Genomic DNA, 144179 nt, shown 5'->3' on the forward strand with positions numbered 1-144179 from the left:
TGACGCCGTCAACTTATTTCAATGACGCGTACAACACTGGCGTTCAGGCCATACATTGCCCTAGAAGATGTTAATTTATACAAAGAACAATACAATCTTCTCAAGTTAATACCAGTGCCAGATGAGGTCAAAAGAAACAGCATCACCTATTGGGCTTATGCTTACAAATACACTGATTGCGCAGAAAATCACCCACTGCAAAAACTTGCAAACCTTGCCCTGCAGTTTTTGAGCTTGCCGATCTCAAATGCAGACGTTGAACGCACATTTAGTGCAGTAACACTCACCAAATCTTGTTTAAGAAACAGGCTTTCCATTAGAACCTTGGAGAACATTTTAAAAATTAAGTTAAATTTTCAAAAAAATGGCTGTTGCAGCAAATTTGATCCAGACAATGAAATGTTGCGGTTATATGATGGAAACATCTATGACTGAGTTGACCCGATGAAAAAAGTGAACAAATTTCAGTTCAGTTTTACATAGCAAAGGTCAAGAAAAAGGTAGAAGCAACAAAACACAAAGTTAAAACATGCTTGTGGCCGAAGTAAGTTATTCCGTTGAAAGAAATTTGGCACGGTTACAACACATTCACAAATACTTATAATAAAAAGGGAAATAAAAAAGAGAATGTTACAAAAGAAAACAACAACATTTATTTAGGCAATAGCTTTATTAGCTCATGTAGCTTTAGCTGATATTTTCAAGATTTGTATAAATAGACACTTGTTATCATTATCGACGTTATCAAGAGTGCTGATGGTTGTGAGAGGAACACATCTTGGTGTGTTTAGCTCATAGAAAAGAAGAGCAAGGCAGGCAAAGAAAGCCTCACGAAGAAATTCACTAACGCTAACTTCAGTTGATTTTTATTACTTTTTGATGTTGATGATTTCTGGTATCCTCCCAGTACGTGTCATGTCTTTCATACAAGACTGAATTTGGTGACTCTTACCTTTCCCACGTTAAATTCCAGAAATAATTGGTTTGTTTAAAATCAGAAATATTGAAACATTTTGTTTGAATTGGAATAGTTGTAATCAGGTTTTTTTTTAAGGTTTGGTTTGGGTGACCGCTAAGTAGTTTTAAGAGACCACAAGTGTTTCACTTAAATACCAAAAAATAGCCATATTTGCTTAAGACATAGCGAGAAACAACCATTACTTTTCTACTGTAGTTGCAAGTCCAAATATTGGGAAACCGCTGGAGAAATTTGGGGGACCATTTCGGTCCACCAAAACACCTTAAAAAAACACTTGTAATGGCTGTCCGACGTGGACGACCTTCTGCACCAACAACCATTGTGCAAGCACCAGGATCAGTAAATTCTGGAGCATGCGTGGTACATCTGATGATCTGTTCTTCTCATACCGGCAAGAACACACGTGGCGCAAGCAACACAAAGAACGACCGTTAAACAAAAATTTGAGATATTGCAGTGTGCAATTTAACGCGGGAAAGGTAAGGATTACCCTGAATTTAATTGTTGGGTAGTTCGGCCTTATGTTATAGCCAGCAATCATTATTGTTTTTGGCAGTAATAAATGCGCACATGCAGGTATTCTCTTAGATGTGCATCTTCTGCTATGTTGTATAAACCATTTTTTGTGTTTAGGTACTTGTTTGTAGTTATTTTAACAAACAGTTAAGCGAATGCATGGTTGTCAATCTGTCTGAAAGATGTGAAAAACTGAAAAACACTTGTAATTGGGACTGATGATCAAGCGCTCTGGAAGAATTTTGTATAATAGCCTATCTCTTTGCTTGGGCTCCATTTTGGGCTCCATTTTAGAACCCCAAAAAAATTTGGGCTACTTTTGGGCTACTTTTTGCAGGAGCTTGGGCTCTTTTTTAAATTAACCTCTGGCAACCCTAAGGCTGTGTAGTGTGTAATGTCACCAGATCTGTTTAACTTGTATAGTGAAATGATTTTCAGAGAAATAGAAAGCATTGATGAGGGAGTTTTAGTGAACGGCATCTTATTAAACAATATTCGCTATGCTGATGACACTGTGCTCATAGCGACATCCCCGGACGGTCTACAAACACTAATTAACAAAACTTCAGACATCAGCGCAAAATATGAAATCCAAATTAATGACAAAAAAACAAAATGCATGACTATTTCCAAACAAAGACCTGAACCCCACTTTGCACTTCACCAGGGAGGCAGCACAATTGAACAAGTGTCTTCTTTTAACTATTTTGGTTCTCTCTTGACAGCGGACGCACGATGTAAGAAAGAGATACGAAGAAGAATAGGCCTAGCTAAAGATGCTTTCAATAGACTACGACCTATTCTATTGGATCGCAAGCTCTCTATTCATTTGAAGGTGCGACTTCTCAAAGTGTTAGTGTGGTCTGTTCTCCAGTGTGGTTGTGAAACATGGACCTTCAACACAGAAACTAGGCGTAACATCGAAGCAGCTGAAATGTGGTTTTACAGAAGAATGCTCCGGATTTCATATACTGATCACATCACAAATGCAGAAGTTTTAAACCAAGTACATCAAAATAAGGAACTATTGAACAACATAACTCAAAGGCAACTTAAATTTCTGGGTCACATCATCAGAAAAGAAGAATTCGAAAATCTTTGTCTAAGCGGTCACTTTCTCAGGAGACGTGCTCGTGGCAGAAACGAACAACATTTGTATCTAATTTTCAACAAAATACATCAATCAGCCAACCAAGAACACTTTGGGACACTGCACGACAAAGGGAAAATTGGAAAAATTTACAAACTGAGTATCTAGTTCATCAAAGGCCGCATCGGCTATGATACTGTTGACTGACTGTATATATGCAGTATACAATACCGTACTATTATAAGGAGAAATTGTAGCAATTGCAAACAAAGTGCTCAATGCAGAGGCATTCCATTATAATTTAACAAATCCAAATAACCACTCAGTCTTCAATTTTGATGACTAAAGCATATGTTATAGTATGTGAAAAATGCATCTCGGCAAAAAAAAAATTGAAAATTGGACAAGCGGTTTTCGAGATATCGCGTACTGAAGTTTTGTGGCTGTCACTAGGTGGCGCTGTTTATATGGCCAATGTTTTTTATTTTAGAGTTATATTTGTGGTAGAAAGTCGGTTGAAGTGTCTATTTTACCATTTTTCATGATGCAGAATTCAAAAATGATGTCAATTTTAGTCTACAAGAATTAGCTAAGGAGTTGTGTGGCATTTAAAAAAAATTGGGGGACCAAATGCCAACCCTCAAACTTCCATGTGGGTAACAAGATATCTCGAAAAAAAAATTTGTTCTTTAAAGTTTCTTGCGTATACTTCATGATAATATACTGTTTATTTATGAGACTTTTGTCCATTTTGCACTATGCAACCTTTTATCAAAGACTTGCATGAGAAGTTATATGATTTATTAATGCAATATTGGAATGATGCGTGCTTATGATGTCACAATAACAAATTACAGATTTCCCAAAAAAACTTTTTCATTGTGAAAATTGCCCGGGGAAAACCAGCCCTTGTTTCAAAATTGCAGTTAAATTTTGTTTTCCTGGGCAATTTTCACAATGAAAAAAAGTTTTTTGGGGAAATCTGTAATTTGTTATTGTGACATCATAAGCAAGCATCATTCAAATATTGCATTAATAGATCTTTGATATAAGGTTGCATTGTGCAAAAAGGACAAAAGTCTCATAAAAAAATATTATACTATCATGAAGCATATGCAAGAAACTTTCAAGAACAGAATTTTTTTTGGGGATATCTTGTTACCCACATGACAATTTGCGGGTTGGCATTTAATCCCCCAATTTTTTTTAAATGCCCCATATCTCCTTAGTTAATGCTTTTAGACTAAAATTGAGACCATTTTTGAATTCTGCATCATGAAAAATGGTGGAATAGATACTTCAACCAACTTTCTACCCCAAATATAACCCTAAAATCAAAAAAACATTGGGAACATCAACAGCGCCACTTAGTGACGACAACAAAATTTCCAAACTGAAACGCGATATCTCAAAAACCGCTTGTCCAATTTTCAAATTTTTTTTTTGCCCAAGTTCAAATTTTGAAAACAACAAAATATATCAAAACCAACACCTTTTGAAACCTAGTGGTTACATTTCTTTCTAAAATTTGTTGAATTATAATGGAATGCCTCTGCAGCAAGCAGAGCTATTACAATTACAGAAAAACTTAACTGGCTAAGTAACGCGCTACCTAAGGTTTCATGCTAGGTGGCCTCAGTATTATCAGGTGCAACTTTTTTTTCTATTTGTATAAGTAGGGCTACTTATTAGTGGCTCCACTAATATTAATGGATTTTAAAATTGCTTTTGTACACAGATCACAATGAAACCTAATGACATGATCATCATCATCATAATCCATCGTCGGTTTGTTCACCACTAGTGGGGGTGGCCGATTGTTTCCGCGCAGCAATTGTTTTAATCCCTTTTCTCCATTTCACTCTGTCAGTTTTTGCTAATGCTGTGTTCCTTTTCATCTACATGAGGTAGCCTGTCAGGTGTTTGGATGGAGGTTTTTTAAGTTTCTGAACTGTTGTGTGATTTTTTTCTGCTTTGCAAATATTTTTTTATTATGATTTGCGATCGTTAAAGTTAGTACGTATTTAGTAGCTAAAACATTTAAATATGTTTCTACTTGGTCACAGCGGTAAACCATAATCTCTTTGTGGGAAAATTGTAACATAAAGTTCCCGGATCCTTTCATCTGCATGTAATGACCGAAAAAGAAACACTCCTCGAAACGTCTATTCAAAGTGTATTCCTGTAAAATTAGCCACCTGGCTGTCGAAATTAGATGCAACGCCGTACACCACTAAAACTTGTCACTACAGAACAGATTACTTAGATAAAAGACGGAGAATTTGTCCAGCTAGCAAGCACCAAATAAACCAGTTAAATGTGCGACCGACTTCCAACAAACAACTTCGAGAATGAATCAGAAAAATTTGTGATAACTCAAAGGCACGTCAGCAGTTAGTGTGACGCAATATTTCATGTTTAAACAGGTTTCAACTCAAACAGGTTTAAACAGGTTTGACACAAGTCTTACAAACGATGGTGCAATTTTGGCACATGTTTTAGGAATTTCCATGACGTAAGATTCAGTAGACTTGAACGGTTTTTATATGACGTTTGATTAGGTGAACAATTGTCTGAAACATAGCGGCCCCTAGTTATGACAGTCTGACATGGCATAACTAAAAAAGAATTGACGACAATTGTGAGCCAATGAATAAAAACACATGATACACAAATTGTTTGAATCACTCACGTTTAAGTTAATACGCAAATACAAAGGGCATGCCAAGAATGAACAGCAATAAGAATAAATACGACGATACATGAAATTGGTACCATAGGTAGTAGGTACACGCAAAAATGACGCTATATACAATGGTTGCGATAATAACCGACTGTTCTGGGCTCAGACAAGTGTCGGCCACCGCAGACAAAACCAGGCTCAAACCCTAACACTTAGGTGTTCTTTACGGGGGCGAGGCACGAAATATCCCTCAACACATAGTCTACTTTCACTTTCCCCGTACTCTCATCATCATAGTTGCAGACGGCAACTTTAGCTCTACGAACCACAGGCTTCCCTTTCCTAATTTGTGGAACTACCTCATGCACCCTCCCAAGTTGATACTTCCCACGTTTACCAATGTCCTGGAGAGAACCTACCACTACAAGTTGACCAGGCTCCAAATTCTCGGCCATTTTTAGCCATTTTTTCCGGCCCTGAAGACCTGGCAAGTAAAAATCGATCTATTTACTCCAAAACTGCTGAGAAAGTGACAAATTGAACCGATAATCCCTTCTTAGTTGGTCACGATCATGTGGTTGCCCAACAGCACAGTATGGGTCTAAGTATGGGGTCAAAAGTGAGGCAGGGGTGATGACAGTAAAATCCCTAGGGTCGTCACTCAAAGGTACCAAAGGGCGTTCGTTCACGATCCGAACGGCACTGCCTGTGTACGTAAGCAGTTCAATAAAATTGGGCTTACGTATTGAAGAGTCCAAAATGTGAAAAAATGCAATTTTAAATTGTTTTACCATTGCCTCCCAGGCGCCACCTTGCGCCGGAGCATACGGAGGTATAAATTCCCAGTTTATCTCTCTCTGTCTCAGAGCGTTGTGAAATTCAGCTGATTCTATCAACTCGGGTAACTTCTTAGATGCTGCCTGAAAGGTACTTCCATTATCGGAATAGATAGCATTAACCTGCCCACGTAAATCTGTAAACCTAGTAAAGGCAAGTAAAAAATCACTCAGCGACAATGACGTAACCAGCTCAACATGAATAGCGCGAGATGCCATACATGTGAACAAGAGTCCCCAAGCTTTTTTGTGACTTCTACCTTCAACAAAGGTTAAAGGTCCAAGATAGTCTAAGCCGCAATCAAAAAAGGGTTTCCTATGCGCAGTTGTGCGAGACAAAGGTAAATCAGACATGAGCTGCCTTTTAGACCGTGCTTTCTCAATCGCACATACACCACAATCATTAAGATACCTCTTCACGGAGGCATTACCATTAGCGATCCAAAACTTCTGTTGCGTAGACAACAAAGTGTGCTGTACTCCACAGTGCGCATTTCCATTATGATGCGACAGTACAACAAGCCTAGTGAAGGGGTGTTTCGAAGGCAAAACAATCGGATGCTTTGCTTCTAGAGAGATCTCGGGAGAATTACTTAAGCGCCCTTCAATGCGGATTACACCAGCGTCATCTACACAAGGTCTGTACTTTTTAAGTGAACGCAATTCTTTCAAGCGTTTCTTCTCACGTTGCGAAGCGCCAACATTACCCCGCTTTATCACTTCCTCAAATGCATCCGGCGATCGTTTGGTCATTAAATGTACCACATCGCCATACACGCTTTTCTGAACAAACTTCACAGTCAAGTCTAGGGCTCTATTAAGATAAGAGGCGTCCAGTTTTGGCTTCACAAAGCTACGCTTTCTCGTTTTACAGCACAAAAATTCAACAAAGGCAACCAAATAAGCGATTCTCTTTTTTATAACATACAAAGAAGGTGCGGCCTCGATCAATCTGTGAAGACCACCCTGTCCAACGTCAAGCGACTCCTCTTCGTCACGAAGATATAGGCTATGGACAGGTACTGGAGTGGCATTTTCTACAGATGGAATTTCCTCACACTGGTAGAGAAGACTAGAACCATTTAACCACAACTCTCGAAATTCTTTCTTTGTAATAAGATTTGGCCTTGTGCCAACATCAGCTGGGTTCATATCGGTAGGGCAAAAACGCCAATCCTGGGCTCCAGACAACAATAAAATATGCTCGACTCGACGCGTAATAAACTTATTCAAACGTAAATCAGGGTTTTTAACCCACTGCAACACAGTACGAGAATCACACCAAAAATACTTAAGGCAGTCGGGCATCTTCAATGCCTCGTAGGCCTGCTTCACGAGTCTTGCTGTATTCAAAGCGGCAACAAGCTCTTTCCTAGCTATCGGCCAAGAAAACTGATTTTTTACAACAATGGTAGATTTACCCAGAACGAAAGACACACTCGGAACTCCGTTAACCAGTCTACGTAAGTAAACAACAGAAGAGAAAGCTTGATTCGAAGCATCACTAAACCCATGCAATTGATATGAAACAATATCATCCGGACTGCACACACCAGAGTTTGCAAAATACCATCTCGGTAACGAAAAATCCTTAAGCAGGTCCAAAGAGCGAAGCCACGACTCCCACTCTTTAACAAAGCTATCAGGGACCTCGGTGTCCCAATCAAACTTGTATATCGCCAATTGCTGAAGTATAAGGCGTGCTTTTAGAAAAAATGGCGCTCCAAAGCCTAGCGGATCAAAATTTTGTCCAAGCTGACTGAGCATACTTCGGCGCGTGTGTTTAGCTAAGGGCTTTAAGGAACATGCGATACGCATCTCGTCAGACTCGGTTTGCCACACACAACCCAATGTCTTTGCTGATGGCAAAGTCATATTTTCAGTCTGAAAGTCAATGTCACGAATCAAAGGTGAAAGCATCTCATTATCCAAATTTGACAAGACAATCATAGCCTCCTTGTTAGCACTCCACTTAACAAGTTTAAACCCACGACTATCAAACAAAGCAATTGATTCATGAGTGATTTGCTGAGCTTCCTCTAAGCTATCAACCGAAAATATAAAATCATCCATGTACATATTATCTGCAATATTGCAGAGAGTTAGTTCACCAGCACCGCTGGGGTTCTGCTCGATCATTTTCTTTATAGCCAAGCAAGCGATATATGGGCTACTCTTTATTCCCCAAGGGTGTACACAAAAACGAAACGGTACCATCCTACCACTCTCAAGGTCATCATCTTCAAACCACAATATACGAAACAAATCCTTCTGCGACTCAGGTAACTTTATTTGAAAGAAGCATTTAGTCACATTAGCCATGAGACCAAATCTACCAAGCCGAAATCTAGCCAAGACATCTACCAGAGGGTTTAACAAGTCAGGACCCGAAAACATTACATCATTAACACAAGTTCCTCGAAATTCAGACTTGCCATCGTAAACAATGCGCTTTTTTAATTGTGACGTCACAAAGTATGGTAAATACCATTCAAATCCCTTGACATTTCCTGCTTCACCAGCACGCTCAATATAGCCATTAGATTTAAGATCTTTCATGGTGTCAGTAAGGAAATCACGAAGTTCAGGTTGTTTTAAAGCTTTCTTTCTTAAAGCAGCAGCTCTATCTGACGCCAACACAAAATTGTTAGGTAGATCAATATCTTCCTTCAACGGTACAGGTATCTCAAATCGACCATCTTTCAACTCAATATTCGGTTCAACAAGTTCTCTAGCCAAAATGTCATTGCGAGACAATTCACAGGTTTCATTTTGCAAGGTCAAATCCTGAATGACTTTATTCAGGTCTGCTATTTCCATATCGCGAGACTCAATTTTACGCTGAAAGCCAGAGATGACATCCGACTCTGAAGACGTCTGCACTCTGCACACATTAGCAACGCTTTCATCTAAGGGTGACTTACCACCACAAGCCAACCAACCGAGAGGAGTGAGCAAAGCATGCGGTTCACTACGATTTTCACCAACACGCTCCTCTTTGGCCCACATCAAATAAGCGTTGTCGTTGCCAATCAGTACATCTACAGTACTACAATCATTCAAATGAAACATATTCACGTCATGAAAATGACGGAAACCACTTAAATCCTGCTTGTGCGGTAAAGTTTTAACATCATCAGCCCAAGCTGGGTTAACCACCGAAGTCATATCACAAAACAGTTCATCTGTCTCTAACGACTGGATGTTGAGTTTGACAAGGTCAGCACAGGTAGCTTTCTGACCAGCCAGGGTATCCATTTTAAACGACGCTTTATCGTACGGTTTAAGACCAAGTTCGCACACCAAATCACTCGAAACAAACGTCAACTGCGAACCAGGATTATGCTGACAATACACCAACTTCGATTTGCCAGTTATTGGATTCAAAACACGAGCAGCAGTAACGCGGTTAAAAGCTGCTTTAACATTTCCAATCTTAACATTACGCACAGGAACTCTGGCACCAGCATCATCCTTGCCAATCGAATCCAGAGAATCACGTGACGTCACATAAAAATCATGCAGAAGAAAATAGTGTTTCCTATCGTTGTTAGGCCCACACTTACGACAGTTATTTGCATGAACGCAATCCCTAACCATATGCTGGCGCAAACAATTCAAACATTTGCCAGCTTTCACAATGACATCTCTCCGATCTTTAGGTGTCAAGCGCAAAAATTTTTTACAATTAGACAAAAAATGATATTCAACTTGACCACGTGGCGAACAACAAATACATGCTGGCAGGTCTTTACGTCTAGCCTCACCACCGCGCGGTGCGCCAACAACAGTCGAGTACTGCGAACTCCCTGACATCACATCATCATGGGGTTTTACCGACGTCTGCCTAACCGGACATGAAGGCAATTTTCCTTTGCCAAACTTTTTAAAATGCTGCGACTCACCAGAATCGCCCATTAGCATAATGCTAAAATCAGTCGACTTACGCGTTTCCTCTCGTACAACAAAATCGAACAAACTCTGAAAAGTAGGCTCATCAGTGCCACCATACTGGTCACCTAAAAAGTCAAGATAACGCTGCTTAGCGTCAAACGGGAGTCGCTTAGCCAAATCCAAAACAAAACGTCCTTCCAATTTATCACGCTGACCATAAGCTTGCGCGTAAAGCAGACACTGCGACAATTCATCTTTAAACTCTTTCAGATCACTGGAAGAGGTCGAAGTCAATTTGCTACCATAGCGATACTTTCTAATTTCCGGTTCGGCGAAAAGACCTCCACGAACCCCAAAACGCTGGGACAAGCGAGCTAACGACATTTCTATCCTGTCTTCCTCTGACAAGCCAGGGGTGTCAGAAACCAAATTAGCAATCGTTTGCGCAGCTGTCCTAACACAAGCTGCTTGTAACAAAGTCAAACGAGTCCCCTTAAAGGGCGAAGCTGCCATTAAGGCCGTAACACGATTTTTAAAGAAGATAAATGGCATATTATTACCATCGTAACCAATCAAGGCCGCCTTATCGAAAAACGTCCTACTATTTTGGTATTTAAAAAAGCAATCCTGCTGTTGAGAACTCGATTTAGCGGAGAAGACAAGCTATATCCCTTGAGGGGCTGAGGGGGCTCAGTCACATGCACAGCCCGATCACGATCCTCACACACGTTAAAATCAGGAGACGCGATACGCCTCTCACAACCACCCAAATTACGTGTAGCTGGGCGATCAAAACCTAGCGGCGCAGAAAACTGTGAAGGGGCAAAGCATGACTGCTAATGGCGGCCCCGTGACCTGTACGCTCTGGGGGAGGAGTTCGATTGTAATTCGCAGACCTTGGCTCTACAGCATTCGGAAGACCCTTAGCCGCGGCCCCGAGACCTCCTGAAACAGCTGGAAAACGTGTGGATTGCCCTGGTCCACTCACAGGTTGAACGGGCGTTTGGAAAAGGTTATGTAAATTAAACTGCGATTGATGTTCATTTCTGGAATGCCTAGAAGAGCCCTTCTTAGAGCTACGCCGAGAGCCCACCTCTGATCGATATTCAGCTAAAACTACCTCTTTACGTTGTTCAGCCCTCAACTGAGCGTCTTTGAGTGCGAACTCAGCAGCTCTCGCTTCGGCTCTCGCGGCGGCCTCAGCTGCTCTCGCTTCGGCCTCAGCTCTCACGGCAGCCTCAGCTCGAATGGCCTCAGCTCTCGCGGCAGCCTCAGCAGCTCTCGCTTCGGCCTCAGCTTGTATTTGGAGCTCTTCTCGTCTTAGCTGCAGGTTAATTTGTGCCACTATCCGAGACGAAGTCCTAGACATCCTAGTGCTTACATTTGAGGCGCTATCCTCAGGATGTATGTCAGCATCCAACATATCTGAGAACTCACTTTCTTTTTGTTCAAAGTTATTTTTTAACGAGTTAAATTCGGGATCTACCCTATCACGAAGTTCTGCCAAGATTGCAGAGTTAAAGATTTTAGTCAAAAGAGCATGGAAATGCCGTAATTCCTTTTCTAAAGTAGATAACTTAGATCTAAAAATTAACAGTTCCTGCTTATCACTCAAAGAACCTAGGGCTACAGAAAGTTTCCCAATTTCAGTCAAAATATCCCGTCTAAGATGCCGGGCCTCTCGAACTGACTTAGCCTCATCGTTACTGGGTCCCTCCCCAGAATGGCCTGCCCGACCGCAAAGAACATCATCAGGCTTAAAATCAGTCGAGTCTACGGCGGTCGAGTCCTTGTCGCCACCGAGTGTAGACATATTAAATGTTGGGGCTAAATTTAACAAAAAAAAAAAAAAAATTAAGTTACACAAACACACAAAATTATTAGGCTACAGTAGTTATAAAAAACTTAACTGCAAAGACCGTAAAAAATACAAAAAAGAATTTAAATGCACGATACCGTAGCTGTACGAGTATGAAGTCCTAAAGTCCACAAAACTTGCTTGGATTCTTCCACTTGAATCTACAAGCACAGATGGATTGTCTTTAATCTTCTTTCTTGCCAATGAATATCAAAGTTATTTTTCTTCAGTACCAAACTGAGAAGAAATGTCTTTACTTTTCTTTGCTTCTGTAAGAGTGTAGACTACCAACCAACAAATCTTCTTTTATTATTTCTTGTACTTCTAAGTAGTTCTTCTGCACTAGCTGACAACAAACACGTCGTTTATTTTTATGCCTTCAAGTGCTTCTTGGCCTACCAGCTAACAAAAATCGTCTTTTATTTTTTATGGTCACAGCGGTAAACCATAATCTCTTCGTGGGAAAATTGTAACATAAAGTTCCCGGATCCTTTCGTCTGCATGTAATGACCGAAAAAGAAACACTCCTCGAAACGTCTATTCAAAGTGTATTCCTGTAAAATTAGCCACCTGGCTGTCGAAATTAGATGCAACGCCGTACACCACTAAAACCTGTCACTACAGAACAGATTACTTAGATAAAAGACGGAGAATTTGTCCAGCTAGCAAGCACCAAATAAACCAGTTAAATGTGCGACCGACTTCCAACAAACAACTTCGAGAATGAATCAGAAAAATTTGTGATAACTCAAAGGCACGTCAGCAGTTAGTGTGACGCAATATTTCATGTTTAAACAGGTTTCAACTGAAACAGGTTTAAACAGGTTTGACACAAGTCTTACGAACGATGGTGCAATTTTGGCACATGTTTTAGGAATTTCCATGACGTAAGATTCAGTAGACTTGAACGGTTTTTATATGACGTTTGATTAGGTGAACAATTGTCTGGAACACTACTAACTGTAGTATGTGAGCTACTTCACCTAGAATTATAAAATGTTATTTTTCAAAGATTTTTAACCTCAAGTGTCCAGTTGTGGCTTGTAGCTACTCATAAACATTTTCCTAATTTTCTATTTATTTCAGAAATCAATATATATATACAGCATTTAATTTGTATCTTTATGAATAAAATAGTTATTGAAAATTTATGATGAATGACAAGCAATTGCAAGACACTCCTTCTATTGACGAGGCTCGAGAAGATAAACTTTTGAAAGCAATGACATGCTTTCATCAAGATGTGATGGACGAAATATGTAAATTAAGAATGATGATGAAGGAAACATTTGAAAAATTTCCATTTGTCCTATCACAGTATGATTACTCTCCATATCATGATGCATCGGATTCCTCATTGCATGAAAGTGGTAGCTGCCAACAGGAAAATGAAGAACATGTACCGAGTCTACAAGAAACTTTTGATAATATAACTGGCATTATATCTGCATGTCATTCGTCATCTATCGTATCACCACTGCGAAAGCCCGCTGCTTTAAACCAAGATTTACTCGGCAAATTCACGTCGCCACCAGCTTCGAACCACAGTTTTACTTTTGTTGAACAATCTCATTCTCCAGACGATAATATCACAGAAAGCGAATCGTTTAAATGCCGTAATTCGACTTCAAGACAAGACATATTTACACAAGATGATTGCGAAAGTCCGCAGTTAAAAAACTCAGTGAAAAACATGGATATCTTTACTGCTACTTGTTCTTTGAAAAAGGAAACAATAGATCACAGTTTAGTTTTCTCTGCCCGTGCTGATGGTTGCGAGCAGCTTTGCGAGAGCACAGAGAGTAGTGAAACACAAGGATTATTTCTTACAAAGAGACCAGTCTGCAATGCCGCTTTGACATTCACGAAAAATGAACAGTTTAGAAACCAAGATAAACTAACATCTGGAATGAACATTCCCACTCAGACCCAAACAGATTACAAGTGCCATGTTTGCGGCAAATTGTTCACCAGACGAGCAAATCTAAACCATCACATTAAAATTCACACTGGGGATAAGCCATTCAAATGTACTTTTTGCAACAAATGCTTCACCTGGCGATCTTCTATGACGTATCATTTACGAACTCACACTCGCGATAAACCGTGCAAGTGTGGTGTATGTGGTAAAATACTTTCTTCTTGGTCAAATTTTCGAGCTCACATTAAAACACATACCGAAGAAAAACCTTATGCATGTCAACTTTGTAAAACATCATTTACGCGCTTGTACAGCTTCAAACGTCACATGCGACACTACCACCCCCATCTTCCAGTGGACTAGTTCTTTAGTGCATGACAATTTGCTGTCATTAAAAAAAAAACATTTAATTTTAAAACGCGTTTGGACTAGCCTACTGTATATGAGTATGACGCTTATAAGACATTGGAACTTCTAAACTCATCTTGGACATTTGAACTACAAACTTGGAAGTGAAACTACTGAAGGACTTTCCTACATTGTGGACGCTTCGGTGAGTGTTCTATCGTCATATGCGGAAAATCATGCAAGCATCAGTCCTGTTGTTGTTTTCTATGAACAGCTGACTCAATCATGTATGGTGGCACGCCTAATGAGAAGAAGTGGTATGTCTAAACACTATTGCCTTTGGTGATTACTTAGCACATCAATTACCGCATACTGTGCCGTAACGTACAACTGCACCTCGTTGTGTTGCGTGACCTGTTAGAATCATCAATCGCCACAAAGCAACATTGGCGTCAATGTCGCTATTTTTTTTTTTTGAAGCGCTAGTGCCGAATTCGCCCTGCCGTCGTAAACGCATATAAATCGTTTTATACTTTGGCAACTCTATTATGATGGTTTATGAGTAATATTTGTACGAATTGTATATCGTTTCTGTTGTCTGTTGTGTCTTTCTAATTTGCTTGGAGAATATTTTTGAAATAACAAATGCTTAAGAGTGATAGCCTAAGTACATGTAAAACTAAACAAGATTCACTTGATTACTTGAATTTTACAATGTATTTTAAATACAATACATAGACTATACTGCTTTCATTGCAGTATTTATAAAGATCGTGTTTGTCGAAGGAAAGGTTTGAAAAGTTCCAACAGTCTGTTTTTAAAAAAAGACCATATCAATTATTTTTAAATAACATCAGTGTTGCTTTGAAGTTTAACCATAACTTGGTTGCTTACATCATTAGTTCGTTCACAACGTAACACTAACATCTATCGTGGTCTCTGCAGAATTTCGATGGAGTATAACGGTATTTGCCATCCCATAACATTAATTTCTCTATGACGCGACTCTTTATTCTCCTCCCGTTCAAATGATAACAAGCTGAAGAGTACTCATATTTTAATACATACTGCAAATACATATTCAATACCTTGGCAAAGTAGGTCTACAGGCCAGGGGCTGCCTCTGGTTCTCAATTTACCCAAAAGACATAACGTTAGTCCAATTGTGCAAAAACCTATTGTGGTAATAACTAAGCCATTGTCGGAACGTTGCAGTAACATTACACTCATTTTTGAAGCCTTCAACCATTTATAATTTCAAACACTTAAACATTTTGTGGTGTTCGTTCTCCCTATTCTTTCAGAGGTCCAGTTTCTGGACAAATCATTTCAGGAGTCCCAGTTTTAAAATAAATTCTGCGGCAGTGCTGTTTGGTCTTTGAAATGTTAAATTTAAGTTCGAGGCAACCTTTGACTGTGGGCCCAATGACGATTAAAATTACCTCTCAATGTCAGTGTTGTACGCGTCAATGAAATAAATTGACGGCGTCAGCGTTAGCGCGAATTGCCTAAAAACTTTACGGCGTAAAGTACCGTACTGCGTAAGCTTTTAAAGAAATTGACGGCGTCAGCGCTATTTTATTTAGGGTCTCACAAAACGGAAGTATTTTGCCTTACCAAGTTTTGTGAGACCCTGGATAAAATAGCGCTAATTGCTAGCGCTATTTTATCCAGGGTCTCACAAAACGGAAGTATTTTGCCTTACCAAGTTTAGGTTAGCAATAGCTAAAAATAAAAGGCAGGTATTATGTTTTGAGACTGTATTCATATCGTAGTTAGCTTATTAGTTATTTCTTTGTAGAAAGACAAGCATTTCAAACAGTTTGTTTGACAATCTGCTGCGTTTGGGACGCATAATTGATTGGTTAAATCTTTATCCTCGGACTGGGAAAGCTTCTTGTAAAGCTTAATCCTGGCAGTTTCGCATACTTGTAGAGGCTTTGAATCACAATGTCCTTTCCAAATGAAAACATGCGTTCCGCAGCAGCGCTGGATGGTATATTGGTATTGGTGTGTTGTAATTCAAAAACAAGTCTTGAAAATGTTTACTCGAAAACGAAAAATGACGCATAGCGCGTGACGCTTAAAATCGGCAAAATGGTTGACGGCGCTATCACTTCCGTCAACTAAAAAATAAACTGACGGCGCTAGCCTCAGCGTCAACAAAAAGTTGACGCCGTCAACGTCCAACACAGCTCAATGTTGATTCGAGTCATTACTTTATATATCTAGCATGCCGCGACTACATCACTTGTCCGCCCAATAGTTGAGGGTACAATTTTGTGTAGGAATAATCTGTAATATCAAATAGCGCTGGTTCAGCTCTCGGGGTGTGCACTTGGCTACGTATTGAATGGACTGTACTCTATTCAGCGGCATCTAGGCTAGTGAATGGAATAATTGACGACAACAGATCAAGCTGGAACTTAAAAACGGGCCTGCATAAGTGGTTCCAAGCCTCGTCAAGTATGTGAAACTGCCAGGATTGAGCTCTCAAAGAAGCTTTCTCAGTTCGAGCATAGAGATAATCGCAGGCTATTGAATCCAGCTGACCCACCTGCAAAGAAAGGTGAGAAAGATAAATTTATAGATAGGGTGACCAGACCGCAAAGATTGTTCTCCAGTACCGTAGTCTTTTGGCTCAGCATGACCCCCTCATACTCCACGTTAGCCCTCTCAGATTATACCTCAAGCACTAATTTTCCCTTCTAGCTACTTGGCAGTGTGAGCAAGAATTTTCACTCAGGATGACCATCAGATGAAGAAACGAAAACAACTTGTTGCACCTGTGCATGACTGACTTTCGATAGGCAGTGAGCATATAGCCTAGCTGCCACGTGGGCTATCGAACAACTGATGAAGAATAAACACCTACGCTGTCATCAAATTCAGTTTCTATTTCATTGTGTTTTTCTTAAGAATCAATGATATTAAATAAAAGAGTTTTCTAAAACGAGGTAGAGTAGCCTAGGCCTATCTAGCGATGGAACAAACTTCGACCCCCGCCATTTGTTTTTCAACTTGGCTCTCTGTCGTAGGTAGGCTATGTGTGCAAACTGTGGTCCAGATCATAACTTTGGGTAAATCTAATCTGATGTATCGTTGTGGTAGGCCTAATGCAAGAATACACATGTTAGCTGTAACTTTGGTGTTAAATGTAATCTAGGCCCACATGCAAGATTGAAAATGGGATCAAGAAAGGCAATAAAAAATTTTCAATATCTTAAAATCAACAGGCTACTAACTTATATCAGGTAGATAAAAAACATACGGTACCCAAATTTGATTTTAACCTAAAAGTTTACTTTCAAATAAATCCTTTTAAAGGACCGTAAGCATTCCCATAAAGCACCTACCGGTACGGTATACTTAAAGAGTGCTTGGTTATCGCTGCACTGCTTGATAAAAGTAGTGTAGGCTACCAACAACAACCAGGGCCATTGAGAGGATAATTTGGGCTTGGAACCGATGAAACTCTCATGCCCCAAATTCAGACACTTGGTGGTTTCTTGAAGTTCCTGAGCCCCTTGGAATATTGACCGGCTCCAAAATCATCCCGGGTCAAAAGTCACAGTAGCCTACCTTTGTTTTCTGTAACAAACCATTCGTGATTATTAATACTGTAGCTTGTACGGTATTGTGCATTATGTGCTGTGTGGAATTTGTACCGTAGTTGTTAGTGTTATGTTGTGATAATTTTATTATTAGGCCTATAGGCTAAGCAAAATTTGTGCATTTAAGTTGTTCGCTAAAGTGGTTCAAAGATCCCTTTCAGGTGGCTTATTGTTCCCAGAGGGGTGGGAACCAAATTTAACACTACATTTAATGAGCAGTATTTTCAAACTCCTTAAATTTATTGAACAGGAACTTTCCTTGTAAGTAGGCTACCTGGTAATGTAACGATTACCACAGAAAAATTTGATTGGGTTAATGTTACTATGCCTTCTCTGGTGGCAGAATAAGTAAGTTTGGGTCATTGATCCCACATCTCCCCCTGCTATGAGAAAATTTTTCATGAGGGGCTTTGATGCACCCTAACCTACAGATGACACACAAAATAATTGTCTGCGTATCTTTAACGATATCAACGTATAAGATGTTTCCCAAACCGCCAGAATTTTACTTCTTACTCAAGAAAATAATTACAAAAGTGTCAGTGAAAGAGGCATACCTTGACTCGACAAATCGAAACTAACATGGATTATGTGTTTGCATAAATTACATCACATGGTGGCAGTAAATATTTAAAAAAGTTATACAGAGTTACAAAAGTGATGATTTTTCAACTAAACCCGTCCTCCAGCTAACCCTATCTACTCGGTGAGATAATGAAATCCTTAAATGGCGCGCGACCTGAAAAGATTGAAAACCATTGAGCTACGGTACTAGAGTCTCCTGCAAGTCAGCAGTTGTGAACTGAGCAAACGACAACTGAGTTACCAACATTTGAGTAAGTGGCTGAAGTTGGTAAATAATGAAACTGAGCAAGCTATAACTTGGAACGTCACAAGTCAGCAAAATGAGTTTGGCAAGCGATGACCAAGCAGGGGCGGATCCAGGTATTAACGTTAGGGGGGGGGCGATGTCATTGATATTCGGGCAAGTGATCAGCCCGGCACCAACAACGACGGGGGTCTCCCCTAGAAAATTTAGGTTGAATTTGATGAGTTCCGAGAGCATTTCGAACACAAATTATGAGAAATTGAAATTTTATAACTTAAAAAACCTTCAACAATGCTGTTGTTTAACAAAGGGAGGGATGAAGAGCTGATATGCCCTTGCCATGTCAAGTTGAAGCCTGAGCAACTTAGCCAAATTTTTGTTGAGACTGAAGGTTTCACTCTTGATTGTTTCACGGCAATTTAAAAATTGACCTCGGAAAGATAATAACAGGTAGCCTAATTCTGTCTTCCCAATATTGATGAAAACATTGAGGTTATAGACTTACTATATAACTTCGAGGTTTTATTCCTCTGACAAGTTTTGAATTGTTACAAAGAGCAATGAGGAAAGGTTATGCATACATTCAACCAGGGCCGGATTTACCAATAGGCTAGGCAGGCTGAAGCCTAGGGCCTCAACGTCCAGGGGCCTCGAAATTCGATTTCGAAGTTTGTAATTCTTTTAAAAACTTGACAAGTTTAAACCCTACCTAACGTATATATATATCAAGCTTTTCAGAGTAGAAAATTCTATACACCAGGGCTTCCCAAACTGGGGGAGTAGGTGTCGCGACTCCGCAAGGGGTCGCGTAACGAACTTCAGGGATCGCAGTGAGTGTGTCAATTTTACTCAAAGTACTGCATATTAACACTTCTGTGCAAGTTATGAACTGTAACCAAACACGTTGAGAGTAACGAACCCAGTACGCGTATTTTCGCAAATTGGTATGGTAAAACGGAATCGGAATTCAAAACCCTTTTTATTGAAATGTGAAGTAAGATGGCGTTGAAAATTGAAGTCGTGATTTTTCTAACAAAAAAAAAAAATGCAGTCTTTGCCATCATTTTCGCAATGACATCTGGTTCTTGAAATTAAGCTATTTATTAGATTTTCTTAAAAAACTGAACGAACTTAATTTGTCCCTCCATAGAGAAAACATCTATGTTTTTTACATTTGTTTTACATTGAAATCTAAAATTAAAGCGTTCATCAACACATTAAACGTCTGGAAACAAGAAGCTAAAAATGATTCATTTGAAATGTTCCCATTTACTGAAAAGTTTTTGGTTAACAATGATGTGAAATCAAATGTTATTACGCTTTTGGTTATTAAACGTTTGTTAAATCTGTTGACAGTTTCAGAAGTATTCTTTTCCAGAATTGGACAATACCAAATTATATTGAATCCAAAACCTGTTTGCAACGCAAAAACAAAGTAGCTATCCTACCGAGCACTTCTCTCAGAAAGAAGTTACTCATCTATCTTCTGACTTAAAGTTTAAATTTTGTGGAAATTTATAATTTTTATGCAAAAAAACCTTTACAATTAAAAAAAATTTTTAAATAAAAATTTGCGCCAATGAATGTGGAAAATAAAAAGAACGAAGAGTTTAATGCACTCATATTTTTAACATTAAGCAATGACATGTGATGTTGTTTAGAGAGAAATTTTGAGCTCAAAAATAAGGAGGGGCCTCACAAATGGAATAGCCTAGGGCCTCTCATAGTCTAAATCCGGCCCTGCATTCAACATATAATGAGCAACAAAAGTGGGGGCCAGGTCAAAACACTGGGTTATGCTCCACCCCCCGTAGAATCGCCACTATAGGCTAGGTATCGATTGTAAATTTTTATTTTGGACCAGCGAAACACTACAATTTGTACAATAGAATGGCAGCTAAACATAATTTAATGACGACCAAAAGATATAGGCCTAGTCCTCCTTAAAACGTGTCATGCACGGTCGCTGCACCAGACAAAAAAAGAAACAATAACAGAAACAACTATTTCTGTGGACTTCACAAATAAAATGAAAATAAAAGCTACTTTGCCGGTACGGGTAATAGCCTACTAACAGGTGTCGTACCTTTGACTACAACACAAAGTCAAGTTTGCGGTTTCTACTGTTGGCAAATCGATTTATCACGGAGTCTGTGTCATTTAAAATGTCCCGATGCTGGTATAGTAAGGCTAATCCATTCAGTCTTTCCTCGCCGATGTTGTTCCTCAGCCAGGTTTTCAACGACCGAAGAAATGAACAGCTTCTTTCGGCTGATGCTACGCTGACTGGCAAGGTTAATAGTATTTTTAGAAGAGAGTGTACGATTGTGTACACATTTTTATCACACGGTTGTAAAGCTTCTTCTGCAGTCATCGGTAAGACTGCAGCAGTCGCCAGAACAGTTTTATTTTCCCACTTCTCCTTCCATAGTTGGATCTCTGAACATAGAGCAGATTCCACCAAATGACTTTTGTCAATGCTATCGGGTCGGTACTTGAGCAATTTCGTCGTAGCAATGATGTTAGGTGTCAAGATGCCAAAGTCTCATTAAAAAAAAATTGAGCTTTGCTGTTTCTAGATGCAATTTCAAGGTAGAATTCCAGATAGGCTAGGTTGGTTGACGGAGCAGGTTTTTGCAACTTTGACGGTCAGACGTGGAACTAAAACCATTGGTTTTAGTTCCATGTCTGACCGTCAAAGTTGCAAAAATCTGCTCCGTCAACCAACTTATCTAGGCTAACTGCTAAGGGATTTCTGGCTATGCTCTACAGTGCCGGCAAAAAGTTTAGTAACTTTTTAAATTTTAGTAATTTCGTTCGGTAATTAGACTCTGCGATGAAATAATAGCCTTATACTATGTTATTATTATAGCCTACCCTAGCCTAACCTAATCTTTGAACATGGCGAAAGACTTATTCAGCATTGCTTTCGACATGTTGTTTTTCAAATCGTATACATATAAATGAACAATAAAGCTACTTTCTTGGGTTTTAGGGGGGGCGATCGCCCCAATCGCCCCCCTCTGGATCCGCCCCTGTGACCAAGTCCAACGTGAGCACGTAAATCTCATTTGCTGTCTTGGCAGTTGTTGAGTTGAAGCACTTGCTGAGTTGTCGCATGCCGAGTTGTCCGACTACCGGACTACTAGCCGTTAAACAAAATAATTTTAGCACTTGCCAAGTTCAAATAGCATTTTTATAATTATGCACATGACCAGCCTTTTGGAGGCTACGCCTACTTGTGACTCACATGTTACGGTCATTCAAAAATGGAATCAGACTTCTGACTTGATGAAGAGACCTTTTCAGCTCTGTTGCATTGTATTGTATCTGTTTTATGAAGCTTGTTGCATAAGTTCAAAATGCATTCTTCTATATCCTTAGCCTATTAGGTACGAGGTGACAGGTTAACACATCTTTACAGACTTTTAAATGGATACACTAACAATCAGTGGTGTATTGAAACGTTAAATATGCAATGGCAATAATATGTGCAGCAGTACTACTTCATTTTACACAATAATGACATATCAAATAGCCTATTCGAAATATTTCAAATTGCAATAGTCTACAACGGCACCATTGCGCGTTAGTGATAACATACACGTAGGCCTACTAGCAACTTGGACACAAAACACATCTAAAAACCAACTGCAGGCTTATTAACCTAGTCTTCTCTAAAATCAATTTTTTAAAAGAGATGTTAGGTTTAGCCAAACGATGATGTTACGTATGGCTATCACAGCAAATTGAATTTGCAGACAAAACAACAATAGTTTTTCGATCCTACATAGAAGCTTTTCAGTAGTTTTTGTTTGAATACTTAGACAAAATTGTCGTTTTTTCTGAGTATCTTTTGTGGATAAAAGTTTATATGGTGCCAACCCTGTGCAAAATAAATTTTTATCTGTCAACATCATCCATCGCCCTACGGCATGTGATGGTCTTTGATGATCGAACCAATGAATTGCGGGCTATCGACCGCTGGGTTTGCTCTTCACAAACTTTCTAATTTCTCCAGAGGATTTCTGCAAACAAATAAAAAGCAATATATCTGGCTGCAAATTTACACGTTAGCCTTATGTTACAGTTAAAATATCATGCAACTGTAATGCTAAGGCTACTAGTTTGTAAGCTAAAATGTCTACTTAAATTTCACACCTGAAATATTCTAGTAAAGCAACAGTGTTTGACAAATGTGGTTTTCACGTTTGAAATTGGCCCACTAAACTTTGTATGTGCAGAAAAGATGTTAGACATAGCCTACGTTCTAAGACTAGTTTAGCAGCAACATGTCAACCAGTGTATAATAACAGTCTACGTACGCCATTTAAATTAAAAAAAAACTCAGTCTTTACCGTAAACTTTCGAGTAAATTCTTCAAAAATTTTAAAAAATTGTTGCATTCCAAGATTCTTCGGGTTTTCTCCAAAATATTGCGCCACTTTGTGGAACTCTTTCACTGTTGCGTTGTGAAGCTGTTCCAGACCTTTTATGGAACCATTGGTCCGAACAAGACAAGTTTCCATCGCGATTCTATGATAACACATCATCACTTACGTTAGGATGCACCTGCTAAACTTCCCAAGGTTTAAACAGTAGCCCTCAAAGTTAATGAATTTGAAATTCATAAGAGAGCAAAAAATGTTGAAGAGCATGACGCCATTTACACGACGAACTTATACGTGAGTGTAAACTAGCGAAAACATTTGGTTAAGATCCGCCAACCACTAATGTTGTGATAACTAGTGTTGTGATCATTCTAGCACATTCAAGCCATAACAACTATTTAAATTAAAAGCAATTTTTAATAGAAATATTATGAACCAAGCAATTTTGACAAAAATAATCCGATTTGGCCAGGGGCGGATCCAGCAAGTAGTTTTAGAGAAAGGGGAGGGCGATTTCAACAAAACACAAAGTAGGTCTACATTTTTGTCGTCGTATCCAGGCTTTCACCCGGTGTGGGAAGATTTAGATTAAGTGAACGGGAAGGCAAGGAAGCCAATGTTCGTGTCCACCTTCAGGCATGCCTTTAAGTGTCCTGCCACAGACACTGCCGCATGCTCTTGAGCGGTGTCGAACCGGCGTCCTTTTGATTGCCATTCCAGGGTTCTCACCACTCGACTATGCAGCCGACAGGTCTACATTAATTTGACCTTACATAAACACCGTGACTACAGTTACCTTTCTGTGTTTTAGAAAGGGCAACCCCCTCCCTAGATCTGCCACTGGATTTGGTGACTAATTTATTAACGCTCCTAAATTCATGGCATTAGATATTAGCACTGCCTGTGGGCTATCGTCTTCATGACGTAAAAGTCAGTGTAATTTTTAAAAAACCACTCCGATAACACCACTGGCAGAAGCTACCACTTATAAAACTGTAGTCCACAGTAGCCTATTTTTACTAGAGTCGTAACAGTAAGCTTTTTTTAATTCGCTTCTACATTTTATACGATAAACTTCTACATTTTATTTAGGCGTTTTTTCGATGCTTGAAGTTTCAATAATAAAGTTAACTTACTTGAATCTGTCTTGTTTGTTTTTGGAATTAGTTTCATGTAAATTATCTCTGATATCCAACCAAACCTTTCGCAATTCTTGCAATTCTTCAAGAACTTGTGGGTAGACAACTGTGAAAATACATGTCAGTATTTAGGTGACAACCAAATTATAGTGCAAGAAACGTTGTATTTAAAGTGTCAATGTTTGATTTCATGTTCCGAAACATGATATGATAGGGAACAGACCACGGTCTAACTTTAAAGGGTTAGACTATCTCACCAGCTATTCAAACGAGTTAGGCCGAATTGAGCAAGCTTCATATTTTTATTTTAAGGAATGCTGCTGCTAAAACACGTTGCATGAAATCATAAAATGAAAATTAATGCAAGTGAGGTAATAAACGTCTTATTGAATTCAATTTTAAGTCGATAGCCCTAGCCTACTATTGATAGCAGGGCTGTGAACTCGCAGTCGGTGGGATTTTGGCATATCCGGAGTCGAAGTCGTTAAAAAACGGCCGACCCCGGCTTGATAAAAACGATGAGCAAAAAATTTTTCGTTTGCAGTAAATTTTTCATAATATTGTTTCTTGTTTTCTGTGCGGTATTGCGCTCAACACTTCTACCAGAAATAGAAGTGTTAGTTTTTGTAAGAGTTACGGTTTCAATTTTGATTACAAATTTAGCGAAATTTGTTTTAAAAAGTTGAAAAAGAACAAAAATTCCTCAAAATTTGGCAGCTCTCTAAAATCTGGCAAAAACTGAAGCCGAAGTCGGAGTTACCTGGTTATAAACTGAGGAGTCGGAGTCGTATATTTTTCGCCCGACTCCACAGCCCTGATTGATAGGGATGGTTTTCTCAAGTTAAGATCGCTCAGTAGGCTACGGTACATTGCGTTTATTTGTTTTATGATTGAAGTTTGTTTTATGATTGAAGTTGCAGCAGTGAATAGGCACGAACTGCTTTTCCATAGACGTCTAGTCGCCATTACAGCAATTTGTCGCTCTTTACCGCGAAGCAAATTTTATAAACTTTAAAGAAGTACCGCATCAAGTAGCCTAATTCTAACGTAATTCAGTATTTCTCAAGATAAGTACAGAGTACCGAAACACTTTTATAAGCAAATGCCGATTACCGAATGCAGCAAATCATAGTTACGTGATACTAGAAGAAAGCGGAGCTTGCGAGGCTACTGTTTGGGGTATACAAAAATTAAAATTCCCAAACCTACAAGCAGTGGGGAGCGAGCTATATCTATTTTGTAACAAAATATCATGAAAATCATGCAAACAAAAATGTCAAAATATTAGTTTTAAGCAACGACGTTCTTGTTGACGAAACACTTTTATGGATCACCTATTTGAAACTAATTTCCATTATGAAACGTAGTTCGAAATGAAACGTAACAGTTCACCAAGAAATTGCACAGGCTACGAAACAAAGTCAAAAGTACAAACAAATTTGTACTGGAACGACAGTTTACTTCACTTGAATTTTCTTCGAAATCTTAAACTACGCTACTCTTTGATTTATTATATTTTCGTTCCTTTCGTGTTCGTTTGAAATATAACGAAACGAAAATGCTTGGATTCCGAAATAGAATAAAATAACTAAATTTGTATTTTAAAAACTTCATTTAAAAATTTGAAACAGTCGTAATTTAAACTTTAGTAACACAAATTGCGACAAATGACCATCGTCATTACAGACGTTATCAAGCGGAGATCAATAGATGGAAGGTGAGATTTTTGACAAGTTGTTTATACCAGCCTTATTATTATTTTATCTGTCGTTCTTGATCAATACTTCAGACGAAAGGGCTTTTGACTTGAAATAGAAAGAAAGCCCTACTTACACCTCGTCGCGGTAAATGACAAGTCATTGCTAACGCTTTTACATCATATGCCACCAAAAGAGTGAACTTGGACAATTAACCTCAGTTTTTAAAACATTACAATGACGACCTTCAGAGCGTCAGTCAAGCATTTTTCTTTTCTACTCGGCTACACAAAGTATCTCAGTTGCTGCACAGTTGCAACTTGCAATTACACTACTGTACTTTCAAATCTGGGAAAATTTTTCAAAAGCCGTAAGATGAGTTTCATAGACATAGATGTACTGTAGAATATCGTACTAAATTTTAAGAGTGCAAATCAGTCATCGAATATCCGGTGTTTGAAACTATAGCAACTTCACTTAAAAACCAATATCAAGCTATAAATTGCTAAAAAAGAACAGATTACTTCGTTTTCAGTGATCCTTTTCTTTGTCTATCTTGATTATAAGTCAAAGGAAAAATGTTCTTGCACTATCGCCTGTCAACATCTTACCTCTAGCGGCGTGTTTCACATCAGTAATCTCATCAGCAAACGTAACAACATCTGGAAACTTCGTTAACACGGCTCTCGCAAGAATGTGAAGAAATGTCAATTTGTTGTCGCTCGTTTTTGTCGAATCCATCTGAAAATGTCGAGGATGGTATACTTATTTTTACCATGGTTGCTTAAAAAATTTATAGGTTTATTTGATTTATTATTGAGTACGTATCATGTATGATATCGTCTTAAAAACCATGTGGAGAAAAACTAAAAAACGTAACGTATCATTGGCTATACTACCTGAGTCTCCAAAAACAATGTTACCAGTGACTTAGGCTACAGAATAGCAAAAAATGTTTTGAGATACAAAGACCAGTGATTAGTCACTAAGATCACATTATTTTAAAATTAAAATGTGATACTCATGAATATGCATAAAGTTTAACTTAGTATTCTTCAGTCATGGGCTCATCCACTCTTTGGCCCCAGCACAATGTGCCTGCTTAACCATGCCTTAACATTGACAAATCAAACAAAAGTTTGAAAAATGTTGCATTTAACGTCAGAAAACACAAAATAGAGAAGCTAGCCTACAATACAATGAACTGTCGTAAGCCCGCAATATAATATATTCTCTCTATCTGTGGGATAGCCGATGACAGATCACAAATACGTTTCTCCGCAAAGGTCATCTCAAGCGTATATTTGTTTTAAGAACCTTATTACGGAACTCATCGATGAGTGGTCAATTATATAAATGTAGTGAATTAACTTCTGACAAAACTATAAACTTAATTATTCGTAAAATTATTTGTAAAAAACGATGTTATTACACGACGAAAACGACGATGAAAATCATTCGTAGAAAACGATGTCTCAGGTTTGGAGGCTTATATTGTGTTGTCATTCAATGTATTCACTTGAAGAAAAGAAAACTGCAACACATGGATTCGAGTTTTCCAAATCATGTTTGCATGGCAGTGATTTAACTAGGAGTATATAACCTAACTGAAGCAAAGGTGCTTTAGACTGCGAGGAAATATATCCTTTAGCGATAATGCGAGTGTTAACTGATTGCTTGTAGGAACAGCAGTGTAGAGGGTTCTAAACTCCTAAAATCCCACTTTTGAAGTGTCGGGTGTCACGATATTTCGATTAATGATATTGATAACACCATTTAGTGCTATAAATCATTCAATTAAAAAATACAAAACAGCATAGCGCTTTTACACATAACAAAAAATAGTATGTGTACTGCCTTTCAAACTAAATGTATGAAAAATTACCTCTGCTAAAAACTGTATACGAAAACCAGTTGCTTTTGAAATCCTGATGTGGCCACGATTCATGTAATTCCCCATCGCCAAAACAAACTCCAATATTTTAGCTAATTTCTTGCTCTTTCGCAACTGACTCGATGCACGTTGAATCACTCCGAGATTCTGATGGTTTGAAAAGAAGTGCAAAGATAATATTTAAACATTCGATTCAAGTTTCTGATATGTGTGAAAAAGTAGGTCGATTGGGCCTATTTAAAAACAAAATATATCTTTTACACTTCTGTAGGCTTCTCACCTTTTGGATTTCTTCTTCTTTTTCACTGAAACTATGTTTGAACACGAGTGCCTTCAAACGAAGGTGATAGCCAGGAATGTTAGCAAGCTGAAAAAATTATTGCATTTGCTCTGAGTTTGTTTATAATGCTTTAAATTTTGTTTCTCTCGATATAAAATGAGAAATATGAAAAATAACCACATTAATCTTCCGTACATTCAGTATTTTATAGATAAATCACTCTTTGGAGCAAAATGGTTGGAACGCCTGGTCAATTCAATCAAAAAATAAAGAGCCTAAAATGTAGATAGTTAGATAGAGCCTAACATGTAATTTATGTTCAGCAGATATTTCGAAAACTTGATTAGTTTCATCTTCAGTGCTATGAAAGCAACATTGGCGACACCACGGATTATGTTCATTTAATACCACTAAAGATGAAAACAATATAGTTTTCATAATGTGTGCTGAAGAATTTGGTATCTACATTTTGGGCTCTATTTTTATCAATCAATCTTTGTTTTCTTAACGAATACGTAATTGATATAGATGATTGCACATCACGCGTGACTGACTTTGGTCTCAAGTTTATTGTATACTTAAGGGTTTTTAGCTTTGCAGAGGTTATAACCTTGGCGAGGTGTTTAAAACTTTAAGCCAACCCTATTTGTTTGGAGGCTACAATTTCGCAAGTGACGTGGCTGAGCGAACACTAACTCAACTTATCTATGATCAGAGGATTTTTTTTATTCTCTGCTGAAGCTCAAACTTTCGAATGGGCTGTGCCACTTGTGTGCGTCACATTGGATCAAAATTTAAGAACGAGGATTGTTATTTTTTTGCTTCGTTTAGCTCACAATGACGCAGCTAAAGCTATTCCATGTTCGCATATACTTCAAGTGCGCGTTTATTTAATTTACCAGTTTTGCATCAGTTTCTGACAAGTTTCTAAGCTCAAAATGGAAAAATGAATGTAGGTCACACTTTAATTTATTGTCTTTAATTATACAGTATCAATGCTGTACAAAGCACTGGTGTAGCCTACACGGGAAACAGAAAAAAGTTAGATTGGTTAATTAATTGTTAAAGCAGGTATGTTGAAAAGCAAAATGCATTTTCTTGCCAGCGGTGACATATTTTCAAGAAAGCGTTTTCGCTGTACAGTAACACAAACTAAATACTGACGTTTGGGTTTTTGTGTGCTGAAACCCAAGTTCATGTTACCTTCAAGCCTAGCACATCTGCTTCATTGAGCTTCCGCACATCTCCTTTGAAGTCTTTCAACTTGGCTATTTCTTGTTGGTTAGGAGCGTACATGAGCAACTGCTTGTAATGGGAGGCTTCCATTCGTTTGCGAACGGCCTCATTGCCAGTGATAGAGAGGCACTCGCATATTTGTCGATGCGTCAACTTTAGATGAGCAAGTAGAATAGCTACAACAACACAAGATGTGTTAATTGACACTTGTGGTCAACATCAAAAGTATCAGATATTTAATCAAAATAAGTGTAGGCCTAGGCTACCAGCAGGCAACTTAAGACAGGTTAGAAAGAAATACGTTAAGGTTGTAGGCTACTCCGCACAGCTTTTCGAGCTAACAATGTTTGCATCCAGAAAATCCATGTAGCTTAGGCTACTTCATAAAAATCTTTGCTGCTCTACAATATCAAAGTACTGTTGATTGCATTGGAAATTGCTGGTTTACCAAATACCAAAGTAAAAATTCGAAGTAGGTCATGTATGTACAAATTTGACTACAACAGAATGTGAGGTGTTTAATAACAAATTCCAGCAAAACTAGCCCTCTTTTCCAACGAACTGCAAAGTAAGATAGTTGTCTATGCACATTTCTACAAACTATTGATAACAAGCTACTTACAAACATTGTAGGCTTTCTTGTGAGCTATTATGGAAAGAGCGTCTTTCTTAACTTCAACATGCTTTAAATCTGGAAGTAAATGTAGCCAAACATTACAAAATAACAATAGGTTACAGTAAAAGAAACAAATGAACATTGTGAATTACGAAATTTAACATTAACTTACTGAAATTTTTAGCTCTCTTCATAGCAAAATGCTCCTCCAAATCCAAGTATTTCACAACGTCGTTAATAGTATCATGATCTTCTCCCAGTTGCCCCCATACGGTGTTGCCAAGATCTACTGGCTCTATTTTTTCCCAGTTTATTCTTTTCACTGACATTTTTCTTGGACTTGTGGGAGGAGTGTTTTTAAACATCAGCGGAGGAGAAATTGAGATTGGCGGTGGTGGTGGTGGTGGAGGCAGTGGAGGAGCAGGAGGTATAACGGAAGGATCAGCGACAGTGTTGATACCGACAGAGGAAGTTTGTGGAGACTGGTACTCAGCTTCTTCTTCTTCTTGTTCATCATAAGCGAGTCCAAGAGCGAGAACTTCTTCATGAAGAGGCGCGTAAATTTCATCTGGATCTGGAATAATTGATTTTTGCGCATTGTTTTCAAGCTCAACTGGAAGAGGAGGAGAGTGTCTAGGAGCAGTGAATGAGTGTTCATGTAAGTCTTCTTCTGCTTCAGAAAAAATATCGTCCATAGCCATGCTAATACCTGACACACGGTAGTTCTTTTTCTGTAACAATGGTGAAGTTATTGGCATTTCAAGTCAACTTAAAAACTTGTTTTTGAATTAATTAGACTATTCTATAGAAATATTGACAAAGTGTGGCTGCAAAAACAGTTTAACTTAAGAACTTTGAAAAGTTGTCACTCAATTCAATTGCAGTTTGGAAATTTTTTTAGCACTTGAAAATTTCAATTGTTACAAGTAAATTGTTAGCAGTTAAAGTGAGATAAACAGCAGTTTTACTGCAACCGCTTTGAAAATTACACCGTGCAATTTCCGAAATGGTATTTAGCATCATTTAGATCTATTGTGCGATTCTTATTTTCAAAGTAGTAGGCTATACGTTTTATACAAAATGAGATTTTATCTATGCAATGCACAATTTACCTTAGCACGCTCAAAGAAAGAGCTTTGATCGACTGGAGAAGGACTTCGAAGCTTGACTTTTCCTGCGTCCGCTTGATTTGAATTATCAAGGTCGTTTTCTGTCCACACGTGCATCCGCAATTCAGTCGAATTCCTTTTTTTAACCGCCGATCCTTTTCTATTTGCTCTGCTCCTACGACTTCTTTTTTCGACATTGACATGCGCTCGTCTCTGTGACTCTGCAGCCACTGGTTTGGGAACATCATAAATCAGTTTGTCATCTTGAAATGATGGAGGAGATATGGAAGCTGCAGGAGCAAGTTCTGGAAGAGGATCAGATATTCGTCGAATTGAAGACTCATTTTCAACATTATTTGTTGTTGGATTTTCTTCGCTTCTCTTTGTTGCGTTTCGTCGACGACGGCGCTTCACACGTTCAGCTCGATTCTGTGTTTCAGCTTCAGGAGGAAATGAAGCCACAAGAGGCTCTGGAGTAGGAGCAGCCACAGTGGGTTCAATGTTATCAAGATTGATTGGAAACGGAGGAACAATATCTTGATTGTTCTGGTTGTTTTTATTGTTACTTATTGCCACAGTATTGGAATCACGATTGAAACTAATCCTGCAAGCACTTTCTGAATCTTTTGGTCTGCTGACAGGGTCATTAAAATTAACATCACTTCCAAGATTTACTTCATCGAGAAAATCGCTGATAATGTTCATGTTTTCAATGTCGTTTGATTCGGATTTCGGGAGATAACTCCATTTCTCTCCAAACTTTAAGTCTTGCTTGTCATCTTCAATGATCTCAATGTCATCTACTAAATTCATTTGATCGTCAAACTGAGCACTGAGTTCACAAAGGAAAGTATCAGTGTCAGTGTTTTTAGGAGGTCGTGAAAATGTTAATCGTTTTTTCAGCGCATTCAAATAGCCAGATTTTTGCTTTGTTTCGTCAAGAAAAATAGAATTGAAGTTTGGGCTTTTTTCTGAAGTATAATCTGTTGAGTCTTGACGAAAAAGTCTTTCTTCATTCATTTTCTTGCCTGTATTATCGTACGGGGTTCTAACTTTCTGTGAATCGACGTCAGGAACACTGCTCATCATGCTACTTAGCTTTTGTTGTTGTACAGTTGAATTATTATCGTCAAACCGGCCATGCTTTTTAATCAGCGTACCATCCGACAAGACGTCTGAAAATAAAACAGATATGAAATTTCGATCATTTTAAAATCAAAAACCCAATACACTAAATAAAGTTGTCAGGTAACAAAAACTACAAAATTTATATTTTTTCATCAAATATGGAGATTCGAGTTAGATCAAACTCATAAAAGATCAGGCATATCTGAGCAAAGAGACGATAAAAAAATACCACAGCTGCTTATCCTACTTACTTATTTTTATTTAGCGCAAGCAAAACCATTCAAATTTGTCAAGAAATTTACACTAGATAAAATAATCTTATGCTAAACGCACTTTGTATTCTTGTGACACTTTAAACTTTTAGTAAACAACTGCCAGCAAAGAAAGAGGTAGGGGGCATGTAAATTTATATAATTTTCAACAAAAGGTTGGAGCATTAAAATTTTTGTTCGTTTGCGTTACTATACGCACTGCTTCTGTATAATCAAATTCACATATTGATTAGTTTTATCTGTGTGAGACAATCGAGAGTCGTATATCTGTATATATATGCTAACTGCTAATTGCTTGATTAATTATTGTACTCTGTACTTCATCCCCTTGACCAACAAAGCTCGTAGACCATTTAATGTAGCTGTGGGGTATATTGGCTTGAATGTCATAATAAACAAAAATGACAAGTGAAAATCGTTGATATTTCAATTTTCAATTGTACTCTCTTGCAAACTGTGGTATAAAATTAAAATTATCAAGTGGGTAGAAGTTTTCATTCGCTGTCAGTAAAACCGTCATTCTGATAGGTGGGTCTGTGAAGTACATACTAACACTCTAAAAGCAATCAGCAATAAGAACAAATGAACAATCAATAAGTTCTAGAACTATAAAGGACTATAGACACCCCGAGCCTGAGACTTGTCAGGTTATGCTGTGAACCGTTGAAGCCAGAGAAGTAGAACAATGTCACTTGTTCATCACCACTCAACCACATCGGCTGAAAAGTTGCCAACTTTCGAATAAATTCCATGCAACCTCAGAGAACAAGAAAATTTGCTACATCGGTAAAGCTTGAAGTGAGCTAAATTACGGGAACTATTTAAAGCTGAAATGTTTCTATAGAATAGCATTATGCCAAAAACAAGTAAATATAGTTCCCTTATTTAAAACAGTTATGACTAGCTTTTAGACCTGGTTAGATCATAGACTGCTTCATATGGTTAGACCTATGGTTAGATGATGTGTTTTAATTAGCTAATTGCAACAAACTCCGGTGCTGGTGCGTTAGTGCGGCTAATCGATCAATGCAAACATTTAATATCCATTTGCCCGTTGTAAGTAGAAAACACAATAATCAGGGTACCAGTTTTCTTATGCGGAGAGTAGAATATATGCAATTAGAATGCATTTGTAACGTCGTTAGACGTTGAAAGAACACAAGTCGTTTTATATATCTCTGCTACAAACTGAAATTTGAACGGAAAAACTGCGACAAGAGATTGATTTTGCGATACATAAATTTTAAGATAGCCATAGCCTCAGGTAACGCTTGTTAAAGTTATCTATATCTTGTCAGGTCAAAACATTATCGCCATAATTCCATCACCACCAACTTAGCGAGCTTACACTTAATTGGACGCACTGTTCATACAAATAGTTTTGGCCACGAAAAAAGTGTGATGGAAGAAACACACCAGTTTTCTATTATTATTGACAGGCAACAACAAAGTTCGTTTTTACATTGATTTACGATTTGCTTCAACCCAATTCAACTTTTTTTCACATCGCTTCAACGTCTGCAGAGATAGTGTTAATGAAAAACATGACTTTGCTTGCTGAGCAGTGGTCAAAAGTTGGAGAGATTTAAGTTTTCCAAAAACATATTCTACAAAGCGTAATCCATTGTATCGCTTTTTGACACAAAATGTTTATGAAGCCAGCAAATCAATCTTTCTTGCATTTTGAAGACGTTGAATTGAGTAACAAATGAAAAAAGTTTTCTTCTTCAGCATCGACGTTTACCTTTCATTTAAAAAAATCGATTAGGAATCAAACTAACAAGAAAGCAAATCTTTTCTGGTGAAGTTTTTTTGAGCGTTGGAAATGTCACATCGTTTCACAATATGAATGAAAATTCGTCTCGCTGATTGATCGTTGTTTTACATCATGGCGAACAACGACTAACATTTCAACCAACTTTTGAATTTGCATTTTAATAATCTCCCACCACTATTGATTGATTGATTTATATATGATGTCATTCATTATAAAACGAGACTTTTTCCATAAGATTTGAAGTTTTTGTGTTTGCTAGAAAACGGATATTTGCCGTGCACCGTTTTTCTCTGTTATCATGCCCAGACCAGATGAACTAGCTAATGTTTTTTTTTTAGCATGTTTTAATTTGAAAATTTTGAAAACCAAAAGCAGTTATCGCTGCTTTGATAGCAATGATAACATCGTTTTCTTACCATCGATGCTGCTTGCTGGTAGAACTGAAGCAGCTTCCACCTTTGCTGGCGTTTGATCTGATTTGTTCTTTTTCTTTTTGTCCCCTGCAACACATTGTCGGGAAGCGTTTTAAATTAAATTTAAAAGGAGTATGACTAGTTTAGCACCAGTACGTTTGACGTATATTTGTGATAACGTCAATGATTGGTGAGCAAACGTGGAATATGTAATTGAACAACATTTTAAACAGTGTTGTTAAAAACCAAAAAAAAATAAATGGTGGAAAAAGCAACGACACTTTCATTGCTTCTGTTTGTGTACCGATGGATCGCTGATATTATTTAGAAAAAGCAGCAATGTAGAAAAATATATTGATTCTTGTTGTTTATTGAATTTACAGAATACTGCAATGTTGACATGTCAATTGCAACCACAGGACACTGGATCGGCTATTATTATTCCAGTGTACAGTTGTATTCCAGTTGTAGTGTCCAGTGTACACTTGCCAAAATGTATTTGATTTTCAATTGTTCATGACATCATTTTTTATGGCATTGGGTTGTTACCAGGAACAATATACAGTTCCCAGCGAGCAAAATTTGGTCTTTTGATATCGAATTTGTTCTTTTGACTTTTCTATACACCCTGAATCGGTATAAAAATGGTTAATGATTTTGCTGAGTTGTTACTCCCAAGTCGAGATGTGAGCAATACTGCAACAGTATACAGCAGATCAGAACATTGTCACAGTATGTTCTATTGCTATCATTGGCCAGCAACTTTGGTAAATTTTTAAATGAAATTGGTTCGTTTATAGTTTGGATCAACAATCGATCAATATAAAGTTGCAATAAAAAAGGTGGGTCGCAGACACAGGTAAGAAACTTAGATGAGTTTTTAACATTTGACCAAATCACAAAACAACGCAAGTTTTATGTATAGTACAATATTAGGAGAGCAGTTTCTCTATATCAGACTGATGACAGATTACATAGTAATTGGGTTAAATAACATTATTTAAATCAAAAAATAACAAAACTAACAATAGAACAAATTCAAACGTTTTCGTCGCAATTCTGTGCCATGGTTATCTTTTCAAACATTCTTGCAACAAAGTAGTTCAGTCAGGTTCCATGTGTTTCTGGCGGTTTCATCAACTTGTTCGTTTTAGATTTAACTGCGATATCTCTCAGGAGTTGTTTAGTATTATTTGTCGTTATCTTTTTTCTTCAGATGTAGTTGATTATTATTTTTGTGACGAGGGCAAAGCATGGTAGCAAGAACGTTTGAATTTGTTGTATTGTTAATTTTGTCATTGGTTTAAATAATGTTATTCAACGAAATTGCATCCATCATTCATTTATACTTTATCTTTCATATATGCAGGCTACACCAGTTCATCACCTTTAACTGCTGCTTTTAGTTTCTTCAACATTTTTTACATCCACAATTGTCTTTGCGAAGAAAATCTGATAAGTTGCAGTCTAACTGTCTTTTCAAAGTCAGAACAATTTACCGAAACATATTTACTAGCAGAAATTAACCATTAGCAATTACAACCAAATTGCGTTTAATTTGGACCTTGTCCAACACCTTCCTTTGTAAAACAATTTTGCACAAATCACAGTTAGTTAAAAAATCAACTGTTTTAGACTCAATAAATTCTAACTTCACTGAGATGTTGCTTTAACGCAACCTGTATACTTTCAGAGCTTGGCTATTTTTAGTGAGTGGTAAGCTATTCTTTTAAAAACTATTCTTTAATCAACTAGCTGTTGTGGTAAAATTGATAAAAACAGCCACTCGACTTTCCACTGCTTTTCTGGTCAAGGAAACTAATTTTCTCGTCTAACAAAACACAGACGCTAAGCAATGCAAGCTCTTCATTGTTGAGGCTAGTTTGACAAGGACAATTTTGACGCTACGCTTGATTGACCCAAAAGTTTAGTACTAAACGTCAAAAAAATTCTGCGATGAAATAAAAATGCGGCAAGACAAGCTAGAAAAATATTACCTCCAGAATTAATAAGTTTTTAGCAAATAAAAATTAAAATATAATCTCACTTTTTTGACCAATTCACCGACAATAAACATTACTCTACGTTTAGTGAGCTAATGATGTTACTTAGGCCTCAGGTGTAACGATGTATCACATAACCGATTCTACCTCTATCTGACATAACTCAATTGCTTCGCAGCCAGCTACGTCCTTCGTATGCATCAGCTTAAAGGAATGCGGCTTCCCTCAAGATTTCGACTTGTCTGAACGGAAATAGTTAGCGAAAAAATCAACATCGGTCTTGATCTGTATCCACGTCAAACGTAAGCACTAGCCCAGCTCGCGAATTTGGTTGATTTTATATTGATACAACGCCTGCAGACTAATTTCGCTAGCTGAAAGCAACAAGCCGTGATAAACCTGGTTCAGCAAGCACATTCCAGGCAGAAAAGAGAATCTTGGTGGACAAACTAATGTTACAACTAAGCAAAGTAACGGAAAATTGCTTAGAAGCAAGTAGAAAAATATTAATAATATTGATGATGTTGTCTGTTGAGCAATATCAGACAGTTAAAAAAAAGCTTTTCAATTAATCAACATAGTTTAGTTGTGAATTTTTTTCATATTTCCTTTCACAATTTTCATGCTTGTGTTTAATTTAACAACTTGGTGAAGTTACATCGACAGTAGGAGGAAACGTCTGGTCATTGGTCAATACGCAAACCCACACAACAATCTCCATCATTTTTACATAGATTCAACGTTTGCAGGTCTACGTTACATCAATGTAAACATGATGGATTTTGTTGTCTGGGAAATTTGGTTAGCTGTTAAATTTGAGCAAATGCAAGGAAGATTCCAGCCAATTTCAAATGCCAGCCAGTACATGAGCAAAAGTTCTTCAACACCATCTTCAAGTTTTGGTCTCAAACTGAAGCCCAAGACTGAAAAATTTCAAAAGAGTAGGCTAATATTTTTGAAATCATGTGTATTTTTGTTTTTTAAACTACGGCGTTAGTCACAATAAACAGTTAAACAAAATTGTTGATACTTACCGGAAGAATTGGCATCCGGTTGTCTTTGCTGAACTACTTGCAATTCTTGCGTTGTTCTCGCGGTGGTAATGGTTTCCACAGTCTTCCGAGCACGTCTCCTGTCTCGCCGAAGTATTGTCCCTTCTGACATGGTCCGTCCTTTCGCTCTATATTTTTGAGTAGAATGGTCCTTGACAGTAGATTGAGGTATAGAATTTTTGGTAATAGTTAGTCGTAAAGGCTGTTGTTGCTTATTGGACACCACAGCACCATCACTACGTTTTCTGCGGCAAGTTACCAAATCGCGTCGTTTGCGGCGTTCTGCTAGCTGCCGGTCGTCATAGAATAAGCTATCTATTGCTCTTGTCGGTGTTGATGTTATTCCTGCTGAAGCTGCTTGTTCAAAATTAGTGCAAGTGACCTTAAAAATACGGTTTGGGTTGTGTTTTTCTTGAGTAAGCTCTTCTGGGGAGAACTTTATGTTGCCCACAGTTCTTCGCCGTCTGTGACGTCTCGATTGAGTGGAGTTAGAAGGGCTGTTTGATGCTGAATCAGCCTGATCTATATTATTTTTAGTCTTTGGTTGTGTTTCTTCATTCGTTTCATTTGCACCACCAATGGCTGATTTTAAACTTCGCCTTCTTCTGCTTCTGTTTCCTAAACCTCTTGATTCTTGACTTGTGGATGATTGGGTACCAAGCTTTGACGACGTCACTGCGTCCCGGTTTTCAACCAGCAAACTATCTTCCGTTGAAGTTTCGGAAAATTCTAAACAAGTGCATCAATGATAAATGGGAAATGAAGTTGAAGGTATAATTTTGGTTTTGTGGATGCATGCCTCATTCTTACCTGACAAGCGGATATCTGTTAGGTCATAGAGCCTCCGCTTTAATCTTTCCTTTTCTCGTGAACTGAGGCAGTGAAGAACATATTGCCATATCACTTGACGACTATTGTCAGATCCGCTAAGTATCGGGTAGAGTTGAAAAAGCAGGGAATCTATGTTTCTGTTGTTTGCAAATTCGGCAAATCCGTTTTTTAGGGTTATTGCCTGGTCAGCAGTGAGCAAAAGGCTGACCTGAACGCAAAATAATGAAAATCAAACTTTGGTTTAATTAACAATAAAACAAACTAAAGGAGCCATTTTAGCAAGATAACTTCTCAATGTTCATAGCACTTCAGTTGAATAATTATGTCAACAGGTTTAACCTGTGTAAGAGTATAGCCTATTGAAGTTTATTTAAAAGTTTGTTTGAAAATTAGTTTGTTAATATTTTAAATTTTATATGTTATAACTTCCGTAAGGTGGAAGCAAAGAGCCTAATGACAAATAAGAGTGATTCTCGCATTCATAGCAACAATCACTCAATGTAGAACAAATGTTCGTTAATATAAATGTAATTTATTTTCGTTTTCTTCTTTGAATTGCAGCTACCAAACAGTTTACTGTTTTCAGATAATGCATAAAGCCTGTGGTTTATTATTTATAATGTGTTCGACATGTCAGCTAGGATTACAAAGCGCTACTTGAATAATACCAAGAGTGTCTGGCGCTAAAGTCGCCCAAAAATTGACCTTGTTTGCTATTTTTAACCTTTCTCACGAACGGTTTGACATTCCAACAATTTTTCAAGGGCAATATCACAAAGTTAACACACCGAATAGGCTGGCTACACTTAATGCACATGACGCTTTATAGGCAAATCTGGAACACATCCACAACAACAACAACCAAATCGGCAACGTATCCTTTTTTTAAAAATATCTTTGAAATTACAGATTTTTCTCATGTATATTTTTCACAAACCAGATCGAAGTGTGGATGGATATAGAAAAGCTGGATGGGCTATACGGGCACACTTATAAAACGTTGATGATATGCAAGTTCAGATTGTACGTAGGTTACCACGATTTATTTGAATCAAAATACAGAATACGCTAACTTATATGAAATTTAACGACTCTGCAGCACAAAGACACAAAAACGTTTTGCTTGATGCTCTACAAGTACTTTTAGCAATTTGGAAATTTTTTGTTGTTGTATAAACACATCTATACAGTCAGCACAAATTTACAGAAAATTCTCTACAGAGATAACGTCAATAAACGTTAATATTTTGATGTTTTTAGATCATGCACCTGTTCTTTGAATGTTTTCCCTTGAATCATCAAGCTTTCTGGAATAAATTTGGTAGTCCAATCAATATCTGCTTTTGCACCAGCAGGTTTAAATTGCCTTTCTGTGCCACAGAGGTCTGTTGTGAGGCGACGCGTTTCAATGTAACGGTCGTTGTATACCGGGGACGGTGTGAAATAATTGCTATTTGAAGAAGTTGATTTGCTCGTGTACAGTGAGGGGTGGCAAGAAAGATTACTTGAGCCTGCACAATAATCAGAAATCTAAATAATTTCCTATAAAGTTCAATTAAGCTTGAACAATGTTATCGAATGCCGTATAGACATCGAAAGTCGTATGTCGCATACCTTGTGTCGACTGTCGAATGCCGCATAGTTACTGTATCCAAAACCGTACAGATTTCGATTTTATGGTTAGTAAAATTTAAAAGCAAACTACCTTTATGAGGAGCTTTCATGAAAACCATTAAAAATATTTAAAAATTTCTAATAGCGTCATCTGAAATAAAACTTTTTCGTGTTCTATCTATCAATGAATTGATTATTTTCTCGACTGCAAAATTTAAAAAGTATTGTATATATTTTTTCAGGCCTGTGAAATCAAATCGAAATACACTCATTCAGACTCGCAAAATTTTAAAGACTGAAAAAAGTTAAATTTTAGCCGACCCACTATTTCTACATCAGGGTTGCGAGGTCGGACCAACTATATTTGAGTTGACTACTCAATATTTGAAACACGTGCTCTACCTTTGGACATGACAAAATTCCTCCAACGCAACTCCAACAACAACTTCATTGGTTTAATTAAGGCAATTAATGTTTACCTGGCTGAGGAAGAGCCCCGGTGGTTGTCTGAATAACAAGAGTCGGCATGGATCCACTTCCTTGTATTAAAGCGACTGCTTTCGAATGTGATACGGTTCTGCGGAGTAATATTAATTATTAACAGCTGCAAGAAATAAGCACTTTGAGTTCAATTTATTCTTACCTTTGTCTATTTTTAAAACGTATTTCTTCATTTCACTCCGTTTTAATTTTCAGAGAGAACGTTTGTGTTTCATCTGACGTTTAAAGAAAGATTAATATCAGAATTATTGTTTTTTTTTCTTATAAATAATCAAATATACTATATCTGAGCATGACAGCATATTTATGCAATTCATCCATGGAAATCCACCTTCTGATTTGGCCTACTTTACACGTATATTCCACAAAGTAGGCCAACAACCCTTTGATAAATTTGCTGTAAGATTTTCAAATGCGGCGACAACAACTGATGAACGTAAGCTGAAATACCAAAGCACGTTGCTGTAGTCTTCAATTGATATAGTAATTCTTCTGCAAGCTTTATTGTTGTAGGTCTACTAGAAAAATCATCCAAGAAAATTTATGTCTAAGCAAGCGGAGAGTTACTAAAGTAATGATGAAAATTGTTGACTCCCATATCTTTCAACAAGACTGCAGTTGTTTTTTCCGTAGATATGACGAACGTAGCTACTTGACTTATGATCCATGTTTTAGTCACTTTTTATTTTACGCCATTCCCAAATACCTTTACGGATAAAGTGTAGTAGGATGGAAAAGTGGGGTTTTAGGATTAGCAAACAGTTTTCCTGTTCCACTCTAAACGGCAAAAATACTTTTTTTTTCACTATTTGTCTATTTTTTTTTTTACATCAAACGCATCTTGCTCAGCGGATCGTTGGCGGATCGTACCTGAGCAAGGGAAAAGGAATTGTAATCTTTTCAAAACCGGTTTGTAGAACTGAAGAGTGTCTGGCTTTTGTAGCTTTTTTGCTTTCATATTTTATCGCACAAACTTTCTTTAGTAGGAAACCAAACTGAAAGTTTAAAATCAACTGCTGGAACATTGCATGACATTTCAAGAATAAACATTCAACTTGAACGTCTTTTGCACAACCTAATGTCTCAAAACCATTTACAAAAGTTTCGCCTCGTTGTGGAAACAATCTCCTGCCAGGAAAGGCTTGATCAAACTTAAATTTAGCCATCCATCTAGCACTTGCTCAGGAAACCAACGCAATTAGCCGAGGAGACATAAGCAGGGAACAAACAGGTGACCGACCAATAACCAGATCATACCAGTAGAATCTAGCTTCGAACAACATTGTGACTCAGGATGTCAAAAACTGCCATTAGTCTGCAAGGTCAAACAACGTCAAAACAAACTGAGGTGAAACTTGATCCCTTGTTTTATGTCAAACTAATAACGATTACATGACAAACGTGACAAAACACGACAGAAATTGAACTTTTCTAACTACAAAATGTAAAATACTTTTAAAAGAGCTAAATTTGCTTAAATAATCAAGAAAAAATGTGTGAAATCAAACCAGGGTCAATCCGATGCATTTGTGCTTGACACAAGAAAATTATTGGGTAGGATTTCAGTTCATCCTCATTCACCGCAATTAACTGAAGTATCAATGAGCGCCAACTTATCGGCGACATTATATCGCTTGTTTTAACCTGCAATAATGCGCTTATATGAAAGCAGCATGAAATATTGTATCCTGTTACACTATTGTAATATATCTGTGCATTGTTGATGTCTAAAACAACAGTAGCTCACATCAATCTTATCTTCACTAAACTAAATGCATGAACAATAGATCTTGATTTAAAGCAAATTATATTAAAGTTGACATAACTTGCCCAAAGGCTTTGAAAGTGATATAGATTACCAAGCCACGCAAACATTAAGTAAGTATTTTCTGCGTTTTCTAAAAAAATTATCAAATTGCATTGGTCGAAACTGTCTGAATTGAGGGTAGCACGAAACTTCATTTAGGAAGGTATTTACTATTATGCAACCAAGTTATAAAGTTCCTACATCATCATAAACACGTTTTCTACTATAATTAGCTGCGCCCCTCGGAAAGACATTATAAACAAGATTTTTCGTAATGTCGCAAGAGGTATCAGTATTGCCATGGCAAATGGTAATACTCATTTATGTGGAAACGACTGCTACAATTTTCTTGCAACCAATAATACAATCTTGCCAGCGTCGACATGAGGATATTAGGCAGTCCAATTACAGTATTTACATACGTTTCACTTACCTTATATCAATGCCGTTCAAAGCTAATATGCAGTCGCCATCTTTTATTCCTGCGTCATCCGCTGGTGAACCTTTCGGTAAATTTCAATAAAATTACTTCTTTTTATTGAGCAGAAAATGTTTCCAACTTAAAAGCAATTTTCAAATATGTATTTTACCTGGACAACAACAATAGTATTTATAAATTCAAAGTACTAACAATGATTGTTGGAACAAAAACAAATCGTAAATGAATGTTTTTCGACAAATGCAGCAACTCAAGAATATACGAGGTACAGTTGCCATAAATTATCGTATTTCTTGTTTATATTATTATTTTTTGTCCTTAATGATGACAATGCCAACCTGTTGTCTACGTGATATGTGATACAGGTAATTTTTCTAATTTCATTACTATTTCAAATCTTCTTTCCAAGTGTTATTTCGTACAAATCGATTTAGATCGCTTGATAGCAAACCTAAGAAAAGTTGTGAAGAAAGGGGCGTTCTCCCGGCTATCAGCACAAGGCTGAGCACTCACTAGTACAGCGAGCAGTTGCGATTCGCTAACCATAACGGTGTAGCTTCCACGCTAGCCATTCAGACCATCCAATCAACAATATGTTTCTCGGCAGCCGATTTGTAGCAAGAATTGACAGCGATAGACACGTGTTTCGCCCATGAGGCTGGGCTAAACTTTCTGTCATAATGAGACAAACCTATTGCAATGAATAACCTCACTTTTCAAAGGTTCCTACATATACCTTAGTTGTGGCAATTTTTTTTAAATGTTCTAACGAGTCCTTTGAACATCGTTTTTCTGTAGGGAACTTCCTATCTGATAATTTCTTAACCGACAAATACAGAAGTGAATACAATCTGCTGCCAATAGCCTACTAAAAGAATAATCTTAAAGATGAACGTCCCTTCAATTGATATATGCGGTGGGCTAGAAATTTCCTTACAAAGAAATAGTTGTTTAACATTAAATGCTTATTTTTTAAAGGGAAACTTGTGCCTCACCCTGTAGTTTTATATATTACTTCACGTAGCCTATCGCTAGGTGACTAAAATAACGTTTTCCCAAACACTCCAGCCTAATGTTAGTAGAACATTATATATTCTACACAGTGTGAGCTGACACACAAAGTTAAATTTGGCACTGCTCTACTTCGTCGTTCGATATGAATGTTTCCCTCTTCAGTCATCTACTGACGCCATCGTTTGTTTTGAGTTTCCTAAACTTAGAGTAAACATAAATTTAAGCCTAATGGCTAAACGACAAATAATTACAACAATTGACTTTCGTCAAGAGGATGCAATTATTTTAAATATTGTCCACCTCTGTGTGAAGCTGCATAGCTTGATCCTACGACCTTCGTTGTGCCATTAAAATAATGTTATTTCTTGCACCCTCGCTGTAAAGAATTCTATCACTTGGTATGAATTTTGCAAAACCTCCAATAAACCATGTAAGCACACGAATATATAGCGTATTTTTTTAAATTAAAAAAATGCTTGTAATATGGTTGTTAGGTTTGACGATTTTAAATTCATCAAAAATTCAATGCTGTTATGCAACGTTTTATTTAGTTTTTAAAATATGTTAGTCGAGTCGCATATGGCGTGGAAAACTACTGCACCAAACTACGTAGGTTGAAAGTATAAGATTGTCAATACCATCTTCCAATCATCTCTAATCGCCAAAATTTGCAAAATTAAATATTCAAGACTAAAATTGATATTGCCATACATTGAGGTTCGTTTTAGCAGCATGATCGTTGCTTACTTCACAATGTAGATACTAACGTAAGACAATGTAGATACTACTATTCGGAACACAGTTCCCCAGATGACCAGGGAACTGTGTTCTGATAGCCAGTGCAAATCGCAATTACCGCAGCGAACTTGCAGCATCAGGCTAAAACAGGTCGTTAGTATCTGCATTGTGAAGTAAAATTGTTACTGCTAGCACAAATTCTTCGGAATTTAAAGAAAAACTAAGCAAAGTAACTTTAGCAGGTTTAACATGTTATAATACACAAAGATATAACATAATTAAAAATCAACTCAAACGTTTTCGAGTATTTCCTGATGTGGACACACGTACGTGTCGAAAACGTTTGAGTTAATTATGTTATATCTATGTGTAATAAAACATGTTAAACCCGCTAAAGTTACTTTGTTTTGTTTGTCGATGGTTCAACAAAGCAAACTCTCTACCAAAGCTTTATTCAAAGAAAACATTGCATTGATGCTCGCTTGGTTCGCTTAGTTCAACCTATAAATCAATTCATTCAAATGAGCGCACTGTAGATCTTTATATGGACATTGCGTCCCACCTACTTGCCTGAATTAAAAGTGTAGAGTGGCACAGATATTATTGCAATCGCCATATTTAGAGCACAAAGAAAATTACAATTGTGAAAATATGCAATTGTTTAAAGTTTTGAGACATTAATTTGCTCCAAAGATGTCATCGATAAAAACGTTTTCTTTTGCAAATTCAAATAATATGCACCTCAGCACCTGTATGTTTGATATACACAAATTTGTTAAAGTGATAATTACTTAACCATATCCAACACGATTTGATTTGCATGTAATCGAGCCAATATAGCGACGGTGAGAAATAACCATTTTTATTAAAGACCTTGAGTGGCCCCAGGATAGTAAATCACGCATAAAATAACAAATGTGTGCTGAACACATTGCCATGTCGATGCAATTTTCCATCTTATTGCCTTATTTGTTAGTCGACTGCCATGAGGTGATATTTCTATATAGGCCTACCATACTTTGTACACTTGAGACTTGACCAAATCTTGTTGATGCAAATCAATACTGTTCTTCCTTTAGTCGGGGTTATGAATCAATGTGCCAGAGGTACATACAGTACAAGGATGCTAAAATGTCGGGTACCAACAACTTTACGTGATACTAAATATGTTAACACCACACTATGAAAGCTCGATCGGTTGGGTTACTCTTTAAAAGTAGCTTAACAGCACAAGTTTAAATTGTAACAACAAGTTTGTAAAAGCCGTAAAGTAAGAAACGATGATAAAAAATAGTCTAAAACTGGATTATGAAAACTTTGCCAAACAAAAATTAGTTTGGTCAACAAAACAAAAATTGTATGTTTTTTATACATTTATACATTTCAATTTTAAACAGGAGTTTGTTGGTTTTGTTGCGAAGATTGTAGTAAAATTGGTTTTCTATTACTTGGCTTGGCCACTTCTAAAGATATAAAAGCTGACGTAGTTTATACCTCACTTTATAACTCACCTATACCGTTTCTAGAATTTTATTTTCGTTTCATTTTTCTATTGTTCTAAGCAACTTTCATACACCACACCCCGCTTTTCGGACTCCTGTCACAAACGTTGAGTAAAAGCTTTCCATCTGAAGTATAGTCACTTAATAAACATGTATTTTACTTAGTAAGCCTACGCATTGTTTTTGTATCAAAACACTTGACCGCTTCAATTCACCACATTTACTTCAAAGTAAGTGAAAAATAAACTATATCTAGCTTGTGTTTTAACCTCACACACCTTTGTGAGACGCATCGTATCAAACTGAAGAGAAGAGAAACGAGTTGGTATGCCGTCTCCAAGCTAACGATTATGTTAATCGGGTTAAAGCGAAGAATGTAATCAACCTCTGAATAGTAAAACGAAAACAACATGAGATTGAAACGAGTTACAGCCAAATGCTTTGCTATCATTATAAATGAAAAACACGGTCAGGCAATCCTATCCAAATACTGCGCCATACAAAGGTTAAAGTTTGCTATGTAAAGTTTCTTCAGCCTGATCTGATTCTGTTGTAGTGCTACAAGACTGCATCTTGGGAGAACGGTTATCTTTTTTGTATGAATTGCCTAATGGTTTTGCTGCGCAATTTGCTGCTAACCTAAATGATTGCCACTTATCAATTTAACTTTTTGGGTCCAATCTCATGACGATTAGCACACTTTTTTCTTCATGTGTGGTCATTGCAAAAAACATTTTAAGTAGCTATATCACCAACAAGAGCGTCGAACAAACGTTGGTCTGATGTTTTTTTGAGTATATGGTAGGCTACATACAAATCCATTCTCATGCTATAAACGACACAACACATTCCACTTCGTCGTCATATGAATCCACATTGAAACGACCTTTCTCAGCAACCACACAACACAAAAATCTTCAAGCCATTCAAAACCAAAACACCACACTCTACAAGTGCCACTACTTTCACTGCACTCCTTCATTTTCACTACCTCTCAGGCTGCTAAAATCACGTAATTGAGTTTTGAAAAATTATGCAAGGGCAAAGGAAGTAAGCTTTTCTGACATGAAAGTGACCTTGCAAAGAATTCATTCTTTCAGTTGTGGTTCAACGAACGTAGACTGCAAAAGGCGAAAGTGAAAGCTTGATCCAAAATCAGTGCTCAACGTTCAACAAACATTTATAAACATCAAACTGGTGAAGGTATGGTACAATTTTCAAATTTATTTTTTGTAAAAACAATGAGGCGTTGCAAAAGCCATTACTCGGCAACAACTCTGTCAAAGCTTCTTCAAAGACATAAAACATTTAAAACGTCCTCAGTGCAAAAAGCACAAGTTTTACACAACATTTTATGGGAAGATAATTTCTATTTGTTAGTAGGCTATTTTAGCAACCTACTTTCCCACTCCAAAATGAAAACGTGGCAGGTGAAACAATATTGAAATAAAATAATCGAAAGCCGAAAGATAACGTATGCTTTGTCACAATGCAAGACAATATTTTAGAAGATAAATATCTAACTTTGTTTTAAAAAATTTGCATGCGCATAACATTTTCATACGCTTGCCCATGGCTTACCTCACAAGCAGGGCCGGATTTACCAATAGGCTAGGCAGGCTGAAGCCTAGGGACTCAACGTCCAGGGGCCTCGAAATTCTGTTTGGAAGTTTGTAATTCTATTAAAAACTTGGCAAGTTTAAACCCTACCTAAAGTATATATATGTCAAGCTTTTCAGAGTAGAAAATTCTATAGACCTACACAACTGGTTTCAACCACGTTATAAACAGTCATTATTACGTCGTTTGCATCTGCAAACTGTCATTTGCAAAAAATGGAAAAATTGGAATTTGTGTTTATGTTGCATTTTTGGTCCAGAGTGCTAGGTCGTTTTCATAGGGTTAGCAAAGCTCTTCAGAAACCTGAATTGTTATTAAGTACTTGTGCCGAATTGTAGGCTACAGCTCACTTGTAGACTTTCTAAGCGAAATTAGAGATGAGTTTGACGAGTTATTTGATCAGCAAGCGAAAGCAACCTTGCCGAATATTAACTACAGAGCTGTCACTACGAGACAAAGAAATGCACCTGACACTTTTAGTGAACTCTCTTCAAAGAAAGGTTTAAAATAAATTCCTTTATCTTTAATTAATCAATTCCTTCTTTAAATTCCTTTCCTAAATTCCTTCCTTTATCTATGCTCGACGCACTTGAAGCCAATTTAAGAAGAAGAGCTAATGTGTGCTATGACATTGCAGAAATGTTCCTCTTTCTTGCAAATCTGAAAGCAAGTAAGGTAGAAATTGTACGAGGGGTAGAACTTTTAAAGGAAGCGTATCCGGAAGATGTTGACCCGAAACTTACTGATGAACTTCTACATTTTCATTTGTACGTGAGACAAACACAAAACCAAGGGCTTACTGTAGCTTACCAGTACAAAAGAGTAATCTATTTCCTTGTCTCATGAAGACCTATATGAAATTATGTGAAAGGAAAAAATTAACACTGCCTTTTCTAATGTGGAAGCAATATTAAGACTGTTTCTAAGCTTAATGGTCACTAACAGCTCAGGAGAGAGATCTTTCTCAAGGCTCAATAGTAGCCTATCAAAAATAAACTGACATCGACAATGTCTCAAGAAGGTTGTCCGCACCGAGCATTCTGTTCATTGAGAGTGACAAACTTAAACAGATAAATTTTGATGAACTTTTGCATGATTTTGCTTTGACGAAAGCCAGAAAAAAAAATTTGGTAGCCTAGTCTTACTCTATTTGATGGCTATAACTATTTCTTATGTCCTCATAAATAAACTTTGCAATTTGTATTGTGACAGTTGTTTGATCAAAGAAATTAAAATTAAAAGCAAAACTGCCTTAACTAAATTTTTATTCTTTTAATTAAAAATTTGCACCCATGAATGTGGAAAATGAAAGAACGAAAAGTTTAATGCACTCATATTTTTAATATTAAGCAATGACATGTGATGTTGTTTAGAGAGAAATTCTGAGCTCAAAAATAGGGAGGGGCCTCACAAATGGAGTAGCCTAGGGCCTCTCATGGTCTAAATCCGGCCCTGCTCACAAGACTCGGCGATAGTGTTGCAAGCAAATGAGGTGATGGTGAAGAGATTTCGACTCACTGGCAACATTAAAATTTAGAGTAAAAATGTGTTTGAAGCTAGTTCGTAATATGCCATGTCTGTGTGGCGTGCAGTCTAGACGAAGATCTCAAACATACGACTCGCTATTGTCAAAATTGAGAAATAAACAAGGAAGACCTTTTGAAATGGCCAAGGCGCGATACAGATAAATAAATGAATGAATGACGTGTAGTGTGCTGTACTTTTCACAGTCCACTTTGAAGATCAACAACACTGAAGTTGAAGCATTATATTTTTTACTGCGAGGCACTTTCAGTTGGAACAAAAACAATCACAAAATATGTTATTTGTAAATGCTGTCAACCAACTTGACTCGGGACAAGATTTGAGCATAAAAAGTGCAAAGTGAAAGCATGGCCAGCACGAGTGCAGAAGGCAGATCGTATCTAAACTAAATGTTTCATATAATTGAAATGCCGTCTATCTGGCTTTTGTTTAACCATGGTTTAACACTTTTCAATCCAAGTACAAAAATTCAGCACTGGTTTAACGTAAAATACCGCCAGATATAACCATCTTTAACTTCGGCATGCATCAGCATTTGTTTGCCAGTAGACTTAACTAAATTGAAGTTGTTTTGCTTTTTAGAGATCAAAGTAACCGTGCCCGTGTTTGGACACACTTGACTTGAAATTCAAACTGCCAGAGGAAGTTTTTCTAAATTTTTACAAAACAAACGGAAATTGTTGGTGTCAACAAAAGCCTATTGTTTATTCTTCAACTAAACTGCTCTCAAACACGATGAGACATCAAAGCGCAAACAGAATTTGCAACACTGCAGCATCTGTTCAACGTACAAAGCGCTAACCTTTCACTTTAGCACTACCAGTTTAAAGATTTAGAATTTTAGATTGTGTGACGAATAATTTTTGGCCACCAAGCAGAGAGAACTGCACAATCAAAACTAACATTTGTTTTCAGTTTAGTCGGAACATGTTGAACTAAAGTCAAGAAAAACTCCATTGTTAAATTTAACATTAAACATTGGCAATGGCGCATTCGATCTAAAATATAACAATCTTATCTAAATGGATAACAGTTTTGACACATACTTTACCCAACAAAGAAACGAATAGCAGTTTTTCTTACAAATAAAAGATAAATCAGACATGAATTCTTTCGAAACTCATGTTGACTGTGACTAACGTCACTAACTTGTAGCTCAGAGACTCTACAATCGAAAACATGTTGTCTGCATTGAACTGTCACAAAAGTGAGCTTACAATCAATCAATGCATTAATTCAAATTACATTTTTCTTTTTCAATACATTTTATGTTAACTTCCATGTGCGACAAAATCACCTTTACGATGTGTAAACTTGAAGCGTGGAGCAATGGATTGCTGAGGCTATAATCATTTAATCAAATTAGGGAGCTGCTTGAAATCTTCAATGTCATTGAAAACTGCAGTAGCGTAATAGTGAAATACAGTAATAGATTGCAAGTAACTTTTTTTTTTTTTTGTCCATGGCTATTTTAAATTGAAAGCAAAAAATTATGATAACATTCAATTGAAGCTATTGCCTACTGTCGGTCAGTGGTTGAACTCAATGAAGTTATCCAAAGTATCCCAATAAAAGCAAAATCGCGTTACAAGATATCTTTATTGGCCAATTTTCGAAAAGCTGAAATAAACAAATCAAACAAAACTAGCCATGTCTTGTTTCAACTTCCAACAATGTTTTTGTAACTTGCCTTGACCAATTTTGCATTCAATGTCATTCCTGTGAAACTACAACACTTATTTCTACATTTCTTCTGTAGTGAACTCAAGCATGATGAAACACAGTCTCAGGAGTTACGTAGACAAGATGATGGTATAATATTATACTGCTGTCTGTTGCTTGTTAAAAATTACTTTATCATCTTTACCGAAATAATGCAATATATTTTCAACCTCTAAACACGCCTGTTTCTTAACTGTTTCTAAATATGATGATTACTTTCGTGTAAAAATGGACAATGTAACAATGGGCGCCTTTCCGTTTATGTGGCGGTTTGTTTAAGAAAAGTCGAAAATTTTACTTTAAGACAAATGATTCAAAACAGGGTGCTAGAATAACATAAAGTTGATCACACCATGGTGTGAGGTCTACCGCTGCATTATCCATCCCTGATGACTTAAATCGATAAATAATCACATTTTTAATGCTAATAGTAAAAATAACTAGGCTATGCTATCATATATATTCATACATTGGTTGTGCCGATACACACTTTGTATATCTTCTAAGGATGATACAAGTAAGTCATGGAGGGATTTCTCATCTTCTAGCAATGACTAGCTGACGACCAACATTTGCATTCTCTTCACAGTTCTCGTTTTCGCGTCCAACCACTATCGCTCAATCGCGTTTGTTGGGCAGGTCACTTGTTGCCACATCTTTGAGGCGGTTCGTGGGATAGATCTCGGACTGGGGTAGACCCCACGCCATACTATAGCATAGAAAGCAGCTCATGTGAGGGGTACCGCATGTCGCATATGTGCATTAATTACGTCTGACACACTTTCGAATGCAATAAACCGACCAGTGAAGTAGTGTTTACGTGAAAAACTAAAGTCGTCCAGATTTACTCGGTAATCTGTTAGCTTTTATCATTACTGTACTGTAATATTACTTATGCAATGCGGCCTGTCATGAAAAATCGCTACATGTTCCTGAGTTGTTCTATCACAAACCTATCAATTAAATTCAATGTTGAAAAGACGACATATTAATCGGTAAGATATTTAATTCCAGAAAACTACTGCATGCTAATTGCTGTGTTACCACACACAGAAGGACAAAGATCACAAACTGCCTGACTTAATCTTTAAAGGAGTTTGAATTAATTGCTGGTGTTGCACAGTAGAACAGTTCAAGCAATCACATATATCCTGTTCAAGTTTGATCATTACCTTGTTTTTTTTCTCTGTATTCCACAAAAACTTGTTTTTCTGTTAAATTTTTTACATTGTTTTAGTCATTCGCTTTGTTTTATTTTAAATTTGTGTTTGTTGTGACTCTCTAAGATAAAAAAACAACCTTTTCGTGACTGCTTGAAGCAGAACGATATCATAAATTTTATTCTGACAGTAACTGAATTTGCTTTTGTTCTTCAGAAAGTCACTCTGTAGTTAACGCTTGAACGTCAATGCCTCTGAATGGAAATTTCGTCGCTCAACGTTGCTATTTGTTGTCAAGTCTGAAGACAGTCCTTCTGGCAAGTTTTGTAAATCAATCATTGCCAACTCCCTCTCAATGTCATGACGTAATGCTACCACCTACCTACATGATGAAGTCATTGCGGTCTTTCCACTCCTTTCTTTTGAAGCTTTCTAATTAAAATACTGAAGTGATAAAGCTTTGGTAGAGAGTTTGCTTTGTTGAACCATAATACTGAAGTATAAGAGGCTTGTGCTTTTAAAAACGAAAAATGTAAAGGTGGTCCCATACTTGATTCAAGTGTCCGGAATAAAAAGAGAAGGTTCTCATTGTACTAAACCTGCAGTACTAACGAGAGTATTCCAGTTCCTTTCTCTCGGCCGCCTTTCCTGCAGCAATTATGCCCATCCAATTTATTACACCGAACGATGTTTTCAACAACCAGCTGAAGCCGGGAGCCGAACTAGGTTTATATAATTGGAAAGCGAACGCCTTATCCGTTGCGCCATCCCAACACACACCGTTTAAAAACTAGCCAAACGAAAAAAGAAGGAAACAGTATGATTTTGAAATAAAGACTAGTATTTAATTCAAAGCGCAACAAAGCGATCTGAGTTTTAAGGATGAAATATTTACCGTGTCTTTGATAGTTGGGGCTGCTCGCTTTGATGCGCTGGTTACTCATTTGGTCTGGAAAAGCATCCTTTATTTTGATCCACTACGGAGTATCATCAACAAAAAATGAATTTTAAGCACCCCTAAAAGAAAACTTTTTTCGCTTTAGTTTCATGCAAGCACTGAAGAAGATTGAAAGAGGCGAGTGGGTAACCTTAAAGCGGTTAATGTTTTGCTTTGCTTTTGTGGTTGTGTGGCTGTGTCCTCAGAAAATGTGACCAATTTTGGTTTACTTTGTCAGAAAAAGCACATGTTTTCATAATTTGGAGAGGCAAGTGCCACTTCTCCCCATATGCAGTAGATTCATTACTATCCCTAGGGACATTTTCCTGAACTTTGTCAATTTCTGAACTCGTCCTGTTTGCAAGTAGACTTGTTGACAACAAAAGTGATGCATGTCCTTTCTGCCTCTCATTAAACCCAATTTGTGACATGTGCAATATTGAAAACACAAATCAATTGCACCTCCTGTCAAACTTTAAATCACTGCTGTGTTTTAATTACTAAAAACAGGACATAAATTAAAGCCTACTTGGTAGAAGGCCTGAAAGTTCACAACACTGTCAATAAACGTTATTTTAATCTCCAGACTAAATCTGAACTGCATGATTTATACTGAGGAGAATCTTGAAAGAATATAAAAAAATAATTGAAGATCTGAACCTATGGTTCTGCATGACTGCATTTGCACCTGTTCGTGTTATTTGACGGCCACTGGACAGACATAGAAGTTTTCAGCATAAGCCAGTGGCGTAGCCAAGGGGGGGGGGGGGTTGGGGGTTACAACCCCCCCCTTTGGCACGCATGTGACGTCACTATATTGAGAATGATGCTTTCAGTCTAAAAAAATGCCTAATTTTATACAAAACTGCATTAAAAGAGTGAGTTTTGCCAATACCAAACATCTCAGCCAGGAATTAGCAACAAGAAAACATAGAGACTTAGCTTTATTTCCGAAAAATGCCGAAGAAAACATGATCTTATCCTTTTGCTATGCCACCGGACAGCATCATTTTACAGGAATATTTATACCCACATTTTTGTTGAAAATGCTCTCAGAATGCACCAAATTCAAAATAATTTTTCAAAATTTTCTGGGGGAGGCCCCCCAGACCCCCCGCCGTTGAGTTGTCAAAACCCCCCTTTCAAAATTCCTGGCTACGCTACTGGCATAAGCTGACAATGTCAATAGTCAAAATGTTCAAGTTTACATTCTTAATATTGACCATCAGAAAAGCGCGTTAAACAGCTGGACACAAATCCGACAGGCCATAAAAATCTTCAAGATTGTCTTACAAATCAATCAAGTTTCTGCTGAAGGAGAGAGGAAGACTTAATAACTTTGTTCGAACATCAGTTTGGATGTTATCAGTTAAACAACCTTCTATAGTTTGATTTGTAATGCGGCCGTTGGGCGACCTCGCTACTGAAGACCAGAGATACTCGACGCTGACGCTGAAAATCAAACTACGTAAAGTTCCTAAACTACAATGCATGAGTTTAATTATTGTTAGTATGATTCACTGGTAGGCCATCAAGTAGGCTAGTGTCTTTTTATAGAAATCAATAGATAAATCAACTGGAAACATTGGTAACTTCTGCAAAGCTACACCTTTAAAAATCATAGGCTATGCTTCAACTTATTTGCATCACAATTTCAAAAATATTGCCATTGCTTTACTAAAACTCTAGGCTAATGACTGCACATTTCAAAGGCGATCACAAAATCCTTAACAATTAAAATAACGCGAGAATAACATTTTTCAACTCAAGAGTCAGAGTTTGACGAATCAAACCCATTAAGATTTTTAAATGAAACTTAATAAAAATTGAAGATGATGCAATCTTTTGTACATATCAAATACTTAAAGTAAAATTCATCTGGACAAAATATCAAGTGACTCGCATTGAGTCAAATTACACCTCCTTCATCACAAAAACCTTCTGAAAACCTTGCGACATTGTAGCAAACGGCATTGTGGTCAGTTTATTTACTGGTTGGTTTTAGGCACTAGGCAGGAGATATTTTCTTATTAAATCAATGTAAAAAAAGATTGATTCCGTGGCTGCGATAACATCAAGTAAATTTACAATATTGAGAAATAGATAGGCTGCATGACAAAGGGCGCAACTGTATTTCAAATTGGATCAGTTACCTCAATTAACAAAACACTGCGGTGAATAATCACGACACATAAGCAGTATCAGTAAAGTTTTACGATGCAAATTTGGTGTTGAAGTTGCGCAATAACACAGCTAGCAAATCTTTTTTTCCCATTTTTTACATGAAATTTTTTTACATTGTCAGCAGACGTTGATTGAATCAATATACAAGTAACATATTTGTGAAGTGCGTATCAGTTTTCTTGGACTGCCTTACGAAAAGAGCTCATTGATAGCCTTGTAATCAAACCAAGCAAAGCATTGATATATAAACCCCAACTGTGTTTACAGATGTTGCGTGGCACGGAGTGAAATTGAAACTGCAGCACTTATGAGTCACAAAAGCGAGCATTTGTTACTGGCTACCAGGGATGGAGGAACCATTTTAAAAGTAGGTGGGCCCAAAGGCGTAGCAGTCAAAGTTAATCAAACTTCTGGGGGGCTTCGCCCCCCAGACCCCCCATACGATTGCTGCATTTTTAATACTTCAAATCGTTTATACATTGTGTTTTCATGATTGCTTTTTGTGACAAACAGCGAAAAATTTCCGCTTTTGGGCCCGATTTGGCCAAACAAATTACAAAATTGTTAAATTGCTTTATAGCGCTGTACAAAATATGGCGATGTACACACAAATAAAAAGGAAAAATACACACACAGTTATAATATCAACCTGGGAGAAATAATCTGTAGCATTATATAGTAGGCCTACGTGCATGCACTGCATAATATGTAATGATATCGTTGTTTTAACCTTAGAGAACAATTAGATTGATTTATAGATTACTCCACCAATCACACGCAACCACACCCACACGTGCTGCCCATCAACAGTGGGCTCAACAGAAAAGTTTGAAGATTAGATTTCATCATTGAGCTATCAAAGATAACACAGGCAAACAAACAATTTTTTTTTAAAAATGGCACGGCATGTGAGAGTCATTTTAGGGTATTTCGAAGCCCCTGATTCCGAACATGCGCTTGCTTTTTTCGAATTGGCTCTAGCTTTTGAAATAGTCTACAGAAAAAACATTTTTTTTGCAATTTTGAGCCTCTATAGATTTAACGTCGTGTCGTTTATTACATAGACAAAACTGAAAGTAATCTCAGGCACATTTCTGAGTTGTATAAACGCTATTTGAAACCAATCACGTTGATTACAACCCAAAAAAACGTCTATGTAACGTTTACTGGCCTAGTAACAATCAAAACACGACGTGAAGCAAGCCTTAGGATACAAGATGAAGAATATACAACTTGTGCTTTGTGTTAATATATTTTTTGACTTCAACAGTATCCGACTTACTAAATAAGCTACTAAGTACAAACAAAATACATACCGTACCTTGTTTTGCTTAACAAACTAAACGAATAAGCAAAACAAAGCCATCGATGAACAAACGCAATTCTTTATTATGGTAGGCTTACTATAGCCTACTGAGCAACACCCATCAAGGTACGAAGGCCATTTATATAATTACAGAATACAAAGGTGTGTCTTCAATAAAGTGGCTGCTTAAAATGTTATCCTTGTTACGGAAGAACGTAATCTTGACTCGAAATTCAATTCCTGGTAGTTTCGAAAATTCGAAAAAACAAGTGCATTTTTGGAATCAGGGGCCCTACCCTAAAATACTTTAACATGACTCTCACCTTTTGTGCCAAGTTTTTTTTGTTGGCCTGTGTAATCAAACTAGTATGCATCAAATGAGTGAAGAGCTTTTTTTGGAACTCCTTCTCTAATTTGCCGTTTTCGTTACCGTACCTTTTCAAAGAAATTTGGCTTTCAAAAGCCTGGCCCACCTTTTTTGGGTGGGCCAGGCCCACCCAAAAAATAAAGTAGGTGGGCCCAGGCCCACGAGGCCCACGTGGTTCCTCCATCCCTGCTAGCTACAAATACAATGCAGTCTAGTATTCTCCACACAAAACAAATGTTCCTGTTTTTTAACTAACTCATAATAAAGTGACAAAATTTCATGAGCACTTCCTGAACATCAAAGCAAGATATTGAGCAGACGATTTGCCCTTCACCATCCGAGTTGTTCAGCAAAACTATGGAAACGTTTAAAGACAAAGTATGGTGTGTGTTTTCTGATTATTTCTGGTATCGTAGCTACTTATTACTCTTTGGTTTATTTCAGACTAGAACAGTCCATATAGCACAAAAACAAACAAAAAATACTATCAGAACTAATAAACTAAACTTTATGAAAGTTTCTGCTGGAATAACAGATTCACATTGAAATTAAAATATTATTTCCAAGTTAATCTGCTGAAAATACATTTTAAAATTACATCAAAAGTTTTCATAAAAAATAAACTAACGCAAAGCAGCTTTGAAAGCATATTTTGACACTATAGTCAAGTCATGTTACTTGTTTCGATACCGCCTTATAACAAACTGACAGAGTGAATAAAATCTTTAAAACGATACATTGTGTAACTGTAGCTTAGATTATTATGGCAAAATTAGGGTGGTAGCGAAAGACCGTAAGCGGTCCCATAATAAATTTATATTTATGTTGATCATTACATATGCATATGTACATTTATAATATATATTCGTTTTCATGTTCATATTCGTACGTGGTAGGTTACGTTTATTTACAAAAATCAAACGTTGACGATCATATAATTCAAACAAGATGCAACTTTTGTTGTTCAAAATGTTTGATGAAAATTTCACAATATTTAAAAAAGAAACTATGCAAAGAATTACATTTTTACCAAGACTCGTTGCATTGGCCCAAAGCGGCTAGACACGGTTTGCATGAAGCAAAACCTAAATCCTATTTCAATTCAATTTCCAATTAAACTCTTCCTGTTTACAGTGAGCCTAACTGAAAAAATGAAATCTGCTTATGATATAAGCTTGTTCTATTTCATGGGCTTGCAACCAACGATAATACTTATGGACAATCAAAATCAAATATAAACTAACCTAAATCAAGACTTCCGTTTTCGATTTTAGGTCCACCGCTTTTATTTCACATCATTTCGCGAAGAAAAAAATTGCTCTGGTCATCATTTGACTTGACCCAAGTTGAATTTGCACAAGCATGACAAAACAAATAAACAAAAGTAAAAATCCGAAACGACGTAAGAAGCATCAAAACAACGTTCTTGCAACGCTACGTTGTAACTGTCCTATCTGCCTATCTCATTGCTCCATGAGATTTTTTTATAATATTTTCATCATAATATGCGACGACCCTGTTGTTTGACGCGTCACGATTTTTCCATGTGATACTTTTACGCTGATTTGATGTCGAATGACGCTTACCTGACGACGTCATGGACGTGTTTTGACAGGTGAGTCTTCGCACTTACCCTTAAATTACATAGGGGAAGTCATCTCATGAGCAAAACGGTACCAATGTAATAATTTAGCGGTTAAAAGGAATGCAGGAAAATCTCCAAACAACAAAACCTATATCTCACTCAAACAGTCAAGCTCTGATCTTGAAGACTTCAACTAGATTTCATTTATTGGTCGTGTACTGGTGTCTGTGGCTGAGAAGATAAGATTCAGTTGCAATTCAACTTTGATATAATGAAAAGCATTATATGGAATACGATTTGAAAACTTAATTGAAAGTTGAAAAGCCCAAGCGACATCCTAAACAGCAAATCAATTATTTTTTACATTCAATGTAAAAAAACAGTTGATTTGCCTTCTAGGATATTGCTTTCGCACAGATTGTGGATTGTGGAAGTCCGAGAAAAACTGTTGTCATAAAAAATTTGCCTTCTTTCACAGTTGACTGTGTCTGATTGAAAGTTATCACTTGTACAACTTTGTCAACATTTGAAATCTTTCTTGTTACATCACTGTACCTCACCTTGTCTCATGAACTGCACGTTGCTTCAGTTATCCGGCAACAAGAATTAAAAACTCTGCACACCATTTAATTTGGCGCAGCTGTAAAAACATTCTGTATCAATTCTCCTCTAATTTATTTTTGTAATTTACCATAATACGTTTAGTATAACTTTTCAGAAACCTGTAAATTATTTTGCTTTAATAGAAGCTTGCTGCAAAAATATTTTGCGTACTATGCCATCTACGTCGAGAATAACCATGGGCTACTATAACCTTACAGAAGTGTCAAAATGACAAAATAATCAGTTTAGTTTAGCAAATAATTTCTACTCTCTTAAAATCATATGTTTGTTTGTAAGTCATGTTACTATTATTAAATATGCACTGTCAATGCACGTATACTGCAACACAAAACAGTAAAAGAATAAAGCTCTAAAATCTGATACTGTTCATTGATGATATCATCGATGTCTGGAAGCACAGAGAAAAAAGAATAAAAGAAAAGTGTTGCAAACTCAAGACAAAAAGGTCATTTCCTAAAACTGTTTAGCACCGATACAAGTCGAAATCAATTGATTTGATTTGAAATCATTTTTTTTTTGAAATGCAACACCATTTATCCGTTGACGTCAGGCCAAACTCGAGTGTGGGTCATGAGTGCTGACGAGTTACTTAAACCTCGTTTAAAGATTTTTGACCGCAAATAAAACTTTAAAATTTCAACGTTTTCAAACGTTAGAAATGTTGCGATCAATCTCACTTTTATGAATGAAGCACAAGTTGCCCACACAAAACTTTCAGGCAGTTGAGGACGCCAAAAAAAAAAGACATGAAAACCACGCACCAGCAGATTTACCTGTTGCGACACCTGACAAATTGACCTATAAACATCCAAAAGCAAGCAAGGTTTGCTAGTGACGTATTAACATAAGTTTTGTGCTGTTTGAGAAAAGCACTTTTTAACAAACGTTCAAACGCAAGTCGTGAGTGCAACATATTTGACCTTAGTTGTTTCGACAGTATATTCAAACGTTGCTTTAATTTTCCATGCAACTACAACTAGGCTACCACATTGGTGAGACAGCAAATAGCAAATCCAAGCTTGTAGCTACTTTTTATCTGAGACCCTTTGCAGGTATATTGATAAAAAGAACACGAAGTTTATGAATCGCTTATGATTTTGGTTATCATCAAGGTCACAACGAGGCGATGTTCTTCTGCATTGATTTCATAACTTTATGTAGAAAGAACGGGTGTACAACGCTCAAAAATGTACGAATAGTAAACTTTCCGTTTTTGCTTCTTCTGATGTGTTTCTGATTGGACACCCCTACGCAATGTTGATGCATTGGAGAAAGGGCATCGTTCTGAAAGGTCTGTTACAGAAGCCATATCAGTTGTATTCATTTACCACGGCATTTTATTTCAAGCTTGTTTTTCTTACTTTTCCCATTGAATGATTTGGTCATGCTTTGTGATGTTTTTTAGTGGCATGACTAGACCCACTGTACAATAAAAATGAGCCATCAGCAATAAACTACTGCGCAAGCAAAACAACATTCTTGTAGATGAAGAGAAATCAAGATCATGTATCCTTTACAAAACCAGGGATGCATGGTGACATTTCGACATTAAACACAGACGTTACCTTTATCCACTGCTTGAACAACCACAGGTGAATGGCCACACACAGCTACACCAAATGGATTGTTGCCTCGGTAGATCGACAGAGACCTAGAAAATGAAAGATCATTTCTACATCAAGTAGAAGGGCGAATAAGTTGTCGTATAAAAGCAACGTCAACCTTCACTCAATATGTATGATGATAGTGAAGTAGCCTACAGATCGATAACTTGCTTTGATGCAATGTTTGTGTGCTGATGCTGTTCATACCATGATAACTCGTCAACGAATTCGGCATGGGAAAAAGTTTAACATTGTAGAATTATTTGAAGTAGAGATATTTTTCTCAATTTCAATCTATGTATAATATAATATAATTGGTGATGGTGTAATTCGACATAATCTAATTCTAAGGCATCGTTATGGCTGCTGATTTACAAGTAGGCCTAATAAGTAGAAATTATCACGCCTCGTTGAAGCAAATCTAAATTAATTGTGACTTTATGATTTTGTCTAAATGTAGTATATTACTATATTTGGCTGTGAAATCTGGTGATGGATATGATGAAAGTATTAACTGTCGCTTGAAAACTTTATGTTTGTATAAGAGTATATATTTCTATTTTGGCACAATCAAATACTAGTTTTGCATCTTCTATTCAATACACTGCAATGTTTTGTTTTTTTATGTTTTGCTGGTAATGTGTTTATTAAAGTGTTCACTTTTTTTTATATAACTTTTTATTTATTTTAAGTTAGATTCCTAGTTAAGTGGTGTGAATGTCTGATGGACGTTGCGAAAGTTCTTGGTTCGATACCAATCGTGGGCATGTGGCTGTGTCTTGGCAAGGCTATTATTGACATAAAAGTGTAAAATTATTTTCTTTCCAGTTCAATCCACCAAACTCACGCTTCAAATACACTGAATTATTAATAAAAGCTCTGCATGATGTCCAAAAGATGTGAACAATGCACCAGTAACTTTGCAAAGTTGTTACAATAACATAATAAACAAAGATTGCTTTCGCAAAGTTATTGCTTAACAAGATTGCTCTCTAGCGTCTTCAATTGTATTTCTTAAAATGCTTTTTTTCTGGGAGACTTCATGTATTTCTTTGTTGTAGTTTTCGTACTGTCCGTCTGTCATGTCAATAGTTTTTGAACTTTTGTTCGGTCAATTGAGAAAAAGCTTCATGTCGTCTTTTATATTTTATTATTTTCAAAGATTTTATCGTTTTGCAATTGAACAAATGAATACTATCAACAAACACAGCAATTACCTCACACACTCATAATAGGAATTCCTTCCACTATCGTGTTGCACTGCAACGTTACATTTTCCGCTTGGTGGTGCCATAGAACAGTGTATCGTCATTTTTGCTTGCAAATCCTGCACATAAAGGATATTTAATTCCAAGTCAGCAAAACTTCCTACTTTGCATCCCTTCAACACCAGTAGATGTTGAAATCATGTTAAAAAACGCTGCGTTTGTTACATGAGTTATATGACCTTGGGTTATATAACTCATGTAACAAACATAACCCATATTACCTGGGTTATATGAGTAGCAAAATGACTAACAGTTTATTGGCATCGCAATGGTAAAACCAAAAACACCAGAACAGCATCTGTATGCCGCCATTGTTGCTTTACGATATTTACCTTTATTTGGACTTTCGCTGTGTTTCCTGCCCAATATTTCTCGATGTATAAATCGTACAAATCCTTGTGGTGGAAGGGAATAAAGTATCTGCATAAAAAAAGCTATGAAATTGTTAAATTGTTTTGATGAGTAAAATAAATACAACCAAAAATTAGCGTTAAAAGTGTCGACATTATTGTAACTTTTTTGCCCGATTTGCTTCTACGATAAATTTATCACAGCGTTTTTCCCTTAATTTCTTCTATTTCTTACTGGTGTGTGTAATGGAATGAACCCACTTCTGCAAAGACAAGTTAATCATACAACGTAACAGAATCTAAAAGATAATGTTAGGGAAAGTTCTTGCAAAAATGGCCTGTATATATCATTTTTGAATTTATATTTTGGTTTAATATTTCAAAAATGCATAACTTTTCATTTTTAACCTGCAGTTATAGCCATACCCCGTCTTCGTCGATGAAGGTTTTTTTATTGACTTGAGTGTCTTACAAAGTTGCCAGTGCTTGAACGTTATCATCGTGAGCTCGATGACACGCACTCGAAACCACAAGTGAATTTAAAAAGCCACCAGCGTTGTCCAATAGCAAAGCGAACCAAGACACCGGCATGGTTTTTCTTTTATTTCCTTCGCAATCGTTAATTTGGAATAAGTAACTTAATCCGTCTATGCCGCTGAAAGAGGTATGTTTGACTAAAGTTTACCTTTCTGCGGTGACCCATCTGGCAGCGAGTTTCTGGTGTGACTGCAGCTAATAGACTAAAATACTACACTTGCAACAGCAATTCTGCAGTTAATTACCATATGACTTTCCATAACAGGACTGATCGGACTGACGTGGTTGTAACAAGTATCCCGATGTGAAGCCTACTCGTCACAATTTCTTTCAACATTCTTGAATAAGATTACATACGCTATTGAATAAGACGAATAAAGGCATTACTAAGTAAGATTACTGAATCATATATAAATTTACAATGAGACAAACCTGAGCGCCTCGATGAGAGATGCCCCACAGTCAGCATGAATGAAACTAGCAGACATGTCGCTAGCTAACTTTTCAATGTTTTTTCTCGAAGAATAGTTTTGAATAGAAGACACTATTTTCTGTACTTCACTCGGATGTTCTCCAAAGGACTTTTTCACCTTGAATGCAGTAAAAAGTTGAATTGTTTTGAAATCTTTACTGAAATGTAGACTTAGTGTGGTGGTGTATAGATGAAGGCAAGCAAGGCAAGCAAGTTGGCAAGTTGGCAAGTTGAACGTCGCGTCCATCTTCAAACATTGTTATCTTTCCTACGGATTAATTTGTATTTTGATTATAGCAAAGAGATTAATTGCGACATGCTAGCTTTAAGAATCTGACAGTTGGCTTACTAAGTCTTCTAAAAACCTATCACAAGGTCACACATTTTGAATATGACATTGATTGCTGCATTTAGAAGCAAAACAAAGCGAATTTTTTCATGAAAGAAACTAAATTTGGAACATTTTTTTTTACGTGAAAGCACACAATTAAAATTATATTTCTTTCAACAACTCTAACGGAAATATTAATGTTGTCTTTATTTTTTATTTTTTGCAACAGTGAAGGGGAAATTGGAACAAAATGCAATTAGGTTGCTTTATAACTTAATTATCTTTGCAAAACTTAATTAATACTTAGAATAAAATCTATCACTACTTAACCAAAAAAGCAAAAATCTAATTAAATACTTTGAGGTTTTTATGGAGATTATTAGTGATGTTTATTCATTTTTTTGTCCATCAAAGCGAAAATACCCAACACAGCAGGGGTATGAAAAAAAGTAAAAAGATGACTTATTGGATGGTTGAACAAGGTATCAACCACCACTTACTTGTTCTAAGAACTCTTTGGCTTTTAGTTGTCCTGAAGATTCAACGACATTACTTTCTTTTTTGTTTTTCAGCTGTACTTTGTTTATGGTAGATTTTGTTTGATGAACGGCTGGTACTGATATAACGCTGACAAGAGCCTTTCCAGCATTTTTGCATTCATCCAGTAGTTGGCGTGCTTGCGTTGACGATGAAACAAACTGATCAGATACCTGGACACCAAATACTCGTTTGGATTACAAATCAAAGTAGCTTGAAAGGGTGTGCACTGTGCAAGTCATATTTTTGTTCCACTTTGACACACTGCTCCAAAATATACCAGCAAAAAGCTTATCAGTTTGCAAAAACTTCAAAATTAAACCATACGGTGAGAATATACATATTAGGAAAAAATGTCTTCACAAATACATTCGGCCCAACTCAAAAATGTTTCTGCACCAATGAAAAAAAAACTTACCTTAATAACAATGTCATTTGGTTTGATATTAGCATAGTAGGCGGGGCTTCCGGCTTCCACGTGACTTACAATTACAGGTATTGAACCAATCAACGTTAAGCCAAAATGTCGGTGTCTTGAAGAGAGATACCTGGCAACCATATGTAAAACAATGCTTGAACAAAGTCTCAAATATTTGACTTGACTGAGTAACTCACATAAAATGCAATTGAGTTTTGCTTTTAGCAGCATGATCGTTGCTTACTTCACAATGTAGATATAAAAGACCAGTTTTAGCGTGATGCTGCGATTTCTCAATGGTAATAGCGATATGCACTAGCTTTCGGAACACAGTTTCCTAGTTATGTGCTATGACGAATTCACATAAAATGTTTATCATCATTCAAAATATGATTAAGACAGTAAACTACGTGTATGTGGAAACTGTAACCTATGCATACAGTAGGTTGTACGACTATACACGTCTACGCTACGTTGTAAGGTTAAAGTATAATTAATGCTATAATTTATTGTAGACCTAAACTTGCAATAAAATCTTTTCAAATTTAAAACTAATTGTCAATAGCTACCCAAAATTAAAATATATACTGACAACAACCTTTTCAGAGAACGACAATTTCATGGACTTACGGCAAAGCAATCGTTTTCAATCGAGAAACGACTCCCAGACTTGGAGGAGGAAGCGGTGTTTTCGACACAAACTCTTTGATTTTCTTTGCTGACCATTTTTCTACATCATCGTCATTCACCTGTAAAACATTATATTCTACATGCTTATGATTTATAAGAATAAGTGTGTGAACAAATATATTTCAGTTACAATTTGGACGTGGTTTGGTAAATAAAATCTTAATGCCTAACACAGATAAAGATTGACATTTGAAGGCTTCTTGAATAAGAAATAACTCGTGGTCTTATTATATCTTTCAAAAACAAAAGCGGTAAAACTAACAACAAGCCCATCAACATAACAATTTTTTTTTGTTTTTTTTTTAACAACAAGCCCATCAACATAACAAGTTTTTTTAATTTTTTTATAAGTTCTTATAAATTGAAAATAATTAGAAAAAGCAAACATTGAAAAATGTGATCCTAGTTGGCTAAAATATGATTTCGAAGTATAGCGGAGCCGAACATAGTGCAATTTTTTTAGTATGGGCTGAGTATAATAATACAAAGCGTCCAACCTGATTAAAATTATCTCTTCCAAAAACCTGTTATTTGATAGTTGAAGTTAATCAACCGTACTTTTCTTTGTGTCTGCAATAATGGCCACGTTGTACTACTAAATTAATTACAATAATTAGTTTTTGGACATTTTTTTAATTTTAAAGAAGCTCTAATAATTGTAATCTACAAGAAAGGCAATAGACTCGACTGCAGCAACTACCGTCCAATAAGTCTACTCAGTCATGTATACAAACTCTTTATCACTATCATTGCGGCACGCGTAAAAAATGACCTATATGCATCCCTCCCCCCTACACAAGCAGCCTACCAACCAGGAAGAGGAACAATCGAGCAAATCTTAGCGCTGGAACAAATCATAGAAAGGTCTATTGAATTCAACAATCCCGTTCATATCACCTTCATTGACTTCAAAAAAGCGTTTGACAGTGTTAAATTACCCTACCTTTGACAACTTCTGGATAAAACTTCCATCAACAAAAAATACATCAACCTCTTGAAAGCAACGTACGACGACTCTAGAGCACTAATCAAAACAGACATCGGAACAACCAGACGAATTGATATTATAAAAGGTGTTAAGCAAGGAGATGTCTTGTCTGCTATCCTGTTTTGCATCGTAGCGGCTGCAATAATCTCATAAACAGAAAATAAGTGTACAACTGGATTCACCATCGGCGGTCATGTAATATCCAACTTAAGCTACGCAGACGATATGGCCATTTTGAATAATTCTAAACTGAAAATGCAGGAATACCTAGATGCTCTGTCAAAAAATGCTGCTAAATTCGGCCTCCAAATAAATGTGTCCAAAACCAAATGTATGACAACCGACAAAACTAACAACACACTCAATCTCACTCTCTATGGAAAACAAATAGAACAAGTACCAGAATTCATATATCTTGGCCACCGACTATCCGCAACCAACGATGGAAAGACTGCAGTGCAACACCGAATTGGCTTAGGCTGGGCAGCATTTAAAAAGAACAAAAAGATTCTAACATCCAATAGACTCCCAGTCAAACTGAAAGCAAAAATTTTCAACACCTACGTTTTACCAGTCGTGCTGTACGGTCTAGAATGCGTAAATTGGACATCATCAACAATGAAAAAACTCACTACCTTCCAAAATCACATCATGAGAAGCATGACCAACAAAAGGTTACTTGATCACACAAAAATAGAAGATCTTCTAACTATGACAAAATTACACCCAATTGCAGCAATAATAAAATCAAAAGTTTTAAAACTGTTTGGCCACACTAACAGATCACAATTCGGAATCAGCAAAGTTTGCACAGAAGGCAAAGTAGAAGGAAAAAGAAAACGTGGCAGACAACCAAAACGATGGCAAGACAACATTCAATCATGGACCGGACTCCACTTGACGACACTGGGCGAGTTGGCTCAAAATCGCCACTCTTGGAAGCAAATAAGCCATGTTGATGCGCAATCTGCCGCAGGCGGAGATAACGACTGATGATGATCAATTCCCAGTTTGATTCTGCAGACCTACGATTTAATTTCTGAAGTCTCGTAGACCTGTGGAGTTTTTAAATTACTTACACATATTAAGTTACTCTGTTGATTAATCTAAAATTTCTGCCTTAGGTGAATGTAGCAGTGTTACCAGCCATTCCTTAAGCCTCAGACGGCTGCTAAAAATCAGAAGAGTTAACTCTATCACTCAGATAGCAAACCAGTTATTTTTTACATTGAAGCAACGTCCACAGAAGTTGATTTCATGTAAAAAGCGACTGATTTGCCGTATGGGTAGCCTACTTGATGTTACTTTGTTTGATCAACGACCATTTTTTTGTTCACAGAACAATTTGTTTGTTGATTAAGCTATTAGTTAGATAAATAAAATGGTAACACCTTTTCAAGATCATTCACAAACTGCCATCCGAGTGTCACACTAAAGACATTCACAAATACAGTAACCTCCGGCAATCTTTTGGCTCAACCAACTTATTTTTCAATTATTTTTTATTGCGTACTTTTGAAGAAACGTTTTGATATTGCCAATAATGTGTTTAGACTTAGAGAGTTACATTTATGCTGCTGGTCACAGCGGTAAACCATAATTCTTCGTGGGAAAATTGTAACATAAAGTTCCCGGATCCGTTTGTCTGTACGTAATGACCGAAAAATAAACACACCTTCGAAACGTCTATTCAAAGTGTATTCCAGTAAAATTAGCCCGAGGCTATCGAAATGGGGTTGCAACTCCTTGCACCTCTAAAACTGTCACTACGATACAGATTACTTGGATAAAAGACGGAGAGTTTGTCCAGCTAGCAAGCACTAAATAAACCAGTTAAATGTGCGACCGACTTCCAACAAACAACTTCAAGAATGAATCAGAAAAATTTGTGATAACTCAAAGGCACGCCAGCAGTAGCGCGACGCAACAACATGTCCAAACAGGTTTAAACCGGTCTGAACAGGATTGACACGAGTCTTACGGACGATGGTGCAATCTTGGCTCATGTTTTAGGAATTTCCATGACGTAATATTCAGTAGACCCGAACGGTTTCTACATGACGTTTGACCAGGCGAACAACCGTCTGTAACATAGCGGCCCCTAGTTATGACAGTCTGACATGGCATAACTAAAAAAGAATTGACGACAATTGTGAGCCAATGAATAAAAACACATGATACACAAATTGTTTGAATCACTCACGTTTAAGTTAATACGCAAATACAAAGGGCATGCAAAGAATGAACAGCAATAAGAATAAACACGACGATACATGAAATTGGTACCATAGGTATTAGGTACACGCAAAAATGATGCTATAACCAATGATTGCGATAATAACCGACTGTTCTGGGCTCAGACAAGGGTCGGCCACCGCAGACAAAACCAGGCTCAAACCCTAACACTTAAGTGTTCTTTACGGGGGCGAGGCACGAAATATCCCTCAACACGTAGTCTACTTTTACTTTCCCCGTACTCTCATCATAGTTGCAGACGGCAACTTTGGCTCTACGAACCACAGGCTTCCCTTTCCTAATTTGTGGAACTACCTCATGCACCCTCCCAAGTTGATACTTCCCACGTTTACCAATGTCTTGGAGAGAACCTACCACTACAAGTTGACCAGGCTCCAAATTCTCGGCCATTTTTAGCCATTTTTTCCGGCCCTGAAGACCTGGCAAGTAAAAATCGATCCATTTACTCCAAAACTGCTGAGAAAGTGACAAATTGAACCGATAATCCCTTCTTAATTGGTCACGATCATGTGGTTGCCCAACAGCACAGTATGGGTCTAAGTATGGGGTCAAAAGTGAGGCAGGGGTGATGACAGTAAAATCCCTAGGGTCGTCACTCAAAGGTACCAAAGGGCGTTCGTTCACGATCCGAACGGCACTGCCTGTGTACGTAAGCAGTTCAATAAAATTGGGCTTACGAATTGAAGAGTCCAAAATGTGAAAGAAGTATTTGGTCACATCAGCCATGAAACCAAATCTTTCAAGCCGAAATCTAGCCAAGACATCTGCCAGAGGGTTTAACAAGTCAGACAATTCAGGACAAGAAGACATTACATCATTAACACAAGTTCCTCGAAATTCAGACTTTCCATCGTAAACAATGCGCTTTTTTAATTGTGACGTCACAAAGTATGGTAAATACCATTCAAATCCCTTGACATTTCCTGCTTCACCAGCACGCTCAATATAGCCATTAGATTTAAGATCTTTCATGGTGTCAGTAAGGAAATCACGAAGTTCAGGTTGTTTTAAAGCCTTCTTTCTTAAAGCAGCAGCTCTATCTGACGCCAACACAAAATTGTTAGGTAGATCAATATCTTCCTTCAACGGAACAGGTATCTCAAATCGACCATCTTTCAACTCAATATTCGGTTCGACAAGTTCTCTAGCCAAAATATCATTGCGAGACAATTCACAGGTTTCCTTTTGCAAAGTCAAATCCTGAATGACTTTATTCAGGTCTGCTATTTCCATATCGCGAGACTCAATTTTACGCTGAAAGCCAGAGATGACATCCGACTCTGAAGACGTCTGCACTCTGCACACTTTAGCAACGCTTTCAACTAAGGGTGACTTACCACCACAAGCCAACCAACCGAGAGGAGTGAGTAAAGCATGCGGTTCACTGCGATTTTCACCAACACGTTCTTCTTTTGCCCACATCAAATAAGCGTTGTCATTGCCAATCAGTACATCTACAGTACTACAATCATTCAAATGAAACATATTCACGTCATGAAAATGACGGAAACCACTTAAATCTTGTTTATGAGGTAAAGTTTTAACATCGTCAGCCCAAGCTGGGTTAACCACCGAGGTTATATCACAAAACAGTTCATCAGTCTCTAACGACTGGATGTTGAGTTTAACAAGGTCAGCACAAGTAGGTTTCTGACCAGCCAGAGTATCTATTTTAAACGACGCTTTATCATACGGTTTAAGACCAAGTTCGCACACCAAGTCACTCGAAACAAAGGTCAACTGCGAACCAGGATCATGCTGACAATACACCAACTTCGATTTGCCAGTCATTGGATTCAAAACACGAGCAGCAGTAACGCGGTTAAAGGCTGCTTTAACATTTCCAATCTTAACATTACGCACAGGAACTCTGGCACCAGCATCATCTTTACCGACCGAATCCAGAGAATCACGTGACGTCACATAAAAATCATGCAGAAGAAAATAGTGTTTCCTATCGTTGGTAGGTCCACACTTACGACAGTTATTTGCATGATTACAGTCTCTAACCATATGCTGGCGCAAACAATTCAAGCATTTGCCAGCTTTCACAATAACATCTCTCCGATCTTTAGGTGTCAAGCGCAAAAATTCTTTACAATTAGACAAAAAATGATATTCAACTTGACCACGTGACGAACAACAAAAACACGCCGGTATGTCACTATGTCTGGCCACACCGCCGCGCGGTGCGCCAACAGCAGTCGAGTACTGCGAACTCCCTGAAATCACATTATCATGGGGCTTTACCGACGTCTGCCTAACCGGACATGAAGGCAATTTTCCTTTGCCAAACTTTTTAAAATGCTGCGACTCACCAGAATCGCCCATTAGCATAATGCTAAAATCAGTCGACTTGCGCGTTTCCTCCCGTACTACAAAATCAAACAAACTCTGAAAGGTAGGTTCCTCAGTGCTACCATACTGATCACCTAAAAAGTCAAGATAACGCTGCTTAGCGTCAAACGGGAGTCGCTTAGCCAAATCCAAAACAAAACGTCCTTCTAATTTATCACGCTGACCATAAGCTTTCGCGTAAAGCAAACACTGCGACAATTCATCTTTAAACTCTTTCAAATCACTGGAAGAGATAGAAGTCAATTTGCTACCATAGCGATACTTTCTAATTTCTGGTTCTGCGAAAAGACCTCCACGAACCCCAAAACGTTGGGACAAGCGAGCTAACGACATTTCTATCCTGTCTTCCTCTGACAAGCCAGGAGTGTCAGAAACCAAATTAGCAATCGTTTGTGCAGCTGTTCTAACACAAGCTGCTTGCAACAAAGTCAAACGAGTTCCCTTAAAGGGCGAAGCTGCCATCAAGGCCATAACACGATTTTTAAAGAAGACAAATGGCATATTATTACCATCGTAACCAATCAAGGCCGCCTTATCGAAGAACGTCCTACTATTTTGGTATTCAAAAAAGCAATCCTGCTGTTGAGAACTCGATTTAGCGGGAGAAGACAAGCTATATCCCTTAATGGGCTGAGTGGGCTCAGTCACATGCACAGCCCGATCACGATCCTCACATACGTTAAAATCAGGAGACACGATACGCCTCTCACAACCACCCAAATTACGTGTAGCTGGGCGATCAAAAACTAGCGGCGCTGAAAACTGTGAAGGGGGCAAAGCATTACTGCTAATGGCGGCCCCGTGACCTGTACGCTCTGGGGGAGGAGTTCGGTTGTAATTTGCAGACCTTGGCTCTACAGCCTTCGGAAGATCCTTAGCCGCGGCCCCGAGACCTCCTGAAACAGCTGGAAAACATGTGGATTGTACAGGTCCACTTACGGATTGAACAGGCGTGTGGAAAAGGTTAGGTAAATTAAACTGTGATTGATGTTCACTTCTGGAATGCCTAGAAGAGCCCTTCCTAGAGCTACGCCGGGAGCCCAACTCAGAACGATATTCAGCTAAAACTACCTCTTTACGTTGTTCGGCCCTCAACTGAGCGTCTTTGAGTGCGAACTCAGCAGCTCTAGCTTCGGCTCTCGCGGCGGCCTCAGCAGCTCTCGCTTCGGCCTCAGCAGCTCTCGCGTCGGCCTCAGCTCTCGCGGCAGCCTCAGCTCGTATGGCCTCAGCTCGTATGGCCTCAGCTCGTATGGCCTCAGCTCTTGCGGCAGCCTCTGCTCGTGCGGCAGCCTCAGCTCGTATGGCTTCAGCTCTTGCGATGGCCTCAGCAGCTCTTGCTTCGGCCTCAGCTTGGATCTGGAGCTCCTCTCGTCTTAACTGTAGGTTAATTTGTGCAACTATCCGTGACGAGCTCTCAGACATCCTAGTGCTTACATTTGAGGCGCTATCCTCAGGATGTATGTCAGCATCCAACCTATCTGACAACTCACTTTCTTTTTGTTCGAAGTTATTTTTTAACGAGTTAAATTCGGTACACGGTCAATTGGTCGAAAGACATTTGGTCGACAGTCATTTGGTCGACAGACATTTGGTCGACAGGACGTTTGGTCGACAGACATTTGGTCGACAAGACATTTGGTCGACAGGACATTTGGTCGACAGGACGTTTGGTCGACAGACATTTGGTCGACAGGACATTTGGTCGACAGACATTTGGTCGACAGGACATTTGGTCGACAGAACGATTAATTTTAGGGTTAACTAACTCTAACCTAACCCTAACCCTAACCTTAACCTTAACCCTAACCCTAACTCTAACCCAAATGTCCTGTCGACCAAATGTCTTGTCGACCAAATGTCTGTCGACCAAATGTCTTGTCGACCAAATGTCTGTCGACCAAATGTCTTGTCGACCAAATGTCTTGTCGACCAAATGTCCTGTCGACCAAATGTCTGTCGACCAATTGTCTGTCGACCAAACGTCCTGTCGACCAAATGTCTGTCGACCAATTGACTGTCGACCAAATGTCTTTCGACCAATCGACCGGCCACCTTAAATTCGGGATCTACCCTATCACGAAGTTCTGCCAAGATTGCAGAGTTAACAATTTTACTCAAAAGAGCATGGAAATGCCGTAATTCCTCTTCTAAAGTAGATAAGTTAGATCTAAAAATTAACAGTTCCTGCTTATCACTCAAAGAACCTAGGGCCACAGAAAGTTTCCCAATTTGAGTCAAAATATCCCGTCTAAGATGCCGGGCCTCTCGAACTGACTTAGCCTCATCGTTAATGGGTCCCTCCCCAGAATGGCCTGCCCGACCGCAAAGAACATCATCAGGCTTAAACTCAGTCGAGTCGACGGCGGTCGAGTCCCTGTCGCCACCGAGTGTAGACATATTAAATGTTAGGGCTAAATTTAACAATTAAAAAATTAAGTTACACAAACACACAAATTACAGTAGTTATAAAAAACTTAACTGCAAAGACCGTAAAAATACAAAAAAGAATTTAAATGCACGATACCGTAGCTGTACGAGTATGTGAAGTCCAAACGTCCACAAAACTTGCTTGGATTCTTCCACTTGAATCTTCAAGCACAGATGGATTGCCTTTAATCTTCTTTCTTGCCAATAAATGTCAAAGTTATTTTTCTTCTGTACCAAACTGAGAAGAAATGTCTTTACTTTTTAGCTTAAAGTTCTTCAGTTGCCTACCGAGAAGAAATGTCTTTAATTTTCTTTGCTTCTTTAGACTACCAACCAATAAGATCTTCTTTTATTATTTCTTTGCTTCTAAGTGCTTCTGTGCCAAACACTAGACAGAGAATCGTCTTTTATTTTTTATGCTTTAATTTCTTCTTGACCTACCAACTGACAAGAACTCGTCTTTTATTTTTTATGGTCACAGCGGTAAACCATAATTCTTCGTGGGAAAATTGTAACATAAAGTTCCCGGATCCGTTTGTCTGTACGTAATGACCGAAAAATAAACACACCTTCGAAACGTCTATTCAAAGTGTATTCCAGTAAAATTAGCCCGAGGCTATCGAAATGGGGTTGCAACTCCTTGCACCTCTAAAACTGTCACTACGATACAGATTACTTAGATAAAAGACGGAGAGTTTGTCCAGCTAGCAAGCACCAAATAAACCAGTTAAATGTGCGACCGACTTCCAACAAACAACTTCAAGAATGAATCAGAAAAATTTGTGATAACTCAAAGGCACGCCAGCAGTAGCGCGACGCAACAACATGTCCAAACAGGTTTAAACCGGTCTGAACAGGATTGACACGAGTCTTACGGACGATGGTGCAATCTTGGCTCATGTTTTAGGAATTTCCATGACGTAATATTCAGTAGACCCGAACGGTTTCTACATGACGTTTGACCAGGCGAACAACCGTCTGTAACAGCTGCACATACTTGAATATCCAATAAACCTTGCAGGAAAGTTTTGACATTGAGAATAATGTGTTAAAACTAATAAACCTTGTCATTTAGCGTAGCCTAATTGTTGAGGCACCCGTGTTTCTGCTCGTGCAATTCTGCACGAGTGGTAAATTAAGAGTTGAAAATATGCAACATTCTTGTGATTTAACTGCATTATTGACCACGTAAAACGGTCCTACTTGTCAAATGCTGAAAATGCTGCGCTCAATGTTCATTCTGAATTGTGCACTACTCAAACTAGATCACATGAAGCACAATAAAGTGGTCAGTTTGTTGGTTAAGTTTGTAGTTCCGATTATTAATCTGAGATTTTAAGTTACTGCTGAATTTATTTGTGCTAGGTGTATTTTTTATAAAAAAAAGCAAGATTACATACTGTAGTTTGGAGAAGTCAGTTGTTTGTCTAAGTCTAAGGCATATATATTTTTTATTTTAAATGCAATTTTATTGAAATTTCAATCGTTTGATCTTTCTTTAAAATTGAAAGTTTTGCCCATTTTATGATCTTGTGTCTAGGTATAGGCCTACTGTAAAATGGATGAAAGTAGCCACTATAAGAAAGTGGCCAAAATGAAACTTAGGCTATCAATAAGCAGCAATTATCACGTGTCTAACAATTGAAAGTTCATTAAAATCATGAAACTCCGCAATACTGTACATCATTACGCCACTTTTATGAGAAAAAAAATTCAGGATAGCGTTGGTTCCTCAATCCATGTAGGCTATTGAGCTTTATTATTTCATTAAGGATGTCATTAGTTGCACTTCAAGTTTGCCATGACTGCAAAACGGCATCAGCGATAAAATCAAGGAGTTTCTAAATGACTCTGACATTTGTTCTTAAACATATTTCGGTTAATGTTGTTGACCAAACTACTGATTACTCAAAACTGGCTATGACTACAATGTTCAACAGACAGGTTCATGCAAATCAAAGCAAACAAAACGCACACGCCTTACATAGTCGATTAACCTTTTTAAAAATTAAATTGAAACTAAAGCGAAAGCTATTAGACAGCATAGCTGTAAACGTCTTAGCTAAAAGTATAGTTTAAAAAAGCATCGTCATGTAACTCTGAAGTCTTGGGAAAATATCATAGTTGTAGTTATGCTGCAACGTTCAAAGTGAGCAATAATTCACACACAAATTGATCCAAAGGAAGCAGTTTATCACGTGACTCCCGAAATCAAAAGAGCAAATGATTGCACACCGCTTTTGCAAAACTTTCTCGCTTGCTTCGTTCGTTAAGTCCAATTTTATCAACTAACTGGTGCATTGAACCTTCACCGCCGAGTAGTGTTTGAACACGCATTGTTACAGCAGTGGACTTCCGTGGTAAAAATTAATCTTTCAATATTTTGATGTGAACACATTGCTCATTTATCTAGTTAAAAATTATAGTGACCTATTTCATTGTTAATAGTGGTATGAGGTGAAATGTGTTTTGTAGCCTATAGGCTACTATAAAGGAAGCTGAGGCACCTCAGAAGGATTCTTGAAACTTTTAAAGGCTCAGCAAATAAATCATTGAAATCCTGCTGTTGTCGTGAAAGAAAGTTTATTTGAAACTTTACGTTTAAACCAAAACTTGTATCTTAAATTATTAAAGAAATCCAATTTAAGTTTGATGAATTTGTTTAAAGCAAAGGATGCGTTTTGATAAAAAAAAAACATTTGGGCTTAAAATACACAAAAAGCAACCAAAAACAAGATTAAATTTACCAAAATTTTCCAAAAACCATGCTTCCAATACCTCTACTTAACTTCATTTTCTGGCATCAAATTTTACTTTGTTCATTTTATGCTACAAATTTTGTTCCTGACGCTTATATGCTAACCAAAATGTTTTTGTTCATCCGTCACTGACAGAACCATCAAAATCATTTTCAAGAAAAATTGTTTTTTGTTTCCCACAAGTTAAAATAGTTTACTGTATTATACAGACCAGTAGATGTGCCTCACATGGAACAAACTACGTACAAGGGCAATTCTTTTTTGCGTTGTCAAATTTAAAAATCTAAATAGCCTAATTTATGCTTTTGCGGTAAAGCTAAATTTGATTACCAGAAGCGAAGTAGGCTGTTAAACGTTGTTGAAATTGAAAGTTTATGCTACTGCTGTGGGTTTACAATGCTTAATACACAAAAATAACAAAATAAACACCACAAATAAAAATATTTCATCATAAATGTCTTGAAATTAACTTTAAGTTTCTTGTTATAAAGCGTTAAATTTAATCTTATGTAAAACGTATCATTAAAAAAGGAAAAGCAAAATTACCGGTTGTGCTCTGACCAGACTCCTAATTCAATAAAAGCGGAAGCGTAACCAGCAACAGCACACCCATCAACAAGAGATTTGAACGACAAGTTCCGAGAAATATAGATTCCTGACAGTGGGTTGACGGAGAACGATTTTAAATGATATGTCGCATTTGACTAAAACGAGCTATGCCAGACCAACATGATTTCGAAACTGGTAATTTTTAATTAAGAGTTAAGGTTTAACAACAGCAAACACAGTAAAAATGCAATTGATTGATTCAAAATTAAAAGATAACTTTATCTAATCAAATATTTTTTGACATTAATATTAGAAACACCTCATAAAAAACTCAAATTTATTGCAAACAAGCAATAGGCTAACCATTTTTGAAAACCAGCAGTAAGCATTTTTTACAGCCTCGGCGTCGACAGCAAAAAACAAAGTTTAGGTCTAAAATAGGTCATTATAGGGTAATTTATTTGGACTCTTTCAGTATAGGCTTGGAAGCAGAACCTCTTTTGTCAGAAAACATGAAACATCAACCAAAAAGTTTAACTTTTAAGTCTACTATAACGTACTACCAGTGCTGTATTCGTAAAAAAAGCACAGGTATCCTGTCAGATTTGCCAAAATGATAAATAATACACAGCTTGCAAAATACTAATCTTTATTCTCAGGCCCGGATTTAAGGAGGGGCAGAGGGGGCAGTTGCCCCGGGCCCCCCGACTTTTGAAGGGCCCCCCTATGTGGAAAAAAATGTGATTTTGTGTGATTTTTTTCCTTTTGGCCTTTAAAGTTTCTGCAAAATGCTGTGCAGTACTGGACTGATGCTACTGTAAACGTAGAGATGGTTTTTCGCGCCGTAGGCGCGAAAAATTTTTTTGCACGGGGCCCCCCCGATCTAAAAGTGCCCCGGGCCCCCCATCAGCTAAATCCGGCCCTGTTTATTCTGCCATAAGATGAATTATCAACATCAAAATTGGTCGAGAAGCAATAAATTATTTATTTTTGGAAAACCAGAGGGCATAGGCCTACTATAGTTGCTCGAAAAAGCAGAGAGTATACTGCGTATACCGCCGTATACCATCGAATACAGCACTGCGTACTACTATGCAAACTGAGATAAATTACGCCAAAGTGAAGCTGGGATTGATATATTCCTCACTTCAAGCAAGTGGTGATTTGCAGATGATCATACGGTACAAAATACTCTTAGCCGAAAAAGCCTTTATTCTAGATCTGAGTCAGATAGTAATGTTGTTGGAGGCGTGTCATGGCAGAACGCTATCTCTGTAGATGTAGGCTACTGTGGTTAAGTATCACTTTGTTCAATTCAATTTGTTTTGATCTCATCATCACAGCATCAAATATCGACTGCATAGTCAAGTGGTGAGAGCCCTGACCCGACGATCGAAAGGGCGCGGTTTGACACAGCTTAAGAGCATGCTGCTGTGTCCTTAACAAGACACTTAAAGGCAAACCTGAAGGTGGACACGACGATTGGCTTCCTTCCTTTCCCGTCCACTTAATCTAAATCCTTTAACTACTGAGCGTAAGCTTCGGTAAAAAAATCACAGCGACGAACACTGCGTACAGAGCATGGCCAAACTATAAGAAAACAAAACTTAACACAACAAACTACATTTTATTGAAAGGCCAGCATGTATAGATTAGGCTTATCGAGAAAACTGTATGTACACTCAGGGCCGATAATTTGAGCCCAGTACTCAGGAGACTGTTAGTTTTGTCTCTTTCTTTAGCAAGGCTCAAGAACATTTGAAGCAATTTATATTAGTCCCATTGCTAAGAATATTATTGAATAGAAACCACAATTTCAAGATAATTTTTTTGCGTTAAATCACCTCAGCATCTCTTAGTACTTTTTCTCTATAGTTAGGAATCTGTAAGGAGCACTAACAGATTCCTAAAAAAAAAAAATAAAAAAAAAATAAAGGGGGCACTTAGTTCAGTAGCAAAGATGGAGTGCAAAAAAAAATCCCATAGCTACTTGCGGTACAGTAACAGACATTTAAACCATAGCGTAACAAGGCTTATACAGACAAAACATGATGGGAGAGTTGTGTCCCATTTCATCAATCCTTGGGTTAAATCAGAAACGGTTATGGTTTCATAGAGACAAGGAAATTTTTGTAGGCCATGGATAGTAAAAAGAATTCAAATTGACTAAACACAATAAGCCTCGCTACAAAATTGGAATTCCCAATAAGCAAATCTTTACGTGCATGAAAACTAAACTATAAAAAAAGTATATGAGGGCAGTAAGTATTAACTCGCAAATACTGCAAAATAGGATACGTTATTTCATGTGGATTACTGACTTTTTGTGTGATTTTTCTGACCTGTCAAAGTTACCTTTGCTTGTGATCAGTGGTTTGTTGTTTAATCACCTTTGTTGATTTTCAGCACATTAGTTTTGAAAACAATACACTGGGGGGGTAGGGGAAAAAACAGGGATCATTTGGAAGAACCTTTGTCATGGTTGAAAGAAGTTGTAATTTTACGATGTAAACATTAGATATCCTGACTTAAATTATTGTTTTATTGGATACCTGTAATATTTGATCGCCAGGCTTTAAACCTGACTCTTCAGCAACGCTCCTTAACTTGACAGCGACAATGAAAGACGGACCATCACCGTACAAGCTAAATCCAAACTCTTCTGGCCAGCACAACTGCTTAGTAGGCATGCTTCATAATTATAATTAATAATAATAAAAAAATTAAAAATTACATGAAGTTTGTAACAAGGTTCCTGCAAATGAATACAAGCAACATTTTGAGAAGGGGTTTTGAAAACCTTTTACAATCACATACCTTCTGACGCGGTTTAAAATTATTAGGAATTACGAATTGTGTGAGAAACTGTCCAGCCAGCTCGGAGACCGACTTTCTAGAATCTAGAATAGATACTTGTATCCTTGATTGCCGAATCTTGACAGTGCTTCTGTTGGCCCTGATTAGTTTCATGTCGTGTCTTGTCAAGACTTTGTTTAATTCCATTTTGTTTTTGAAAAAATTGTGGGGAGTTTTTTGGGAAGATTTTTTTTCATTGGGCGAGCTTCTTTCTTAAAAGATTTTTTTTACACGCTGTAACCTTACAGGCAACACACTTCAATTGCTTCACATACAAGCTCTGTTGATAAAGCAACACTTTTGCTTGGATGAGATTACACATACAGGCTACATTGCAAGGATGTTCAAAACAATAAAAATCTTATGCACATAAGTGATAATAATGAAATATTCAAGTTTCTTCATAACATACTCACAACATGTCATCCTCATGTAGTCAATGCTAAAGATAATTTTTTTTCAAAATAAAGCACAAATCATTTTTGTCTGATCTATTCTTATTGACTTCCAAACAATCACAAAGCGACAAGATGTTTTTGTTGGTCTAGTCAACGTAAAACTACATTTTGAACAACTGCCTACCTACTATTTTCTGCAAAAAGGAAATAATGTGTTAAAACGGTAATCAATTTGCATTTTGAAAGTCAAACACTTCTTTTTGGGACCACACAGTAAAGCGGGTTTGCCCAAACACAAAGCTACGCCATCTGTTGTATAAAATATGCATGAAGGAATGCCACAGGCTGCATTTTATCATGGTTGTGTTATTCTAACGTGAAATAATGCTCTATCAATTCAGTGAAATGGCTGTAGTAACAAAGATGTTAATTTTGATCAGCAAGCAATTACCTGTGGCTGTCATTGAAACTACGTATGTTTTCCGTTTAAAACGAATCCGGTTGTTAACCACGTGTTCAACTATTTATTCACTGCAACGAACAACGCCTGCTGTGACTTTCAAACAATAGAATGCGTTCTTTGTTCCCTTGTAATTGTAAGGTCATTCTTGCTTTTGCACAATGTTATGGCAACAACAAACTTGCCGGTAAGCAAGTTAGGCTACTGCTATTTAATTATTAGTTGGTAGACATTTGTGAAGGTAATGTTGATGTCAGATTCTAAAACAACTTTCTAGTTATCACGATCGTCACTGCTAAAAGACCAAATAATAAAAAAAACACCCTTGATATGGCCGCTGACATTGACAAAAACATAGAAACGTTCTATTCCTAAAAAAATTGTTGTTTTCGGAGATACGTAGAATGGAGGAAACTATAAACCTTGCCATATCGGAATTTAAAAGCAAAAAAAAGCAATACAGCTAACAAAACAACGCAATATTCCAAAATAAATACTACTCACTTAAATAGCCTCATTAATTCAAGAAATACATCATTAAAATCAGGGGTTCTCAGCCTTTTTTTACACCATGGCCCCTTTGAAAATTTTGAAAAATCAATGGCCCCCCTATTTTTTCAACTTTTTGAAAAATTATGAAATGTCATTTTAATTAAAAAACTTGTTTATACAGTAACCGGTAAAGACCATTTCATAAAGATTTGGGCAAAATGTATTTTTATTGAATTTTAATGTATTTCTTTTGTTATACCTGTACAGTGTTGGAGTGGACTTAGAGATGATAAATTAAAAGATTTTTATTCTTTAAATTTTTTCATGGCCTCCTTAAAAAAGGCTCATGGCCCACTAGGATGGCCATGGCCCCCAGGTTGGGAAACCCTAATTAAAGTCCTTCAGCGGTCGTGAATGAATTTTTTTTGAAATATTAAAGTGAGTTACAGTAAATTCAAACCAAACCTTCTACACAAATCCAATTTTAATTCCATGAATTTGGTTACATACAAAACGACCTATGATTACACACAAAGTGTGCAACTGTGCATCTTGGTAAAAAAACATTATTGCGCCAAAAATGCCAAAACAGTGAAGAAAACAAGATTATATTTGCCAAAAAGTTTTTAGGGGGGCAAACCCCCTTATTCGACTTCACTACTTCGGATGTTAAGTTTTGCATTGTCCAATTACCTTATAAATTTTGCTTCACAGTATTAAAAGTGTAGTTGTTCCTCAATTTATTTTCGGATCCGCTATTGCATTGTCGAGAAAGGGCAAAAACAAACACACTGAAAGGATTAGAATGTGTTTGGTTGGTTTGGTCGTGTATCCAGAACGAGATAGCAAACTTTAGGTTTAGTTATAATTTTTTTTATTTTTTTTCAAGAACTCCCTATTTTCGGATGCCCTGAATGGATTCATTAGTCAGGGATTTCTAAATAAAAAATAGGCCAATCTGGTATCGAACATCTGTGTATTCATATAATTTCTGAAAATGTATGTCCAGATCATCATCATCAGATACAAGTTTGTCATTGTTTTTAAGTTGTCGAGCTATGTCAAACACTCCCTTGTCGCTTGTACCTTTTTTCAGATACCTGGTATGTTATGGAAAATGATGTAGTTTCTTTTGCTCTGATGGTCAGAAATAAAAAGCATGAATAATTCACTGAAAAATTTGCGGTCGTTATATTTTACTGATGCAAGACAAGCTTGTTTTAAGAGCAATGCTTGGTGTAATAACTCCAACGACAGGTTAAGCTTAACGCTATTTGTGGTCTTTAAACGCTGCCATAACTTTTCATGTGAAATAGTTCAATAACACTGGTAAATTAGCAGCTTTTACAAATCTATTGAAGCCATATAACAATTTCGAAGAATCTGCCAAAGGATAATTCTTACCAGTATTTAAAAATAATTTCGAAGTGGTTTTGTTTCGGACAGCTTTAATTTTGGATAATACCATTGATTACCTTTTTGATAGTGAAGCTAATTTACTTTAATTTAATACATAATAATTTAGTACTTTCTCTTCATCGACATATTTTTATGGTGTTCCATTTTGCTGCTAAACAGACAGTTTTTACCTATTTCAACCCTCTTGATAAAGTTAGTCGTGCTGACTGACGAAACGCCGAAAATAAAGCTGGTTACCATTCTCAACATCTTGTGGTAGGCTAGCTTGATGTCACCAGAAGAAGGCAAAATATTATTTTAATTGAGATATTAAAAGATAACTAAAATTATTAAGATATTATTTGTAACCAAATTTAGTTGTGATGATTTCAGTTTTATCGCAATGCGATACCAGACAACAAAATCCGTCATTTTTACAAATGACGAATTTTACTGTTTGGTATAACAATGCTTGGTAATGGTTCCTTTTATTATTCTTTAAAGTCGAAACACATTGAAATCAAAATACTAATTGATTAACTCATAAGCCGTTTTTTCTCTTGTATATAATTGTCCGGAAACAGAACCTTGCTTTCCTAGACAGCAAAACGTTGAATGAATTTAAAAAAAAAAGGATTTTGCTGTGTGGGTAGTTTAAAATACGATTGATGTGCTTTAGAAGTTGACCGAGATTTCAAGTCGTCGAAAAACACGTCTGAACTCATTTTCTCTGAGCAAGTTATTGCTTTTAAGCATAATTTAAACACACATTCTGGAAGGTTAAATTTTCTGTCCTTGTTCAATAAATTACAAGCAAAAAATTCCTCCACTCAAAGCACTGTCATAATCAGAGCAAAGAAGAGAAAGTGAAAAAAACTAACAGAAGAGAAAGGAAGAAATTAGCCGAAGAAAAAAACACGAACTTTTGTCGCCGCGGAAAAGACAATGAGCATCGCATTTTGCCGCTGGTTCGACAAGGTCCGTTCCTCTGCCATCCCGTTTTAAGAATATGGAAGCTGTCTGGAGAGGCTGAACCAAGTTAGAACCAGTAAAGTTTGTTAGAAACTGTGTGATAAAGCAAAGAGGATACATTCATCGATTGCTTGCCTTAACAACAAGGTTTTCTATATCCACAGCTGATATCGGTAAGTTAGAATTGGAGTTGTGATTGAATTGTTCCGCTTTAAACGTAACTTTAGTTTCAAAGATTTTAAATTTGCTTCACTTGTTACTGTATAAGAATTGTTAGTTGTTATTCAAAAGTATGAGCGTATGTGTGATGATTCATTGAAGTAATTAGTAAAAACGTTTTTGAAGTAATTAGTAAAGTCCCACTACAATGTAATGACGCAGCAAAATTAATTTTCATGGATTTTCTCATGTAAAAAGTCAGCAAAAGGTGGTATTTGTTTAGTGGTATTCTATTGGAATCAGCTACCACTTTGTGGTGTTTATCATCTGCAGATCTTTGATCCTTGTACATTGTGTTAAAGCTAAACTTCTTCGCTTGTTTCATGTTTTAGGTCTAGGCCCATGTGTACAGTGGTTGCCATTGATTTTGTAATTAAAGTGGTTACACAAGGCTTTCGAAACCTAGACCGCTATTGTTGAAACGTCAGGCTACACGAATTATTTTGTTTTCCTCTGGGCCAACAACCGGAGTCGTGAAGAGGCTAATTTTAACCGGTCAAGCCCCTTAAAACAATACTTCCATAAAAATATTGCTTGAAAAACCTAAAGAAAGAGAATACAACTAAAACCATCGAAGAAAAGGGGGTAATTTTTCCAAAAATCAGGAGTTGTCTCTAAAACAAAATGGACTTGATGCAAATTTAGCATACTATCGAAAACAAAATTAGCAGTATTTGCTTCAACTTGGCCGGGCCTTGGAAAGGTTTCGGGCCTCTAAAACCTTCTCGGGCGCTGGTTCAAAAACAGGTCTTTTTTGGACCTCCTTACCGAGGCTACTGCCCATGACAAATAACCAATGTGCAAGATCAATTACAATTAACCTTTAAAAGTCGATACACCATTGACCTATTGAGTGCTGTAGCTGTGTAGCCTACTATTAATCTACTACTCATATAATTGATGGTTCCTCAGTTGAATTTGTGAAAGGAGTAATGTTTTTGTTCAGTGTTTACCGTCAATGTCAAACACGATAGATCCCATACAAATGTACATTACGAATGTAACTGCATATATTTTGTTTTGGTACTTATCTTTAACACTAATTAATTTATTAACAGCGGGAGGCTAACTATCACTTTAGCCAGAAAAAACTTCAAATATGACTGGCTGTTGCTTCACCTCGGCTTGTAGTGATGACCGAACGTTTTATTTCGTAAAATTTGTCACTACTCTGGCTTGTTGGAACGATGCTTGATTTAACCATGAATTCATGAAACGAACCTTTACAAACATGTGACAAGCAGGACTTAGTCAATAGTTTCAGTTGAGTTCCGATCTTGGACTTCTAATTTTATACACGGAACTTTTGACTTGGATCCTTGCCGTTATCATAAATGTTGTATTTTCAGAAAATTTTAAGCCGTTGGCGGCTGTGTAGTTAAATTTTAACTACAAAAAATTGTACATCCTCCAAATTAAACGTGTCTAAAATAAGGATTGCAGAATAACTGGCGTTCTGAAAATCATATATTTAAACTGAGGTAATTTCATTGAAATTAAAAGTGCAGACAAGAAATTAATCTACGGGGAGTCAATTTTGTTTTTACGCACACAAGAAAAGGCTTTGTTCTGCTTTGTAACTGTCAGATGACACAGCCAATGCAATCGGCTTTCATATTATTCACGCAAATGAAGAATTTGTAGCTTGCAATGTGTGCTGCATCGCTTCATATTAATCGCGTTGTCTGATGCTATAGTACAGTACAGTAACGTATATTAGATTTTTATCTAGCGGTACAAAATGTTTCATTAATGATTTGGTGAGTGGTAAGTTGTTTCAAAACAAAATTCTAACGCTAGAATAAAGACAAAAAAATGAAGCAACTCCTCGTCTTGAAAGTGAATTGTCATTTTTTCGATTTTATGTAGGCTAGGACGTTGTAAACAATATGGAACTAGCCTAAGTGTTGAAATACCATTATGAATGACAATGAAATATGTCGGAATGACATAATGACTGTATTGGTAAAATAACACTTTTTTGGTGGTTTACAATATTTTCAGAATGCAATAAGCTATAAGAGTATTATGATATTCTTCTGGTTACGTACTGTAAATGAAGAAATTAATGGGATTTGGAAACGCTTATGCTTCAAATCCGGGTTATTTAACGTAGACTACAAAATGGTATCTATATGTTCACTTGGCAAAAAACAAGCTTAGCTTTATTTAAACATAGCTTCTATAAATCAGCATAGCATAGACAGTACCACGATGATCCGTGATAAATGGCGGATATCGATGTTTTATGCGTAGGAGATCCGTGGACTGCCCCACAGCTATAATGTGGTTTTATACACAATTCGTAACAAAGGCTGTGTCTTGGCACGATTTGGGTAAAAAATCAATAATCTTAAAGCTTCTGTGAAAATTCAACCGGCTTTGGTTCTTCTGATGGCGACTGACATTGAAGAAAAATAACTCAGCCAGATTAATGCCCACTTATGAAACCAACTTAGGTTTTGAAATAATGACTTTTCAAATTTTTGAAATTTTTGACTATGTGCAAACATGATAAAACTTTTTTATCTTTGTGATTTATTTAATTGCACCAATATGGGGATTTTTGTTAGTTATTTTTTCCATTTCATGCAAGGGGCATTAAACGATAGTGTCGAAATCTGGTCGGTCACATTGTGTAACGAATATAATAAAACAAACTATTATACGAAAAGATTTATTCAAAATAGATGTTAAGTGATTACAATAATCAATTGCGATAAATGATTTCACAAGTTCAATTTGTTTAATATTCGACGTAGCCTACATGTTTATTTGGCGCTGAAAGTTTTTGGTAATCGTTTTAAGCTGTAGAAAATGTTTCTTTTTTACGCTAAATGTGTCTGTCTTATGGTTCTAACAATTAAAATGAAGAATTTTGTTATTTGTTTGACTGCTTCGTCACTCCTTCATCATCATTAAGTTTCTTCCTCTCGTCGAGGGCTGGAGGCAATGAAGCGCCAAGTTTGTCTGTTGTGAGATTCTTTTATTGCAGTGTTTTAATCAAGTCCTGACCAGTCTTTAATATTTTAATTTTACTCCAAATTTTTGGTAGTCTGGCCCTGTTTCGTTTTTTATTCATTTTTCTTTTTCAGTTGTATTTGAATAGAATTATTACGAATCATGTGGCCAGAATACTTCATTTTTTTGTTTTATTTGTTTGTAGAGTTTTCATGTTGGTTTGTATTTGAAATAATACTTTTCGTTGGTGATTTTTTTTCTTGCATGAAATTTTAAGCATTCTTCTATAAATCCACATTTTAAATGCCTCAAGTCGTTTTATCATTTGTGATAACAATGTCCATGTTTTTGCATTGTAAAGTACCGTAGTCCAGATATGACATTTCATAATTCGTTTTCGAGTGTTCATGCTAATTTTACGTGTTTTCCATTTTTTTGTTGAAAGTTTCTCTTGTCTACTACCGAATACCTCTGTAAATTTGGCGCCATGACCATAATTGCAACAAAACGTAAGACATGAAAAATCTAGGTACTGATACTGTGACTACCATGCCACATTACATATGAGCCTGTATTCTATTAAGCCTCGAGTTGATATCACTTTTTATTGTGATATTATTGTAATATCTGACTGCTGTAAAAAAAAAATGGTTAATGGAAGTGACAGCGGGTTTGAAAAAATTTGAGAAGCAGTTATGAAGGCAAATGCTGTTTAAAAAAATTGTTGTCCCTTTTGTAAAAAGCAAAACAAACTCTTCTTATCTAGTTGTTATATTGTGCAACTTGTTGGCTACTTTTCGTAACCAAGGTGCCGTCTCAGATTGTTTCAAATTTCAATCTAGCATTGACTTGAATGAGACAACTACGGAAGCTAGCTTGTATAGTTGGTTTAAGATTCGGGTAGGATCGTAAAAGGGGAACTTCCTTTTCATCGACGTTAGTTACCAAACTGGTTTAGCCAGAAGCAGTTTATTTTTATTTGCTCTGTCCCAGCAGTACCATTCAATCTTTTTTACATCGATTTAACTTCATGGAAAGGTAAAATCAACATACAGAACATAAAGTTTAAAAAAAGATACGACTGAAATAATTACTTTTAATCACGACTTGGCGAAATTAAGTTCATGGATGGTCACGGTTCACGAGTTCACGGGCGTTTGTGGTCGAAACTTACCTGACGTTGTACTTATTTTTTAATTCCAAGTGGTTTTCTTCTTTTTGCTATTTGCAATCAAAGGTTGACTTTTAACTGATTTAATTGGTTCTTTCTTGATAATTTACTTGCACAAACGTTTTTTTAATATTTCACTAGAATTTCAAAGAAAAATTCCTATCATAGGCAAAAAAATATCAGGTAGAAATAACTTTTAAAGCTATGTTTACTAATTGTTTTGCTCATTTTCTTATTAGCCTTAAAATTTAATGTGTTTTTTCAACCGGATCCACTTCCGAATTTGTATATTTGATTAGCAGCAGTAGGCCTAATAAAATTGCAATTTGAATTTTCAGGTTTTTTATTGAATTTGCTGAGACAAGTACAAGTACTGCAATACGAATAGGCTACAACATTTTGGAAATATTTATTATTTAACAAATTGTCCTGAACAAGGGAAATGAAAAAGCAACAAAAGTTGAGAAATACAGTGTCAAGAGTTCGGAACCACTCGGTGTTACAATTTGTAACAATATAAAGCAGTTCATTGAAATGTGAAAAAAGTATGAGAATATAATCTATGATCTCCAGCTTTCTTGTAAAGCTAATGCTTCACTTACGATTTGAGAAGACTTCGTGCTATTTCAACCTAGTTTTGGAACAACGAATCTGTTTTAACATGCTCACTTGTTTTCATGTAATTTTGCAACTACTATAATGGACGCGACTTAAAATTTTCATCGTTCCACCATTGCGTTGGTCTGATGTCATGTTTCTCTTTTCGTGACGTGTCATGCGCATGGAGCAAATATTTCCTCTAATTTTTCAATAAAAGGAATAAGTGCACAATCCTTTAAATTATACAGTTTTTTTTCAATTTTTGATATAATGCAATGATTTGTTGAAATCTAAACCGTTTTGTGGGTATTTTAGGTTAAATGGCATGCTCACATAATGAAAGCCGTCACGCAAAAGATTGGTAAAGCAAATAATCGGGTTTGAGAATCTTCGTACAAATTGTGGCAAAATAAAAAGCGATGTTACCGGTATGCCTGACCGCCGGTATGTTGCAAACTCGAAATATCAGTTTTATCAAAGACAACGGCAAATGAAAGTTATCTCGACATCTACTCAACCAATCGTTACAAGTTCCGGTAAATCATAAACCGGTTTCAGACTCACACGCACTTGAAAACAAAGTCGCACGCGTTTAGCGCATGATCACCGATCAAGGTCGTGAGCAGGTTAGGTACATCACGACACTGATCGTGTGATTTTAAAAGAACGACATAATATTTTTTATTGATCATTTTTTTAATAGCTTATTTTTTTCATAAGCTTTGAACACGATGCAAGTGCAAATGCCTATGTTACATAAGAAAATGATTGTGAAGCTCAATTTTTTAGCGGTATCCCGTGACAAAGAATAACGTTAAAAATCAACTTAGTAAAAATAAAGTTTTATCACTTTTAAAAACCATTTAAATGCAACTGTAACTGTATATTACTTTGAAAATAAAGTTTACATTCAGTGAAAACTAATTTAACCTAAGTGTAAAATTGTGTCACGTCATACTGAATCATTCTGTTTTGGTTCAAACGACTAAAACTGTTAAAAAATTTCTATCAAGCTCTTCCCATTAGATTGTCATTCTTTGTCATCACTTATCACATTATACAATAATTAGTGTACCAGATTGATGACATTTTACATAGTTTAAACCAGTGTTCTTCAACCCTTTTTCTTTTTCTGCACCCTTGTAAACTGTGCTTGATGTAACTATTGACCGTCTTTTTGGCACCATAGTATTTGAAAATTTTGACTTGGGTAAGAACTCTTCCAATCGAACATTGGGTGATTTTAGTTTATACGCCCAACAATAGACCTGGAGCACGCCTGTAGCATTGTTATTTCCATTAACACCTACAATTTTTGGCCTTTCGTATCCATGTACCTTTGTCGCTATAATGGTGTACCCCGGTTGAAGAGCTCTCAATGCCAGTCATATTCGATGTCCATCTTGTATGTTAATTCATGAATATTGATTAAATTTTTATTTTTTTATCGTTTCCCTCTAGTATGTTGTAAGTCCTAGGCTAAATCAAAACTTTTACAATTTAGTATGTTTAATGGTTTAGAATCAGCTCATGTTGTCATTATTGTTGATGGAATCAAGTTGACTGAGCAATTAAGGGTAAAAGTGACAGATGCAGCAGAACAGACGTGGACTCACTTATTAGTTAGTAATCTCAAAAGTAGATTTAAATGATATTACATATTTCTAATTTGAAAAACAGTGAGGTGTTTATACTAATTTATAAAATGACATTCAAAATCAAAGAGAAACGAAACAATATAGCTTTCCTTAAACGTGCTGTGATGCGTGGTTACTACACTCAACAAAAAAAGATAATAACTGTGAATAAACTTACTTTCTGATGTAGCCTAATACGGGCTATCGCCTTACTCCACTCTGCCACTGCAATATAACAATTTTGCTTAAATAAATGTGATGAAATATCCCTCTTCAGATTTTTTATCTTGGCAAGGTCATATCAACATACTCTATTGTTTGACTGGTTTTATCATGAAATTTCAATTTGATATTCAGCTGATCGACATGACTAATATGATGACGAACAGTGAAACCTGTATGATCGTATTTGTCTGAAACATAACCAGCCATTAAATTTGAGTCATCGCTTTTATATTTTGAGACGTCACTGTCTTATTTTTTTGCAAACGTTATTTAGTTGAGAAATTCACAAAAATTTAGGAATTGTAAAAATACTGTTTGAGAAAATAAAAAGTCACCCTTTTCCATTTCAAACTGGCTACATCATGTTAACTACTTTCTAAAAGGCCACACTGCTAACAATTGCTAGATTACTTGTTGCAGTCAACACGAATCACAATAAAACATACATCAATTTTTTTTTCTGTGATTGAGTGATGCATTTTATCATCATGTATAGACTTAGGATCTTGGTGATCTGTTAGTAGTAATGTAGTAATCCAAGACTGCATTGACGAAAAATGTCATTGAAAATTCTTGAAGATTATTGCAACCTTTAACTACATGATCACATCTCCACTTTCTCATATATAATTAATCTGTGCAATTTTTAGGACAAGAATTGCTTTGTTTGCATCCTGCATTGACACTGAAACTGTTTGAAACAGAAACATTTCAAAATTTCGAAGTGTTTTGTTTCAACAAAATTTTTCTTGCTTCTGTTTCATTTTATTTCGAATTAAATTTTTTGGAAAACAAGTTATTTTTGTTTCGTTTCAAAATGAAAGCAACTTTTTTTTGTCGTAATCTAAAACCGGAGAAAAAACATAAAGAATCTCCGAAAACAGATAGTCTAAGCACTACAATTTAAAACGGGTGGTTTTGGTTCATGTTCTTGAAGGAATAACCAACTGAATTCATTATTACAACTGTTCAAAACAAAACTTTTCGAAAAAACTTACTTGTATAATTTTATTTTCAAAACGCCTGTTGTTGCACCTTTGTCAAATCGTCACTGTGATTCAAAGAAGGTAAAAATATAACTCTTATTTGATGTTTCATGAAAGTGCTAATAGGTCAGGTGCCACAGAGTAGCCTACGCCCTACAGTACATAGGCTAATGGTACTATTTATTTTTGTAGCTTTACAACATTTATGTAGCTTTTCTGTAACCAAAATTAAATAATGTTTTGCTTCATCGTTGTCAAAAGCGATGTGTTGTCATAGTTAAAAGTTTTACGTTCGACTTGTAAACAATTTTCTAGCTAGCTCGATACACGAAAGGCATTTAGTGGCTACAGTAATTGAGTAACACGTTATCTCTCTGCTGCCAAGAAGCTAATTAAGGTGGTACACGCAGTTGTTTAAGCATTGTTAAAGGATGAAGACCAGTTAGTGAGTCATTCTGCTCGAAAGATGAATTGCAGTGGCGGTCTCTGGTCAAATTGAGCAAAAACTAATCCAGTGCTTTGAATAGCAAGCTGAGATAGCTGACGTGCAATCAGATGCAAAAATACATTCAAAATTGTTTATGAATAATAAAGAAGATAAACCAGTTGATACTTTTTACAATGTGCTGTTAATAAAGTTTTAGGTGTGTTCCTGTATGGTTCCAAATGTTGTACTGGGTTTACAGTCTGCCTACACTCCCAAAGTTAGGATCGAAAGACTGTTATTTCTAGTTAAAGCATAGCAAGAATTCACTTCGCAAATAATGTACTTTGTAGAGGTGTGATGATTGGAATGATTACACCGTGAATTTATATGCAACATTTGCGATATAGTGCGCACTTGCTGTTATGGAATAATGACTAGCGCACCATTTCTGATGTTTTTCTGGCATTTTGTAAATATGTAGACCTAGGTTATTCTTTATTGCAAATGGCTACATTGCACAAAATATCAGCAATCAGAATTTTACAAGCGAATATTCGAGAATCTTGCTGATTAAATTTTGTTAAAACTTATCAAACTGCAGTAAAAGTAATGCAGTCTTTCAACTGTTTATTTGCGTTGAAGAACTTAAAGAAAGCTTGAAGTATTATTATCAAGAGAAAAGATTAACAACGGAACATTTACAACTTTTACCAATCGTGATAATCTTTGAGTGTTGATATGCAGACAGTTTTTCAGGATAAATAATAGCGTCAACTTTTCTCAAAATCACATTTCAACTAAAACCGCTGTAAGCTATCCAACGGAATAAAGTATGTGTGGTTGTGGCTTCTACGAATGTCTGAGGGTAATTCCCAGTTTGTGAGATTATTTATACTTGTGGCTGCATTAATTACTTGTGCGTCGTTGGGCCTACATTGGTTTCATTATTTTCTACCAATGGTGACATCTTCATCTGTAAGGTAAAGTGTTTAGAACAGCATAGCCTAGGTGGCAGTGTATTGGGAGACTGAGTGCTACTTTGTATTCTGGTCTGTTATGGGCATAGACTGGGAAAATCTCATGGATATGAACTGGGCAAACCTCAGGGGCTGTTATAGTGATGTATGGTAACATGACAGTCACATTTCTGGTTGTTATAGGCTATAGAGCAATTGTATGATTTGTTTACTGTTATTGAGCAGGTCGTATACCAATCTACGTTTAAATTTTATTGTAAAGTTGTAGTTTTGTGCATTCGTACTGTTAAACTATATGGTTGACATTCATGTCCATGCAAAACACGATATCCGCATTTTTCTAAAGTGTTTTCAAAACTTTCTGAATATGTTGTAAACCGGTTTCCTAAATGTTGCGTTTTGATATATGATGTGTACAGAACTGTGAGTGAACTTCAAATATACCACTATGTTTGATGGAAATGAGAGCTGACAAAATTTACCACTTACCAATATAGCCGCTGTAATTCAATCCGCGTTACGCTTTTACAATCGCAACACACCTCGTAGGATGCTTTCAACGGGTTATCAGATGTCACTAAAATGTCAACGTCCAATATTGGTAAAAGAAGCTTGTTAAAACTTTCCACAAAAGAGATACTTTCAATTTCATATTTTCTGTTTTCATGAAGTATACATATATAAAATCAAGATATAGATCGCAATTTTTACTAAGCTTTTGAGCAACAGATTTTTGTGAACAATGCAAAACCTGTTTATTTGCAAAAATAGTGCTGATTCCTGGTTTGATGTTTTAATATACGCAACAGAATGTTTGAAAATTAAGAAGTCCTCCATAAAAACACTTCCAAGCGCAAAATTAATCCAACACACGGTGTTGGTTGGCAACCTTTTGTAGACTGATGTGAGCTGTGACTAGACCTATTTCTATTTAGACGTCAGCTTTAATTTACTGGCTAAATAATATGATCAAGAAAAGTTGGGTTCAGCAGCTAAAGATTTTGACTCGGCCAACTAGTTGTTAAGACAAATAATCGTAAAAAAAAAGAATGATATAAAAATTGTGCATATAAAACAACACTTCAAAAAAGCACACACAAACTAAAATTATGAAAAAAATTGTGCATAAGCTTCAAATATTTCTATTTGTATTTCTGTTTGTATTTGTAAAGGATTGATTGTAAGCCATGTGATATTCAACAGTAATTGGTTTTCAATTTTATCTTTCAGGCATCCATCCATTAAGATCTGTCACGTGACTGAGTCAATACCACGACGACAGATCACATTGTGAGAACATACTTTATGAATGAACTTTGTATTGCTACTAAACTTCACCGTGAAAAAAAAGAATGAAACCACCAAAAGCTATGAAAAAAACAGTCCTATCTTTTTTTGGTGGAAAAAAGAAACCACATTGCTTTGATGCTTCACAAAGAGTAGCTGAAGACAACTCTGTTTGTCTACGACGTAACTCGACAAGCGACCAAAGAAGAATTTCGAATCGTAGCCAATCTTCCTTGGGTGAAAGAACGGTGTCATTGCCATTATCAACAAGACGGAGGATCGAAGAATGGAACCAGAGAGCCTGTCCAGAGTTTGATCCGGAATTTGAAGAAGGAATGAGACGGACATTGTCGGCTTCTTCTAAGAGATCCCAAGAAATCCGTAACCTAAAACACCAAGTTCCTATCAAAAGTAACCGCTCAACATCGTCCTACGATACACGCGGTTCTCAGACAAGATCCTTAGAAAGCCGAGAAATAACTCCTTGGGACAGTGTGTCTAGAACGTCCTCTCATCACGTCGAGCCATTGTCTCAACGTGACTCAGGCACGTTCGACATGTACGTCAACGAAGAAATCACTTCCAGCGAAATGTTTCCTAACTCTGATATAGATCAAAATCGAACACACAGTTATCCGGTTTCAGGTTTAAAAAGATACAACTCAGACTCCCATATCTATCGTGAGCCCAGGCGAGTATTGCGGACGTTACCAACCCGAACAACGTCCTTTAGTAGTCAGCAATCCAATCGTCTTCGTCAGAGAACAGTTAGCCGGGCGTCAAATGTCAGCGAAAAGCTTCTTAACTGCATGGACACTCTGGACCAATTAAGCAAAAGATTGGAAAGCATCACAGTAGTGTCATCGGAGGTGGACAAGTTTCAACAATTCACTGGCAAAATTTTATCTTCAAACGAGTTTTCAGAAAGAAATTCTCAGGTAAATTACATTATGAAACATACATCTTAATTCGGTAGGCTCAAAGAAATCTGCCATGTTAATTCTTATTAAGCACGTCTTTACAACTATAGGAGTGTGCTAATATACAGCTTAAGTTTGAAAATTCAGTACAAACATGAGCAGTGTTCATTGTATGCGCCAGTAGGAATGAGTGTAGGTTTTCTCTTCTGTATTTGAGATTACATAGTTTTGCTTAAGCATAAAGTAAATTGTTTATACAACTAATAAAACTTTATGAACTTTTTACATGTCCATGAAGTAACTTACAAAATGAAAGTTTTAAAAACCTTTTTGCTGAAATAGAAATTAACCCTTCCTTTAAATAATAATTTACCTTGTTCATTGATGTTTTTTATCATTTCACTAAATATTGTTTATTTTGTGCAGTCTGAACCAAAACCACCCAGGAATCCAGTTGGGTGGAGTATCGGTGATGAAGTGATTTCAAATCCAAACCCAGTCTATCAAAATAGCGGAAGAAAGCGATTGCGAAGTTATGAAAGTTCTAGCACGGATAGCGGAATAAATTCTAATTTTGAGTTTGTGAGTAAAAGCAACGAAACAAATCCGCCTTTGCGTCCACGCAGCACAGCGCCAAAAAATTCACCACTGAATGGGTTTGATCAAAAGGTCCAATACTCACATCCTGTCAAAAAAGTACATTTGCGTTCTAATAGCATGAGCAGTGGCTACTCAAGTGGAAGCGGCGAAAATAGAAAAAATCAACCACAAACTGTACCGATAGATTATTACCCTCCACCTCATCCAACAGCAGTCTCCAATCAAGTGTCCTACAATCAGAACTATCCCAACCTAGGATACGACCAACAATATCCAATTTCTGATCTCAGATATCCCAACGACAGTGGAGAGCAGTACTCAGCTGGTGGATACAACCAAGAATACGGAAACGAAGATGTATACGGATACGGAACTTTTGGTTATGCTTCGTCTAGTCTTTATGAAGAAGATTTAAATCAAAACAATGGCTGGTTCTACCTCCCATCAGCACCTCAAACAGACCAGGTAGCATATCAAACTCACCCTTCTCAATATGTCCAAAGAACTTCTTATGCACCTCAGCAGTCTTATTATCCAACTCATGAAATGGCGTATCAAAGCCAGCAGCCTTATTACCCAACACAAGCGTGGCAAGGAGAAAATTATGGAGCTTTATCGCAACCTGTATTAGATCTCTCTTCCGAAATTTCACCTTATATCGAACAAACATCAGTGACCGGTAATGAAGATCATGGTTCCAGCGTGACTTCAGAAGCTAAAAATTTCAAAAAAATTGGATCTTTTCGATATCGAAACGGCGAAAAAACAGCAGTGAATCTCAACGGCTTGGATTCCCGGAGGCGAAAAACAGTTCGTTTTTCTCAAACAGTAAAGCAAAGAGTGGAGACAGATGAGTCTGAGATGGAGGACACTACATCTTTGATAAAAGGAGGAGCAGAAGGACATGAAAGTGAATACAATTTTCCTTCTTCCTTGGAAGTGACCTCTCCTGCCGAAAGTGAAATGAACACACAGCAACCAAATAATATCAGTGAACACACAATTTATGAATTTCCTTCTGGACACATAGAACGTTCATGCATGTGTTCAGATTGTATCTTGGCAAGGGAAAGTAGCCAACTGCAACCTGCCACCAGTTTCAATTATTATTAAATTGAGCAAGAATTAAATTTAAAAAAAATATTTTAAGCATAACCTCTTAAAAAAAAACCGTTTCGTTCTTATTTTTGTGTTTGTTAAAGTACCGGTAAGTTAATTTGATGTTTTTCATATATTACGGTAGGCTATTTTTAATAATATATTTCCGCTAATTGCTAACAATGAAGAAGTTACATCAATTTGATACAATAGTTTCTTGGGTGTGCTTGTAGGCCTATATGTAGAGATATGAACTTTAATAAACGGCTGGAAAAAATTAAGAAACCGTTCCAGTATCACAAAACGTTTCATCTAAAATCGTTTGTTTGGTTTATATTTCGTAATATTCAAATAGAAAAATACCCGTTCCAGTATCTTGTCTTTCTTTAAGCTGAACGAAGAGTATTCCGTTACTGCGCATTTAACCTCTTTATATCTTTCTATTTTGCAATGTCACAAGTTGTATGACTGTTGGTGGCTTTTATGTTGGTGACTTTTCTGATTACGAAATAAGCATCTTTTAAACGTTTTCAACTTAATCTATCATTCATATTGGATCCTTTCATATTCCTTAATGAATAGTCGAAGCTTATTCACATTGATGCTTTCTGCTGCGATTAGCACTTAGAAATGAACATTCTTTTTATAAATAGGCTACAAAATGCCGGAAGTTGTATAAACTAACTTTGCACAAAATAAATAATGTCAAATTGTTTCTTCAAAGAAATAGGTTTGATATTGCACTTACTTGCTAAACTAGAGTTTCAACTTTTGTTTTGAAGTTTTAGCGGTGCAATAGGAGATGACAAATTTTATCATCATTCATCTTTCTTTCTTTGGTGAGGCATTCTTTCATGCAAACGTGTTTCGAAATTCAATGATTTTAATAACATTTCGATGGATTAAATGGTTGTCATGCTTTGACACATAGGTGTCTAGCTAAAAACCATATTGAAGCTATACAAGCATCGTGACGAAAACCTTGTGGTTTTTCTTTTTAAATCTACATTGCCAACTGCACTGTAAATACCGGGCTCTTATTTTTTGCAACAACAAGGTTTTTGGATACGTAACAGCTTTAATAGTAGGCTACCAAAGCACATTTTACGATAAACTACTAGGCTAGGGCTCATTTGTCTTCTTTATTAACACAATAGCCTACTCTTAGTGTAGTTGCGCAGAGCATGATTGAGACTGCGAGTGTTTTAGTAAGATTGAAGTGAGATTATGTCCTTTCTTTTGAAGTATAAAGAATGATTCTTTCAAATTGTAGACTGCTTATTGCTTTTCATGAATTGTGTATTTTGTTACAAACAGAAACTAATAGCAGCAGTTAACGATTTAACAAATATTGTGTCCAAACACTTGCACAAAATTTGCAAAATCTTTTTTGATAAGAATAATAATGTTATTTTAGTAACTAAAAGTATTTTTCCTGCTAAAATTATGGATTTTGATCGTTAATAAACAATACATACAAATCCATGTTTTTTCACGCTTTGTGTTAACATTTCTGTAGACGTGTTAACATTTCTGTAGACAATGATGAAAATGTGACTACTGAATCAAAAATACAGTAAATGTCTAAGTAGCTGCGATACAACTGTATCGGCTGAAGCTTTGTAAGCTGTTTCCAACTACCAACGTTGGTCCTTTTTGAATTCCTATATCTCCAGTATAAATGTCTAAGCGTAACAGTCAGGCTTTGGGAAATCTAACTTATTAAGAAATCTATAATTTGAAAAAAACTTTTAGGTCGATACTATGGTGTCACTTTTTTATTAGTATTTGTAAAATATTTTAAAGCGAGAGGTTCTCAGCCTCTTTGCTTTCGTTTATCCCTCGCCGAAAATTTAAACATAAATTTATCCTCACTAGCTATTTGCGAATGCATATTTGGATATCTGCCATAAAGTTTATCTTTTCCGTTTTGGTAAATTTATTCTTGGATGCATGATATTTACCCCTTAGGCTAAATGTAGCTCTAAAGAACCGATAGTTCAAAACTTCTAAGCTTGTAATGTGATTCTAAAGCATTTGATTACCTGTACATATGTACTGCAAATATGTGATGCGTGGACAGACTGGAGCTACCCGGATCGCAAGGCTATAGCTTACCACCGTCCTCAACCAATTTGAGAAGGCAGTTTATTCTTTGGCACTCTGATTCTTACACAGATCCTACAAGTTATTGCATTTAAAGTTTTATACTTATTTTAATTGTGCGCTAAGACAACATTTCACTTGATGGTGACAAAGATTCCACTTTATTTTTGTCATTAATATCTTAGATACAAAAAAGCAAGTAAAATCCACAATATGCTTAAATATCACCTCCACGTTATGATTAACAGAAAAAGATAGCAAATCATATTGGAATTCGTGATCAAGTTTAACATATTCAAGTTTATTTAACATATTCAACAGAGTTGCGTAGTTTTGTGTTTCTGTAAATGTGATAAACTCGATCACGTTGCTCAGCTTCGTATGCCTATGGTTCAACAAGACAAACTCTACCGAAGTTCTACATGGAAATTCAAAACATGTGTTGAAAGAGAGTATAATGGCCGTAGGGTACATGTATAGGAAAAGTGTTAGAGTTAGACAATGTCTTTGATTATAGTACAGTCACTGCTCCCATTCGAAATTCAAACAAATGGACAATATCATAGACAGAATATGCCACAGAGTAAAGTATAACTTTTAAAATCCTCAAACCAATAACACTTTCGGAAAGTCTAGAAATAAGCTTAAATCTAAATATGTGGCGAATGAAATGGTGTAGGAGAAAGTGGATTAGTTCTCCGCGGCAAAAAAAGAATGTAAAACGTAAACCCCGGTTTGCTTACTTTAGCCTGTAATTTGACGTCAAAGCTGCGATAATTGCATCACAGATGTTCCCAGTGACCCTCCCTCAGCATCGTCAGTCGACTTGATATTGTAAAACTACTGAATGCAAATGTGCAGTTGTTAGCGTGGATTAAACAATACAAGAATTAAGTAAACATATTCTCATAAAGGTGTGCGCACTGCTGAAGCCTTAAAATATATTGAATAACTACAAAAGATGCCGTTTTTTACTAAACAAATCTGGGCACACGATTTTTCAGCAAGTTTTCATTGTAAGTAATTTGGTGGCTGCAAAAAAATTGTAAACTCAATAGCCTATCTTTACAGAACGTATCTGTAGTTTGATTGGTGACTTGAACCACTGGCTTCTATCGACCGATTGTGATCTTGTCCGCCTGTCTTCCATCGATAAGGCATTGCTTTTTCCATTTTTTGCAAGATAACTTGATTCAGAAATTCTTGATCTTTTCTTGGATTCCAGTCTTGAATCCTTGGAGGAGAAATATCCTCGTGGACGGTTTCTCTTCCCACTAATTCTCGACCTGAAATTAAGATATAGTGAAAAAATATTTGAATCAATTTTAAGATATTAACATCTACCCTTTAAAGTACGTGTTAATTTGAAGAGAAGGAGATATTATTTATGGTCTTTGTTAAAGAAGGACCTTTAGTGCAAACTAGCACACGTTAAAATTATTTGGATTTGAACCAGTCAATTCATAGAACTCACGACGTGATACATCTTCTTTTCCACCATACTATACTTTCAAGTTTGAGCAACTAATGAATTGATAGATTTAGAAGGTCTTAGAAGGATTGATAGATTTAGAAGGAAACATCTTAGATGCTTTAAGTATCTGCTTTCTTTGGATCCCTTGTGGACTTTACGCCCATTCAAGGTTAAAAAGTGTCGCAAACCCCCCTCTTTTTTAATGAAATTAAGATGATTGGAATAACATAAAAATGACGGTTTCTAGTGAAATGTTGTTTGTTTGTCGTATCTAGGTTTACACCTGGTGGTTGAAGATTTAGATTAAGTGGACGGGAAGGCAAGGAAGCCAATCTTCGAGTCCACATTCAGGCATGCCTTTAAGTGTTCTGCCAAAGACACAGCTGCATGCTCTTGAGCGGTGTCGAACCGGCGCCCTTTTGATTCCAGTGAAATGCTGGATGTATTGTTATCAAGTGTCTTCTGCCATCAATGGTGGCTACAATATATTTCACACTTTGTTGACTACGTGGCCGAGTAGTAAACGCTTAGGACTGGTATGTAGAAGCCTATCGGTTAAACTCTCGAAGAAAGCGCCTGGTTAGTTCCAGGTCTTTGCAAAGCATTGAACATTGAACAAAGCGAAAAACCGTCCACAATGAATGCCAATATTTTGTATGAATATAGGTTACATCTCTCGCCTAAATCAATGTTTACAACTTTCATCAATCGATATACCGTACACTGTAATTTGAACCAGATATTTAGTAGTATATTTCAAGCATTGCATTGTAGTTTAATATTTTACTTGGTTGATCTTGTTAGTCCTTTTCCACCATTAAAATTATTTACACATTATTGTTAGTCTGTTATTTTACAATGTCAATAAATATTAGTAAGATAGAGTTTTCTTTTGTTTATCTTACAAAAATCTACTTCTTTGTACAAGGATTCGTTGACTTACTGCTTAAAGTAGTTGGCGATCTATCAATGAGAAGGTTCTCCACCTCTGGAAATCTATAACGAACTTGTTGCGAGTCAGACTGGGAATTTTCCATGTCGCTCAAATACGAATAGCGGTCTTTTCCTGCAGACGTAGAAACGGTTTCGTCTCGCGCCACTTGAGCCTGTATCTTCGCAACAAATGCACGGTTCTCAACAATGCGCATTATTTTGTCAACTTTTCGTCGTCTTTTCTTAGCGGCAACTTCACGGGCTTCACGATTATTTTGAGCTTTTTCTCTCTTGCTCTTCATTTCGTCGACTTTAGGGAATCTCGGATGAGATTTAAAAGTTTTAAGTACTTGAGGTGGCGAAACTTCCTTTATCGAAATTCCATCAAAGTTGGGTCTATACCCTAACAGCTTCCCTCCGGCTGGATATGAACTTTTATTTGACGGTTGAGGAGGAGGAGGTTTTGGAAGAGTACTTGTCATTTTAGGACTAAAACACAAACATAAAGTTTTCCATCAAAAAAGCAAATTCTATTTTATGTGCGTACTAAAAATCCGCAAGATTTTTTAAACAGCCTATCAATGTAAATTGCAATTAAGTAAATTTGAATCAAAAAGTTGCTTTTTCTATTGCGTTGCTTTACTTAAATTACTTTTCTATTTTGTGCAATTCTATGCGCTCTTCCCACTGCTTCGGCCTGTTTCTTATCCACGACATAGACGAACTGACGTCAGCACCAGTGATGTCATCAACAAGAATCACGTTCGATGGAGCTTCTGTAAAAAATGCGCAAGACATCAAATGTAGGTTTATTTTTAAAACCACAGTTTTTATGCTGTATGAAGAGAGGTATATAAATTTTTTGCATCAAAAATAATTCTAGTATTTGTTGGCTACCTGGACCAATGCATAAAATAACCAGTTTGTGAATTTCTGCGTATGTTCGATAACTCCTCAACTCTTGACGAACCTTTTCAAGAATTCAGTTAATTTTTTTTTCTGCTCAAGACCCAATATTGAGAAAATAAACTAACATACTGTATTCGTTTGTGCTAAAATTGTTTGCATGGTAGAACCTGAGAGGCACAGCTCAAAGCAAAGCATAAGGATTTTCTGTAGTAGTTGATATAAATGATACATTATAAGTTAATATGCATATCGGGTGGTGGTTACAACGTCTGATGTCCAACCACAGGATTATAAAGTAATGACAAATATTCAGTAAGTTTAAATCTCATGTAATGGCTTAGGCATTGAAGGCAAAATGCAGTAAGTCAAACTACTTCATCATAACTGGTTTCTTTCTTACTATAGGCTACCCTCTTATCCTAAAATAATATTTTTAACACACGGTGACTTACGTTCTAACAAAAACAAGTCTAAGTCTCTCACAAGACTAAATTTCTCAAAAGCAATTGCTTCAAAAGTTTTGTTATTTTTTAGATTTTTCAGACACCGCTTAGCTATGTTTTTCTTTCAGAGAAATTGAGGTATAGGCTACCATAAGCAGAGATGGGCAAGATCACCAGTATTGGTGATCTTGAAGATCAAGATCAAGATCACCAAGAATAGGTGATCTTGAAGATCAAGATCAAGATCACCAAACTAAGTGATCTTGAAGATCAAGATCAAGATCGTGATCTTGAAGATCAAGATCACTTTCAAGATCACTTTTTGTGTACTTGAAAAAAAATGAAGTTTTTGGTCAATGATGTTGCAAAAAATAGTTGCTATACTGTATATAAGCAACCCGGGTAAAGGTATATAGTTGGTATTGCTAACTTTTACTTTTAACTACTCGATCGCTGGCCTAAGAATTGTAATGAGTTAGTGACTGTTGCTATTAGGCCTATCAATTGTTGACGTAGTTTGCGTAGAATCGCAACGTCACCCCAAGGCCGAGGTTAATTACAATAGTAGCCTACTGAAAAAGCAATTAGTTTTATGCTTTTTATTTATAATAAATAAATAATAATAATGTTTAACTGCATCATTTTTTACCAAATTTTTGTCTGGTTTATGTTGGAGTTTTTATTCGTGTTACTAAGTTGTTTTAACTTTTACTGTGTTATGCAGTGTTGTACGCGTCATTGAAATAATTTGACGGCGTCAGCGTCAGCGCGAATTGCCTAAAAACTTTACGGCGTAAAGGACTGCGTAAGCTCTTAAAGAAATTGACGGCGTCAGCGTCAGCGCTAATTTCTAGCGCTATTTTTTGCCAGCGTCTCATAAAACGGAAATATTTCAACCAAGTTCAGGCTAACAATAGCTATAAATAAAGAGCAGGTATTATGTTTTGAGACTGTATTGTAATTAGCTGCTCAGCCTATTAGTTATTTCCTTGCAGAAAAACAAGCATTTCAAAAGGTTTGTCTGACAATCTGCTGCGTTTGGGATGCATATTCAGGGGCGCCGGAGCAATTTTTGACTGGATGGGCAGGAGTATGAAAAAAGGGCACTTTTGTTGCTGAAAGGCCAATTTTTTTTGTAAGTTTTAAGATAAGATATAGCGCTAATGCTCATCTATCAGCTCATTATCGAGTAATGATACAAGTGTCCGCTATACAAAGAACAATGGCACGGAAGGGCATCATGCTATTTTATAATGATGTAATATAACTTACTGTGATGGAGAATTTTGTGTCGTGAATATTATTTTGAGGCAAAAATAGAACATTATAATTAGGCTAAAAGCGAATAGCATAAATTGTTATATTGTAAAGTGTGCAGTAGCTTACATGACCTTAAAAGGGCACCATTGCCCCCTCTTCCCTCCCCATCCATAAAAAATTGAGAGCAGGGGGGCATCCGCTCCCCCAGCCCCCCCCCCCCCCCGCTTCCGGCGCTCCTGCGCATATTGTCCTTTTCAAGTGAAAACATGCGTTCCACAACAGCGCTGGTTGGTATTGGTGTGTGGTATTTCAAAAACAAGTTGAAAACGTTTAGTCGGAAAGGTATCACTGTTCCAAGCGTGCTGTGATAGTTTAGCATGTATAAATCTTTTAACGAGGTCCACTACACCAACATCGCTCTTTTCAGGGGCATAGAGCTCTTGAAATAAAGTATATTCAACGTCCGCGATGCCATTCATGGATTTTTCGCTTTCTGTCTCTGATCCCTCGTTCTCAATACATGGGTGATCCCAATTTGGCGAACTTCTTCCGCATGTATTCCAAGGAGCCATTCCAATCAACGCAAAAGCCGGTAATTCGGATGAGTCGCGCTGGCCAGAATACATTGTGACACTCTTATTGTGAAACGAGATTTTCCATGAAAACAAAAAATGACGCTAAGCGCTTGACGCTTAAAATCGGCAAAATAGTTGACGGCGCTATCACTTCCGTCAACTGAAAAATAAATTGACGGCGCTAGCCTCAGCGTCAACAAAAAGTTGACGCCGTCAAATGACGCCGTCAAATTGACGGCGTCAAGGTACAACACTGGTGTTATGTCAATGTTTATTGCACCATTTACCCATCTGGCAACCTTGATACTCGTTTCTAGCACTAGTTGCTACGTTCATCTGATGAAATTGAAAGTAAAATTAACAACAAACAAGATGGTTTATTGCTTCACTGACGTTTCGCGCACCATGACAATGCGCATCCTCAGAGCGAATACGCTTCTGAGGATTCGCTCTGAGGATGCGCATTGTCATGGTGCGCGAAACGTCAGTAAAATTAACAACAAACAAGATGGTTTATTGCTTCACTGACGTTTCGCGCACCATGACAATGCGCATCCTCAGAGCGAATACGCTTCTGAATATTCGCTCTGAGGATGCGCATTGTCATGGTGCGCGAAACGTCAGTGAAGCAATAAACCATCTTGTTTGTTGTTAATTTTACTTTCAATTTCATCAGATGAACGTAGCAACTAGTGCTAGAAACGATAATTGTCCTGATGAACACCCAAACTTTTCAGTATTCAACCTTGATACTGTTGTCTGCTATCAAAAAAGTTCCAGAGGTTTGTGGTCAAACAAACCGCTCCATACTCAGACCGTAAACAAGTCTTGGTCTGGTTGATTTGCTGCAATAAACCACTTTACATGACCAAAGTCGGCTAGAGTCCAGATTTTTTAACACCGCCATTCTACACTTTTGAAACATCTAAAATTGGGTCAAAGAAAGCAAACATTTCTTTAAAATTCACACATGGAAATTGTGAACAAAGTTAAATCATTTTTTATTATACGTCAACATAAAGTACACGGAAGTTGACTTATTTATTATGACCAACACCGAAAACTTTTTCAATTTTGAAATGGCAACACTGACCAGATTAGATGGAGATTTTAAATCGTTTTTTGTTCGACACATACCAGATTAGCAGTGGCTTAATGTTAGTAGTCGCCACTAACTACTTTGTACAGTACAAGTTTTAAAAAAATGTCTCTATCTAGGAAGTAAACTTTAATTTTAAAGTGATCTTGATCTTATTGTTCTTCAAGATCAAGATCACACAAAAAAAAGTGATCTTAGATCAAGATCAAGATCACCAAGAAAAAAGTGATCTTGAAGATCAAGATCAAGATCACGATCTTGATCTTCAAGATCACTTGTGATCTTCAAGATCAAGATCACGCCCATCTCTGACCATAAGTAATATATCTTCCTAAATGAGGATGGCATCACCTGTTATAGTCTGGCCATTGTGTTGAAGGAATCTGATATTGTAAGAGGGAGGGACTTCGCCGAGCGATTTATTCTTTGACTCTTCATTGCTTCCTTGTGGTGAACTGCATAGCCAATTTGTGTGATAGTAAGATACTTTGAAGGCATACTAAATGAAAATTTCAAACCGAAATTAAGCATTCAAATGAGTAAACTGAACATTCAAGAATACATTTCAAAAACAATTACCCAAAAAAAATTGTTTTCAATGGCGCTGGCAAGGCCCAAAGTCCAGTGTTTCATTTATTTTCATTTTTTTCAAAATGACCAAAACGTGCAAACACTGCTCGAGAATACGTAATAAAAGACAGCAATAACAAAAGCCACGTTACCACATCTGATGTTTTGAGCAAACTGTTTGCTGTTTTGATGTTGAAATGCGCTGTTTTGATGTACATACATACATAGCCTACAGTCAAATCGCCCGCAGTAACAATATTGCGTGATCACTTGATTGCTAGTCTTTTGTTACGTAGACTGTACAGTGTACAGTCGCACGCTTCGTTGCTCAGGCCCAATCTCATTTTGAAAGCTCTGACAAAAGCACGCGCACAATGGTGGTCAGACCGCAATGGGGCAAAATTTTATTGAAAATCGTTTTATGGTAGCATGTTAAACACAAAGAACGTAAAAAATCGCCAAGTCAGGTTTTTCCTTTAGTACCCCTTTAAAGTTATTGATGAAACTGTAGACCCATGCCACAAACATACACACTGTTGCAAACTCAATATCATGCCTAACCAAAACGTATTTTGTATCAATACATTTTTAGTTAGTTATGTTATAGTTATGTTAAATAGATTGCTCCTGGTCTACCAATGCCTGTGTGTACACTCGAAAAATATTCCAATTTCACAAGTTAGACGATGAAGTCACTTACGCAATGACTTAAACTGTTTTGCTTTCTAAGGTTAAATTATATCATAAAGTCGTAAACGTTATGATTAATGTACGATTGAAAAGATTTCTCTCGCCCGGCTTTGCTTTGTTGTGGCTTCCTGAAATGTTTTTTCTTGAACGAGTTTACATCTTGAGGAAGCGCTTGGATGTTGACTCTGTTAAAAGGAAAATAATGACAAACCCTCAGTGCGACAGCAACAATTGTGCTTTTGATGCAGTCGCCTATTTTCAAATATTGTGTTGCAAACATGTAATGCTTTATTCGATTGAATGGTTGAACATATTTATGTAAGATTCTTATTTCTTAAAACCTTCAAACAATGTAGTGTTTTAAAATAGATTACGTGACATGTAAACCAACAAACATTGAACTGATTGATGTTGGTCTTTTTGTGAATAAATATTACCATAGATGGGTGTAAAAGAGTCAATCTGATAAGTTGGATATTCTATTTTCTACATGGATATTTTGTAGCAGTAAGTGCAGGATGCAAATTTATGTGTAAACAATGAAATAAATTATGTAACGTTTTAAAAACTACACTGTGAGAGTCCATAACGTAATCTAGAACGTAATCAAGATATAGTATCAACGTATCAACGTTGAGACTAACAAAGGATCGTTTCCGACACGTTTTCTGGAACTACTAATTAAACAAACAGAATACTAGAAAAATAACAAAACATGGAATGATCACTACAGCGATTCGTTCAGCGGCACATTCAGCCTAGGTTGCACATAATGTAATTGTATTTGTAAAATTTAAGTTGCTGCGCACTTGGTGATTTTTGTACTGTAAAGGAAACAAAAGCTTAAATACACGTCATCATTAAACCTAAAAAAAGTTCCCACTGCTTTTTCACTAAATCGTGAGCAAATTATCAGCTCGCACACACTTGATTGAAATTAAAAAAAACAAAGCTCTATTGAAAATTATGAAGAAATTCAACAACGGCAAAAGTTATATAAAAATGTAATTTTTTCAAAAACTAAAACAACACGAAGGGTTTTTATTGAAATAAATCAAAACTATCTACCTCTCAGGTCCATGGTTTATGTACATAAGGTAAGTCCCGAATGGAGTTCTCACATATTTATGCAATGGATACATTTCTGTGCTGGTTTCAATCAATTTCTCTGTATTATTTGTGCCTTGAATCTTATTTTTACTGTCAACACTTACATATACTATCCTGAGGTTCGGTAACGCCTTGTGGCACTTCAACAATGAAAGAACAATGAAGAGATGACTACGCTCCACGTTGAGGTCAAACATTGTAATATTTTTCTTTGCTGAAATCCGACTCGTTCTTTAAAAAAAAATAGTATCAATTTTGTCGTTAAAACAAAGTCAATGATGTAGAAGTACATTGATTGAGCATTGTTAGGCGTTGAATGAGGGGAAATATTTGTGTACGAAACCTTAATCCGTTGTATATCGGTCACCCTGACAAGCACATCTGAGCACAATAGAGAAGTTGGTCTGATGATCATGCTTTTGGACAAAGCTAACTGGTATAATCTTTCCAAGTTCTATTCACAAGCTACCAGCCGTAGATTTTGATTAAAAAATTTAATCAAACACAAAATTAAATGTAACTTTAAATGACTAGAAAACAGCGATAGAGAGATAGAGGCTATAAACGTGACGTTGCTACTAATTAACTCAAGTTTAGCAATTGCCTAATGAAACTAGAAAAGGTCACAAATAAAGGCAAATATAAACTGACAGAGAAGTTGGCCACATTCCATTTCAAAGATGTGAATTCCAATAGCACAAAAGAAAGTAATATTTTGAAAAAACAAACAAATTAAAACATACTGTTAAACGTTGGTTAAGCTATAAAACTAACATTGGCTACTCTTTCTCAAAAAAAAAAAAATTAAACTTGCCAAAAAATTGTATAGTCTACATCTTTTGTATGATGCTAACTTTTTTCTTAGAACTTAAAATGTGTTTCAATAAAAAAAAGGCTTAAAGTGAATACAACACGTTTCGAGGTTGCAAATTAAAAAGTTTTAACTTAAATATTTCTTTATTTATTAAAAATTCATGTAATATGCGATGAGATCAAACATAAAAAACGCATTAGTTTCGTTTGCCTGATTGTCCAAGCGTTATTTTGAAACGGTTGTTCGCATCAGCTCAGCAATTGAGTGGTAACCGCTTTCGGCTCTAGAGCTGGTAGGTCTGGCTTCGATTCCAGATCGGTCAGTTTAAAGAGTTTACAAACAGTAACGACTGTGTACTGTTCTGCATTACGCAGTGAGAATAAGTCGAGTAATAGTGTGGCGACATAATAAATACGACACAAAATTAAAAGTGAGCTTTGTCGCTAAAATGCATTAGTAGTTGTAGAGCAACAATAAATAAACTATAACATTACAATTATGTTGTTGCTCGCCTAATTGCGGCTTTATGGGCAGGGTATGAGATGGAATGGAAGACGTTTTTTCCATCTTTCATCCTGAGATATTCTTCCATCCCATCTTCCATTTCATCTTAAAAATGTCTTCATCTTTCACCCCATTTTTCATCTGCAAACTTTGTTATTCCTGTATTGTACAGTATATGTCACTCACAAGTAAGCCCATGAACTACAGTATACGGTAAATTTGAGCTAAACATTTAGAAGCAGTCAAGGGCGCCGGAAGCGGGGGGGGGGGGGGGGGGGGGGGGGAGCAGGAGGAGGAGGATGCCCTCCCTGCCCTCAATTTTTGTGTGGATGGGGGGCAGGGGGGAAATGGTGCCCTTTAAAGGTATGTAAGCTACTGCACATTTTGCAATACGATATAACAATTTCAGCTATTAGCTTTTAGCCTAATTATAATCTTTCATTTCTGCCTCAAAATGATATTCACGACACAAAATTCTGTATCACAGTAGGTAATTAGCCTACATCATCTTAACATAGCATGATGCCTTCCCGTGCAGTGGTGGCCTTAAGGTTTTGTGGGCCCTGGGAAAAAAGTAATATGAGGGCCCCCTACAGCCCGGTATCGACAAATTAAAGTACTCATATAACCAGTATAAATCACAATAACACAAAAAGGAGCGAAAACTTCAGCGAAAACTTCTTTACTTTTAAGGTCTCCAGCAAGTTCTGGAGATGCTTCAGAGCATTTTTTAACAGATTTCCTTTTGTGACGGAGGTCGGCAAACAAATATCACACAATGAAAAAATATGCAAAACCGACTGTAAACAAAAATAGGGATGCAAACTATATAAACTATGGTGAAAAACTTTAAGTTAGCCTACTGCTTTCTGCTAGTGCTTAATGTAAGTTTTATTTGTGCATATTTTGGATAAGCTCAGGCCCCATAATTTTGCGGTCCCTGGGCGGTCGCCCAGTTTTCCCACCCCTAAGGCCACCACCGACTCCCATGCCATTGTTCTTTGTACACCAGACACTTGTATCATTACTCGATGATGAGCTGATGGACGAGCATTATTGCTATATCTTATCTTAAAACTTAAAAAAAAATGGCCTTTCAGCAACAAAAGTGTCCTTTTTTCATAATCCTGCCCCCCCCCCCATTCAAAAACCGTTCCGGCGCCCCTGGCAGCAGTATTTTTAGGGATTAGGCTACGTACAGTCTGGTGTTAGAAGTTAAAGTAGAAGATATGCAGCGTATATGTAATCTTGTTGCGGTGCCACTTCAACACTTGTTGTACAAGAAGCGCAGCAAGATGGAATGCGTTGGAGTGGCAGTTTTTCGTGTTTTGTCGATTCATGTGAAACATCAAGGGCATCTCACTGAGATGACTGTTTGTTTTTTTCGATGCCTGCAAATGTATCGTCAGTATCTTTTTGCGGGTTGGTGGAGGGTAGGGTCGGCTGCGTTTATGTGTTCTGTTTTTGCGGTGACTTCTATCCAGTGTGTGTTTGGAGTTTGTAGCGGGGCAAGCTTACTTTTTATTCTATCGTTTAAGTTTTATTTATATTGTGGTGACACCTTGTCTTAGATAAGCGTATGTTTTTTTCGGTACCTCCAAGGTCTAGCTTCGATATGGATAAAAGTTAGGCTATGTGTTCGATATAGTCTATTATTTTTGTCTCGGACTTTTGTCAAATGTATCGTAATCATACCGGTATGGGAAGCTATACTAAAAATAAACCTGATTGATTTATTATTATTATCACAGTTTGCGCTTTGGTTTTCAAAGTGCTTTGCTTGCTACCACATAATGCTACTGTTTTTCAAAGTATTTGATTGATAGTTCACGTTTTCACACAAATGGAATGATTCGAGAGCGATTTAGTGCATTTAAATGACTGATGTAAAAGCATGATACGAGGATGCTTGTTTCAATGTGAATGTTGTCGACTTCTCGTTCTCGACCAACCGTCCGGGCAAAAATCGCGTTGGTTCAATACGAACCCCAAATCGAATTAAGTTTAATTCAAGTGACGTAATCAAACGGAGACTTTTACTCATTTTAACAATTTGTTTATGTCTTAAACGTGTTAGGCTAGAAAGTTAATGATGGACTGTCTTCTATCCCATCATCTAAATCTTCCATCCTACTCCATCTGATATTTTCCGTCTTCCATCGCAAAATATGCCTTCCCTTCTATTCCATTCCATTCCATGCCATCCATGTTGATCCCACCTCATTCCCTGTTCATGGGCATTAAACATCATTTCGATTCAACATCGACACAGCAAATCAAGAACTGTAGTCTAACTTCACCTTTAGGTTTTTAAATGTCATCCATCAATAAAGTTTGTGGATAATTGATGACATCTTGTTTGGTACTGTTATCCTCATCGTTCAAATCTCGTAGGCTTAATTAAAGCACGTATTTCTTGCCTAGTTGAGGAATTAACATCAACACAATTAAACTACATTAATTTCATCAACAAAATGAAAAGATAACCTTCATAAGCTAAAGTTTTTGATGTTCAGGACCTAAATTATTATACCCTTTTCTGAACAGTTAGCTGAGCTACAGCAAAATCCTTTGCAATTGTTATGGATTCACCGGTAAAGCCAACAAAGAGACAAGAAGTGAAAAAGAATGCAATGGCAAAGATAGAAGAAATCAGAACAGCCAGGTGACGCCACATTAAAGTAGTATTAATGTTTTTGTGTTTTTAATCGATATTACAAAAACGTAAAGCAATAGATTACTTTTTGATACCAGTAGTTAGGGCTACCATATGTCCTCTTTTAAGAGGATTTGTCCTCTTTTTTCAAGAAAAATGAATTGTCCTCCGGGGACACTAAAAAATGCTCAAATGTCTTCTTTTTTGACAGTTTGGGTTTTCATGCTTATATTTTCAACGGGATTGTATTGCTTGATGACGTTTCAGCGACGGCTTGTATAGGCTATTTGTTTTTTTAACATTCTGTATACCAATGTAACATGCTGATTTATAAATTCTACAAGAAATTGACGCATTTTATGAAACTGTTGTTAAACCTTCATTGCCTGGTTCACTGTACGATATAAAACGACCTTTTAAAGGCCATGCTCACACTTTCACAAAAAAACATTCTTTTACCTTCATACGTTTTATATTGATACAACGCTTGTAAACGTTGTTGATTACCAACTCAGTTTGGTTCGTTTGTTACTTGAAACAAGTCGAAACGAATGTCTAAAAGTGCAATGTGTATAACACCAAAGCTACAGCAAAAAGAAACCGTGGCATGGATAGGCCTACAGCTTTGCAAGGAAAGAAACAGCTTTTTATTCCACGCCGTTTTTAGCATCGTAGCGGTAATGTGCAGCTTACTGTTTTAATCATATTTCTTGCAAATAATTTAACGATTTCGTTAAAGCTGACCATTCCTTGTTGAAAAAAGTTAAGGCTGACCTGGAGGTCGTGCCTGATTTGTCACATTTTGCAGATTTTTGCGATCATTGCTGTCTGACTGAAACTGTCTAAAAATTAGGTATTTTGTTTACTATTTGCTGACTCTTAAAAATATAAAATCATTTGTTGTCTTAAAAGCCCTAGAAATGAGAAAAAATAAGTAAAACGTTCAGTCAATCTGTTTTCTTGTTTTTGTTTTGGTAACTTTTGTTGCGTAGGCCTATAGGCTACTGTAATGATCTAAAAACATGTAAAATATTCTTCAAGCGTAAAATTCTAGGCTTACTTGCTGGCTAAACGTGTCCTCTTTTTAGGCGATGAAAGTATAGTAGGCCTACCAGTAGTAGAATCGTTACTTCTTGTTACTTATGAGGATAAGTGTAATTCTGAAAATAATCATATATTTTCTAGAAGAAAAAATTGCAGGCTTACAACCGATAACGTTACAGGGGGTCCAGGGGTACCTTTGGATCCGGGTGCATGGAGGATTTAGTGGCACGGAACCTTTTAGAAAGTCCAAGAACTTGAAAAAATGCGATATACAGTATTCCTTTAGAGGTGTGCTATTATGGGGGCCCAAAAATCTCATTAGTACTGGGTCCAAAATGTCTTCTAAACAACCCTGTCTACAACACTCGAAGCTGTAAACTAAGACAAGTCTTGAATTTAACCGCATAGGAACTCAGCGGTATGATACCAAAACCTTACTAATCGTTTTACGTGTTTTTCAGAGAAAGAAACTTCGTTCTAGATGGAGTACACGAGCACGTTCAGAAAGTCAGTGTAGTCCCATCTTACAATGCATGCAACGACCCACACGCCAAAAGTTATTTCAGACAGCCTGCAGTCCAAGATATGTTGAAAAGGGCTGCCGTTCGTGATGTGAGATAATGACAAAACAGTAGCTTAGAAAAAAAAAATTTTTTTCTTGTAAATGGTGCAATGACTTAAATGGCGAAGACATCTTATTGAAAAAGTTGAAAACAGCTTTGCTGCTGTTCGTTTTCGTTTAAATTTCCTTTAAACATGTTGTGATAACTTTGCAAAAATGTTGTGATCTTTTGCATAGGATAACTGCACCGTAGATATTTTGCAACTTTCATATGGTGAGTCTCAGGATAGCAACGACGACTCGGGCAGCAAGCTTTTTTCTGAAGGTCACAAATTCTTTGAAATGTATCTGCTTTGATAGTGTATATTGATCACATAATTTTTTAAAATATCTATAACTTACTTAGTTACAATAATCTTAAGACGTCCGAGGTGCTGGAAAGCAAGATTTCACGTGGGCATTGTTTGTCATAACATTAATCCGATAGCTGGAGAGTTTTACAAATTTGTCATTCTACGAATAGCTTGTTACAACTGCCTACATTCAATCAGTACTATAGAATAGATGGTCAACATTTTTTCAAGGCAATCAATATGAATAAAAGAATAGTAGCAATCCTTACTTTGTAGCGACATTGCTACTACCATGCTAGGTCAAAGTTCCAGATACAAGTCAAAAATAGCTCAGTACCGGGACATACAATCATACAGTGAGTGATACTCTGTCAAGCTATGATAGCTTCCAAGAATTTGTCTATCGATTTGATGATGGCAGCGAACGTAGTAAAAGCCATAAAGTCCCTTCAATCACTTCTACTTTCCAAAACCTAACTTCGTTTTTATTAGGGACAACTACTTCCTCCAGCTGTAGCAACCTACAAGTTATCCAGACGCTTGAGAGCGCCAGCAACTCCAGGAAAACTCGAAATATCTGTAAAAGAAAACAAGTGAGCATAATACGATGTGAATTTTTGCTTTTGAAATACTTATTCTTTGAAATACAGTAGAAACACAAGCTATCGTTTAGCACAGGGCTTCCCAAACTTTTTGCACGCGACCCTTTTTAATTTCCTAAAATGTTTCGCGGCCCCTTACCATTAAAATGACAAACAGTGCGAAATATACATTTGTGATATTTATTGAAAAGCTTAAATCTAACGAAAACCAAAAACAATTTACCGTTCTCAGTTCAGTTTGTTTTTATTTATTTCTGACCATAAGAACGAAGCTTATGGGCAGCCTACTAGAAACAAAACAAAAACCAAACACATTTATTCTGTATGAACAAAGCAAGTCCAGCCGTGGCTCAGGGTTTGTTAATGCAGGTCTCAAGGCGGTTTCAATGTTGTTTAGGTTGGAACGGTAAGCTCTGGGTAAAGTGAGAAAAATTCAGATAGGCTAAGTCATTTTGAAATTTGGTTTCCAGATGTTCAATTTTTTGATGAACGCATCAATTTTAAATTCCAATGCAAAATATTGATGTTTTCTCCTAGGAGGGACAAATTAAATTCGTTTAGTTTTTCAAGCAAATTTGACATTTGACATAATTTCAAAAGCTAGATGTTATTGCGAAAATGGTGGACCAAGACTGAATTCTATCCTGTTGGAAAAATCACGATTTCGGTTTTCAACGTTAATTGGCTAGCCATTAGCTTTGACTTTTGAAAGCCACCTCACTTCACGATGCAGTAAACGAGTTTTTAACTCCGATTCGATTTCACCTCATAAATTTTCAAAAATACGGGCAGCCTATTGAGTGCGCTACTCTTAATAAGTTAAAGTTAATAACTGTCACAGCATCTCGCACAGAAGTGTTAATATGCAGTACCTTGTGCAAATTGGTATAGGCCTACTTTCTGCGACCCCCAGTTTGGGAAACCCTGGTTTAGCAGACGAAAAACTTTTACTCTCAGCATGTGTTAAATAACTCGTGCAGCCTATTATAGAACTTATCTTTGTCTGTCCTTTTTCTGCATGTTTTCAACCAAACAAGTCAGTCAGTATGAGGTTGAGAAGGTTTTTCTAGCAAATGTGCCATTTCCAGCTCCGTCGGAAATGGCTTATGTTAAAGTAAGAGCACCGGCGTAGTCAAGATACGTTTGAAATACATGCAAACCTGAGATCAAAGTTTTACGCAACATTGCAGGCAGTGCCGGTCTTAGGGTATTTCGGGCCCTGTGCGGAATATGCTTTTGCGGCCCCACGACAATGATCCAACTCAGTAGCGTAGCTAGGTATTTTGTAAGGGGAGGGGATGGTGGCGGCGTGGGTCTGGGGGCTTCCTCCAGAAAATTTTGAAACATTACTTTGAATTTGGGGCATTCTGAGAGCATGATCAACAAAAATTTGGGTATGAATATTACTGTAAAATGGTGCTGTCCGGTGGTATAGCAAATGGATAAGATCATGCTTTCTTTGGCATTTTTCGGAAATAAAGCTGTCTCTATGTTGAGTCTGGATGCAACTTATTTCGTTTCCTGAAAAATTCGTACCCCGATTTCGTACCTTGAAATCGTGTGACAAAATCAAGTTTCGACCTATTTCGTCCCCTGAAAAGATCGAGAGAAATTTTAAAAAGCGTTTGCGGCAACTCCGATCAGCGATTTCGATTATGTTTTTTTTTCTTGATCTTTTCATGGTACGAAATGTTCAGGGGACGAAATAGGTTGCACTCGTTGAGTCTCTATGTTTTCTTGTTGCTAATTCACTTGTTGAATTTTTCCATTGAAAATGACAAAATTACTGCATTTTTTGAGTAAATTGCGGGCCCCCTAATTTGCGGGCCCTGTGCGATCGCACGGTTTGCACACCCCAAAGACCGGCATTGATTGAAGGCTACAGTTCATAACATGTTTACGTTTTTCCAAACATGAGGCTAAACCGAGGACAGCTGCTGCCTACATTGCCTTTAGTTAAACAAACAGTAATCCTTCAAACTGCAATAGAATAATAAATCAATCAAAAGAACGTTAGAGTTACTGTTGAACTCTTTTATATCAAAGAAAATACCATACGAAAAATCTTATTTTTTGTATTTTATTTTGTGGTGCTGTTTTAATCTACTGAGTACTGACACAGAAAATTACACGAAAACAAGAAAAAGGCACGAATTAAAAATAACAATAGGCTAGTTTGTTATAAAATGACAATTGAAATAAATTTCCACAAAAACCGCGCCTAAGTTGCCATTAACACTGCTCATAAATTATGGAACAGAGTAGCCTATTCGGCTAATCAGTTGGGCAGAGCAATCATGTAGTAGCAAATTTTGCGTTGCTGAACTTGTAACGTATTAAACTTATGATGCCCAAACTTTTTAGCTTCTTACTTTCCTCAACCAGGACCAAATTGAACCTCATGCATGTTTAATAGGATTCACCATCTGTTTGTCAATTTGGCTACAGTACAATAAATAGAAGTCAACTTTCGATAGCATCAATGACTGTCACTTTACAAACAAAGGACATCTTGGCTTGTGAATCAGGGGTGTGCAATTTGCGTTTTGTGAGTCTGCGGCACCGGCACGCCAATGCTAATATAGAGGCCTGAAAAAGCACAATGCATTTTACAAGGCGTCTGTGTAATAATTTCATTGTGGCATAAACAAGCAATTCTCAACCCTGTATTTTTCATGCATGCAATGCAAGTAGGCTACATTGTGTTAGTCTACTAAAACACAACTTAAAGTTGACTGCGATAGAGTTGAGCGGAAAGTCCGGTCCCAACGCTCGGCAAAAGCGGTTGAAACTCACCAATGCACGTGTTGTTATTAAAAAGTTAAGTATGAAGTCTCCACCGCAACACATATACAGTAAATAAACACAATGATAGTTATTGACACATGCTGAACTCAACCTTTTCAGTGGCCACCGAGCCAACTAAATTGTCAACGCCACACATTCTTTCAAAATACTGAATACAATCAAAGTACACTGCCGTTTGAAATACATGGGGTAGAGCAGGGTCATTTTGACCTTGATCGTGTATTATTGAGCACGTAGGCGTAATGCACAACAATCTAAAGAAACTTTATCGATGATGTTACAAAACACAGGAATTTTTTTTTCTCCATGAAAGCAAAGAAAAGTTCAGTAGCGTAGGCTACATGGCAAGAGTATTGAATATGACTTTTATTTGAGCATAATGAAACAAATTTTCTTCAAATAGTCTCGTTTTCAAATAGCTTTATATTTGACACCCGAGCCTCAATAGTGCAATTAGTAAACCTTCAAAGCGCTAACTCAATGGCACCTATAGTTTCTTTAAAAAGTTTTTCTTAGCTTTTAATTTTCCAAGATTGTCGTTCGCTTCACTTGGGGAGCGGCTGCGTGGCCAGTTGTAAGAATGCCTGAATACCTGGTCGACGATCTAAAGGACGTCAGTTCGATACCTCACAAGAGCATGCTGATTGTATCTTTTGTAATGCACTGATGAAATGAGAGAAGTTGACCTGTTGACTGAATAGCCTTTTGCTGCTTACAGCGGTCTATTGTGTTGCTTATATTGTTCAATTATATTATTGCATGTTACAATATAATACACTCAAAGAAAATGGTTGGTATAATCGCTTGAAAAGATAAAATATGTCGATATAGTTTTCTTGTATCTTGTCTGTCTGTCTGACATAGTGATACCATTTTTATTGTACAGTACTCTAAGACCACATCGAACATTATTTCCTAATCAATGTTTTTTGGTGTAGATTTATTGTTGATTCTGTTCGAGTTGATAGCCTGAAGTCGCGTCGGTACCCAGTCATACCTCAATATGATGCTTTGAATGATCGACACGCCCAGAACTATTTCAAAAAGAAGAATGTGAGAGTTCTGTTAAAAAGGACTTGTGACGTAAAGACATGAGCTGCTTCGAATGCTAACAGACTATTTATTTAAGTTTTTTTATGTATTAATGCTTAATTAAAATTTTGAATTTATTTTAAAAATACGGTATCTCTGTTTGTGTTGTTTCATTATTGTATCTATTTAGACATGTGGGAGTTCCTTTCTGTAAATAAACGTCCACATGTGCTGCAGCTACTACGTTTGTATCGAAACTACCGAATTTGTTTGTTGGCCACTGCAAACAAGGTGAGGCTGTGACTAAACCAGACAGAAAGCTTTATCAGGAAGAAATGAGTTGTGATGGAGAAAAGATGTTTAATGGTTGTGGTAAGAAAACTGTGGACCTTGTGGGTCTTTTAGCAGCTTTAGTGAGCCACGGGTTATTTATTGTTCAGTTTTATGAAGTATTGTGTTATTATTTCAGTTTTATGAAGTAGGATGGTTATTGGGTGTTGGGCCATTCATAAAACGACTCGAACGACACTTTAATTCAACAAGCGACAGTTAATTTATTGAGAATCATCCAGCGATAGTTCGTCAAACAATAAACTTTCAAATTTATCAAACGTTTTTCAACAAGCGACAGTTCTTCTAACGAAAATTATATCCAACGATAGTTCGTCAACCAATATTTTATCAAACTTATTAAACCAGAGTTTACCGAGGGACAGTTTGTAAAAGAGAATCGTGGAAAATAATTTTGTTTAAAGTTTGTTGAAGCTAGATTTTACTTACTTATTGGTATTGGGTGGGGAATACGTCCCTTCGGTTGATATTGCGTTTGTTCTTTTGGTAAATTGTTTTTCGATAACTACCGTAGTTCTTTTACCACATCGAACTACCAAAAACGACATATTAGAAACTGCGTTTTTGAAAGGTTTAAAGCAACAAGGTGTTGTGAGCCTGAAGTCAATGGCAGCCTATCAGGGAGTAGGCTAACACTTGAACAATGTCAATACAGACAGACCATGACCATAACAAAGTGATCTTGAAGATCAAGATCACTTTAAAGATTGCTTTTTATCTACTTGAACAAATGCTGCTTTGTGATGAATCATTTTACAAAAAAAAATTGTAAAGACTGTAAGCAACCTGGTTAAAGGTAGTTGATGGTATTTCTAACTTTGCTTTGAACTGCTCAAACGTTGGCCCACAGTCATAGTCAGTGACTGTTGCTATTAGACCTATCGACTGTTGTCGCGGTTCGATTAGAATCGCAAGGTCACATCCAAGACAGGGGGTTATTAAAATATTGAGAATCATTAATTTTTCGTTTAATGAATAATTTTTCATTATGCTGTTAATTAATTAAAAGAAAACACCTTTCCACTACATGTTCTATCGAAAGCTTTTATTTGTGTTACCAAGTAGCTTCAACTTTCACTGGATTATATCAATAGTTATTGCACCATTTACCCATCTGACAACCTTACAGTGGCGGCTCGTCCTGCTGAGCTTCAGCCGACCCTAGTGAAACTGGTGAATGTTGTTAGCTATATTTGCGCATCAAAATACAAAAATCACCAAATCATGATCATGAAGTGCGCAATTCAGTTAACAATGATGCTAATCCATAGTAATAGTTTTTAAGCTGTTTCAGTAAAACATTTTCGCAGCCTATCCATTAAAAATAGCAAAGGACCTCCACTGCAACCTTGGTAAGCCATTATTGTCTGCTTAGATGTTAGCATGGAGTGGAGACGGAGCCGGAATTTGCACGATTTTCAGAAAATAGAGTGCATTTGAAATTTCATTTTTCACATAAGTTTTGCAGTGGAGTCGATTTGAAGTTTGATTAAGCAACTTTGTACTTTAGTTAAATCAAATAAGCTCGTATAGTTATGTTTGTAAAAGAAAAAATGCACACTGTCTTTACGATTTATGACTTAGCGTAACGCCTGTAAGTGTAGGTCACTAAAAATATTTACTCGCTGCTGAAATGGTCAAAGATTTTGCCCCTCTCAGCTATTCCGTGCGTTGGCTACATAATGGATGGAATAATTTTCTGGCAACAAAACTTCAATAATCGGAAACTTCACTCTGTCAATCTCGGTAACTGGCCTTGCGTTAAAATTCTCTACAAGTATTCCACACTACCAGGAATAACTTATTAAGGCTTTATCAGTCCGATGATAAAGATTCAAAACCAACCAACCATGTTTCTATAGGTTTTCTGTGGTAGGCACTTCTACATCACCCACTCGTCGAAGAGCGCCTGCTTTTCAATGTGAAATTGCTTCGTGTTTTGTTTAGTCACAATTTTCCTTATAAACTCCATTGATTGCAGTCATTAAGATCCTTCTTGCACTCAGTTCAGTTGCAGAAGAAAAAAATGGTATTAGCAGAGAGTGGGAATCGAACCCACGAAATCTAAATTACTACTCCTCTGCCCTAACCATTAGGCAACGGTGGTTGTGGCAGAGCATTCAGTTAAATTTCTTTGTATCAAAATTTTTCTATCAGAATATCACGTGTCGAGTCACATGACTGAAATCAGCTGAATCGCGAGTGAACATGTTACGCATGATTGCGTACCTCTTCGACGAGTGGGTAATGTTAAAGTGCCTACCGTTTTCTGTAGCTTGTCTGGCATAAGGATTCCACTTGTTTTGTACTCTCAAATGATCAAATCATATAGAATATTATTTCCTGAGCAAGTTGGTGAAAATTTGTTGTTGTCTGTAGTGCCTAGTTTCAATGCTTAGACTACTTAATTATAGGTACTAGGCCTACGACAGTTTATCGAACGACTATTGATCGAACGACAGTTCATCGAACGACAATTAATCGAACGACTGTTTATCAAAACGACAGTTTATCGAAATGACTGTTCAGCGAATGACAATTTATCGAACGACGGTTAATCGAAAACCTAACCCCTAATCCTTAACCCTAACCAACCCTTAACCCCTTTCTCTAATCCTAACCCTTAACCTTTACCCCCTAACCCCTGAGTATTCCATTGCATATGTGCTTCGTCGTTCGATAAACTGTCGTTTCGCTAAACAGTCGGTTCGATGAACTGTCGTTTCGAATTGTCGTTAGATAAACTGTCTTTCGATAAGCTGTCGTTCGATTAACTGTCGTTCGATAAATTGTCTTTCGATAAATTGTCGCGTCACGCTTAATTAGTGTTGTATTTCCAGACGTTTAATATAAAATAAACAATAATAATTGTAGCGATAGCCAACCAAGTGAGAAAACCATTTACCTCTTGTTACTTACTGATTATTCAGTGTATAAAAGCAACGCAATATATAGTAAGAAAGAAACGCAAAACAATCAACTAAGGAACGTGGTACAGAACGCTTAATTGATTACACGCGTTGCGCGGTGGTAATCAATTCCAGCGTCTGTACCAGAAAACGCTGAGTGTTATTAGGCTATGTAGTGAGGCAGGTCACAAGTTACATAAAATCAACGTAAATAAAATGACGACTATAACAATTAGGCCTACAGTATTTTCATCGCCTAAAAAGACGACTCATTTTGCCAGCAAGTAAAATGCAAGTGCAGTTTTACCTTTGAGAAATCTTTTACACTTTTTTGGATAATTAGGCCCATGCAGAAAAAGTTACAGCAAAAAAATAGACGAAAAAAAACAAGACCAATGTATTTGTCAGATTTAGTCCATAAATTCACTTTTCTTGGTGAAGATTTGTTGTTGTCTGTAGTAGTTTCAATGCTTAGACTACGGTACTTAATTAGGCATGCAGTATTTTCATCGCCTAAAAAGACGACTCATTTTGCCAGCAAGTAAAATGCAAGCGCAATTTTACCTTTGAGGAATCTTTTTGGATAATTAGGCCGATGCAGAAAAAGTTAGGCCTACAGCAAAAACAAAATAGATGAAAAAAACAAGACTAATGCATTTGTCAGATTTAGTCTATAAATATTTCGCAGTTTTCTTAACCATGGCTACCCAAAGATAGCCTACTGCCTGATGTTCCAGACAGCCACTTTATCTGGTGCAGATCTTTACCAGATCTGGTATGAATCTGACCAGATCCTTACCAGATCTGGGCTAAATAAAGTGGGTGTCTGGGTTGTTACATTCTGCAAAACGTTTCCAGATTTTTCCAACTGTGTGATTAAAATTTTCAGAAATCATATTTTAACATTTGTTTTTCTCTCTTCCCAGGTGACACAATGAGTTTCAGCAACACACACAAGGATTGGAAAAACGAAAACAATTTGACTAAGAAAATATAAGTCACTCTGTTAGCCACGTTTTTACTCTTTTTAGCCACTTTTTTGTTATGACTGAACGCTTTTTAACTTTAGTCTACTTTCTATCATTTTTTACTTTTTTCTTAAGGCAACAAAAGCTTTTATATTATTAAGAGTCAGCAAAAAGTGAAAAAAAAAGATTTTTAGACAATGTTTAGTCAGACAGCAACGATCGCTAAAACCAACAAAATGTGACAAATCGGGCAGCATTTCCAGTAAGCCATGCCTTAAATTTTTTAAGTAAGCAATGGTTTGCTTTAACGAAATTATAAAATTACTTGCAAGAAATAGGCTAGTACACAACTGTTAAAATGCAAAAAACGGACTTAGCTAAAAGGCTGTTTATTTTTTTGCACCATTGTGGCTGCATCGTAGATAACTTGCGATCTATTTACATTAACATAAGCTGGAGACTAAGTAGGCCTATCCATGCCACGATTTATTTTTGCAGTATGTAGGGAGAACCTCTATCATTGGGCCGGTTCTACAATGGGACACTTGGTCTCCCACGCTTGGTTGATCAAAGGAGCACAACGTATGTGACGAATTTGCATTCGCCATGCAGTCAATAGCTTGTACCAATAGTGGGATCTGGTAAAATGGTCTGGTAATTATAGTCTGGCCATTGTGTTGAAGAAATCTGATATTGTAACAGGGAGGGACTTCGGCCTTCGCCGAGCGGTTTATTCTTTGACTCTTCATTGCTTCCTTGTGGTGAACTGCATAGCCAATTTGTGTGATAGTAAAATACTTTAAAGCTATTGATGAAACTGTAGACCCATGCCACAAACATACACACTGTTGCAAACTCAATATCATGCCTAAACAAAACGTATTTTGTATCAATAGATTTTTAGTTATGTTAAATAGATTGCTCCTGGTCTACCAATGCTTGTGTGTACACTCGAAAAATATTCCAATTTCATAAGTCAAACGATGAAGTCACTTACGCAATGACTCAAACTGTTTTGCTTTCTAAGGTTAAATTATATCATAAAGTCATAAACGTTATGATTAATGTACGATTGAAAAGATTTCTCTCGCCCGGCTTTGCTTTGTTGTGGCTTCCTGGAATGTTTTTTCTTGAACGAGTTTACATCTTGAGGAAGCGCTTGGATGTTGACTCTGTTAAAAGGAAAATAATGACAAAACCTCAGTGCGACAGCAACAATTGTGCTTTTGGTGCAGTCGCCTATTTTCAAATATTGTGTTGCAAACATGTAATGCTTTGTTCGATTGAATGGTTGAACATATTTATGTAAGATTCTTATTTCTTAACCTTCAAACAACGTAGTGTTTTAAAATAGATTACGTTACAAGTAAACCAACAACATTGAACTGATTGATGTTGGTCTTTTTGTGAATAAATATTACCATAGATGGGTGTGAAAGAGTCAATCTGATAAGTTGGATATTCTATTTTCTACATGGATATTTTGTAGCAGTAAGTGCAGGATGCAAATTTACGTGTAAACAATGAAATAAATTATGTAACGTTTTAAAAACTACACTGTGAGAGTCCATAACGTAATTTAGAACGTAATCAAGATATAGTATCAACGTATCAACGTTGAGACTAACAAAGGATCGTTTCCGACACGTTTTCTGGAACTACTAATTAAACAAACAGAATACTAGAAAAATAACAAAACATGGAATGATCACTACAGCGATTCGTTCAGTGGCACATTCAGCCTAGGTTGCACATAATGTAATTGTATTTGTAAAATTTAAGTTGCTGCGCACTTGGTGATTTTTGTACTGTAAAAGAAACAAAAGCTTAAATAGCCTACACGTCATCGGTCACCCTGACAAGCACATCTGAGCACAGTGGAGAAGTTGGTCTGATGATCATGCTTTTGGACAAAGCGAACTGGTATAATCTTTCCAAGTTGTATTCACAAGCGACCAGTCGTAGATTTTGATTAAAAATTTAATCAGACACAAAATTAAATGTAACTTTAAATGACGAGAGAACAGCAATAGAGAGATAGAGGCTATAAACGTGACGTTGCTACTAATTAACTCAAGTTTAGCAATTGCCTATTGAAACTAGAAAAGGTCACAAATAAAGGCAAATATAAACTTACAGAGAAGATGGCCACATTAGCATAGCGTGATTAATTGAATTAATTCATTTCAAAGGCGTGGATTTCAATAGCGCAAAAGAAAGTAATATTTTGAAAAAAACAAAACAAATTACAACATAGGCTACTGTTAAACGTTGGTTAAGCTATAAAACTAACATTGGCTATTGTTTCTAAAAAAAAAAAAAATCAAACTTGCCAGAAAATTGTAGGCCTATAGACTACATCTTCTGTATGATGCTAGCTTTTTTCTTAGAACTTAATTCATGTTTTCTCATGTCAATTATATGGCTTGACCCCAAAAAAATTCTTACAAAAGGTTTTCCAGCGTTTTTTTGTAGTATTTATCATCAAGAATAATATATTAAAAATCTAGGAGAATCAGAGCACCGAAAAGTTGTCATTTTCAAGATGGCCGCCAAAACAGTATGATGGCAATAATTTACTTAATATTAGCAGTGGGCTATAAATGGGCAATTTTTTGTTTTGCTTTAGGGACAGTCTTTTGTGTTTCATTTAGCCTATCTCAACATAAAATGACAAAATTTTTGGTCTGAGTTCCAAGAAAAAGGTGTGCAGGGCAAAAATTTATTATGGCCGCCATTTTTCCCGAAAAATCACGTTTTTAGCCATAACTTGGTCATTTTGGGGTATTTTTACCTGGTTGTGGTGTCTTGCCCTATGTTTGTGGGGTCAGGCAATCTGTTTAAGCAATAATAAGTAGGCTTTAGCATTTACGTGTAGAGTTATAATATAGTTTGACAAAATTACCTTCTTTTTTAAACTTATTTCGTGGTTTTTATTTTGATCATCAACAGACTACAAACTGTATGAAATTGTTCTGCCTTCAGCTAAATCTATAAATAATTTCAAACACAAAAAGGCACTCTGTGAGAAAGTAGCAGCTGCAAATGCCTTGGTAAATAAGAAGTCCACAACAAAAGTAACTCCACACTTTTATACCACACAGAGAAGTAAGATAGACAGTGATTGGCCTGGTCTCATCTTAAATTTTCGTGACGATGATGATTACACTGAATATAAGATGATCTCTCTACGTCCTCTCTTCTTTGCATTCGAAGATAGAAACCACATAGTTGCCCATTTATGTTGAGACGACCTGAAGAGACTACAGGTAGCTGCCAATGACCCTCGCTGGACTGCAGTACGTCTATGGGAGTAGATTGATGCCCTCATGACAGCTGCCGCAAGCAAAAATCTCAAGATTGAGATAGGTGTTGCAGAACAACTTGCACCAAAGCATGTGCCATATCATTTTCTTTGTAACTTCCACACATGTAAACTTCTATACAGGCAATCTCAAAGCTATGGCTGCTCTCAAAAACAAAATTGGTCTTCGTAAACTCATTGTAAAGAGAGAGCCAGCATTGCAGGCCTACCTCTGGCAAAACAAATCTGTGGTTGAAACTGCTCTGGCAGCTCTTTTAAAGCTCGTAGCCCATGAGGGAGATGGCAAGACGGCAACTTTAGCAGAACAGTTTGATTTGATTTGAAAGGAAGCTGAGGTATACAAGTCGTTTAGCTTCTACAAAGAGCGACATACTACCCGACTTGGATGTCAGGCAGATGCAGTCTATGATTGCATTCCATATATGAAGCAGTTACTTGCCAAGACACCGCTAAATAATCTTGTTCGAGCTTGTAAAATTTACCTTGAGAATGATTTCATCATAGCAGGATTCAAAGCACTTGCAAATTTCACATGCCGAGTGACAATGCCCTTTCTTATCTGTGTAGAATGAACAAACCAGGATTTGTTAATTAACATCCTTCCTCAGCTCTGCAGTGACCTTGCTGAAAGAAAGACACACACTCTTTCAGACTACCATGTAGAATGAAGACATGTGAAAATGGAAGACAATGCTCCACAAAGCGATCTTGATCATCTTCTTGCAGAGATGTGCATTCAGGCTGGAAAAGGAGTAGAACTGCAGTCAGGGATGGAGGAACCACGTGGGCCTCGTGGGCCTGGGCCCACGTACTTTATTTTCTGGGTGGGCCTGGCCCACCCACTTTTGAAAGCAAAATTTCTTTGAAAAGGTAGCGAAAACGGCAAATTAGAGAAAGAGTTCCAAAAAAAGCTCTTCACTCATACACACTAGTTTGATTACACAGGCCAACAACAAAATTTTGGCACAAAAAGTGAGAGTCAATTTAAAGTATTTCAGGGCCCCTGATTCCAAAAATGCACTTAGTTTTTTCGAATTTTCGAAACTACCAGGAATTGAATTTCGAACCAAGATTACGTTCTTCCGAAACAAGGATAAAATTTTAAGCAGCTACTTTATTGAAGAACACAACTTTGTATTCTGTAATTATATACGGTAAATGGCCTTCGTACCTTGATGGGTGTTGCTCAGTAGGCTATAGTAGGCCTACCATAATAAAGAATTGCTTTTGTTCATCGATGGCTTTGTTTTGATTATTCGTCTAGTTTGTTAGGCCAAACAATGTAGCCTATGTATTTTGTTGTTTGTACTTAGTAGCTTAGTTAGTAAGTCTGATACTGTTGAAGTCAACAAATATATTAACGCAAAGCACAAGTTATATATTCTACATCTTAATATTGTATCTTAAGGCTTGCTTCACGTCGTATTTTGATTGTTACTAGGCCAGTAAACGTTAAATAGCCGTTTGTTTGGGTTGTATTCAACGTGATTGGTTCCAAATAGCGTTTATAAAACTCAGAAGTGTGCCTGGGATTACTTTCAGGTTTGTCTATGTAATAAACGACACGACGTTAAATCTATAGGGGCTCAAAATTGCAAAAAAAAAAATGATTTTGCTGTATCTCAAAAATTAGAGCCAATTTGAAAAAAAGCAAGTGCATTTTCGAAATCAGGGGCCTCGAAATACCCTAAAATTACTCTCACATGCCGTGCCTATTAAAAAAAAATTTGTTGGCCTGTGAATGATGAAATCTGATCTTCAAACTTTTCTGTTGAGCCGAACTGTTGATGGGCAGCACATGTGGGTGGGGCTGCGTGTGATTGGTGGAGTAATCTATAAACCAATCTAATTGTTCTCTAAGGTTAAAACAATGATAGCATTACATATTATGCAGTGCATGCACGTAAGCCTACTGTATAATGCTGCAGATTATTTCTCTCAGGTTGGTATTAGCCTATAACTGTGTGTGTATTTTTCCTTTTTATTTGTGTGTACATCGCCATATTTTGTGGAGTGCTATAGAGCAATTTAAAAAAATTGTAATTTGTTTGGCCAAATCGGGCCTCAAAACGGAATTTTTTTGCTGGTTGGCCCAAAAAACAATCATGAAAACACAATCTAGGCTATAAACGATTTGAAGTATTAGGAATGCAACAATGTTATGGGGGGTCTGGGGGGCGAAGCCCCCCAGAAGTTTGATTAACTTTGACTGCTACGCTTTTGGGCCCACCTACTTTTAAAATGGTTCCTCCATCCCTGACTGCAGTGCAAGCTTGAGTATTGGGGTGTTGATCTTAATGCTACTCGAGCAACTCCTCTCCATACACTGGTATCAGACCAACGAAAAAACCTGCCGACAAACAACTTGAATGCAGAAAGGTACTTTGCTAAGTTTGGTTATCTTGCTTCACAATCGGCAAAAACACTCAAACAGGATGTTCAAGGCAAAAAGGATCAAATATGACCTTATGCTATCAGAAAGACAGATCAATGAAGTTGAGCGGTCAACCAGTACTATTCTCAAACAACTAGATTTAATGGAGGTGACCTGAAGCAACAAGCAGAAACAGAAGAAATAGCAAAGGTTGAAAGAGAGTTTACAAAATAAAGTGAGAGTCAGTGATTTTATTGACCAACTCGTTGTGAAATGTACAAAACATAGGGGGCTTTTTGCATCTGTCCATGAAGTAAAAACTCTTGTTTCTAAAAAGTCACCTGAGCTAAAAACATTCAAGACAAGAAATTCAATATCAGAGAATCACCAACATGATGCAGATGTTAGCAGCGATCTTTACCAGGTCAACAAGGTTGGTCACAGCGGTAAACCATAATCTCTTCGTGGGAAAATTGTAACATAAGATTCCCGAATCCGTTCGTCTGTATGTAATGACCGAAAGAGAAACACTCTTCTGAAACGTCTATTCAAAATTGTATTTCTGTAAAATTAGCCCGCGGCTATCGAAAATGGGATGCAACGCCGTACACCACTAAAACTTGTCACTACAGAACAGATTACTTGGATAAAAGACGGAAAATTTCTCCAGCTAGCAAGCACCAAGCAAACAGTTAAACATGCGACCGACTTCCAACAAACAATTTTACGAATGACCAGAATGATTTGCAATATTTCAAAACCACGTCAGCAGTTTCTGTGACGCAATAATGAAAGACAATTATGAAGTCATTCAAACAGGTGTTCAAAGAGGCTGATGCAATATTTCATGTTTAAACAGGTTTGACACAAGTCTTACGAACGATGGTGCAATTTTGGCTCATTTTTTAGGAAAAATTCTATGACGTAATACGCTAAGATTCAATAGACCATATCGGTTTTTATATGACGTTTGATTTGGTGAATAATTGTCGGGAACAAAGGTATCCCAAGCGGAGATGATATCTAGAACCTCCTTGGAGATGATTTCTAAGTTGAGGAAGCAGTGGTCTTCTCTTGTGAAAAGGAAGAGGGTCAGGATAAGGAAGGTCTGGTGTTCCAGCCAAACCAATCACTTGTCGTCATATGAGATGTGGGAGAAAACAAAAGATGATACGCTGGGTTTTACCTCAACGATAATGGGAATGGAACATTTTGATTGGACCATCTGACGCGTGCAGGCACATGAGATAAAACTTGGCAGCGACTACCTGGCAATGATGAATCTGATAATCGTCGGAATCACTGAATCTCCAATCCTCTCTGATGTTTCATATTCAATCTACATTGACGTTTCATCTCCAATCCACACTGATCATTCAAGAAATGCTTTTGACTTTCTAAATTCTATGTTGTAACTTGAAAAAACTTGTCGTACGAATTTTTTTTAAATCAAATTACGTATGGTAGGAATTTAACATTGAAAACCGCTAGTTTTTTTCATCTTGAATTAACAGTGTTAAGACTCAGACATTGCATAATCTGGTGTCGTAAATTAATTTGATTTGTAAATCATAATTACATATTGTTTTAAAGTGGCATGGCTAAAAGGGAATTTCACCCCTGGTGGCTTCTCTTCTGGTTATACCCTTGATGACGTCGTTATTGTGTCATAATGTAGCCTACTGATGGTATTATTGTTATTGCTTGCAATTGCAAAATTTTAGGCATTTGCTTAACCTATAATGATAATATTTGATCGCTTTTTTCGGAACAAACTTACCTTTGGTTCCTGAATTTCTAGTTGTTTAGTCTTGATAATGTAATAATAACGTCATAAAAGATGCAATCATGACAAAACTACTTTTGGAAATTGTGAAATGGCTTTAGTAACCGGTACTCCAACTAAAACCAACAGCAAACGACCAAAATAGGTTAAAAAGCAAAAAAATGATGACGTCATAATGAGGTCATCAATCAAATTATTTCGTGTTTGCTTTGTCTCACTTATTTGTGTGTGCTTTTTAAGTTAAAATATGCAAAAATCAAATATGTGATTGCACAAAAATGCCGAAAAAGAGCTGAAACGTGATTTCTGGAAAAATCCCGATTTGGGGGTGATCACGTGACCCAAAAAGTTGCGGCACCTACTAAAATCAAAGCTGGGTTGACCAATGACCAACTGCAAAAATATGCAAAAAAAAACAACGTGTAACACGTTTAGCCTAAAGATTTCCTTAAGGGCCTGGACTACTAAAATAAATTATTAAATAACAAAATGCTGAAAAACACAAGATTTTTTTTTTCAATAAAAAATGTCAACATTTTTTTTTCTCCTAGATTTTTAATATGTTATTCTTGATGATAAATACTACAAAAAATCTTTTGTAGGAATTTTTTTTGGGTTCAAACCATATATTTCATATATTGACCCTACTAATCCTTCAATTTGCATGCATGGCTGGTTTGTTAAAGAATGGGTGTTTTTTGATATCCAACGTAAAAAAATATAGGTCACTTGTCTTGAAGATATTTTTGTACATACTTGGTAAAGCAGGTTGAAAAAGCATGGTAGCATAGTCTATTGTCTGACAGTTCTTAGGACAAAACGTTGTTGTCAGTGAGATATGTTGTATTTCCGTTTGATTAACTTAGATACACCACATTTTAATAGATTACACGCAGACAACTTCATTGTACTTTCTCACAGCCAATCTATCACATGGTCGATAGTCTCGTAACAGTCGCACGTAGTGCAAAACAAAACGATACTAAAATGTAACAATGGTTTCTATGACGAAAAGTCTTTAAGAAATGAGCTGATTTTTTTCGATTTGCGGACAGCATCTTGCAATGGGACAGCAGGTCTTGCCCGTTGCATTGACACTGACCCATTGATGTAGACAAGCTGTTGTGCATGAATTCTTTGTTTTAAACCACTTTTTAGCTTCTTTAGCCTACAGTCTACACAAGTTTATAACTTAGCCAACTTCTCTATTTTTGATACCGTTTTATTAATGATGGAGGATAAATCAACTCGACTCATTCGTAAAAAGGGAAACACAGATCCTTTAACTATGAAAACTGCAGTTGAAAAAGCAATACAAACCGGAAAAAATAGACCTGTAGCAAGAGAATTTGACATACCAAGACAAACATTTAAAAACTGGGTTGATACATACAAAAGAGCCCAAGCAAATAATGATCAAGGCAATCTACGTTTTTAACCTCATTATAGTGTCAAAAAGATTGTTAATGATGAAGATGAAAAAAATTTAGAAAACATTAATAATGCACTACAGTAATTATAATCAATAACAAAGTGAATATCAAGTTTATAATATGCATTTACACAGATATTAAATTGTGTCCCATTGAAGAATTCGTATCCCATTGTTAGAAATTGCCTGCCCAATGGTGGAGCCAGATTCAACAATGGGATGTTTTGAGTAACCTTGAAAAACTGCGCGTTATTTCTAAACCACTGGAGATAATGAAATCAAACGAAGTGTTATTTGAAAAAAAAATACATTGGCATAAGTGTTGTAAAAAAGCACTGCATTTCTTTACAAAATTAAGAAAATTAGCAAAACGCAAAATTTGTCCCATTGATGGAGGTTCTTTCTAAGATGTAAAGCACATTTGGACGTTCTTTTCGATTTGTTTCTTTTTAATTTCTCAATCTTGCTTATTTCATCACAACCTTCCTTTTTTATAAATTTGTTGATCAGATTTTCTCAAATGAGGAAGTTTCTTCCCAAATGGACTCGCAGCTCTGCTCGCACTCGATCACCACTGACCGATATTTCTTACCATAACCGCAAAACGATAGCGTTGTTATTGCAAACAATCTTAGACGTTTATTATAACAGTTCAGCAAGGTACACCGATTTCTTGTACAATGTAGGCTATGAATCAGCAGGTTACTTGGAACAAGAAATTTTTAGAAATCAAATAGCCTACAAGCTGTCGCCGAAAAGTCACCAAACAATAAAACCCTGTTAAAAAACATAAGCAAGAAAACGGAACATGCCAATAGAGGAACATTTGAGCATTTTTGAATGTACTTGGAGGACCATTTATATTTTTTGAAAAAGAAAGACAAACCCTCGAGGACATATGGTAGTCCTAACTTAATAAAATGTTAAATTTATTAAAACTAAGGTTGTTCTGTTTACTTTGATGTTATTGTCGTACTTTTATGACCATAGTAGGCTACAGTTTCTTTCAGTAAATAAATGCCCCAACGAGATACAACAGCCAACTGAGTGCGTGTATGAGCATCAGACTTGGTTTGTTGAACACTTCAAACAAGGTTGGGCTGTGACCCAGTCAGTTAAACTATCAGGAAGAAGCAAGTTGTGACGGGCAAAGGTGTGGCTGAGGTAAGAAAACCATGAGCCGCGATCCAACTGTTGGTCTTTTAGCAGCTTCAGTGAGCCACATGTTATTTATTGTTTCGTAAGTTTTATGAAGTCGCCTATATAGACCGAGAGCCTACGACAGAAGATTTCACCCCATAAGGTACAAAAGGTTTGACCCCTTGAAGTTACTAGGGTCAACCATGTCACTCACAAAAAGTATGGAAGATTGACCGCACCGGGTGGATCTGGACCCTAGATCCCCCTAAAAAGCCCAAAGAGGGGGTTAATTTCACCCCATAAGGTACATGGACCAAACTTGGTCAAAACGAAGTTCTATGTCAGGACATCACAAAAATATCAAATCTAACAATATTTTCGAGTGGAAAGGTGATGTAAGATGCCTTCAAAGTGACTTCCCTTAATGTGACCCCCTCGGAAGGTTTATTTCACCCCATAAAGTACATGAACCAAACTTGGTCAAAATGAAGTCTTATGTCAGGACATCACAAAAATATCAAATCTAACAATATTTTCGAGTGGAAAGGTGATGTAAGATGACTTCAAAGTGACTTTCCTTAATGTGACCCCCTCAGAAGGTGTATTTCACCCCATAAAGTACATGGACCAAACTTGGTCAAAGCAAAGTCTTATGTCAGGACATCACAAAAATATCAAATCTAACAATAGTTTTGGGAGGAAAGATGATGTAAGACTCCCCCAAAGTGACCCTCCAGGGGATTAATTGCACCCCATAAGGTAGGCTACATGGACTAAAGTAGGTTAAATCGAAGTCTTATTTCACGGCATAATAAAAATATCAAATCTAACAATATTTTCCGGTGGAAAGGTGATGTAAGATGTCATCAAAGTGACCCCCAGAGGGTTTATTTCACCATTGACTACATGGACCAAACGTGGTCAAAACGAAGTCTTATAGGACACCACAAAATATCAAATCTAACAATACTCTCAGTTGGCAAGGTGATAAAAGACCTACCCAAAAGTGAATCTCCTCCTAGTTTAATTTACTTCATCCCTTACTCGAACCAACCTTGGGCTTGGTGTAACGGAAGTGCTATGCCAAGACAGTACGAATGGATTAAATCTAAAAATATTTTTATATAGGTTTTGGTGAAATACATTCACAAGCTGTTCCATGATGCATGAAATGGAACTATAGCCTACTTTACAAAAAGTTTTTGTATAAATCATATTCAGTCAAACGAAAAAAGGCAACAGGACATGACAATACACGGCTTTGTAACACCAAAAACAGAAAGTACATAAGAAGCATATAGGCTACAGTAGCCAGAAAATTGATCCAAGATCTTGATACGACCACTAAACGTTGACTTAATCGAACAACTGACTATCCAAATCAAAACGTTTCGAAATGAATCATTTGGAACGTTAATTCAGGCAGTAATGAACATTTTCCAGCTGCTACAATAAATAACCCAATAAACCCAATGTAGTAAATTTTTGTGTAATGCCATTTGCTTCATGTCTCCAATCAGTTGTTGTAACTGTTCATTCATAAACAGAGATAGTTTGTGTAAATGTAAATGGTCGTTTCTTTATTCTTCACTGTCACTGCTGTCGCTTTCACTTTCTTCGTCTTATTCTTCAGATTCATACAATTCTCCTGTTGTATACAGAGATAAAGCAAGCTGTCTGCGATGTACCAGCCCCCAGCAATGTGGTTATCCGCACGTCTGACACTGACTGTCTTGTAATTGGCCTAGGTTGCTATGAAACTTTTGATCCTTCATTAAAGATATGGATAGAAGCTGGCTTGCAAAGCAATAACACGCAGCGGTACATCAACATCAACCAGGTGCATACCGCACTTGGAGCGACGATTTGCAAGTGTTTACCTGCATATCATGCCTTTACAGGTTCTGATTACACCTCGTCATTTAGCAGGAAAGGGAAAGTGCGGCCGCTGAAATTACTCCAAGGAAACCACGAAGCGCAGGCAGCTTTTAGCCAACTCGGACAAGACAAAGAAATTAGTGAAGACACCATCATCACAATACAGAACTTTGTGTGTAACATGTACAAAAACAAGAAAATTAATTATGTCAACGAAGTCCGTTTACAAAATAATGGTTTTAGACGGCTACAAACCCAAAAAAGAAAATGAAAGGATATCATGCATACCAGAAGCTACTGTAGATAGTATAGTACTCTACCACTTTGTTCACGAGTACTTCTCCAGAAGACAAGGCGCACACATCTCATCACAAGACGCTGGTTATCTTCAACTAGAAGTGAACAAGCAGCAACATCGCTGCTAGAGTATGGCTGGAAAGAAGAAGGAGGTTGTTAAAAAGTGGTGTGGTTTAAAGGTAAAGCTTCACCTACATCTTTAGATGTCTCTGCGTGGAATCTGATCTCATCCAGGAAAGTCAAGAAGAAGGTAAACAGCATTGGATGTCGCTTGGGTTACCCTTTATAAATATAAAACTTTCTCCTGGTCTATCCGTCATTTACTTTCTTACTGTAAACATTAGCCAATAACTGGCTGTAAAGTTTCGTTTTAGCAACCTGTAACCAATAGTTACACCAAGGTTGGTTCGAGTAAGGGATGCAGTAAATTAAACTAGGAGGAGATTCACTTTTGGGTAGGTCTTTTATCACCTTGCCAACTGAGAGAATTGTTAGATTTGATATTTTGTGGTGTCCTATAAGACTTCTATATATCTGGGTTCTTTGGTCACTTCGAATGGTCGATGCTGGAGCGACGTAAAATCAAGAATTGCACAATCCAAACAAGCTTTCATCAAAATGGACAAAATACTGAAATCTAATTCAATCTCTCTAAGCATTAGAATAAGAATTTTACATGTGTACATTTGGTCAGTTCTGCTATATGGCTGTGAATCCTGGACTGTATGCCCGAAGATAGAGAAGAAGATCAACAGTGCTGAAATTTGGTTCATTCGTAGAATGATGGGAATTAACTGGATGGATAAAATCACTAACGAAGAAGTGTGGAGACGCTCTGGGTGCACCCCTGGCGTCCTCATCACAACTATCAAAAAAAGGCAAATGACACTTATCCGGCATGTCTACCGCAAACGCGGAATTGAACACTCGGCAATGATGGGGCGATTTCCTGGTCAGAGACACCAGGGGCGTCCACGTTTGGAAATCTTCAAAAATCTTTCAACATGGACGAACCAAAATTTTGAAAACCTAATTAGAAGTATGGACAATCGATCGTTGTGGAGAATCACGGTAGCCGACGCCTTATTCAGGCATGGCCGATGATGATGATGATAAGACTTCGTTTTGACCACGTTTGGTCCATGTAGTCTATGGGGTGAAATAAACCTTCTGGGGGTTACTGTGATGACATCTTACATCACCTTTCCACCGGAAAATATTGTTAGATTTGATATTTTTGTTATGCCGTGAAATAAGACTTCGATCTAACCTACTTTAGTCCATGTAGCCTACCTTATGGGGTGCAATTAATCCCCTGGAGGGTCACTTTGGGAGAGTCTTACATCATCTTTCCTCCCAAAACTATTGTTAGATTTGATATTTTTGTGATGTCCTGACATAAGACCTGCTTTGACCAAGTTTGGTCCATGTACATTATGGGGTGAAATACACCTTCTGAGGGGGTCACATTAAGGAAAGTCACTTTGAAGTCATCTTACATCACCTTTCCACTCGAAAATATTGTTAGATTTGATATTTTTGTGATGTCCTGACATAAAACTTCATTTTGACCAAGTTTGGTCCATGTACTTTATGGGGTGAAATAAACCTTCTGAGGGGGTCACATAAGGAAGTCACTTTGAAGGCATCTTACATCACCTTTCCACCCGAAAACATTGTTAGATTTGATATTTTTGTGATGTCCTGACATAAGACTTCATTTTGACCAAGTTTGGTCCATTTACCTTATGGGGTGAAATTAACCCCCTGGGGGGTCACTTTGGGGGGGTCTTACATCACCTTTCCACTCGAAAATATTGTTAGATTTGATATTTTTGTGATGTCTTGACATAGAACTTCGTTTTGACCAAGTTTGGTCCATGTACCTTATGGGGTGAAATTAACCCCCTCTTTGGGCTTTTTAGGGGGATCTAGGGTCCAGATCCACCCGGTGCGGTCAATCTTCCATACTTTTTGTGAGTGACATGGTTGACCCCAGTAACTTCAAGGGGTCAAACCTTTTGTACCTTATGGGGTGAAATATTCTGTCGTAGGCTCCCAGACTAATAGTGGTTGTATTGTGTAAAACAGATCAACTTCAAGCGACAGTTCAACAAGCGACAATTTATCTAACGAAAATTAACCAACGCTAGTTGGTCAAACATCACTTTACTAAATTTATCAAACCACAGTACGAGACATAATTAGTTTGTCGAAAGGCAGTCATCGAAATTGACTTTTTTGAAAACTTGTTGAAGCGAGTTTTTACTTTTAACTTATTGATATGAGTTTTCTACAACTCAGCAGTTGTAAATTTAGCACATAACAGTTGAGCAAGCAACAACTGCGCTAGAAACATTTCAGCAAGAGGCTAAAATTGGAAAATGATGATCCTGAGCAAGTAAAAACTGAGCAAGCCGATACTTGATAGGCTACGTAACAATTCAGCAAATTCAGTTTAGCAAGCGAAGACCAAGCAAGTTCGATGCTAGATGAAAATTTTATTTGCTGACTTGGGCAGTAGCTGAAATGTACTTGCTGAGTTGAAGCATGGCCACCTGGAGAAGCGGCCTGATTTGTCACGTTTTGCAGATTTTGATTACAGCTACTGCTAGTGCTTGACTGACATTTTTTGAGATTTTTTTACTTTTTGTGGTTTCTTAATGACATAAAACTTTTTTGTTGCCTTGGGGAAGCAGTAGCAAATGAGAAAAAGTAAGTTAAAAAACGCAAAATCAGACTGTTATTGAAAATTAACAGTCTGACTAAAATCTTCGAAATCAAATTTTCTTTGTTTTTCAACATGTGAAGATGTTAAAACCTACTGTGTCATCTGGGGAAAAGAATAAAGAAAGCGTAAAAATCTAATTTTTAGAAAAATTTATTTAAACGTTCGCCCAAAGTTAGAAAAACCAGGAAATTTCTGCAAAATGTGACAAATCAGGCCGTATCTTCAGGTGGCCATGGTTGAAGCAATTGCTGAGTTGTCGCATGCCGAGTGATTCGGCTACCCATTGGTATAGGTCAGGGAAATTGTTTTACTTAGTTTTGTTTGTATGATTTATGCAAAATGCCGTTTCAATTGACGTTGTCTTTGTTCTTTTCATAAACTGTTGCTTGATAAACTACCGTGGTATCATTACGGACTACCAAAGCATTACGGACTACCACTTTTTCACGAGTAAACTAGTTTATACTCTACCCCCACCCATTAATGCAGATGTCAATACCTCCTACACAGCCTTCACAGATTTGCTTCGCCGTGCAGCAAAGCAGGCAATTCCTCGTGGCGCAAGGAATACATACCATGCTGGAACGAAACGTGTCAAAGTTTGTACGAAGACCTGAATGACTCCGAAACACCTGAAGACTTCCACGAAAGGTCTGAAAGCCTGAAGCAGCACCTCAACACCAAACGCCAGGAGCGATGGATTGAGACAGTCGAAGCTATAGACTTTACCCACTCCAGTCGTAAAGTATGGAACACGGTCAATCACCTGACTGGAAGAAGTTCCAGAACTTGTTCGAAATGTCCTGTAACATCTAATGCCATTGCATCGCAGGTTGTGGAAATGGACGACATCAACAAAATATAAACCGCAAATTTTAACGTAAAATCTCAAGTCTCACATCAGAAATGTGGAAGGATGACACGCATAACAACGAACTAACTGAAGACTTTTCGACCGAAGAAATGACTGAAGCCATAAAGTTACTGAAAGCAGGGAAAGCTTCAGGTCCAGACCTGATTTACCCGGAATTCATACAAAACTTAGGAAAGGAAACAATTAATTGGCTACGAAATTTTTATTCTCATTGCATGCGAACCCTAAAGATCCCTAAACTCTGGGGAAAAGCATTGATTGTTGTAGTCCCAAAACCAAACAAACCGATAACTGACCCAAAGAGATATCGCCCCATCTCCCTATTGTGCGTGCCATTCAAACTACTGGAGCGCGTGTTACACCGACGATTGGAACCCGTTATTGACCCCAAACCCCCACAAGAACAGGCGGGGTTTAGGAGAGGAAGATCAACAATCGACCAAGTAACCTTGCTCAAACAAAACATCGAAGATGGGTTTGAGGCCAACTTAAAGTCGGGAGCGGTCTTCTTCGACCTTACTGCGGCATATGATACGGTTTGGCACAGGAGCCTCACTTACAAACTGCTGCAGATAATCTCAGATAGACACATGGTTAAGTTTATTGTCGAACTCATCTCCAACCGCAGCTTCATCCTCAAAACCAGCGACGGAAAGAAAAGCCGACAGAGGCGTTTAAGAAATGGAGTTCCGCAGGAATCTGTTCTCTTCCCAATGTTGTTCAACATCTACATTTATGACCTTCCAAATACTTCCACTAATAAATACGCATACGCAGATGACCTGGCTATTCTTTATTCTCACCGCAAATGGGAAACTGTGCAGAACACCTTGACTAAGGACATGGACATTCTATTTTCCTATCTGCACCAATGGCGTCTTAAGTTGAGTGAAGCGAAGACCGTGACTTCTGTCTTCCACCTATGTAATAGAAACTCAAACAGGGAAATTATCATTCGAAATAACGGCCGGACACTTCCTTTTGAAGCCACACCCACATACCTTGGAGTTCGACTTGATCGGTCTCTTACATACCGCAAACACCTGGAACACCTACGCGGAAAAGTGACAGCTCGCTTTTCTCTCTTGAAACGTCTTGCTGGTACAAGGTGGGGTGCTAGCCCCTTAGTGCTGAGAACAAGTGGTTTAGCCTTAGTCTACGCCCCTGCTGAATACTGTGCTGCTACTTGGTGCAGAAGCGCCCATACTGACCTTGTCGATGTGCCAACCAACAACTGCCTGGGAACTGTCACAGGTTGCCTCCGTCCAACTCCAATTGACTGCTTGCCTGTCCTTGCAAACATTGAGCCAGCTGCACTACGGCGCCAACGTGCTGTTCTTTCCCTGAGCCGTAAAGCCCTAAGCCCCGGCCATTTGCTACACGCAACCACGCTGAGATATCCACCAAAGCAGCGGCTAAAATCAAGAAAGCCATTTGTGCGCGCTGCACAAGACCTTCTGGCAGCCTTTGGTGGAAGCCCTAGCAAACAGTGGTGCCACGCGGCGTGGTGGGAACAATGGTCAAGCAGCACATCCCCACTTCGCCAAGTATTCAGATCCCCGCCCGAGAACCAGCTGGGCCATGGCCTCTCTAGACTTGCCTCATCAAGGCGTAACCGTTTGCTCACTGGTGTTGGACGCTATGGTGCAGACATGTTGCGCTGGGGCTTGGCAGAGAGTGCTGCTTGCGAGTGTGGTGAAATGCAGACGGCAGCCCACATTATCAAGGATTGCCGGCTATACAGACCACCTCATGGTATGGAAGGCCTAGTTTCTATCGACGACGACACCAAGCAGTGGCTAACCAACGGATGCCCTGACATGTAGCGAAAACACGAGAGAAGAGAGAAGGACTACCAAAAATAACATGTCAAAGATTACGCTTGTCACAATTCTTTCTAGTTCTTACACGTAAAGAGATCCTGGAAAGATTGATGACGTGGCTTATTGGGATATGAAACATTAAACAGTCAAATAAATGGTCGAATAGTTCTACTTGTGAGATGATAGTGAAAAATTTTAAACTGACGAATGGTTCACCTCTTCCAGCACATAAAGACATCAAATTCTGAACAGCAAACGTTTTCATCGATTTCAGAATAAATATACACTTACTTGCAACAGCTACTTTACAATTGGTAATAACTTCCCCTTTTTGCAATCTGCTCCATATCGCCTAGAACTCTACAATCGTTTTCAATACTGTATACTTTTCATTACAACTTCTAATTCCCATAATACACAACTCTAATAAAAATAGGGGAGGGGATTTAATCACGTAGATTGACTTGCCTTTGGTATGGTTCTGTTGCAACGACCAATTGACAAGATAATCAGGCTGACAACTGCTGCTCAAGATGCTTCTCCACAGCAAGTTGTTGTAATGGATGTTTATCGATACGAGGTGGTTGTTGAGAAAGCACTATCAAAAAGATACTAGACAATGCGCTGATCTTGTGAAGTAAACTTTTAGAAGGTCTTTCCTTAAATTCTCTTACAATGCACGGCATTGTAGCCTAATCAAGGCAAGAAAAGACGTACGGCATCGACTTTAGAACCCTTAGAAATCCCTTGTTTAGAAACAACATGGCCCAGGTACTCGACATTTGCCTGGTAAATTTACATTTTTCCCTCCTACATCTAAGACCTTTCGAAGATAAACGATCGAGTAGTCGTTTAAGGTTCTGGAAATTCTCTTCTGCTGTAGCTCCACTTATCAAAATGTCATCCAGGTAGACTGCTACACCTGGAAGGTCACTAGTTAGATCATCCATTATCTTTTGGAAATGACCTGGGGCAGAAGAGATGCCAAACGGTATAAGATTTTGTAGTAAAACCCCTCTATGGGTACTTAATGCCAATATTTTTCGACACATTGGAACTAGTCTAATCTGGTTATAAGCATCTGCCAGGTCAATCTTAGTGAACCCGTGACCACCCCCTAGTTTACGCATTAAATCCTCTGGAAGAGGCAAAGGGTGCCTGTAAGTTTTAAGTTATGGATTAACCGTCGAGAAATAGACACCACAAACTCTTAATTTGGATTTTTACCTTCGGTAGAAGCCTTGCGAACTGGTACTACAGGAGTTTTCCCAGTCGTAAAATTGTACAGGTGTCCAGATACCTTGTTCTATGCCGGCGTCATAGGCAAGAACTAAGTCTTCTTGAATGGCGAAAGGCACTGGTCTGGGCTTTAAAAACATTGGTTTACAATCAGAGTGGAACTCAATGTCTAATTCCTAATCCTGAAGACAACCTAATTCAGGTTTAAATAAGTCTTCGTATTGGTCACATAACTCGGAACATGATTTTTGCAAGTCAAAATCTATGTCGTTATGACGATGAAAAGCATGTAAAGAAGAAGAAAAGAACTTATCTATCGAAGTGTCTAGTGCAGCGGTTCTTAAACTGGGGGGCGCGCCCCCCTTGGGGGGCGCGAAAGGTTCACAAGGGGGGCGCGAGCGATGTCAAACTATGTGACTAAACGCATGTGACTAAGTGGATTTATTGCCAGGATAAAGCAAAAAAGTCCCAATGCCATTGGATCTCACTGCGTGATTCACCGTGAGGCTCTGGCCTCTAGGACTCTACCAGCTGCAATGAAAGATAAGCTTACAGTAATCATACGAGCCGTCAACTTCGTCAAAACCAGTGCCATCAATACGAGACTGTTTACCAAGCTGTGCAAGGATATGGATTCGAACCATAAGACTCTCCTCTTCCATACATCTGTTCGTTGGTTATCGAAAGGTAATCAGTTAGCCCTCGTGTATGAAATGAGAGATGAACTGATGCTATTTTTGGAAGCTCATGGGAAGCAAGATCTCCTTCTGCCCATTTTCATCAGAGAACTTTCAGCTGGAGTTGGCATACCTCGTGGACATTTTCGAGGCCCTCAATAACTTAAATCTGCTCTTGCAGGGCAGAAATACTAACCGGATTAATAGCTATGATTCCATTCGAGCATTTGTGGCAAAGCTGTGGTTGTGGCACCGCCGAATACAAATAGGAAATGCAGCTTCATTTACCAACCTAGATACTGCACTTGACAAAAAGCAACTTGAACTGGAAGGTGAGCTTAAGGCTGAAGTGGAGGCTCACCTTCAGCTTTTGAAACAAGAATTCGAACGCTATTTTCCAGACTTGGGTGACACCGACCTTCCAGAATGGAAGATGACAAGAAATCTCTTTCGTGCTAACGAGGACATTCTTCCCGACGGTTTGCAAGAGGAATTCTTGGAAATAAAGTGTAACTTCACTGCAAAAGACGATTATGAAGCAATGCCACTAACTGATTTTTGGGTTAAATATTTGCACATATACAAGGGAGTAAGTAGCGTGGCGATACGCACACTTCTTCCGTTTTCGTCCGTTTTCGTCCTTCCGTTTTCGTCCTTATCTGTGCGAAAGTGGCTTTTCTACAATTTTGAACATAAAAAAAAACATCGAAACAAACTTATTGATTGTGAAGCCGATCTGAAGTGTGCATTATCAGCTACAAAGCCTCGAATTAAACTTTTGGTTTCCGAAAAACAATTACAGATCCCTCACATTGATGAAACCTAACTATAAATTCCTGTAGTCATTACACTTTAATGTTTGCTAATTTTGTAGTTTGGTGGGGCGCAAGTTTGGATGGCACGTCAAAGGGGGGCGCGGCTCAAAAAGTTTAAGAACCCCTGGTCTAGTGCTTGTAAAATATGTAAAAAAAATTGTAAAAAAATTAATTCAATCAACAGATGTGTCAATTGACGTACTGCAGGCAGAAGTCTGTGCTACATTAAAGTTTTTGGAAGACTATCGAAATACAGGATATAATTCCGTGGTCACAAACGCACGCAAAATAGCAGAGCTTATGGGTACTTAGCAGGTGTTTCCAAAAAACATGGTGCGACGTATAAAGAGAATGTTTGATTACGAATGTGCTGATGATTCGAGTCGTTTTTCTGCTGAAGAAAAGTTGAAATCGCAATTTTTACTTGTTCTCGCTGATCAGGCCATATCTTCTGTTTCTTCGCGCTTTGATCAACTCGTGGAGTGGTACAAGTTGTTTGGATTTCTGTACAGCACAAACAGCCTGAAGAAGTGTCTCAGAGAAAATGAACTGGTAAATCACTGTAAAAAAAAAAAAAATGAGAGACATTAATGCCAACGAACTAATAATGGCATTGAATCGTTTTATTTATGTCATCGAGAAAGAGAGAGGACTTGTCACGGCAAGTAATTTTTTTTTAACGTACATAATATACAAGAACAGCCTTCAGGTCATATATCCGAATTTTTTGCATTTGCATCAGAATTCTTCTAACCACACCAGTTACTTTCGCCAGTGCTGAAGGGACCTTCAGCAGAATGAAACTGATCAAGAATATCCTGCGCTCAACCATAACAGATGACTAACTTTCTGCTCTGGCAATTATCGCCGTGGCAAACAAGATTGCCAGATCCCTGGAATATAACGCATTGATTAAACAATTTGCGCAGAACATGGCTGGAAAGAAGCACGTTACGTAATTATGGAATACATGTACACACTGTCGCTGTAGACCAGGGCTACTCAATCAGCGGACCGCGGTCCGAATCCGGTCGTTCTGAGTGTTGATAATGGACCTCGGACTTTTGGAAGAATAACCTCATTGCCACGTTTCAGAGCTTCTTTAAACATATTTCTACTGGGAGGAAGCATTTTTTTTCTGTGATTATCCTGGTAGCTGAAGGCGAAGCCCTCCCAGAGCCCCCAACTTCTTCATTTATTGTCGCACTTGATTCCAAGCATTGACTGCGTCTTGTATGAAAACTTTCCAAGATTCTCTGTTGTTTGCTTTGTATATTAGGTGTTAGTTTTGTCGGTTTGTTGGTTTAACTAGGTTAATCTTTGTCTGCCTTGGGCATGCCCCCAACACTTTGTCAAAAATCCCAGTCGAGTTGCATTTTACCTAAAAAAAAGGTTTGGTACCAGCATTGATACTTTAACTTTCGTGGTTGCCTATGAAATAATTTATTCACAGGACCGCTAAAAGCATTCAATTTGTCACACTGGACCTTTATTAACATTAATTGAGTAACCCTGCTGTAGACCTATACAGTATACACAGTGGTGAGCGCGACTAACGTAAAAGTTAGCTTTCAACAAAGAAATCAGTGGATTTCCAATAAACTCACTTTCGCTAACGAGTCCACTAAAATTTCTAAATATTAGCGAAAATGCTAATCCGCTAACGAAAGCGTTATAGCTTTGCAAATTAGCGTTTAGGGAAACTCTGCCTTCTACT

The 144179-nt window shown here is 37.1% G+C and overlaps 5 protein-coding genes across 5 annotated transcripts; 3 read left to right on the top strand and 2 right to left on the bottom strand.

Annotated features, from left to right (window-relative positions):
* Window positions 1-12949: 12949 nt before the first annotated feature.
* On the top strand, window positions 12950-14885 carry LOC145775888 (uncharacterized). Its single transcript, XM_082587282.1, has one exon. The coding sequence runs from the start codon at window positions 13007-13009 to the stop codon at window positions 14138-14140; it is 1134 nt and encodes a 377-aa protein (XP_082443408.1). The 5' UTR covers window positions 12950-13006; the 3' UTR covers window positions 14141-14885.
* A 7007-nt stretch (window positions 14886-21892) lies between these two features.
* Window positions 21893-79305, bottom strand: LOC145776100 (delphilin-like). Its single transcript, XM_082587506.1, has 24 exons — window positions 79168-79305; window positions 65219-65337; window positions 64589-64718; window positions 64134-64343; window positions 63263-63420; window positions 62276-62363; window positions 61893-62002; window positions 60637-60722; window positions 42762-42831; window positions 40500-40597; window positions 39676-39917; window positions 38386-38614; window positions 37558-38304; window positions 34524-34607; window positions 30934-32105; window positions 29994-30552; window positions 29828-29896; window positions 29173-29381; window positions 27970-28056; window positions 27681-27836; window positions 26407-26536; window positions 24096-24204; window positions 22927-23104; window positions 21893-22596 (listed from the first exon to the last, which is right to left on the bottom strand). Exons 1-24 carry the CDS (start codon window positions 79303-79305, stop codon window positions 22543-22545), a joined length of 5232 nt encoding a protein of 1743 aa, XP_082443632.1. The 3' UTR covers window positions 21893-22542.
* Window positions 79306-83237: 3932 nt separating this feature from the next.
* Window positions 83238-97769, top strand: LOC145775604 (uncharacterized). The gene is made up of 3 exons (XM_082586919.1): window positions 83238-83364; window positions 93625-94619; window positions 95028-97769. Exons 2-3 carry the CDS (start codon window positions 93747-93749, stop codon window positions 96312-96314), a joined length of 2160 nt encoding a protein of 719 aa, XP_082443045.1. The 5' UTR covers window positions 83238-83364; window positions 93625-93746; the 3' UTR covers window positions 96315-97769.
* Window positions 97770-98550: 781 nt separating this feature from the next.
* On the bottom strand, window positions 98551-107586 carry LOC145775770 (uncharacterized). Its single transcript, XM_082587136.1, has 6 exons — window positions 107427-107586; window positions 106442-106543; window positions 105450-105553; window positions 101465-101588; window positions 100823-101301; window positions 98551-99691 (listed from the first exon to the last, which is right to left on the bottom strand). Exons 1-6 carry the CDS (start codon window positions 107498-107500, stop codon window positions 99471-99473), a joined length of 1104 nt encoding a protein of 367 aa, XP_082443262.1. The 5' UTR covers window positions 107501-107586; the 3' UTR covers window positions 98551-99470.
* Window positions 107587-111306: 3720 nt separating this feature from the next.
* LOC145775998 (uncharacterized) lies at window positions 111307-118076 on the top strand. The gene is made up of 4 exons (XM_082587408.1): window positions 111307-111451; window positions 112948-113098; window positions 113894-113994; window positions 117750-118076. Exons 1-4 carry the CDS (start codon window positions 111369-111371, stop codon window positions 117904-117906), a joined length of 492 nt encoding a protein of 163 aa, XP_082443534.1. The 5' UTR covers window positions 111307-111368; the 3' UTR covers window positions 117907-118076.
* The last annotated feature ends 26103 nt before the right edge of the window (window positions 118077-144179 follow it).

This window comes from Aplidium turbinatum, chromosome 8, assembly GCF_918807975.1.
Source record: "Aplidium turbinatum chromosome 8, kaAplTurb1.1, whole genome shotgun sequence".
Lineage (NCBI taxonomy): Eukaryota > Metazoa > Chordata > Ascidiacea > Aplousobranchia > Polyclinidae > Aplidium > Aplidium turbinatum.

Excerpts from the sequence above, each read along its gene's own strand:
- LOC145775888 (XM_082587282.1), top strand. The coding sequence starts at position 13,007 with ATGATGAATGACAAGCAATTGCAAGACACTCCTTCTATTGACGAGGCT.
- LOC145775998 (XM_082587408.1), top strand. The coding sequence starts at position 111,369 with ATGGATTCACCGGTAAAGCCAACAAAGAGACAAGAAGTGAAAAAGAAT. Across the intron at positions 113,099-113,893 it reads AAAGGGCTGCCGTTCGTGAT|GGACAACTACTTCCTCCAGC; the intron begins GTGAGATAATGA and ends CGTTTTTATTAG. Across the intron at positions 113,995-117,749 it reads ATATCTGTAAAAGAAAACAA|ATTTATTGTTGATTCTGTTC; the intron begins GTGAGCATAATA and ends TTTTTGGTGTAG.
- LOC145775604 (XM_082586919.1), top strand. The coding sequence starts at position 93,747 with ATGAAACCACCAAAAGCTATGAAAAAAACAGTCCTATCTTTTTTTGGT. Across the intron at positions 94,620-95,027 it reads TTTCAGAAAGAAATTCTCAG|TCTGAACCAAAACCACCCAG; the intron begins GTAAATTACATT and ends TATTTTGTGCAG.
- LOC145775770 (XM_082587136.1), bottom strand. The coding sequence starts at position 107,500 with ATGTATCCATTGCATAAATATGTGAGAACTCCATTCGGGACTTACCTT. Across the intron at positions 101,302-101,464 it reads GAATTGCACAAAATAGAAAA|TCCTAAAATGACAAGTACTC; the intron begins GTAATTTAAGTA and ends TTTGTGTTTTAG. Across the intron at positions 99,692-100,822 it reads ATCGCCAACTACTTTAAGCA|GTCGAGAATTAGTGGGAAGA; the intron begins GTAAGTCAACGA and ends TCTTAATTTCAG.
- LOC145776100 (XM_082587506.1), bottom strand. The coding sequence starts at position 79,305 with ATGCCTACTAAGCAGTTGTGCTGGCCAGAAGAGTTTGGATTTAGCTTG. Across the intron at positions 63,421-64,133 it reads CCAAAGAGTTCTTAGAACAA|GTGAAAAAGTCCTTTGGAGA; the intron begins GTAAGTGGTGGT and ends ACTGCATTCAAG. Across the intron at positions 62,364-63,262 it reads TCTCTCATCGAGGCGCTCAG|ATACTTTATTCCCTTCCACC; the intron begins GTTTGTCTCATT and ends TTTTTTATGCAG.